Genomic DNA, 144,179 nt, shown 5'->3' on the forward strand with positions numbered 1-144,179 from the left:
CCACCCCACTGGCCCAGCTCTTTGAACCTCCTTCCTTGATGTCCCTCACTGGTCTTCTCTGAGTCAGCTGCACTGCCCCTTTTATCCCCCTCCAGGTGACCCAAGGGGCCAATCAGGGGACATGGAGGGTGAGTCTCATGGGCCTGATTGGTGAGAAAATGGAATCCCAAGCCCTCCAATCACCTTTTGCCCTTTCAAAACCCCTGGGCTAAATCACTACCAGCTAGCCCATCACATCAGCATCCCAGGGAAGTCCTTTCTTCTCTCTAAAATATTATATTACCAGTGGATATTACTTAAGCATAGCTAGGTAATAACGTTGGGCATACCAGTACCCTCCTGGATGGAAAGACGTTTAGTAAGTTATTTTGTAATGCAGAATCAAAGTATTCAACTGTGGTTAAACAAAACAGTTTGAAACATCAGTAACAAGACATTCTTTTGAAACTGAAAAATATAAAAAGAACTGGATAATAGAACATGAATTTACCTTTTTGCTCATTTCTTAGGAGGCTTTTGCCACACAGGACAGACATGCAACAGGTTTCAAAATTAATAAGTACTTAGAATTGTTGAGAAAGTTTAGGATGTCCATGATATTCCAAAGTTTAAAGCTTCAATACTGATAATACTTCTTTTTATTTTGTAATATGGTATTACTGTACACTAAAATTTAACTCACAATGGGTGCCTCTACACATGCAATTAATATGACTGAATTAACTCTGTCACAATTTGAGCTAGAGTAAACTAATCTGGATGTCACTGTCTTCATGTGCATGTAATAATTTCATAATTTAATCCACTGTCAGATAGCACTTGTGTCTGACAGGCCTAACTAATAGACCTGAAGCAGCAATCCAATCTGGCTTTGGACACAGCCACTTTAGAGCTCCAGATCAGTTTGCTGCTTCAATCCAGCCAGAGAAGCTTCAGAGCCACTTCAGAGATCCGGCTATATGTTATAATGGGGGATGAATGAAATACTTATAACTTCGTTATTTTATCTCTGATTTGGGTTCCACTTGCAGGGGTGGTAGCCTCTGCTGAGAGCATAAAGTCTGCCAAGTTCCAAGAAGATTGGTATAGGGGTTTGGGGGGAACTGTACCCCAAATTCTTGAAAGCCAAACTCCTGTCATGTCTATGTGTTACACAGGGGGCTGAAAGCTGTAGGGATGGTAGCCCCTGGTGAGGCCACAAAGGCTTCTAAGTTTTAAGAACATCAGTGCAGGGGTTTTGGGGGGAAATGCACCCCAAGCTGCCAACAGGCAAAACTCATCATGTGGGTGGGTGCTTGGGCAAATGCATCTGTCTTGGGGCACAGGGGGGTTAAATCTAGTGCAGGCCTGAGTTCTGGGCCCTGCCAGGCCATGAAGCCTGCCAGTTGGTTGTGTCTCACTGGGGAAGTCTGTCATCTGGGGCCCTGCACCCCAAACTGCTGACAGGCAAAGCTCGTGAGGTGGGTGGGTGACATTATGTGTGTGTTAAGGTGCCCCCTTCCTGGCGCTGGGGCCTCTGCACAACATGGCAGTGTGCCCCAGTGAGGCCTCCTCCTCCCCTACAGCCTCATACCTGGTCCTCTGCTTTATGTGACAACAGGTAAAATAACTTATCTGGCTCAACACCAGTAGCAGCAGCACCAGAGGTACCCAAACAGAACTGTCACACGGCCTTTGTTTTTATAAAGGAGTTGACAGCAAGAAGTACAGATGTGTTGTGTTGTGTTGTGTTGGACATATGATATTATTCATGGTGTGTGATGGCTTATCTTGTGTTTTTATGTCTATATGTGTATTATGAAAAAAAAGGAGTACTTAAAAAAATGTATCTTTGGAAGCTTTAGGGTTGAAAACCCCTTTGTCAGGCTGAGAAAGCACCTGCTGTTGGCCCTGGATGGAAGGAATACTTAAGAAGTCATCAGAGGCTGGCCTGGCCCTCAATGCTGGCAAGAAAGCCAGTCAGTGAAAATGGAACTGGAGGCATTGGGCGGTGGGGGGGAACGACAGACTGGGGTAGGGCTAGCGGGGAAAGGAGGATGTAGCAGTGCAGGTAAAAGTGCAGAGGTGCCTGGGGTGTCAGATGTCCAGTCAGTCGCAGTGTGCCAGAATTCCATTGTGTATATTGAGTCCGTGAGTTTCTGTACCTACTACCTAGGGGGCTGATGAAGTGCAGTTCATAGGCCCAGCTCTGAAAAGTAACAAGAAAAAGGACCAGGCAAGTTCAACTAGTACTGAGCTAGCAAGCCACAATGTCTCAGTCTGAGTGTTTCTCTCTCACAAAGGTCATGATGGGCAGCTGTAGAAGGGTACAGAACACCTCAAACCAGAGGCTTTTATGCTGTTTCTAGTCCCACCCCACAGACACTGGGGGGTGGTAGCTAGTGAAAAGGATTTCAAGTGTCAGTCTTCCCCTCTCTCCCTCCCCCCCCAGTCCCACTCTCCATCCCTCCCCCACTCTCCCTCCCTCTTCTAATTGTCAATCAAGCAGTCCAAAGTGAGTCCAAAGCACTTTGGACTCTCCGACCCACTTCAGATAACTTTGCTGAGGCCCCACTTCGATCAGGCATGCCGCTTTGGATGCCGAAGCATCTGAAGTGGCACTGGATCTGATGCAGGATCTGAAGACTCAAACAGCCCTACTATCTAATTAATCTACACCAGCCTAATTGCCGCATGTAGATGGTAACACTTGCTGCACAGCAACTAAATCTACTGCCCAGTAAAGTACACTTGTAGACGTGCCTAGTTTGAGCTTACATAAATTCAGATTTTTAAGCAAATGACTGCTTTATATAATCAATAATTAAAAGTAGCACAACCATCAGCCCAAGGATAAGTAATTCATATGAAAAAGTTGTTTAAGTACATGAAAAAGTAATTTAAGCCAAAAAATTCCAATCTCACCTCTTCTTACATCAGATGGCATAAAATAATATCCCTGGTTTTACCAGAGCAACTGCAAGCACTATAGAATTAGTTTTCACAGGAAAGGTTTGCTGGATTACGTCTATGTTTAAAGCTCATATTTTTTGAGAGTGTATTTATCACAATAAAAATGGCAATAGAATCCTACAATGCCATTTACATTTACAAGGGGTGCACCTATACAAGATACTGACTGTGTAGTAGCCCAGTACTACTGTGCAGTAGTGCCATGTGGCAGAAACTGTGAAATGACACTACTACACAGTAGTATTAGGCTACTATGCAGTAGCAACACTTAAAAGTTGTTAGCTGGTGCTACTGCACAATAACTCCAGTAACTGCACATATATTTAATACTTGCTTATACAAGTACTAAATAAGTGCACAGTAACAACTGCACAGTTGCATCTCATGTAGACATGCCCAAACTCTGGGTAAAAACCTTGCTCAAAAAATATACAATGAGAAAGACAGCTAGATTGCCAAAAATCTTTTCCTTCAGTATCTGGAGCTTATAAGCCAGTTTAGTTATTTAAAATCAATACCAGAGGAGATTCTGAAAGTTGTAAATTGCTTTTACCTACTACTTTTATATGCAATTATGAAGAAATTTTTGACTACTTACCAATCCCTTAGGACAGTGGTCACCATCCAATGGATCTCGATCAACTGGAAGATCTCAGACCCTCTTGGAGTTGATCCCAGACTGGGGTGGTGGGATGAGCGCACATGCATGCACGCACATGCCCCACCTCCAGCCTAACAGGCCAGTCTGTGGAGGAGGGAAGCAGCAGGGGCCAGATGGAGGCTCCTGTGGTCAGGAACAGTGCTGCAGAGCAGGAGCATGGGCAAGTTGAGTGGGTCCTGGCTGTCTGGGCAGGTAGTGGGAGGATCCAGCCCAGGTGGCTCATCCAGGGGCATGGGGGAGGGGGGATCCTGCCACTGTGCACACCCCAGCAGAGGCCCCAGGGGGCATATGCCCCACCCTGCATCTGTGCCATTGCGAGCTGGGCTTTGCACCCTGAGCCCAGCTGCAGCCCACCCAGCAGTGGCCCAACTCCACATGATTCCTGCTGCTGGATGGGCAAGGGATGAGGCTCAGCCCAGCAGCTGAACACACATGGCATTGGGCCATTCTCAGGCTAGCTGAAGCTTTGTTCAGGGCACAAAGCAGCTGCCTCTGCTGTACACAGATTGGGGGGTACATGCCCCCACCAAATGCCAGGTAGCACAGGTGGCTGCAGCAGCAGTGAGAGGAGGGAAGGAAGCTAAAGCAGGGACAGGCCCCGCATTGCTGGGAAGGGAGATGAAGCTATGAGTGGCTCATCCAGGGGCTGCAGGGAAAGGGGGCCATGCAGCCTGGCAGGGCATGTGCCCCTAGATCTGCACCAAGGCCAAGCCAGCTGCCAGTGCGGGCTGGGGCTGTGCCAGGTGGCATTGGGAGAGGGCACAGGGGGCTGCAGGCCCCTGAAAATTCACCATAGCCCCTGTTCCTGGCACTGCTGCCCAGCTCAACCACAGCTCAGAGCAGAGCAGAGCAGAGTGCCACTGTGATCAGTGAGGTGCTGCCTTCCCCCCAGGATCTGCAAGGGATGGGGAGAGGACAGGGGGACTGGGGCTTTTCACAGTGGCAGTCTGCTCTGTGCTCTTCTCTGCTGATAGCCTGATGAATACAGGCTATCAGTCAGTAAAGATCAGGACAAACTATTTTCAGTACTTAGCAGCTGTGATGAAGTCCTAAAAAACATATATGTACTCAGGCATGTTAATATTGTATTGCACAGGCTACAGCTCAGGCTTTATCTACTCTACAGCTGGGACATATAATTCCAACACAGAATAACACATACATTGACCACCCAAGCATGGACATAACTAATTTAGCTCATGAAACAAATCACTGGCAACCCCTTGATTTGAGAATGATTTTTGCCATGGCTTATTGATGGATCTTAAGATGATTCATAGATTCATAGATTCATAGATGCTAGGGTCGGAAGGGACCTCAATAGATCATCGAGTCCGACCCCCTGCATAAGCAGGAAAGAGTGCTGGGCCTACATTACCCCAGCTAGATACACATCTAGCCTTCGCTTGAAGACCCCCAGGGTAGGGGAGAGCACCACCTCCCTTGGGAGCCCGTTCCAGACCTTGGCCACTCGAACTGTGAAGAAGTTCCTCCTAATATCCAATCTAAATCTGCTCTCTTCTAGCTTGTGGCCATTATTTCTTGTAACCCCCGGGGGGGCCTTGGTGAATAAATACTCACCAATTCCCTTCTGTGCCCCCCTGATGAACTTATAGGCAGCCACCAGGTCGCCTCTCAACCTTCTCTTGCGGAGGCTGAAAAGGTCCAGTTTCTCTAGTCTCTCCTCGTAGGGCTTGGCCTGCAGGCCCTTAACCATACGAGTGGCCCTTCTCTGGACCCTCTCCAGATTATCCTTTGTGAAGTGCGGCACCCAGAATTGCACGCAGTACTCCAGCTGCGGTCTGACCAGTGCCCGATAGAGGGGAAGTATCACCTCCTTGGACCTATTTGTCATGCATCTGCTGATGCACGATAAAGTGCCATTGGCTTTTCTGATGGTTTCGTCACACTGCCGACTCATGTTCATCTTGGAGTCCACTAGGACTCCAAAATCCCTTTCCACTTCCGTGCCACCCAGCAGGTCATTTCCTAGGCTGTAGGTGTGCTGGACATTTTTCCTCCCTAGATGCAGCACTTTGCATTTCTCCTTGTTGAACTGCATTCTGTTGTTTTCTGCCCACTTGTCTAACCTGTCCAGGTCTGCTTGCAGCCGCTCCCTGCCCTCCGGCGTGTCCACTTCACCCCATAGCTTAGTGTCATCTGCAAACTTGGACAGAGTACATTTCACTCCCTCATCCAAGTCGCTGATGAAGACATTAAAGAGTATCAGTCCAAGGACCGAGCCCTGCGGGACCCCACTGCCCACACCCCTCCAGGTCGAAACCGACCCATCCACCACAACTCTCTGGGTGCGACCCTCCAGCCAATTCTCCACCCACCGGACTGTGCAGTCATCCAAGTCACAGCCCCTTAACTTGTTCACCAGTATGGGGTGGGATACCGTATCAAAGGCCTTCCTGAAGTCCAAGTATACGACATCCACCCCTCCTCCTGCGTCGAGGCGTTTTGTAACCTGGTCATAAAAAGAGACTAGATTGGTCAGGCACGATCTGCCTGCCACGAACCCATGCTGGTTTCCCCTCAGCATAACTTGCTCTGCCGGGCTCTCACAAATGTGAGCCTTGATAATTTTTTCAAAGACTTTGCCAAGGATGGAGGTGAGACTAACTGGCCTATAGTTGCCCAGGTCCTCCTTCCTCCCTTTCTTGAAAATGGGAACGACATTGGCCCTTTTCCAGGCCAATGATGTAAGAGTCCAAACTTGAAACAATAGTTCCTTCTGCAGAAGTTGCAAATCTTTTCACAGAGAAGAATAGGCCATAGATCAGGATTTCTCTCCTATTTTTTTCCTTCATTCTATCTTCTCTTCTTCAAGGACAAGACGCTTTACCTCAACCCTTGGCTAAGGTTGTGGTGCCATAGTAGTCCAACTCTTGATGTCAGGGTCTGTTTTGTTGATGTATGCTTTCAATGCATCCTTGTGGAATTTCCTTTGGATACCACAAGATCTTGGGCCACAACTAAGCTGGGAGTAGAGCACTTGTTTTGGGACCTGAGAGTTGGGCATTCACACAATGTCTAAACAAGCAGTATTGGTATTTGCAGATCACTTACTCAATTCTGCTAATGTTGGTTCAGCTTCCCAATTTGATGCAGAAGATTTTCAAAAGTGATCATAGGTGAAACTTCTCCAGGCTCTTGAGATGACAGTGTAGGTTATCCACTGTTCTCATCTATATAGGATAGTGGAGATGACAGCTACACTGTAGACCTGGATCTTGGTATCTTTCCAGAGATTACAATCAATAAAAACACACTAAAGCAATTTCCTAAAGGAGCTGTTTGCATAGTGGATCCTGTGCTGGATCTGTTCATCAGTGCACTCTCTAAGAAAGGTGCCTCCAAAAGTAAGGTAAGTGCTCACCTACCTCCAGATTCTTTGCCTCATTGCTAATATAAGAAGGAGGTCACATTCCTAGACTGGAGCAGGCTGATAGAGCACTTTCATCTCTTCAGTGTTGAAACAGAGGGCCAAAGTTTGGTAGACTTCTACAAAGAGATCCAGTGAAACCTAGAAGTGTTCATCAGTGTCTACGAGGATGGTTCAGTAAGTAAATAAGTAAAGATGACAGCACTGGCTTTAGTTGCCTAAACACACAGGGTCCCTGGCAGCCCTTACAGCCAAAGTTGAAGTCCATGCTGTCTTGGTTTTACTGTAGTCTTATAAGAGCTAGCAAGACAAAAGCTAGCTCTAAAATGCCTAACCATGCTACAATGACATTTTCAATTGTAATACAGGAGCAGTCCAAGATTAGCACTACCACTATAGGTGTAGCCAACAAAGATGCAAAGAGAATAGAGTTTTTTTCCCACCATTTTGCAGTTATCTAAAATGGCTGACATTTTAATAGTAAATTTCTTAATCCCTTAAAGGGGAAAACAAGAAAACAGGTACAATAAAATGAGGACTTGTGTCGCAGAGCACTTAGGTGCCCTGTGCCTGAACACAGACGGCTCAAGAGAGACCCCCAGCAGTGAGAAGGGGGAGGCGCAGCTGCCAGTCACCAGGGATGCACAGGTGCTGGTTGCTGGGGCAACCAGCGAAACCTGTTGACAGGAAGGGGCAGGGCTTAACCCTTCTTAAGCCCAGGCAGGAGGCCAGGGTGGCAGTTCCCCTCTGGCAGCCAAGGAGGGGGAGTTCCACCAGAGCAGAGAGTGGGACAAGGATTGACTGCAGGAGCATCCACTGGTTTGCTGCCATGGGCTGGAGCATTTTTCCCGGTAGGGATCAAATGTTGTTTGACCGAACAATTTAGTTTTACGTTATAGCCCAGGGGCTTTGTGCTTTCTGTTTACTGTTTTACTAGAGGATGGGGTGAGGCTATTAGGGGTTGGAGGAGGCCTCATAAGGGCCCCACAGTAGCGTGGGGGTCCTGGCACCAGAGAGGGCACAGCATCTTGGGGGCGCATTGGCCCCAGCCCCAGAGTGAAGTGGGGGCAGTGAAGAGCCCCAAACAAAGAAGGGGGTGCAGTGAGGAGCCCCAATGAGGTAAAGGAGAGGACTGAATTACAGCAAGGCCCAGGTCAAGATCCTGGCAGTACCATCTGCGAGGCTTGAGCTGTGGTGTAGGGGAGGAAAGGAGCTGCAGATAGCGCCCCCTGTCACCGGGGCGCATAAAATGGGCAGCCTCCTGCAGATTACAATTCATTAATCAAATAAGATCAAGGTGTGGCAGGTGAGTAAGCAGGCGGTTGGCCCATTACAGGAGGGCGGAGCCACTCCCAGAAAGGCTCTGATAGTGATACTCCTGTCACAACTTGTAAGCTACGTTGACCCAAGTAGGTTGAGTTTCTCTCTTCTGCAAATAAGAGGCCATGTAATTGTGTGCCTGGGAACACTTTAATTTGTAGAAAATTCAGGCACATTAACTACATGTGTAGATACACCCATTGGCCATGTCTATATAAAACACTGACTGCATATAAACAAGCACTAAATGACTGCACAGTGACCAGAGTTACTGTACAGTACTGTCGCTGAATGCCTTTTTTGTGATACTGACTGTGCAATAGCCCAAGACTACTGAACAGTAGCATTGTATCATGCTTTCTGCTATGCAATGCTATTGCACAGTAGTCATGAGCTACTATGAAGTCAGCATCTCATGTAGATGTGGCCATTGTTAACAAAATCAGTGCTGACTAGCAGCAAATGGTGAAATAAAATGGTGCTCAAGAGAGAATGATAATCAGTACGATGTGCAGTACAGACACTGAAACACAAAAGTTGTAAAGGGAGGTGTTGTACTTGTTAGGTTTTTTCTCAGTACTCAGATTAGTGCTTAATGTTGAAGACAAGCTGTTCCGGTTTTCACTTTTTTTTTAGACTCTGAGGGTACGTCTATTTCAGTTACTAGGTAGACGCAGGTAACAGGAGCTGTGCAAAGTATAGAAAAAATTGCACTTTACTGTAGAGCATGCCTACACTACAGTCAGAGCTGTGACTGTAACTTGTGCAGATTGGTACACAAACTACCTACTTTGATTACGTCTCAGGAGCTGTAGTCACAGCATAGATGAATGGCTTTAACCTTCTTTGACTCAAGGCACACCTTGGAAAATGCCAGCTCATAGTTTTCACTCATTTTTGGACTACAGAAAAATAACAGAGCATTTTTTCTGTTGCAAAGGACTCAAAAGAGACCATAGCAGCTCAGAATGGTTTTAATACTAAAAATTTCTTTTTGATATCTCCAGGTTTATCTTGTGAATTGTATTTGAACACCTAACATGCTAACTCTGTGCGTCACCCTGTGACACCCTGGAAACCATCTCAAGGCACCTTGGGGAGCCATGGCTAAGAATCACTGTATAGACATAGCCTCTGATAAGTGTAAATTGTAAATGCAGAGCTGTTCTCCCAGAACATGGCTTGATTGTTGGATCAAGATTTCTGAAAGAAAGGATTGACCTCCACCTCTATTTGATGATTGTTGTATATCTGTAAATAAAACAAATTACACTTAGAGTATATACACAGAGAAATGCCAAGACGTACATGTCAGCAATATCTCAGTGAACTGGTGTCAAAAGGGTGTCAAAAAGGTCAGTGTGCATAGAAGGAGCAGCGGGATTTTTAGAATCTGCACATTTAATCTAAAATTTGATCAAAATAATATTTTAGTTGATAACTCTGCAAGGAAATGTTAATTTGTATAAATAAATGTTCTCTAGTAAGTATGTCTGTGGTACTTCCAACCTGATTTGCATAAATCATACAACTGAAAAAACCATATGGGATCAAACCCCACAACACCAGGAACTGGCACAGAAAGTCAAAAAGGGAAATTCCCACTTCGATGTGGAAAATATTAGGGTTAGGGTCACAAGCCAATGGACTAAGTAGAAAGGAACAGGTACAGGTAAATAAGCATTATCATTAAGGTACATACACTAGGAACTAGGGAACAGGTAATAAGCAGTAGTGCTGTGGTAAATTCATTAAAAAACAGGTAACAGGTAGTAAGCACTATCACTATGATAAATAGACTCCAGGAACCTTAAGCTCTCCCACACCTCCAGAGGTGCTCCAAATCAAACTCTAGTCCCAAGTGCTCAATTGCCATCCATATGTGCTTTCACATCTGAGTCCCACTGCTAGTCTGCAGGCAGTCCCAGCTCCGCCAGTTCTCCAGGATCTCCAGCCATGCGTTTCCCTCTGCCACTGCATCTTGGGCTCTGCCCCTGCTTCCTGCTACCTCACCCTTTGTCTCATCACCCCCAGTGTCTCTGGGGGTTGTAGTCTACATAGAGTCAACACAGTTCTGCAAGACAGATCCCCCCAGGGACTTCTGGGAGCTGTCTGCTGTTGCACATTCATGTTACAGTGAATTACATTCAGTTCACACAGTATATTGCAGTATGATTATACACATACTGCAGTAGTTGGTCTTCCTTTCTCCATGAGACTCAGATTCCTTCTCACTTCAATAAAATCAAATATTCTACTATTTCCTCAGTAAGAAATATCCCTAAGGAATCAAAGAAAAAACAACAACACCCCAGTGCAATTGCTGTGCAATCTCCACCTTAGATTCATAGATTTCTAGAGTCAGAAGGAACCTGGTAGATTACCAGGTCCGACTCCCTCCTCTAGGCAGGAAAGAGCGCTGGGGTTAAGTAACCCCAGCCAGGTGCCTATCTAATCGCCCCTTGAACACCTCCAAGGTAGGGGAAAGCACCACCTCCCTTGGAAGCCCATTCAATATTTAGGCAACCCTTACCATAAAGAATTTCTTCCTTATGTCCAGTCTAAATCTATTCTCCTTCCAGTTTGTGGCCATTATTTCTGGTAACCCTGAGGGGTGCCCTGGTAAACAGAGTGTCCCCTATTCCCTGCTGACCCCCATGATGAGTTTGTAGGCAACCACAATATCACCTCTCAGCCTTCTCTTGCAGAGACTGAAGAGATTCAGGTTCCTCAATCTCTTCCTTCTTCTCTTCCTAGGCCTTCTCTCAAGAACCTGCATACTTTCACCCTGTGGTAGAAGTGGTGAGTCACTTTAGCATAAAGGAATATGTGCATATAGCAAGGGTGGGGTAGATGGAATCACAGTTTCTCATAGTAGGAGCTTGAAACCATCTCTGCAAAATCCAGTTCAAAGGCCCTACCCTAGATATTGAAGAACCAAAGGATCTCCACATTCCCCTCATATAGATGAAGTCCACGATGCATACTCTACCATTAGAGGTAGAGCTAAGGAGAACTTGAAAAAATGACCAAACTATAAATTAAGAGTACTAGAAATAGTCCCATGATTCTGAAGCCAATTTCATGACTTTTTTTACTACGTGATTTGTGATTTTGAAGTGACTGTGGTTGGCTATGATGCCTAGATTTCTTTACTTGGGGTCACTACTTTCCACTCATTCTCCTAGAGTCTATACCACAGACTTTTATTTTTCCCAGACCTCATCAGCTACAAGATTGCTCCTGGCTTTTTTCCATCTTACCTTCTCTTACACTGTGAAAAAGGACTTGTCTTTTACCTTGGTATCAGCCCTCCAGCTTCTAACTATATCACAGATATCTATTTTCCAGGTTGAAATAAGTAACAGGACAGTGATGTGCCTTAAATCATCATTTCTAGTCTCATATTTACTTATAAGAAAAAGTAATATAGAATTTAACATACATATATTTTTCTATAGATTTTGGCCCCATACAATGTAAATAAAACTATATCCCCGTTGTAGAACACTACAAGATGTTTTTTAAAAATAGTAAAAATATAATTCTCTATTAAAGTCTACAGTTTTACAATCTTTTCTTCACATACCTATTAAATCTGTACTGGCTTTACAGGCTAACTCCTTATTACAAAATCCCATGGTGGTCTCCGGATTTAAGGTAATAAAGCATCGTGTATTGCATGTGTAAACCTTGTATTTTTTGGCTCAGAAAGAAACAGAACTTCTAGTGGTGGCCTTTGCCTAACTCTAAGTCTTTCTTCCTAGCTATCACATGGACCTGCTACTTCTACTGCACTGAGTCCTATCCATTACAACCTACATATTATTTCCAGATAGCCACTGTACCCTTTTTTTCTCTTTACTGTCTCCTTTCTACTGTTTTCCTTTCCGCTTGATAATGCTGCTATTTCATTCTGGAGCATGGAAATCTCTATCAAAAGCTCCTCCCTGTAGTTGCTGTGCTATTTTGGCATCCTTGCCAATTGTGGCATGCTATATATCACTGCTTACAGTAATTATTTACCATTACTTCCTCCACACACATGGGGACAATCAAGCCTGAAACTTTGTGAATGTATTTCTATGGGAATACTGTATACTTCACCCATTTAGAAAAACAGTGTTTATGATGTCATAAGGTGTAAAAAATGTTTTTATTTCACCTTTCAAACAAATTAGAGAGACAGGACAAAGTATCTTGCTTTGGCTATGTAAGAATCTGACAAAGGTCAAGGGTGGACATGCCAAAATGGAGGTACAAGAAAACTTGTCTTTTACTAGCTATTCTGCATAGTTGGTATAGAAGGAAGGAAGGACTTTTGACTTCTTAATTACTTTATTCAGGGGTTCAGGTATACAACAATGGTGGCCGCTTACAAAGTGAAAACACAAACAACTTACTACCAAACCAAACCAAACCAACCAGCACATCACACCATGACAGATACCTTCGCTGCATTTCAGGTCGTGTCTTACATGCTAATTATGCAATCGGCGTGCCGGCCACACGGTCATAACTATATACATAAACAATTCAGACCCTGCTCCATCCATCGTACATGTAACAAAACCTTCAACTTCCACACAAAAAGAAAGCAAAAAGGCAGCCTGGTGAGGGCCCAGGACGCGGCACGAGCTGGAAGTCGCAGTTCGACACTGAGCCAGCCCAGTCGCCCAGACCAGTCATGACATCAGAGCGCATATTTGTTGAGACGGCCATCCTCCACCTGGCACAGCGCTCCCTCAAGGGCCCAGCACGTCTCAAAGGCGGGCACCGCCCACTGGAGCACAGCATGCTCAAACTCCAGCGAGAGGTGCGCCTGCACCAGGAGGCAGAAAGGCCGCAGGGCATCATCTGAGCCGGTCCTGGCAAGCCGGTTTTGGCGGCTCTTGAGGATGGCCAACTTGGCCTGACCCAGTCCGAAGTTGGCCAGGCAGATGGGGCCCTTCTCAGCTGCCCGGTATGGGTAGGAGCACACATAGGTGGTCTCCGAAAAGCTCCTGCCCAGAGCCTGCAGCAGAGGCCCGAGGGTGACAAAGAGCGCCTACAGGTAGGGGCAGTCCAGGAAAGCATGAAAGAGGGTCTCCTCAACACCACCCGGGCAGAAGGGACAGGCTGTCGCGGCGGCTGGGTCCAAGTGGGACGCAAACGTGCCAGTGGCTAGGATGCCATGCAGCAACCGCCACTGCAGGTCGCCAGTCTTCTTGGCGATTGTCAGCTTATACAATGTGTGCCACGCCGGGTGGGCCGGTGGGGAACCTGGCGGCCCCAGGCACCATCGCCACGGTGTATCGGGGCAGCCCGCCAGCACTTGGGCGTGGCGGACGTGAACTACCCAGGCGTATAAACCTCTACACAACAGAGAAGCAAAAGGACAACCCGTGTCACTGTCAGGAGGCACAGGGAGCATCAGCAGGGTGCCAGGACCGCCGGCCAGATCGTCGGCCACGGCTGGGGTGACTGGTAACGCAGGGAAAGCCTTGTTCAGGGCATCCTCAGTGCAGGGGACCTGGCCCGCCTGGAGATGGTCCTCCAGGGCGGCTGCCACTTCCAATGGGAGGGCAGTCCAGATGTCACACAGGAGACGGCCCACGCTGTGAACAGAGCGCATGCCCAGCCGGCTGCTCAAGGCCTCGGGCAAGAGCCAGGCTGACTGAGCGGGGTCAAGGAGATGACTCAGGTGGAGAACACGCACCTGAATGAGAGCGGCTGTGAGACTGGCAGAGGCCAGGCTCGGCACAGCGTGCCTCAGTGCTGGGTTGTGCACCAGGGGTTCCCCCAGCAACTGCAGGAACTGGAGGTGACGGGCCTGGGACTGGAGGTGGAAGGTGGCTTGCCAGGCTTGTACCACGCTAAGGTAAAAGGCTGGAAATACCGCCCAGTTCAAAAGCATAAGGTCCAACAGGAAGAGCTCCCGGTCAAAGCCGAGGGCCCCCACCCCCTGCAGAAACCGGCATGCCAGGTGTTGCCAAGGTGTGCGCTCCTCACTGTACAGGAGTCGCTGGAGGGCCTGGAGGCAGAAGGAGACCACCTTGCTCGCCAGGTCAACCAAACTCTGGCCCCCCTCAGTCACAGGTAGGTAAAGGACAGGTCATGGCAGCCAGTGGTGTCCATCCCAGAAGAAGTCAACCAGGAGGCGCTGGAGTCTCTCGAGCAGGTCCTCCAGTGGATTGAGTATGGTGCACCGATGCCACAGGGTTGCCGCCACTAGGTTGTTCACGATGAGGATGCATCCACAGTAGGAGAGGCTGGGTAGGCGCCAGTGCCACCTTTGTAAGCGGGCCTTCACTCCTTCCTCGAGGCCGTCCCAGTTGCAGGCCATGAAGATCAGTGGCCCCAGGAACATGCCCAGGATCTTAAGTCCCTCGCAGCGCCAGGTGAGGCCCCCGGGCAAGGCTGGGGGGGTCGTGGCGATCCACTCTCCAAGCCGCAGGGTATCGCTCTTGGCCCAGTTGATACGGGCTGAAGAGGTGCGTTCATAGGCTCACTGACAGGCTGTCAGGGCCTCCACGTCTTCCTGGGTGTTAAGGAAGATGGTCATGTCATCTGCGTATACTGAGAGCCACAGCGGAGGGGCAACGGATGGGCCCACGGCTGGTGGCAAGGCCACACCGCTCAGGTGGTGCCACAGTGCATGCAGCAGTGGCTCAATGGCCAGGGCATAGAGCAGACCTGAAAGGGGGCAGCCTTCACGGATGCCTCTGCGTGTGGGGAACGGGGCACAGAGCACGCCGTTCACCTTGAGAAGGCTGGAAGTGTCTCGATACAAGACCTGGAGGGCGCCGGTGAAAAGGACCCCAAAGCCAAAGGCCTTCAGGGTCCGAAAGAGGTAGGCGTAGTCCACCCGGTCAAAGGTGTGGTCCAGAGAGATAAGGCCAACGTCCAGGCCAAAGAGTTTGCTGGCTGTAAGTAGGTCGCGCAGCAGAAACAGGTTGTCTTGGATGGTTCTGCTCAGCACGCAGTAGCTCTGCTCAGGCCCAGTGACGGAGGCCATGACAGTGTGGAGGCGGGTGGCCAGCGCTTTGGCCAGGATCTTGTAATCCGCACACAGCAGGGAGACTGGCCGCCAGTTCTTAATGCAGCCAAGGTCTCCTTTCTTGGGCAGCAGCATGAGCACTGCACGGCAGCAACTGATCGGCAAGACCTTGTCGGCAAGACTCTCCTGGAAAACGCGCAGGAGTCAGGGGCCGAGAAGAGGCCAAAAAGCCTTGTAGAACTCCGCAGGCAGCCCGTCTAGGCCTGGGGCTTTGCTGGAGGCGAGGCCAGCTGCGGCTGCTGCCAGCTCCACCAGAGACAACTCCTGCTCAAGCTCGCCGGCCTCCAGGGCACCAAGGTGCGGCAGGCCCTCATGGAGTTCCCGCACGGCATCAAGGCAGGATGGCTCAGCCACAAACAGGTCATGATAGAAAGCAACAGCATGCTCATGTACTTCACATGGGTCAGTGATGACCTGGCCTTCAGAGGTCTTGAGGTGATCTAAGACTTTGCTCGCTGTCCGCTGTCGCTCCAGGTTGAAAAAGAAGCAGGTCGGGGCATCCGTTTTGGCCAGCTCTTGGCAGCGGGCGCGGATCCTCCTCCATTGGCCGCACTCTCCACCAAGTCACGCAGGCACTATTTCCGGAACCGAAGGCTCTCGCACAGCACCGCATCACTGCCGGCTGCCAGCAGGGCAGCCTCGAGCTTTACCACATCCTCCTCCAGCTCTCTGATACGGCAGTGCAGTTCATTTGTGGCCAGCTGAGTGTACTGCTGGCAAAAGGCCCGGATCTGTACCTTGCCCACATCCCACCATAGCTTCCAGGAGGAGTAGCTCAGTCTTACAGCCTCATAGCCCCTCCAAAAGTGGTTGAAGCAGTTCCAGAAGTAGGAGTCTTGAATCAGTCTGACATGGAAGAACCTGTGTGCAGGATCTCTCCGGCAGGCTCAGTTCACAGCAGGCCAGGCCATGATCTGACAGGCCCGAGGGAACAATGTGGCCACTGTGCAGGAATGGTATATGATGCCTGGTGACATAAAGGTGATCAAGGCTGGCCATGGTGAGACCACTGGCACTCATCATGGCCCAAGTGTATTGGTACGCATCAGGATGCAGGGTATGCCAGACGTCAACAAGGCTGCAGTCTCCAGGGCAGAGTGCAGCTTGTGGGCTCAAGGCAGATGAGGCTCAGGCCCCATGCGGTTGAGCAAGGCATCAACAATGTAGTTAAAGTCCCTGCCTATGAGGAGCAGGCCATTATCCTCACTAGTGTCTTGGAGGAGGGTGGCCAAGATCTCAAAGAAAGCAACCCTCTCCTGGTCATCAGTGGATGCATAGATAGCAGGTGGTGTTGTGCTAGGGTGACACAGACAGTCAGCAGGCAGTAGGGATGACCTCTCACGCCACTGCCATATCATGCTGTAGTTGTGGCAATAGGGAGAGTTGGGACCCCGGCGCTAAGGTTGGTGCCATGGCTCAAAAATAAGTGGCCTTGCCAAGCAGTGTGCCAAGCCACTTGGTTGACCCCGTCGGACTGTGTCTCCTGGAGGAAGGTGATGGCCAGCCACTTCTGGCATAGGAGCTCCAGGACAGGCTCCTGTTTAACTGGATCTTGACAGCCATTGATGTTAAAAGTGCCAAAGGTCATGGCTGCCATGGATGTGGATATGGGAGAGGAAGATCAAGGTAAGGTGCAAGTGGAAGACCAAGCACCCAAGAGCAGAGCAAAGAACCAGAGACAGGTTGGGGATGGTCTATCATGCCCTATCCTTCTCCAGGGACCCCCACAGCCCCACTCATCCCTCATCCACTGGGTAAATGTCCCCAGACAGTAAGCCATCTGCTGAGTGCCTAGACCCTGTTGCATAAGTTTGGCCGTGGCTCTGGCAGCCTTGACAAAGAATTTAGGATGTGTGCAACACTAGGCAATGCACCCTGCTACATTCTTCTGTCCTTTGGTGTGTTTCAAAGAGGTCAGGAGATGCCCATAGTTGGAGCCAACCCAGGGGGTGTCTGCCCACATGGGCTGGACATTTCCAACAGAAGCACATCAAAGCTACACCCCAAGTGGGACCTCACCCACAAACGCAGTGTCTACACCATCAATGTCTAGACACATCAGCCTCCTCTCATCGTCCAGGTCGAAGACGGGCTCCAGAAGAGCAATCCCTGCCTTCTTGGAGGAAGAGAGGTCATCCTGCTCTTGAGGTCACCTGTAACACTCAAAAAGCTGGATGTCCATCTCATTAGCTTCCTCATCCAATTCAGTAGGGTGAGATGTGACCAAGAGGCCAGCAGACTCCTCTGCTGCCCCCTGGGTTGGGCCTCCAGAAGAAAGGCATTGTGTATTGCTTTTACTGCCACCTGACTCAGGAAGCTGGGAGACAGGTAAGGGGTTGTTGATCCCTGCCTTCACCTCCCCCACCTCCAAGCCATTCCTATCTGCGGTCAGCAGGGTCTCTGGCATGACAGCTGGAGCGGGGTCAGGCTCTCCAGCAGCACCCCCCCCCCCCCCCCCCGGCACCAGCCAAGGAGTGTTCCAGCAGAGTGGGGTGACCTGAGAGGCCCCCTTTCAACTTCCTCTGTTTTTTCTTCTTCTTCATAGTGATAGGTGGCCTACCCTTTATAGGGGATGGGCTGGACTGCTCCTGGCCTGCCTCCCCAGGGCCAGCCACCTCAGACAAGGCTTTGGTGGAGGGTGGCAGGAGGAGGCCTGAGCCCCATTGTCTGACAGAGCTTTGGTGCAACAGGCACCAGCCACCCCAGCCGAGGCAGTCAGGAGGCATGTGGAGACATCAGCCCCTCCACCTGGTGGGGCCTCTGCACCAGGAGGGTGGGCACCATAGATGGAATGGGTAGGGGAGAGGGCTGGGGAATAGTTCCAGCCCCTCCACTGGATGGTGCTCTCATGTCAGAGACCCCTCAGATGGAATAGGGGTGAAAGGAGGTTGGGAAGAGCTCACAGCCTCACTGGGCAGGCCTGTGTCCCAGAAGTGGATGCGCCATCCATCAGTGCCACTGTAGTTGCTGTTGTTCTGGCCACTTTCCCCCATGGACACTGGGCTGCTAGGTGGGAAGAGCTACCACACTGAAACACGTGGTCTCTTCCAAGGAAAAATAAATCACAAACCTCCGCCTGTCAAACATGAGGCTCAAGGAGTGAGGCAGAGACCATGGGCCCTCCCTGAGGAGCATAAAAATCTGCCTTCAAAAAGACAGGACATGCTTCAGCTTCTGGTCCTTGCTTACAATTGTCAGTCAGAGAAGGGGACTCATAGGAACTCCATAGGGCTTGGGTTCCTTGGCCAGTTCCCGATTGGTCACATGTGGGTGCATGTTGGAAATCACCACCCTGACTGCCTGGGTGTCTAGGGGCATTACAAGATAGTGTATGGCTGCAATGTCCAGGCCCTCTGCACACACCCTGTTGACCAGGATGGAAGCCCTCAGGTAAATCACTGTGACCATGTTAACGTGACCTGTGTAACGTATGTTATGCTGTCTCAGAAGACTAGTTAGGGCACCTACTCAGACCTCGACCCCAACATAGGGAGGGGTGTGAACCCTCAAGCCATGGGTAAGGGGAAGGTCTTGAGAGGCATCCTCAAGCCAGCTGCTGGGTGTAGGAGCAGCCATTCCTGCTAGGACAGGGTTAGTTTCAAAAGCTAAAAGCTAAGAAAACAAAAAAAAGATGTGCATATTAACTACAGAGACAAGTGTCTGGGAATGTGGCCATAAAAAACTGAATGGGAGGGAGAAAGGGGTGGAGTGAAAAGAGTCATGGGGAGCGGTTATGAGGGTTAGGAAAAAACCAGAAACAGAAAAAAAATAAAAAAAATTAAGAGCACCTCTCAAAAGGCAAGATATTGAAAAAGATAACTCCCTGCAACAAACAAGAAAAAAAGAGAAAAAGCAAGAAAAATAAAAAAGGGGAGTCTTACGCTGAGGATTGCCCCTCACAGCTCCAAGCGAGCTTGGTCCAGTGTGTCCAAAGTGGAAGGAAGGAAGGAAGAGATTTTCTGTCAAAAGCATAAATGATCGTTCATATTTCCAAAAAGCACTATGCGGTGGAGCTAACCATATAAATTTTGTCCATTTTTCTCCCCCTCTTCCCACTCCATGTATGCTAGCAACAACAGAAAGAAGCCTTTTGTTTTTTCTGTAGCAATCCAAGTGAAACAAGATTGTTTTAAAAAAGAAATCACTCTGTATGTTTTAGGTCATGTGCTTGATAAAGCTGTTTTCTTAGACAGACAAAGTGTGAAATTCTTTTCATGGTTCTTAGTCTAAGTAATTTCAGTAGGTCACCATTCAGCATGTAGCCTGAAGCAAAGCGCTTACTGTAGTGCTACATAGGAAATGTTTCCTCTTGTCCAACATTTGTTTCCCCCGATGAAGCAAGATTAATAGGATTAGGTGTCTCTCCATCAGAACAGTTAGTCTGACTGCATTTTTCCGCAGCTTTACAGCTTGTGAAAACATTATAGGTTTTAAACATTTCTGTTCTTATTATTCTACCTTTGATCAACCTTCAACTACCTCTGTCCCATTGTCCCTTCCATTCTCCCACCTGTGTGTGAAGCATGACCCTGTTTTGAAGGCATGCTGAAAATGTTTTCAAATTCAGATTAGCTTCTGCCTTTGGGCAAAGAATTAAATACATTCCAATCGCTAACTCAGTCCCCATAACCCTCCATCATTCCAATACTGTTTCTTAACAATTGTTTTTCACAAAGGCATCATTTTGCTATAATCTATATTTATTTCCTGCTAATATATGTTTATTTGTAAACATTATTATTATTGCTGTTATTATTATGGGGTTAAAACAAATGAAAAAATGTGAGCAGGCAAAAGAGAAAAAGCGATAATTTTAGAGAATGCAGAAGAGATTCTCCATTAAGCCTCCTGAACATTGACAAGCCCTGTATTTTTAACTGGCTCTCTGATTTTCATGATCAACAACCACCTACAATGTCTGCTGCTAGCCCAGGGAAGCCATGTCTGTAGTGCCCTTGAATAAGCTGCACTTCTACCCATAGGCTGTCTCCTAAAATTAGGTGACCGTATGGGACAATGGGACATTTTTCTGTGATTAAAATGAAATGCCATTTATGAGTGTGTGTGTGTGTGTGTGTGTGTGTGTGTGTGTTTCATTTTAATCACAGAAAAATGTGGATTTGGGGTTACTTTTTAAATCTGAAAATTGGGCGCATTTTTTTTGATCAGAGAAAACCACTATTGCTGGTGATATTACATGAGAGCAGGTATAGATTTTTGAGCTTTTCAAGTGATGAATGCCATTCAGCCTTCACAACTTGAGGGTGGTCTCCAAATAACATGAACAAAAATATGAGTTATTGTATGGAACATAGGACAGTAGGATTGGAGAGGGGTCCACTCCCCTGCATTCAGAGACAAATCATTTTTACAGAAGTGTTGACAAGAACATCTCTGTCAAAAATCAGCTCCAACATTCTCACCATTTTCCAGCTGCTTATCCCAAGGAACAGATCAAGTTTTGCTCTGGGATAACTCCTTATCATCCCTCAAAGCCTCTACTCCACTACCCTGACAATGGATCTCACAGCTACAGCAAGACAATCTCTACAAGCTCCAGGTGGCTTCCCTTTGGGTTGTGAAAGAAACCTTAGAAACCTTCCCATTTTTTATAGAATGGGAAGCCTGAAATATCACTCACCCAGAGACCATTTTTTACTACAGACAAACAACAAAATAATCTATTACATAGCAGAAAAGAATTATACAAGCAAAACTGACCATAAGTTTGAAAACAGAACAAAAAGACAAGTGAATTTTTTTACCCTCACATCTGACTACCACCCAGTCCTTGAGAGAGTACTGCCAGTATTCCCAGAAATCAGGCTTCCTGCTAGTCCTGTCAGCTGTGACTGTTGGGAACCTGGACTTGCCAAAACCTGGGATCCAAAGACCTCTTGTCTTTAAAATACCTTCAAGCCAGCATGCCCCCCCGCCCAACCATCAGCATTGTTGCAATTCCTCATGAGTTTCAGAATTCTTCAGAAATTTATCTCCCCTGGAGATGACTGATGAGCCATTTTTTTCTCATATGCCTTCACTACTCTGCAGTTGTGGTTTCTGTTATAAGCATACACTAACTTGGGTGCCCATCCCAATAACGGCACCTTCAATCTGTGACTGAGAGTGGGAATTGTCCTTGGGCTAATAACACAATGGTCAGAGATATTTAAGAGTTATGCCTACTCTCTTTTTCTTAAGTATGTAACAGTTCCTTCGATTCAATCAGGGGTGCTCACACCCTGACCTGTGGACCAGATCAGGCTCACAACACAGTGTCATCTGGTGTGTAAGGCACTCCAAGAATCCAGAAATTTGGCTGCAGAGGAAAGGTAGCACCACTCCCCTACTGCCAGATTTCAGACCTATGCAAAGTTCTGAGCTCTCTGTGCTGGACCAAGACCACACATACCATGTCAGTCCAACAAACACAAGAAAATCTGCACACCACAAGCCTCCCAAGATTTTGTGAGGCTGATGATAATCTACTCCAACCTATTATACATACTACAGCTACAATGGACCTTATAAAACAACATACAATGTATCACAAGTCATACTTAGATGTAACCCTTCTGCCAGGCACTGGATGGCAGGAACAAGGTCTGGGTTCAAATGTAGGAGTTTAATAGCGGATTTCTAAATCTGTCTTGATCCTCCATCCAGAAACCTGGGAAAATAAAAATTTAACTTGGTGTCCTGATGTGAACACACTTCCCCACTCATAAGCAGGCCTAACTGGGTTTATTACAGGGGGAAAAGAAAACTTACCAAACATGAACTGAAACTCTAAAATGTTCCTAGTATCAATCACTGTCAAGCCAATGTAAGGGAGCTATCACTTGGCTCATTCAGTTGGAAAGAGAGATGCACCCAGCACTAGTGTCTAGGGGCTCTACCAGCTATGCTAGCTGAAGTAGCAAGTGCCAAGTTGGGAGGCCTATCCCAGAGGCCCTATTGCTCTCACTGCATCTGGTGGCCAATCTATTCCAGGGGCTCTACCACCTATGCTAGCCAAACTAGCAAGTGCTGGGTAGGAAGGCCTACATCAGAGTTGCTGCCACTCTAATGCTGGGGGGGTGTTACTAGGTGCAACATTGTAGGGTGCTGTTCTGGGCACTAGGCAGTGGTGGAAGATAGAACTGGTGGAAAATGCTGCTTTAACCACCACCTCCAGCAGCTTCTGCTGCTGGTCTGCACCACCACTAGGGGTCACCACCACCATTCAGTCAATTGTCTTCAGGTCACTATGCAGCCCCAACACTTTCAGATCTTGACCTACTTGTACGTTCAGGGATTTTCAGCCCCTTTAGCTGTATAGAGCATCAGGCTTCTACCTAGACCCCCTATAGGGTCTTGTGCTCAGAAGCACTTTACTTTTGAGGAGTTGGTGATGCATAAGGCCATAACTCTTGTCTAGAGTCTCTTCTGCTTCTCACACACACCAATTTTGCACTAAAACTGAGGGCCATCCCACTGCAGTCTCTGGAAAGCTCTGGGAACAATGAGGACAGAAGTTGCAGGGTCCGGGCCCATGTTGTGACGGGTCAGGAATGGTGCAGGGTCTGAAATGATGGGACACAACCTGCAGAGTCCAGGTCCCTGGAAGTGGGGGCATCAGGGGGCTCTGTGAATGGCAGGGTCAGGCTGATCCAGATCTAGGGCCGTGCTGGTGGATTGAGGTCTGGCGCTGGCAGATCAGTTTTTTCCCCAGGGCTATAGAGAAGGACTAGACTTTCCTGGTGTGAATCTGGCAGGGAGAAGGGTTTGGTCTTTCTGGAGGGGAGAGGTGAGGCATGGAGCAATGTATGCTTGGATGCCAGAGGGCAACGTGGTGGCTTCTATCAAAGACATAAATGTACGAGTGTTACAAGTGATAGATTTTTCTACCTGATCTACCATTTTTGGTCCAGGAGAAGCAGTGTGAATTGTTATATACTTAGGGTTTCTACCAGTAGGAAATACATTGTCACCAGTCAAAATGTAACACAAAATGTAACACTTATGCAACTCCTTAGCTGTTCAGCTGATGGTACCAAATGGACTGTTTCTACTATGTGGATACTCAGAAATGGCTAGTCCTCTGCTTAGTTCCTTTATCTTCATTTTCACAAATAGGAGGTACTCATGCAATCATCTTGTCTCCAATGGGATATAAAGCTGAAACCACCTGCTAGTTCTTAAAAGCAATGAGGCAAATTTTATTAGTCTGATATGGTAACTGTTGTCCTTGTTTCAGCTTGTAGACTGAGGTGTTTCCCTTCTAAAGAATCTCAGTTGAGGTCCTGGCTAAGATTTTAAATGAGACTGGCGGGATTCTCCTATTCCTTATTTGTTAACATCAGGAAAAAATGAGGCGCTTTTGCAGGCCAAAATTAAAGTATACAGGTAAAGCTGCACAGGAGAGCTTGTGTTGCACCTGCTTTTTTTAGTTTTGCCTCAAGCTTATAATACTATCCTTCTATTTTTATGAACTGGCAAAAAAAGTGTTTTAAAAAAATAAAATGTGAACTTAAACAGTGTGGGCAGGTACAGACATTACACTTTTACTGGTCTAAGTGGTCATCAGGGACCCTGGTTTTCTCTGATTAAAATCCAAGTATTGGGGATTTTTTTAAAAGTAACCCAAAATCCACATTTTCCCATTATTAAAAGGAAACACCACTAATATATAGATATATACAGATATAGTGGTGTTTCACTTTAATCACAGAAAAAATGTAGATTTTGCATTACTTTTTTAAATCTGGAAATTGGTGATTTTTTTTTAAATCAGAGAAAACCAGGATTCCTGGTGATCAGAAACCATTCTATACCCATAACAAAACAGAAGTTCAGCACACAAAACCAATCTGTACCCATAACAGGACAGAACTTCAGCACAAAGACTGTTTAAAAATGGCAGAATTTCAGCTGAAATTCTACTCCCGTGCCCCCACCCTTGGCCACACACAGAGTGACTATGTGCTCTGTTTGCTACTGATCTAAACAGTGACACTTACAGAAAATCGACTAACTTAAATCAGCTCTGTCTCTGGCTTTCTGAATGTCTGTGGTTCCATCTACATGAGATGCTGAATGCAGTTGTTACTGCACAGTTATTAAGTACTTGCATACACAAGTTGCCGAATAGCTTTTAGGTGATGCTGACTGTGCAATAGCTTGTTACTACTGTGCAGTAGCATCGCATCACACTTCATGCCATGCGACACTACTGTGCAGCAGTAGCAAAATACTGCGCAGTCAGCATCTCATGTGGACGCAGCTTGTACCTAGCTTGTATGTTATCCTGAGAAGGATGTTTAGCCAATGCCTGGCTACAAAATGGGTGAGTCTAATTATAAAATAGTGTCTAACATATGCCATACATGCTCAGAAATTGGTGTTGCATCAACATGAACATCCTTATCAACTCTATGTTGTGAAATAGTGCATAACACAGAGCAACATAGTTCTTTGATTTCAACCACACGCTAACCATATATACAGTTAATGTTATCTACCTTCCTGGACTCACCTTAAACTATAATTTTTCTTTCCCTCAAGGGTACACTGTTTAACTTCTTGGTATATCAGTGAAGAGAGAACTAACAAGAGACACAACCCTTTTTAAATCAGCACTAAGAGCTGGGGATTAGACAGAGTTAAGTCAGAACTGCAAATAAAAAGTTATAGCAAGAATGTATGATACTGAGATAACAGGATGTAGAGAGCAGGATTGAGAGGATGGGGGGAGCAGTGTCTGGAGGTCTGTGAAGGTGTTTCTTTATTAAGCAGAAATGTGTTAATTATGTTGATGAAACATTCTTCTCCACTTATCACCCATACCTACAAGTTTTTTGGTTGTTTACATGCAACTCCTTATAACATTCTGAAGGTTTTTGGAAACACAGATTACATAGATGGGCAATAGGTGTTTGGTGTGTAAACTCCCTAGCACTGTGAAAAACATTTGAGAGATTAGAAGTCTGGAAGTACTCTGAGGAACTAAAAGCTAATCTTGAGCTGCTGATACATTCTGAAACCAACTGGAGAAAGCAAAGTGTTGGTGCAGTGCTATTCAGGTCTAAGATCAAGCATTTGTTTCATCAGCTTTCTCCTTTCTGTCAAACACACATCATAAACAGCAAACAAAGAAGTGGAAGATATAAAATATAGTTGTAATAAACTCGCTGAAGAGAAACTCCGTTTGTTCTGTTTATGAATGATATAATTGTGTGATGATGTGATTACTTTAGATTCTTCTTAGAAACACAATAGTAGTGAAAAGCATTCCTAACTGGCTAAATCCTAACAACGTATATCAAGACAGACATGCAAAACGCATGGCTCCCACTCCTACTTTAATGTTATGACATCCTTTAATATTCAGATTTATTGGAACTGTCTGAACTTCCATAATAGTAATTAGGAAAAAGTCTTAGAGGGTCTCCCTCTGCTTACTCTTTACTACATGTAGGATTTAAGTAATTACCATGCTGGGTCAGCTCCCCTATGAGACCAGATTTCTTAGACTGCTTTTCATTTACATTTTGCACAATACAAATTTCTTTTTCCCCCTAGCTTCACTGGTTCAAAAGTTAAAAAATTAACAGAAGGCTATTGAAAAGATAATGTTAACTTAAGCAGCTTAATATTATAAAAGTTATTTGATAGTAATGGAATATTTCCATTATATTTTCCAAATGAGGGGGGAAAAAGGCAAATTCAACTGAGATTACTAGAATGAGTCAATTCTTGCTGGGACTGTATATATATATTAAAAAGACTCAAAAAATGGGGAAAAAACCCATTTTGCAATTTTATTTATGAGAAGGGAATCTCTTGAGAAAAGATTAACTAGTAAAGACACTATTTGTGGGGAGGGTGAGAGAGGGAAGAAAAACTGACTGGGTCCAAAATAATCATCCCCTGTAATAAAATATCCTTTTATAAATGAAAATACAAATCTGATACACTGTTGGCAAAATACTATACATCCATAAAATATGGGAGGCAGTGCACATTTGTGGTTTAAGTACCTCCAAATGTAGTATTTTTATAGTGCAATTTGATATTTCACCTAATCAAAGCAGATTGCTTACAGTAGCCTCAATCTAGGAAAAAGTTTCCTATTTTATATACAGAAAGAGAAGGGGTGATTTTTTTTCTATTACTTATCAAGAAGGATAGGAAAAATAAAACATCACACTGAAAAGCTCATACTGCACAAATCATGTACTGGTGGGAGAAAAAGCAGCAAAAGTTTTAAAAACACTCATAAATAAAATCAGAACAATGTAAGTTATGTGGGTCAGGAACCCAACACAAGTGGCCACCAAGAATGCATATAAGAGGCTAATGTATATTTTAAGATTCCAGGTTCGCAACATTTTTGAAGGCTAATTAATCACTCTGCCTCAGAGGATGAATTAGGTGTTTAATAATCTCAGCAATCTCCAGCTATAGAGTACATGTAGGGCACAAAGATACTGATAACGTCTATGGAGCCACAACCCTCTCCATGTTTCAAGTTTAAATAAACTATTCTAGTCAGTCATATGTAGCAAAAAAGGCCTGAGTTATTACAGAGAATTACATTAGTGTAGCTGGTCAATTTTGTAGCAATATAAAATATCTCTCAAAAATACTTGTCTGAAATGGCTTTTACTTTCTAATTAAGGAGAAATTTTTTTAAAAATTATCACAGAGCCTGTCTACACATACATTTACACTAACTTCAGTTTACTGCACAGTAAGTTACTGCACAGTAAGTGGGAATAGGCCACAGTAATTTTGGTTACTGTGCAGTAAATGCACATGTGTAGATGTACCCACCATGGAGCAAAAATGCTTCTCTGATGACTCAATAGGTTTTTTTTAACCTTTCATTTCCACTGATAAATATTTGTCATGTTATATGCAGTTGCACAATAAATGTAGTGGATCACCTGTGAAGATGGAGAATAGTAAGGAATATGTATCTCCCTTTCTATGGCATAAGTCCCAGCTGGCAAAAAGTGATTCATTCAGATCCTCTCTCCTCTTAGTACCATGCTAGCAATAAAGTAAGCTCCTAGCATATGTGAATGTTTGTAGACATTATTAAGAGTCAGTTTCCATTTCTATTACAAATATTCTTTTAGAAGGAGTTTTATGAGACTTCAGATGGGGAGGCAATACTTCCAACAAAAATTGCATTAAGGAAACCCTCTCCTCCCTCACCCCCAGTATTATGTACTTAGCTTTGCCATTTTAACAAAAGAAACATGCTCACATTTTTCTTTTCTCAGGTTTAATATTTACCATGACATTGGATACAATATTTTTTCCATTATGTTCTTAGGACCTACAATCTTGAGCTCTGTTAAATAGACTTGTAAGTTATAGTCATCATTCTACCCAATTCCATTGTCACTGGTGCTTTAATTTTATGGTCTTACCAGGCATAGCTAATTAGGAATATGAGTTTAAAATGTGGTTCACTTGGCATCTACCTGTAGACCACACATAGAACTTCTACTGTAATGGGGCTTTACCTGTCAAAGATACCATGACTGGTGGGGTTACCACCAAAACTAGTTTTACCATATGCTACTAGAGTAGCCAGCTTTTTAAACTTTATTATCCTACACTTAAGGTTTCTGGAGTCATATGTAATAAATAATCAAGCAATTTTAAACATCTTCAGGAGACTTGACTATTATGACAATTTTGAGTTTTGAGTCATTTTAACATTACATGAAAAATTAGGTTAATTGAAACTGAGTTGTTCCAACAACATTTAACCGTATTGGGGTGGTTGTGGGGGCGGGAATCACCAAAGCAGATTTTTTAAATGGAAAGAGAATAGATTTCAAGACGGGGTGATAAAACTCTATCCTGGCTGGCACTTCTAAACCTTCTGCCCAACATAAAGCTGAGTGACGTGACATGAGGTTATTGGCACTGGCTTCCAACACAGCAGACTGACCCCCTCTGCCAGCAGGCAGTTTAGCTCTTTCAACAAGCCTGACTGTTCCCTCTTAAAGAGCTAGTTATCTTTCCCTTTGTATCATGGAGCACCTGCAAAGTCCCTTTTCAGAAGTTGCCCAAATGTGATGATATAGGCCATGGAACTTTACTCATCTATACATAAATATTGGGGGGGGGAGGGGTGACCAGAACGACTTGAAAGAGGAAGCTGCATCCCTGCTAGTACTATTGACCACTCATGTCCTAATGCCTTCCAGGGCTAGCTTGTCATGCACAGCTATAAGGGAGGGAACTAGGTTTCCTCATTCATGAGTCACTGCTTTCAGATGGAAGTTATAATACAGTGGTTCTCAACCTTTTAGAATCAAGGCACCCCTCATTAGATTCAGGGGCCTGCTTGCCAGCTTTTGGCTTTCACTCATTTTTGAGCAAATAATAGAGCAATTATTCTCTTCTAAAGAACTCAGAAGGCCATGCAGATCAAAATGTTTTTGATGCTATGGATTCCTTTTCAAAATCTCTAGGTTTATCTTATGAATCATGTATAGGTGTTTGGACACCTAACAGTGATCATTTTGTGTGGTGCCCTTAAAAAGATCACATGACTTCCAAAGACAACACAGCACTGTTGAGAATCACCATTGTAACAAGACAATAACTGAGAGACACAATATGATCACACTGAAACTACTATTTCTTATTAGAACTGGGTGAGTAATGGCGAAAAAAACGTTTCCCAAAAATTACTTGTTTCAATGTTGAAACAAATTCAGCTAAACAGAGCCTGCCTTTTTTCACATTTACTTTCCCAGCATTAGGCTGTGGCTCACTCTAAGTATAACTTACCCTCAACGTTTGGAACAGAAATCTTCCAATCAATGTATCCAGATGTCCTGAGATTGTATAGGTGATCTCACCATCCACAGGGAAGTTATTCCTAGTGTTCAAAGTCATAGCTTATTACTTTTGGAAGGACACCTTTTAAATCAAAACTAGAAGCTTTTGAATCAATTTAGCATCATTATTCATCAGTTTAGATTTATTATCACACTTTGGTGTTTGTAATCAGGGATGAGAGTTAATGCAAAGCTGACATACTCACATTAACTTCAAGATCTGGAAATTTTACTCAGCAAAACAGGAAGGCAGTTTTCTAAATCATTTCAATCTCCATACCTTCATTATAACATACTTCTTTTTCAGAATACCGCAAACATATTGTATACATGTACAATTATTTTTGCTCTTGAGCCAGGCTACAGATCTCTTTCCAAGCCATTGTTACACAGCAAGGGCCAAAATTATAAAATTAATATAAAGCCAGTTACGGATAAAAATATGGGCAACATTATGTATTTTTGGTATTCCAAAATAGCATTAAAATAGGTGCTTAATTTTAAACGTGAGATTAAGTTGCACAAAAATAAAATCCTTTTCTTGAACGTTGATGGATTTAAACATGTACTGAAGTGATTTCCTTAACTGGGACCATACTTTGTATAATCAAGTACTGCAAATTGTTGTCCACTCTGTGAGTGCAATGTGTACAAGTGACCATTATATTTTTTATTTGTCAGTTGGATGCAACATTTTCAAGTACCGCCAACTCACATATTCATATGTCATTATTCAGTCCTCAAAACCTGGAAAAATAATAAATAGCTATTTTTAAAAATAAATAAATAAATGTGGGGTGTTTCTAGTTACCTTCTTATTTTGGAACCGTTAGAAATCACATTTGCAAGCTTTCTTCCAAACCCTGAGAGCTAGAAACTTTAATTTGAAAGAAAATCCATGATTACCTAAGTAATCACTGGACTCCATGAGTTATAGCTTTAAGGAAATCACTTTATGCATCACAAATCTCACAATACAAGTAGCAAAGCCAACAAAACTGAGCTTCTGTTTAAACATCTCTAAGTCAAATCCCATGTTCCTTATTCAAACTAATACCTCAGTCCTTATTCAAGAAAAAATTGTATTTACTACCACTGGTAGCTTTACCTGAGTGGAAATTGCTCAGATTCATCCTATCTGAAATGATAATATACTGTCACACTTGTACCAGAATTAAAATCCAATGGAACTGCTCCTGGCACAGTCAGAGGTTCAACATTTGTGTGCTGAATGGCCTGTTGCATTTTAACTGTAATTAAAGTTCCTCCCTGCTGAAAGCCAGACATTTTTATCTCAAGACAGCATGTGCAATGTAATAGGAAAGGGCTAAATTTGCTCGGTATCAAACAGAAACTCAGTTGGCCCTCGACAAGCTAAATATTAGAAAAGCCACCAATCCCATTATGTTTCAGGAAATTCACTACTCAGAATATTTTAATATGAAAACAAAATTGAAACTGACAGTAACATCAGCATAAAGGCAATTTCCAGTTTGTCTAACCTCTCAGTTATTAGAAAAGAAATCATAATTGGTTTTGCATTATTCCTAAAAAAATTTCATTTATGAGAATCCATGTCTAAATATCTCCTACCCAAAGGTTTAAGAGTAAGTGATAAAGGAAAACACAAATGAATTTGCAGACAGCAAAAGAATGTTCCTATTTTAGTCATTTTTTCAGTTAGTAGAACAAAGAACCATAGAACAAAGTTACAATGATTCAGGGTTCATATCACAATTTCAGAAAACATAGCATGAAAGAGGAATAATGTAATTCAAGGTGCCTACCAATGTATTTCCATTAATAGTATCTGGTCAGGTCTGTAGAAGACAGGCATACACTTGGCAATTATTTAACATTTCTTTTCTTTTGTATTATTCTAATTTAGTGCCTAGAGGCCCTGACCAGCGAACACTTAACTACAGGCAATTTCTTCCCATGATCAAGGTCTTACAAGTCACTGGGAATATAAAATCCATAGTAAAATCCATCCCCTTTAAACTAAGTTCAGCATGTGCATATTTAAAGGACTGGGGACCTAGAGATAATGGAAATCAATCATGCCTGAAATGTTATAATTTTAAAAAAGGGTTATTCCTGGTTTTATAGTTCTTTTATCCAAGACAACTAAGGGGGGTGGGGGCACACACACCGCCTTTGGGGGTTACAGAAATAGCCACTGCCACAGTGGCAGTTCATTGCACTACTACCATTGGCACAACAGCATCCAGCACTGTCCCATGAATTGCAGCTGCCCTGGGCACGGAACTGCTTTAAAAATGCCTCAGATTGAATCAAGATTTTTCATCTATGTGTTGCTGGACTTTTGAGAAGATACAGGTTACAAAACTCTTGAATAAAATGCTACAAAAATGTCAGACCTCAGGGCTAGACATCATTCCTCTAAGTGGCTCAACCCCCCAAAAGCCTAAGTATCTACGAAATAATCTTTCCTCTCCCCAAACACCATCAGCAAAATTAAACAATTCTCACAACAGAAACAATGCCATCACAGGTATCTTACTAGTTTTTGTTTAGGCTCAGTGAGTCTTTTCAAGTGTGCAATGAACAGATGGAGAATGTTACAGGCTTTTCAAATCAGTGTTTAATGCAAACTTTCAGACAATCTGTCATGGATTTCATATTCCCAGTGACTAAGTCCCTGAAAAGGGACAAAGTATCATAAATGGTGCTTACTAACTAATATATAACTAATTCACAAACTTTCATTTTCATTATCATATAGATATTTTAAAGGTGAATATAAAATATGATCCTCTTAAATGCATTAAATCCCCTTTAAAAATGGTATTGTATGCATTGTTCAGTTCTGAAAAGGCAATCATTGAAATAAAAAACGGTTCTCCTCCTACAGATCAAGCCATACTTCTCTTCCAATTAATGATAAGACCTGTTGAATTCAGCTATAGAATAATATGCAACCCTACAGGCTCAGTTCCCTGCTGTTTAGTCAATGAGAATGTTCTCTGAACCAGCTGAGACCTGCATTAGTTTCCAATTGTCCAAGCCAGGGAGCAAAAATTGCTGTGACCTTATTACCAATATACACATTTTGCTGTTTCTAAGCCTGCATATAAGTTTTGATTGTAACACCTCATCTACATTTCAATATAATTTTGTCTTGCTTTTTTCATAGCAACAAACAAGCAAGGAATTTAATATTTTCCTCCCAGGCATTCACACTGGCATATCTTGTGACATTCTTTTATAAATAATGTCTGCTATTTTTTTTTAATAGAAGGTTGGATAAAGACTCTCCGCAGAAATTACATTTTTGTAGGTCTTCTTATTATAGGGCATACCCTGCTTGCCTGTCTCCTATGAGTGAAAAAAAGGACTTTTTCTGATAAGTAAAATAAGTAGGATACAGACAATATCAAGTTTATATTCAGAATTTCAGATACTGGGAAAAAAATCCATCTAAATGCTTTGGAATACTTATCGAAAAAGTTTTCATTAAATCACTATTTTACCTGCATCCTTTGCCATACTTGTGCACAGCTGAAAGGAAACAAAAAATAAGTAGCTTTCTGGCTTCATATTCCAAGTTCTAACATTATTCACAAGTAAGTTAGATATTTGACTGGTCAAATGAATTTCTGTCTATTGACTGATCAAATATCAATCAAAAATTGTCAAAAATTGCCAGGAGATCCAAATACACATTTCCATTCTCAAATGTGTTAAAAACCAATAAAGAATCTTCTGTCAAGAAAACTACAAAAAAAGTAGTGGTTTTTTAAATTGCTATAATCTTTTACTGGTCAAAAATATGCAGTCATTTGACCAGTCAATTTACAGTATTTGACCGGCTTGTTAACCCAGTTTACAAGTTTGTCTTTCTTCTGTATAAAGTAGAATAGTCAGAGGATGAAAATCTTTTGTTTATACAACAACTTTAAAAAATACCTACCCAATGGCTTCACATATCCTGGAAAATCATTACATTCAAAATCAATAAATCATAATCCACAAAAAGATCAGAAACAGCAATAACATATCAAAGAGCAACCCCATCACAAAAAAAAGAGCTTCCTATGAATGGAAACAAAGCATTTTCATCTCAAATCCCACAAAAGTACAACCTGGCCTATGTATCATAAATAAATGTTATGGAGTTCAAAGTATAGGTTTATAGAAACTTTTGCTATGAGATGTGTTGCACCATAAAATGTTATTTTCCATTTCATTCATTACAGTGCATAATCAAACAGTGACATGCAAAATGATTTTCTCCTTTGCTTTATCTTCAAACTTGTACTGAAAGAGAATTCAGTTAAAATGAAGAACATATAATGAGGAATCCAAAAACAAAGGTAGATCCCGGTGACAGTCTGAACAGGTGATGAAAGTCAAACTTCCTCATCAATTATTCTAATGCCCAAGGGACTGAGTGGTCTTTGTTGCCAGTGACAGAATATCATCTGGGCAAATCTTTCCCTTTGGCCCCAGGGTGCATTCCCAAGCAACTAAAAACATAAGGAAGCAGCATGTGTAGTCTCAACAGTCTTAATTTACCAGTCCTAAAAGACTAAGTGATTGACTACCTAAAGTCTTTGAAATTTTCCAGGTAGTTCAATCTAAATGATGCAGCACAGCCTTAGAAGCTTCATGGATTCATTCTGGGAAGTAACTAATAGATATTCAAAGTGCTATTACACTGAGACAGTGCAATGCTGGTTGAGCAGCAATGAAAACTGCTCAGTAAAGCCTGCAGACAGAATTTGCTTATCCACGTGATCTTTGAAATCACTAATAAAGCAAGTTGATAGCATTCATATTTTAAAGGCACAGGCTGTATAGATATTGGAGCAATATCCATCAAGCATGTAAAGGACTGGTGAAACCTTGGCGATCTCTTAGTATCCTAGGTAGCATTGCACCGTCAAGGATTTTTAAACTTCAGTGCACCTATGCTGTTACAAGAAGTACATGGCCCTTTTCAGAAATCATATCAAAAGTCAACCATCTGTAGATTTTTAAGGTTTGAGAACACCACAGGCAGTTAAGGATTCCTATTGCTTTATAATGTGTAGGATGATAAATTTAAAGCTGCCACTTGTTTTTGAATGGTAAACATATATTTAAGACTATCTGGGGACAAACAACCACTGGGGTATTATGAAATCTCAGTTACCTGAGACTTTCTCCTGGAAAAGACAAGACCACAATTATTAAGATAAAACTGAATAAAATTTCATTTTCATGGTTTCCAGTTGCCTCAGGCTAAGTAGAGGCATTCAAAAAGCCCAAGGCTGAACTGCTCAAACCTATGTGGGTTTTTGTAAGCACCCTATTTTAGGTCAGGAATGAACAGCAGTTCACCTTTTGGGGTGGGGGAGGGGGGGCCAAGGTATGAGACTGCCTGAACTGGCTGAGCCCAGCAGGTTGTGGGTAATCAAGCTCACTCCCAGCAAGACCTATAGTCTCCCTGGGCTGCCAGGCATTGCCAAGCACTACCAAGTCAATAACAGGTATCTCTGGCCAAATTTACTCCCTGTCGCTGCACCCACTCACAGTGCAGGAGACATGGAGGTCTCTCAGGTATGTAGAAGCCCATCAAGAGATGCCCCCCACCCCATGGCTCCCACAAGCAGGCACACTGCCAGGGAGCCAGACATGGGCAATCTTCCCCTCCCCCCTGTTCCCCCATCAGTAGCAGCATCAGTAACAAGCATTTCCAGCCTGCACAGCTCCCTGAGAGAGGGGCTAATGGGGACCCACAAATGCACCTGGGATGCCAGCAGACAACGACCTTGATTTGCAAGTGGACCTGGTATTGAAGTTCAATTCATCGGTCTAACCTAGATCGATTAAGTTTGATACCACATCAATCCAAGTCCATCATAGACCAAGATCTGCCATTTTTAAGGAGTATATAAGCTCTGAATCTCTGTCCTGTTATGGGTATAGACCAGTTTCCAATCACCTAAACCAGAAAAAATGTAAAGCCTGTACCTGGCTTGAGTGTGTCATTTTTCTTATAGAAAGTTCTGTGATGGTACAATAAATAATATAACTTAATCAATGCCAGTGTACTACTAAAACTGAAAAGATGTGCCTGCCTGCAAAGGCAGAAGAGGAACATCATGCTGTGTATGTCTTGGTATTATTCAAGTATTGAGAAAAGGCAGTATTTTGGTTATCTAGAACAATACATGTACACATTTATCACTGATACATGCCATGCAATGGGAGATAGCTCTACTTTTGCTTGTTTGATGTATTTTAGAATACACTTTTTCAGTTATATATATATTATCATGACATGAAAAGCAGCTTTGAATTAGTTAAATTGGTAGATAGTTAGTCTGATTATTACACTAAAACAATTTTGAACGTTCCATTATCCATGCATATATACATATTGGTCCCTCTTGGACACCAAACTAAACAAACTACATTCAGAAAAGTTCTGGAGGAGCAAGGGTTCATCCATAAAGTTCAGGGAGCAGCCCACAAAGAAATACTCTAAGCCTGAAATCTAATTACAAATGATTCTTAAGAAAGTTATGTGCTTCTGGAACTGACCCAATTAACTACCTTGTCAAGAAAGGGACACTGTATAATATATTGTTTAATGTAGGATGTTAATGGACTGTATCATTACTATTAGGTTATGAGAGTCTCTGAGTAGGAGGATATCTTATTCTTACTCCTGGTTATGATATAGATCTATACTGGATCTCCTTATACTAGGGTTATTAACATAAAATAGGAAAGGTCATTATGGGGGCTTCTATCCCATCACTGAAGGAGTGAAGGAGCCAGGAAGCAGCTGGCTGGCTCCAGCTCTCTGAAAGAATTGATAGTGGCAGAGGGACCTTTAATAAAGTGGCTGACCACTCCAGGTGTGGCCAACATAGTGTGGCCAGTGATTGGAGCAGGAGTAGTGTGTCAGATGACACAAAGAGGGGATTAGAGGCCTTATAAAACCAGGACTGTGGCTGATGCCAGGGAAGAGAGGGGGCTGACTAGCCAAGGAGCAAGGAGTCCAGACTGTGGGGGCTACTAGGAAACCCATGCACCACGGGGCAGCAGAAATAAATATTTTGGCTTTGTGTTGTAGCTCGCTGCCACACTGGGATGTTGACCCAAGGTTGAGGGAACATTTTGTCTGGGAGCAGACATATTTTTCATTGTGTTGTAGACCAGATGACCAGTTTGTGGCTGTAGGGGAGGAAGAGGCCACCGAGAAGGGTGCCAGGAACACCCCAGATCCTAAATCCCTTCAAAGGAGGACTATAGCATGATACAGAAAAGACTGAGGGCACAGACCAGAGGCCATGAGGGTCAAGACTGGGGGCGTGGGACCCATGAGGATGTAGACCAGGGCCAGGGTGCCGTGAGCCAATGTGGGGTAAGACCAGGGCCAGGGGTCGCCATAAAAAGTGAGACTGGGATCAGGGGGCCCAAAGCCTGCTAGGGGTAAGACTAGACATGGGGTGCTCGGGGCCCAGAAACATACTGGAATAGGAAGAACAACTCTCATTTACTCAGTTGGGTTTGAGTTTTCATTTTTACTATGGAAACAGAAAAACAGAAGTTTGAAAAAAGAAAAAGGAGCAAGATGGAGAATGAAAAACAAACCCATAAAACTGGGAAAGGCAAGAAACTGTTTTTGTTGTTTATTTACTCTGGTATGAGGATTCTACTCTTGTTAAAGCTGCATTTTCCTCAGGCGGCAAGACGAGGGGCATTCTGGAGCATAACACAATCTAGTTCAGGTGGTCACAAATTAATTAAAGTGGTTCCCTTGGTGCACAATGAGCAATGCCCCCAAGTTTAGACTAGGCTTCCAAATTTGGAAGCAAATAGTATGGTTGCTTGAAAATGCATTAATCTATGTTATAAAGATTATAGGTTCGTCTTATGTGTCTGTTTGCTGTACGGTGAAAGAATGAATCAGACTTCCGTTCCCACTACAGAAGAATTAACATAGGCAGATGAATATTGTTTAGCAAGGTCAACACATAAACATGATGATATTTTGGAATGGACTGATTCCTACATATATGAGAAGCCACTAAAAGAAGGGGCCCTGAACTAGTGACATCTACTCCTAAATCTACCCTTTCATCTACTAATGAATTTTAAGCACAATTTTTTCTACAGCTAATTCCACTCAAGAGATTATTTGCAAGAAACTAAATAGCTAAAAACAGGCAGACCAAGGGGATATGGAAACAGCTGATTGATGTTTACTTGCTAATACAAATAAAGTTTATGGCAAGTTGATGCAAAAGTTATGAAAATAAATCATGCATTTTAATTGCATTCCTCTCCCACACCTATCTTTTTTTTCAGATTTTTAAGATAAGAGGCATGATCCTGCTTCACTTTATGTGCCTGCATGTGTAGCTGCAGAACTTCCATTTGTCACTGGAACACAGTTTGGGATTCAGCATTGCCCATGCTAGCTACTGAATATGCTCAGTAAAGGTGTATTCCAGTTGGGAAGCCAGCCAGGGAAACAATCACCTAGTTATGTAGGTCTGGCTGGTCAAAACCCAAAATTTTGGTTGGGTACATACCATGACTAGTGGCAGTGGAAGGAAGAGGGGGAGAGGCCTCCCACCTTTTAGCCCAATATACTAGGCCTACATGAGGCTATCTCCTTGGTGAGCTAAGAAAAGGAGATACATGGGACCAGAAAGAAAAATGAGCTAGAGGATGTGTGGCTCAGTGAGACTGAGGCTTCCTTAGAAAGAACAGGACCCTAGGTGTAGTCTAAGTCCCTGTTCCCAACAGGGTAAAAACTTTCTTGACACTGTTTATCTGCTGATTATTAAATGTCAGTGAGTCAGCTTTAAGAAGGTTGGTGAGGGCGATGACCTGTGGTCAGATAATGACTGACCTGTAGCCTGGTAGTTGAAGCACTTTACTGGAAATCATGTGAAGTATGTTGAGACCACTCCCTGGGCAAGACAATCACTCACCGTCCTATCTCTCAGTTCTAATCCTCAAAGGGAACTTATAAAACACCTTTCTTAGACAAACCTACAAACTTCACTTCATTAATCTACTGAATACTAAAAATCATGGACTCAATATGGACATTGGATTTATGACATACTACATCCTGCGTGACACCTGATTCACAAGGTACCTGCCAGATGTGACCTTTTACATTTTTCTTTCCCCTCTACCCCTTCCTCTCCTCCCCCCCATCACTTTTCTGCTTATTGTGTTCCTTATTTCCAGCTATTTCCTTTTTTTGACAAACAGCCTTTTCTCCACATTGAATTACTACCTCCATAGAGTCTACCTTACTTACCTTTGGCTTTCTTTACCCCTGCTTTTTCCACTCCTCCCTTCCCTGCTTTACCTTTTGTTTTCTAATTTCTATTTACGTTCTCCCTGACATCCTGTCACACTCTTAATTTCTATCATTCCTTGGAGTCTCAGAACAGCAGAGACTTCCTATCCCTGAAGAAAGGGGATTGCACCAGAAAGCTTACTAAGAACTCTTTTCCAACCACTCTGTTGGTCTTATAGAAGATATTACATCTACTCAAAGAACCTTGCCTGTCTTGTATTCAAGAACAGTTGTAACTAGAAAAGCATCTAAACAATTCCACCTCTCTGTCCTCCACCTTCTTAAAATGAATATTTGCATACATGTCTACAGCATTTTGTGTCTTTCTGCAGCTGATGGCAGATTGGCATTCATTCATTCTTGCATGTAGAGATCTCCTTGTCTGTCCAATCTGGACACCAGAAGCATATTATAAGCAGGTGATGGTGCATGTGACACTGGCAGAGTTACAAGTGAATGAACCTTGAATGTTGTACTCTGTACTGATGTGGAGACACAGCAGGCACTTGAATTAAGTCAACAGACATGCAAAGGGATAACGGTTTTAGGCATACAAACAATGAAAGCCTTATGTCTTTTATCAGTATACTACCTACCCAGGAGCAGATCTGGGATGAGGAAGGGTTGGAGGTGCACACTCTTTTCTTCAACCAGCAGCTGAAGCAAGTCCTCCCTCAGCCCCAAATATTTGTTTCTATTTAAGGTGGAGGGCAGTAGAGGCCAGCTATGGGCATGCTGTAGCAGCAGTATGAGCCCTGACCTCAATTGCACCATTCTTGGTAGCTGTGGGAGGGGGGAGGGGGTGGAAATTGGGTAGGGGTTGGGAAGGGCCTCTTGGAGGTCATAAGGTGGGGTCATAAGGAAGGGTCACAGGTACCAAGTGGCTTTTGGGAAGAGAGGGGCCTATGGAGTGGGCTGAGGAGTGGCTGAGAGGTGATGAGTCCATGAGTCTGAAATGGACTGTGAGGGGGGATGGGAGCAAGAAAGGTTGTGGGTAAGGGGAGGGGGTGAGAGGCTGCAGAGAGGTTTTATACTCAGAGGGAGAGGAGAGGGCTTGGATGTCACGGGGGAGATCAGAGGGACTGGGCCATGATGCACATGAGTCTACACACAGTGCAGGGGATTCATAAGATCAGTGAAGAGAATAACGTAGGACTCAGCGGGGTGTGAAGGGAACGGTGGGGTCTGATGGGTTTAGGACAAAATGGAGTGGGGCTCAATGTCAGAATATGTGGGATACTGGGGAACAGAGTGGAGTCAGGGTACATTTGAAGTAGCAGAGACAATGCAAAAAGGACATATGGGGGCATGGTGGAGTGTCTGGGGGACTCATGTAGGGGTGGTGAAGGAAGCACTTCTGTCTGACCAGGATGGAAGAGAAAAACAGCTGTACCCTCTGGCACCAGATGCCTGTCCCACCCTGACTATGGCAGTTGCCTGCTTCCTCCTCCCTTTCCCCCCCTCCCCTCCCCGCCCCCTCCCTCCTCCCCACTACAGATTTAGTTATTTTTGCTGGGTTTGAAAAAAAACTAAATTGTATAGCCATAGGCCCCTAGCATATTAGTAAAGTTTCTAGTTTCTTTTTAATTAGAGAAAGTGTACATTTTGTTATTGGGTAAGCCCCCCCCCCACACCTCTTTACAAGATCATAGATCAACCTGCATACCTACAAGAAATCTGTAGGCTAGGCAACAGTTTCCTCTCAAAGGGGGAAGGGAAGAAAAAAATGTAAATTTTGTTATGTACCTCCAACTCAAAAATACTTACTGCTTAATCCTGTGAGAGAAGTGAAGTCAGCCAGGGAGGGGTAATACACAGTACACAACTAAATATATACTATTACCCTAAAACAGGGATGATTAACCCCAAGCCCACAGGCCAAATCCAGTCCATAGAGTCAAGTCATCCCACCCCCTGGATTTCCTACAGGTCTGAAAATTTGGTGGTGGGTGAGTGGGTAGCAGCATTATTTGCTGCTCCAAATCTAGGTGCACAGGGCTGAGCCTAAGCAACATAGCGCTCCAACAGGGGATGTAGGGGCCAAGCCAAGGCAGCACGGAGCCCGATCTGGGAGCACAGGACCCACAAGTGATCTGGCCCTTGGACCAATCCTGCATCATTCCTCTGGCCCTTGGTGCCAAAAGTTTAGGCACCACTTCCTTAAGAAAAAAAGATTTTAAAAAGTTTGGCTTGTTTTTTTCCATTTTATTTAAAGGCCAGATCAGTCATGCTTTATTTAGCTACATATGATTTTATTTATCAAAAGCTACAGCAGCATGAGTGAAAATGACTGAGATAAATGAAGGTACCAGGAGGAGATTCTCAGAGAGCAATGTCACATTAGTGGCCCTTAACAAAGAGCTATCACCATTTTTAATTAAAAAGAAAGCACCATGCAAAATAAAAATACAAAGGTTCAAACCTGCATGTTTCCATCCAGAACAGGAACAGCAGTGCTTCAGTTACTAGCATGGCTTGGGGCAGTCAAGTGCTACACTGTTTCTACAAAAAGCTGGGCTTTTTGGTGGGCTAAGGTAGACATGGTGTTTTTGATCGAGCAGAAGATATGTGATGGAGTAGTAAAAAGCCATGTTATTTTCTATTACAAATTATGGAAATTGTGTTTGTTTCATTCCCAATCTTTGCATTAGGAAACTTATTTCTTGTTTGTGCATGTTCTATACAGACAAGTGTAGTGAAACTTTGAGGATATCAATAAGGGTTTCCATTGAACTCCACATATAGTAAAAATTGTCTGATACATTGTAATGTTGCTCTGTAGGGTCAGGCCAACTCTCAGGATCTCAATATTGTGCTGTTATACAGGAGGGCATGGTGTAAAATCACATATGTACACACTCAAAAAGCAATTAGGTGCATACACACACACTAGGGGTATACACACACTCTAGGTGCATGTGATGGCCAGAACCAAAGGGATTAATGAACAATTTATAACAAAAAAAATTTACTTCTTGAGAGCATCTAGCAATGGCATATAGTTAATATTACCTAAGGGAAAGCTTGCAAGATTGTTTCCTGCAGATGTATCCTGTCTGTCATAAGTACAACCGTAATGCTAAAACTAACTGTCTGTACCAATCATAAGACTAACATGGGCCCTAAGAAGCGGAAGTAGAAAACAAAACTACAAACTTTAGCTGACCTAAAAGTTTTTGCTTAAAGGTCAGTAAAAATGACAAACTTAACCACAAGGTATTATTAACACATTTCAAAAAAATGCCAAAAGGAAGTAACCAAGTGAGTTAAACTTAGGCGGAGAAAATGCTAATCTCAGACCCCAAAGTGATGTGATGTGATTTGCTGATTGGGTAAACCCAAGTTTAGGCAGTAACCTTTTATGATGATTTCTAACACCTTTTAACCCCATAGGGTAACAGCTGTAACGTAAGATTGTGAGTGGCTTTAAAGCCAACAGATTAACATAGGACAAGATATAAAGGAACACGCACATCAGGTGACCAACAGGAAGAACAAAACAGAATGGTCAGTGCTGTTCCAAGCCCGGACTCCAGACTCCCAGTGTGAACAAGGACCAGATCCTGACTCAGGGACCTTCCCCGGTCCTCCTTCCTACAGCATCAACTGGGGACACCTGACTTCGCTGGATCAACTTGGTGTGTAGCACTGACGGACTATCAGTATGTTGCCAACCAAGTGGAAACTCTTTGTCAATTTGTCTTTTGTTCTTATTATCACTGCCAATTTTTCACTTTTACTGCTATATTGTCTGTTTATTAGCTTAACCTTTTTATTAACTGTTATATGTGTAAACCTCTTTTGCTGCTTAAACATATTTTTGTTGCTATTTTGCTGCTATAAGTAAAATTTATCTTCACTGTTATAAGTGAAACTTGTATTTGCTTCACTCCCAACTCCACCTCCTTGATCCCAAACCAAGCAGCCCAGTGGCTGATACATTTGCAGTGCCCAGTTGGCCTGCAAGCAAAGTGATACACTCACAGTGCCCAGTTGGCCTGTGGCATGCATGCACCCCCACTAGGCGTGCACACACACACAACCAATTCAGGCACATACACATCCAGAATTACCAGCCTAGGCAAATGCACACCAATCACCAATTCAAGCACCTACACACACTATACAGACCAAAAGAAATTAGACCAGAATCAGTTACCAATACCTGCACATCCAATACACATACATGGATCACTAATGGATAATACACATACATGGATCATATATCATGCACACAGTGACATGCATGTATATCAGTTCACATACATACCACTTACCTACACATGTGTATGTATGTGCTTGGTGTACTTGGAATACCTGGAGGAAGGTTAAGGTAAGAGAGAGAGAATGAAAGTGTAGGAGGTAAAAGTTGCCAGGACTAAGACTAGAAAGAGAGCTGGGCTGAGGTGCTGACACTTGGGGGTTACTTCAGGTTACTACTGGTGGAGACTGAGCTGAAAGTTGCCAGTCCTGGGATAAGAACCAGAAGACTGGAGGGAAGTTGGGGTAACTTAAGGTTAATTGGTGTTATTCGAAAGCAGAAAGCAACAGGGCTGAGAGCCTGCAGAAGGGGAACAAAGAGGGGGCAAAAAGTGAGAGCCTGCAAAAAGCATCAGAGCTGAAAGCCTAAAAAAAGGGACAGAGAGGAGCTGAGAGGTGGCAGGAAAGGGGAGACAGAATTGAGAGATCAGGAAAATGAGGCTGAAGCTGAGAGAGAGAGACAGAGGCTGGAATTTAAGATAGGGAAGGGACCGGGGCTCAGTAAAACACAACCCAGCTTGGGGTTCCAAATGACAGTAATTTTATTGAAAAGGGGAGATGGTGACAGAATATCTTATTGGTTCCTTCAGTAAATACTCACCTATCCTCTTTTGTCCTTTTCCCTATGCTCTTATGTCACTGCTGAGTGACAATACCCCTCTGCTGATGCCATCACTTTTTGCTAGAAGTAATAAAATAGTGGTCAGCATGCAGGGACCAAGGGGTAAGCGAATAACTTTTCCCTGTTTATATGACTTGACAAGGGCCACTCATGATACATATCCCTGTGCTCCAGGTACTCTACTCATTACTACTCCCTTCACTCTCTTCCTCCTCTGGGTACTTGATGGTATAAATAAAAAAAAATGTGGTATGTTCTCTCAGACGCAACAGAACTCGACCTATATGCAGTGAGAAAGCTGGAGAAAATGTATTTCAAGGCACAAATTTGACAATGCTCCTTTTGACTCTGACTGTCTATTACTTAAGACACTGGCTCAAAGCCACAATTTAGTCCTCTAATTAAAATCATGAAATAATGGATTTATTAGTTACAAGCAGTTCCTGGTGTTCAAATAACAGCTTTATCAAATAACAGTACATGAATTTATATATTTGAAGTTTTTCCTGTGACAACAGGTCATCCCCTTTTTACTGCAGGTAAAATTTTTAAAAGCATAAACATGACTCTCAGAACCCAAGTGTACTGACTTCTGACAGATTTTAGGCTCTTAAATGCAAAACTATGCAATGTTTTAGATTTTACCCTGTAATCCTATTAGAGCCTACAAAAAAGGCAGGTGGTTGGGGAGTTGGAGGGCTGAACAGGTTAGTTTTAGGATGGGAGAGATCGAAGTAAAACAGGAGTGATTCAGTAAGTGGCACTCTGAGTTAGTAATGAACAAATGCCAAAGGCAAGCAAACATAAAAAGGAAGCGAGTCGCTAATGGGGCTATTCTCTTAGATCAGGGATATCAAAAAATGTGGCTGCAGAGCCTATCATCCAGCCTGCCAGGTGCCAAGATGAGCCAGAAATTTGAGGTTGGATCCTGGCATACGGAGCCCCACTAGGGATGTGTGTCGAGGGCAGAAGGGTGAGTAGTGTATAGGTGCATCTACAAATGTGTTTTACTGAGGAGCAGACTAATTAGCTCCACAATAAAGCATCACTATCTACATGTGTGCCCATATTAGGGTACAGTACATTAATTACTGTATTGTCCAGCACAAGTACTAACCTACAAAGGAGCAGTTACATGCACCAAAATGGACATGTAGATGATGGGTGGGGCTGGCTGGGACACAAGACTACTACAATGCAAGGGCTGCCTGCCAGCTAGCCCCACACTGGAGAACCCTTGTGCCCCAGCCAGCCTGCTAGGGCATTGAGCTGGATCAGAGAAGCCCCAGGCTGGCAGGCTGACTGCCACGGCCCCCTGCCAACCCAGGGATACTATGCCCCAGCTCAATGTGCTGTAGTCCTAGGCATGCCTCGGTAAATGCTGTGGTCCAAGTACACATGTAAATGCTGCACCTGGGAGAAATAAATTCAGGTGTGAACTGCACCAGAGTTTATTGCTCTGTGCTAATTGCATGTGTAGATACATCCTGTGTGTTATCTCCTGTAGCACAAGAACCTGAAGTGGTTAGTGCCCTTGCTGCTCACTGTGCCACCAGAGGTATGTCTGGATCTGGTCCATGAAGGGTCATGTGGTTGGATCCAGGCCATGAGGAGCTCCATAGCCTGGATCTGGCATGGGGAGGTCAAGGAAATTCAATACCACTCTCTTAGATAAGTAAAATTAAAGTTCTAACTGCCAGTGGAAAATAGAGACCTCATACAGACATTTAGTTTCTCCTGAGTGAGTTAATAGAATCCTAGAAAATTAGGGTTGGAAGGGACCTCAGGAGGTCATCTAGTTTAACCCCTGCTCAAAGCCAAGCCGTCCCCAACTAGATCATCACAGCCAAAGCTTTGTGTAGCCAGGTCTTAATAAACTTCAAGGATAGAGACTCCACAACCTACCTGGGTAACTTGTTCCAGTGATTTACTACCCTCCTAGTAAGAAAATTCTTCCTAATATCTAACCTAAACTTCCCTTGCTGCAACTTGTGACTATTGCTCCTTGTTCTGTCATTTGGCACCAGTGAGAACAGTTTAGCTCCATCCTCTTTCGAACCTCCCTTCAGATAGTTGAAGGCTGCTATTAAATGCCCCCTCAGTCTTCTCCTCTCTAGACTAAGTAAGCTAAGTTCCCTCAGCCTATCCTCAGAAGTCATGTGGCCCAACCCCAGAACCATTTTCATTGCCCTCCCCTGGACTGTCTCCAATTTGTGTACATCCTTCCTGTAGTGGGGGGCCCAACACTGAACATAGTACTCCATATGTGGCCTCAACAAAACTGAATTCCTGCTGGAATTCACCATCCAGTGCAAGGTGGCAAAGGCCTGCAGCAAGGCAGAAGCCCTAGATTTCAGGAGGGCAGATTTAAGGAGAATAGTCAGGGAGGCACTGAGGTCCCGGAGGGGAGGGGAGTCAGGTGTCCAAGAAGAGTGGTCGCTTCTTAAGCAGACAATCCTCCAAGCCCAAAGGGAGGTAATCCCAACATGGATCAAAGGGGGCAGGAGGGCGCAAAAGCCCCCATGGTTCACCAAAAGCATCTGGGAACGCCAGCTAAAAGGGAGGCGTACACCCAATTGAAGGGAAGGGCCATCACCAGGGAGGACTATACTGCAGTTGCTCAGGGCTGCAAGGGGGCAGTCAGGAAGGCCAAAGCAGAGATGGAACTCAGACTAGCTACTCGGATCAAGAACAACAAGAAGTCCTTTTTTAAATACGTAGGAGTCAAAAAGAAGGTACCGGGTAACGTGGGGTCTCTGCAAGACACACTAGGAAATCTGGTTGTCACACCAGATGACAAAGCTAACCTATTTAACAACTTCTTTGCCTCCATTTTCCTAAACAGGAACCTAATCAGCCCCCCCACTGGGACCCCCACAGGCCCCAGGAGAGGTACACCTAGGCCAAGGGTCAGTGAGGATCTAGTCAGGGAACTTCTGGAGGGAGTGGACATATTTAAATCAGCTGGTTTGGATGATCTCAACCCCAGAGTGCCAAGGGAATTAGCTGAGGTCATGGTGGGACCCTGGCATGGCTTTATGAGCACTGGTGGTGCTCTGGTGTGGTGCCAGAGGACTGGAAGAGGGCCAACGTGGTTCCCATCTTCAGAAAAGGGAGGAAGAAGGACCCAGGAAACTATAGGCTAGTTAGTCCTACCTCGATCCTGGGTAAGCTTTTTGAGAGAATTATCCTGGTGCATGTCCATGAAGGGCCAGCGGGGGAGGTTATGCTTAGGGGCAGCCAACACGGGTTCATTAGAGGTAGGTCCTGTCAGACTAACCTGGTGGCCTTCTATGACCAGGTCACAAAATCCTTAGATGCAGGGGTAGCAGTGGACGTAGTCTTTCTGGACTTTAGGAAGGCCTTCAACACTGTCTCTCACCCCATTTTCATTAAAAAACTAGGGGACTATGGTGTCAACACCTACACAGTCAGATGGGTTGCTAATTGGCTGGAGGGCCACACCCAGAGAGTGGTGGTGGATGGGTCATTTTCGACTTGGAGGGATGTGGGCAGTGGGGTTCCGCAGGGCTCGGTCCTCGGGCCTGCACTGTTCAACATCTTCATCAGTGACTTGGACAAGGGGGTAAAAAGCATCCTGTTCAAATTTGCTGATGACACTAAGATATGGGGGGATGCAGGCACACTAGAAGGAAGAATAGGCTAAAGTCAGACCTAGACAGGTTACAGGGGTGGGCGGATGAGAACAGGATGGGATTCAACACTGACAAGTGCAAGGTGATGCACCTGGGGAGGAAGAACCATCACCATACCTACAGGCTGAGTAACTCCCTTCTCGTCAGTGCAGAGGCAGAAAAGGATCTTGGTGTCATCACTGACGCCAAGATGAACATGGTCTGGCAGTGTGGGGATGCAGTCAAGAAGGCCAACCATACCTTGTCATGCATCCACAGAAGCATCTCAAGCAGGTCCAAGGAGGTGATCCTCCCCCTCTATGCAGCACTGGTCAGGCTGCAGCTGGAGTACTGCATCCAGTTCCTGGTGCCGCACTTCAAGAGGGATATGGACATGGAGAGGGTCCAGAAGAGGGCTACTCACATGATCAGGAGGCAGCCGGGCAGGCCCTACGAGGATAGGCTAAGGGACCTGAACCTGTTCAGCCTCCACAAGAGAAGGCTGAGGGGTATCTAGTGGCCTGTTCCAAACTAGTCAGAGGGGACCAGCAGGCATTGGGGGAGTCCCTGCTCCCCTGAGCACTACCAGGAGTGACTAGAAATAATGGTCACAGGCTGACAGAGGGTAGATTCAGACTAGACATCAGGAGGCGCTACTTTACTGTCAAGGTGGCTAGGATCTGGAACCAACTTCCAAGCGAAGTGGTGCTGGCTCCTACCCTGGGGGTGTTTAAGAGGAGCCTGGACAAACACCTTGCTGGGGTCATTTGACCCCAGTACTCCTTCCTGCCATGGCAGGGGGTTGGACTTGATGATCTGCTCGGGTCCCTTCCAACCCTACAAACTATGAAACTATGAATAGAGGGAAATAATCACTTCCTTTCACCTGCTGGCAACACTCCTACCAATGCAGCCCAGTACGCCATCAGCCTTTTCTGATAGGACATACCGTTTGCTCATATTCAGCTTAGTGTCTGCTATAACCCTCAGATCCTTTTCTGCAGAGATGCTGGCCAGCCAGTCAGCCCCCAGCCTGTACCGATGCATGGAATTGTTCTGTCTTAAGTTGAACTACATGAGACTTTGCACTTGACCTTGTTGAACCGCATGAAATTTCTTTTGGCCCAATCCACTAATTTGTCTAGGTAACTCTGAGTCCTAGCCCTATCCTTCAATATATCTATTCCTACCCCAGCTTGGTGCATTCTGCAAACTTGCTGAGGGTGCACTCTATGTTATCTTCCAGGTCATTGATGAAGACATTGAACAAAATGGGCTGCAGGACCGACACATGGGGCCCTCCACTTGATACTGGCTGCCAAGCCATTGATTGACATCAAGCCATTGATTACTACTTTCTAAGACCAATGCTCCAGTCAGTTTTCTATCCACGTTACAGTCCATTCACCCAGCCTGTACTTCCTAAGCTTGCCTGCAAGAATGTTGTGAGAGACTATAAAAAGCCTTGCTAAAATCAAGGTACATCACATCCACCAGTCTCCCCACATCCACAGAGCCAAGTCATCTTATCATAGAAAGCAATCAGATTGGTCAGGCATGACTTGTCCCTGGTGAATCCATGCTGAATGTTCCTAATCACCTTTTTCTCCCCCCAAGTGCTTAGAAATGGATTTCTTGAGAATCTGCTACATGATTTTTCAGGGACTGAGGTGAAGCTGACTGAACTGTAGTTCCCTGGATCTTCCTTTCCCTCCTCTTTCTTAAATATGGGTATTCTATTTGCCCTTGCCAAATCATCTGGGACCTCTCCTGATTGCCATGAGCTGTCAAAGATGGTGGCCAGCAGCTCTGCAATCACATGAGCCAACTCTCTCACCACCCTCAGGTGTATCCCATCCAGCCCCATGGACTTGTATATGTCCAGCTTTTCTAAAGAGTCCCTAACCTGTTCTTTTGCCACTGTTGGCTGATCACCTCTTCCCCAAACTGTGCTGCCCAGTGCAGTAGTTTGGGAGCTGACCTTGCCTGTGAAGGCCAAGGTAAAAATGGCATTCAGTACTTCAGCCTTTTCATCCACTGTCACTAGGTTGCCTCCCCCATTTAGTAAGGGACCCACACTCTCTCTGATCTTCTTGCTACTGACATACTTGTAGAAACTCTTCTTGTTACCCTTCACACCTCTTGCTAGCTTCAACTGAAAATGCCTTTTAGCCTTCCTGACTTCATCCCTGCATGGCTGAGCAATACTCTTATACTCCTCCCCAGTTGTCTGTCCAAGTTTCTACTTCTTATAAGCTCTCCCAGGAGAAACCACGAGTGTACAGATTTGCAGGCTTTTTCTCCCAGAGTAAAAATAGTCCCTCCAGGGGGAAAATAACCTGGGAACAACCAAGTTAAATGTCTGTACATTCAGAAGAGAACACATGGCACTCCAGCCCCAGGAAGACTGTGTTGTTCACTGGACTCTGCTGCTGTAAAATGAGGCAGAACATACCCCTTCACCATCCTCATGTCGTGCTGCTGGGAAATGCAGGCTGTCCAAAGACAATCTGGGTCAGCCAATCAGGGCTGCCTTGTAGTGCATGGCAACTAATATGGCAGCAGTACATAAGAGAGCCTGGAGAGATGCTGAAATGTGTGCACAGCCTCCTCAACTTCCTAGTTGCATAATATCAGCACAACAAGCTTTCTACTCTTCAGGGCTTCAGCATTTCAACATCTGTGCACACAGTTGTGAATAAGTGAATGTGCGTATGCAGCCAGAGATCCCATTGTCTGTTTTTCCAAGTAAAGGGATTGTCCCCAATGTACTCACCAAGATCCAGTTTGGGTAGTTACTTGTCACATATGCTGACTACTAAAATCATCTTATGATTCTTTATTTGGATAAGTTATTCTTCATTTCCTGTCCAACAGCTTTGCCCATGGTAGTTAAAATACCTACTCCATACCACCTCAGAGGGGACTTCATTTCAGTGAAAAAAAATGTATGGGCACTATGTTTGCAAAATATATGAGTGTTCAGTGTAATTATTAGCTTATTTGTTAAGCTTGTAAAACACTTCAGAAGGACTAAGCATGAAAGATGCAAAACAAATGTTTGATGCAGTAGTTACCACATAAAATATGGCATGAATTAAACAGGAAAGGAAGTAGTTTTCCCATTTTATGAAAATGTTGGATATAAAGCAATATTCATCCTGATCTAAGGTAAGAAAAGTCAAAAAAATCCTTAATTTCACTAACAGAAAAATCAAAACATGTGGTTAAAATAAAATTATTTTTAAAATATAACTTAAGAAGATTTTGTTTTGATTTGAACCAGTACCTATCTTCTAAATGATTTTTTTTACTATAATTAAGTTAGATTTCAAAACAGGTCATTTTGGACCAGAAAACTGGATTTTCTTTATAAGAAAAAGTTGAAATGAAAAATTGATTTCACATTTTTTCCAATGTTTTGATTTTCAAAAATTACCCTAATCAAACTGCTCTTGTGGATGGCTTTGATCTCAAAGATTTATTGTTTTCCCAACAGAAATTATTTTTAATAAAATTTCTGAACCACTCTCTCCATAACCTATTGTCATTATATAATCTCTAGGTAACCCATTTCTGTTTTTGTTGTTCCTGGTTGTGAGCTCAAGAAAACCTTGTCAGCACCTCTATGCCTTCTGTGTTACTTGGTAAACTAAAAATAGCTATTTTATAGTGCTGCTAAGGGACTAACACTTAAGTACCATCTTTTGTAAAAAAAAGATTTAAAATCATACAGTATACAGAAATGCACAGAAACTCATATGTCAACCTGATGGTTCTTTATAAAATCCCTGATACTTAAAGCCCCAAAGCTTTGAAATCAATAGCAGCAATTATATGTATGTCAAAAAGAGCCTCTCTTCTCTGGTAACCGATACTCTCTTTACCACAAGTGGATATTTCACTCTTGCAGCAAACCAAATACATGCCTTCCTTACTAACAATAGTTAGTTTCATTCTGTGAACACATAACTCAATGTTGCATCATTAAGACCACTGCATTTTGGGAGGACTTTATTTTTATGTGCACACAACTTTCTTTGAGCTGGCTAAATTACATCTACATGTTCCAGATGGAAACGTTTAATCTAATCTTGTCCCATTTTCTGCTTCTGCTCATGACAAGACTTTCATATAGCTCATTGGGGATTGGGGAGCCAGACTGACAGGGAGGAGAGGAAAAGAGGTTGATTGTGTTTTGAGAGGATTTGAATAAGAATATACACCTGTGACTCCAAAACAGGAGTAAACTATTTTGAGTCCATTTTAGCCTTGTGGCAAAATAAATAGTGCAAATAGTCATAGGTCATAGAGAAGTAGGGCTGGAAGAGACTTTCAGAGGTCATCTAGTGCAACCCCCTGCCTGAGGCAGGCTCATTCCTATCCAAACCATCCTATACAATCCATAATCTAAACTCTGCATACAATTGCTGTCAACCCTCACAAAACACAGACCTAACACCCTCACCTTCCACAGGTAAAGCAGGAGAACAATGGCAGCCAATTCCCTGCTTCTATAACATGTTGCCAGTGTGCTCAAGAGGTCCCAGGTTCCTTCCTGACCCCAAATGTAGTGATTGGTCTGATCCTGAGTAGAGAGGCAAGACTCTTTAGCCAGGAATCTCTGGCTTTAGTCCTAGCACGAACATTAGCATACCCCATCCAAAGTCTCAAGCCTTGTCTATAGCCATTACTCAATGTCTCTGGGAAGGTTTAAAAACACCCTGACTCATATAGCAGAAAGCAGGGTGGGGAACAACCAGCAAAGCCCAGAAACAAGGGAAATAGCCATGGTGGAACAATGGCATACTTATGCCTAGATTACCCCCCAACCAATGGGTGTTCAAACTCTTCTTAAACACCTCTAGTGATGGAGAGTCCACAGCTTCCCTATGCAATCTATGCCACTACCTCACAGTTCTAACAGTGAATAAGGTTTTCTGGATATCCCATCTAAATTTACTTTAATGCAACTTCCAGTCATTGGTCCACACCCTCCTCACTGCACCCTCCTCACTGCAGCGTTCTTTCTTCTTTATGGTACCCCTTCAAGTATTTGGAGATTGCTATTGTGTCCCATCATAAGGGCCTTTTCCACAAGCTGAACATGCCTAGCTCCTTCAGCACATCCTCATCTGACTTGCTTTCCAAGCCCTATGTCATCTTTGATGCCTGCCTCTGGACCCTCCCCAACTTTTCCATGTCCTTTTTAAAGTGTAAAGCCAAGAATTGCATATATTACTCCAGCTGCATCACACTGCAGACTCATACTGAGTTTGTTGTCTACCAAGACTCCCAAGTCCTTTTCCACAGTGCTGCCATCCAGCACTATGGAAAAGGATATTTGAGTTTTTGATTATTCCTCCCGAGGTGCAGCATCTTGCATTTGCCCATACCGAACTTCATCCAGTTAGCTCTAGTCCAGCTTTCTAATCTGTTGAGATCTTTGTGGTCATTAATATGGACACAGTTCCCTCTGTCAAATTTCCAAACCCCAAACCTGCTGCAATCCATTCCACTGCAAGACCAATCCACCTTCTGGATTGGGGTTGGGCCATGCTCCCTTCCCTCCTCATGTGGCTAGGTTAGGGCCTGGCCATTCCCCCATCTCCCCCAAGCAGGGCTGGACCAGGCCCCCTTCTCCCCCTAGGGCTGTGTTATGTCTCCTTCCCTCTCCATGGGGCCAGGTCAAGTTCCTTTCTGCTGTGGGGCTACAATTGAGCTGGACTGCCCCACCTCGCCCTCCACATAGTCAAATGATGCCTGTTGTGCCCATCTGGGCACTGGATCTGAAACACCAGCTGGATCCAGCCCAGGGACAGGATGGGCACTGCCAATCTGGCCCACCAGGCAGTAAGTTTGAGCACCACTGGTATAAGGCATTTGTAGAGAATACTACATAAAATTCTAGTCTTCCATGTTCAAGAAAGAAAAACCCATACTGGGACAGGTGCAGAGAAGTGCTACCTCGACTGATTAGGGGAACGGAGATCCTATCATTGTGGATGTTAAGGGAGATAGGCTTCTTTAAACTAGAAAAAATAAGCTAAGAAGGATGTGATTGCTGTAAAAATACAATCAGGAATAAGTACAAGGAAGAACAGTTACTGAAGATAAGGAATGATGTAGACATAAGAATGCATAAGAGCAAACTGGCCATGAATAAATTCAGGCTGAACTTTAAAAGGTGTTTTGTAATCATAAGGAAAGTGAGGCTCTGGCACAGACTTCCAATCCTGATTCCAATGGAAACAAAAAAACTAACTTGTTTTAAGATCAATCTTGATAAACTTATGGAAGGGATTTCTGTTATCACAGGAACTAGATTCAGTGAACCAGGGAGCACATCTGTATGTGCAATTAATGTGCCTGCATTTTTTCCACAGAACATTCTGACTCATTAAAGTCCTTCTGAATGCACATCGACACATGAGCCTGCATCAGGAGCAAATTGCACCTGGCAGGGGGAGTTCCTGGCTCACCTGGGTGCCAGCCTCTAAGGAAAGCCCTGATCTGCATGGGTTGGGGGAAAGGAAGCTGTCTCAGCTTGGCAGGCAGCTTTCTGCCAGCTGCAGGAAGATCAGTGCTGGTCCCAAGCTCCAGGGGGCATGAAAGCAGCATACCGTTCTGCTGGGAGCAATTTACTCCCAGTCAGGATCTACATATGCTCTTGGGCGCATTAGTTTGATGCACCAATTTCTAGTACCTCTACCTACAGGTAGACTAATCTATTACACAGTAATTGCTGTGCATGTGTAGACAGTGATGCTTTACTGCACATTAGATTAGTCCAATACACAGTAAAATATCTCATTTAGACATACCCAGGAGGTCTCTTCTAGTTTTATGTTCCTATATGCAGTTATACCCGGATGACTGTTACGTGGGTATAAGTATTTGCAGGTTCAGGGTTTCATACTTACACTGACAGGCAAAAATATACTAAGTCACTATATCTTAACTTCCCTCTAACAGAAGAAAAATTATAATTTGAAAATTACTATATTTACTAATAGTAATTTTTTTAAAAAAAGGCAAAATAGCACATGCCAAACATTGAAAGTGAATGAATCAGCTCTTGGGCTTTTTTTCCCCCAACTGTGTACAGATATATATTCCTGTTTAAAAGTACAGTACAGTAAGTAGCCAACATTACCACCCTGCGGACTGAAAGCAAGCTGGAGTTTTATTAGGCTAGTCCCAGTGTGTGAAATATAATACAAAGCTTAACTTTGTACCAGATGGAAGAAAAAAAATCACTTGAAGCTAACCTGAAGTTCTTAGAACTCCTTGTTAGCTACAAAAGAACCAAAAATATTAATGACAAAAGGAGAATAGCCCTCCTAATTATTAATGGTTGCTCCTTTTAAATGGTCAGTCAAACCCTTTTTCTTTTTTCATCTTCCAACTGCTTTCGCTTTGATCTCAGGAAACATAACAATCAGTATCATAGCCAGTAAGCAATGTGCTAAGCTCTGTGTTTAGTTTTTCTTCCTCCTCTTAGCTAAAACCCTACGGAGGCCAATTACTGCTGCTTGTACCAGCATCGAACACGATATACGCTATCTTTTGGCAGTTAGGTAATTATAAACACCCAACAACATTTTAGAGTAAGGACTGTGCTCTGCATTTGTCTTTTCATTTTACATTAACTGTTTGGTTTTTTTTTTTAGTAGAAACACATTGAAACTTGCAATGCATTAAAGTTCTCAGGAGTATTATTGTTAACTGCAGGAACACACCTGTGTTGTGCTTCCTCTTTATAATTAGAGGGGTCAAATAATTCACCAAGAGTTCAGTTCTTGCCATTTCTGAGGTAATGATTAAATATGATCTATGACTCATTCATTAAAGTCATTATATACACAATAAATTGTCAATGTGTGATAATGCAGCTAAAAAAACCCTACTGGGAAAAAATTAAAAACAGAACATATACCTCCATGAAAACATACTGACTTTGCATCCATCAACAAATGAAAGCTTTATAATGAGCTATTTTACAACTGAACTTCATACAAAAGTGTAAGTTTCAAGTGTTAAAGCAGCAGAGTTTGATATAAATGGTAGAAGTAGTCAAAACATAAAAAAACCCTGAATGTTTTGAAAAATTGAATGTTTGTTGAAGAGCAATTACAGTTAAGGAAACACCCCCAATAATATGTTAGTTATGGAGCTTTTAGGAAGTGTTTTCTACATACTTCATTCCTTTTCATAAGATAAGTTTAAAAATTAAAGCAATAAGTTTTAATGTATCCAAACATTTCCTGGCTTTTATAGTACTGGTAACTGCTTATTTTTTTAACTTAGTGTAAGTATTTTTTTAATGGAAGGGGGGAATAAGTTATTTTAATAATGATCCAGGGAGTACATTTGTAAGAACATTTGAAATGCCAGCTGTAGAAAATTGTACTTGGGTCTCCATTGCCTCAGTCCCAAAAACGAATGCACCCAAGTAAATTTATGCAAACGTTAGTATTTACAGGCAACTGTTGGCAGGGTCAATACAGACACATCCTCAGGAAAGCCATGAGGGTAACCTGAGAAGCTGGGTCTCCACACAAAGACCCATAACTATTCAGTATCCAAAGCTCCCTAGAGACTTCAGGAGGCTAAACCTGCCCCACAGAAGGATTTGAAGAAAAGTCCATGAACTGTCACAGAATTTCCTAAGCTCTTTATCACATGGAAATGAGAATGGGATGGAGTATTATGTTCCTGAGCCTGTCATAGTTTCATAGTTTCAATCTAGCTCATGATAAGGAAAGCAAAAGCAGCTCCTTTAAATGATAATAGGATCAGAAAAGGTCAGTTACAGAGGGTGCATCTACATGTGCCATTAGAATGCATAAATAAACTCTGGAGCTTATCACACCAGAATTTATTGTTCCCAGGTGCATGTCTGCACGTGCTCCTGGGAGCACAGCACATTGAGCCCAGTTGGAGAAGCCTAGGCTGGCAGAGAACCTGGAGGGTCAGCCTGCCAGCCTGCTAGCCTGGGGCTCTTCCAAAGTAGCTCAGCATGTTGTGGAGGGGCAGGCTACAGCATAACAGTGCTTCAGTGCTGAGCTAGCCAGCAGACAGGTCCCGCACTGAAACACACTCATGGTGAAGCAGTATGTACACATGCACTGCTGCAGTGGTTTTTTTACTCTGCAGTAGGACAGGAGTTGTATTTATAAGCCATTTATAGATGAAACTTCTTAGTGAGTTTAAAGTAGGTTAAACGCCTTTTGCACCACTTTAATGGCATTGCTGTTTGCACATTCAGCAGAGTGTTGTGCATTAATTCCAGCCACTGTAGCACATTTGGTGGCGTAATGCACCTTAAATGACTTTTGGATACAGCAAATGACTTTAGGGCACTGCAAAGTAAAACATCTCTAAGGAGTTTTAGTTTCCTAACGTACAGCCACAGAGGGAAGCACTAGGCTCCATCATGCAGCTCAGGGGCTGGGCAGGCAGACCATGCAAGGCAGCCCAGCAGCAGCCCAGGAAGGCAGGCTCCACAGAAAAAAATTTTTAAAAGCCTGATCTTTTTTTTTTTTTCCCCCAGAGCCTGCCTGCCTGAGCCACGTGGAGGCCTGGTACTTCCTTCCACAGTTGAGGTGCCCCCCTGGACTGCCCGAGCCGGGTCCCTGTGGGTGGGTGCCATCTGTGGAGGGTGGGGTGCCTCTGCCACAGAGGGAAGCAGCAGTTCCACCAAACTCAAGAACCGCTCTGTCTGCCAAGAGCTCACTCTCCTCTCCCCTTCCCACCATTGGAGAGGCAGGTAAAGATTGGGCTCCAACACAGGTGTACATGACATGGGGGTTTACTTAGCCCTAAACTGAAGTGAGAATAACCACCACCTCAGGTTAGGGAGAATTAACCCCCCATGTCATCCAGAAATGCCCATAAGGACTATTCTGCTGTGGAGTAAATTAATTTTACTCCCAGAGCTCTCACTCCCCAAGGTTATCTTTTCTTTTAGCTCAGGGTACTAGCCAAGATTCCCCCACTTGGGCCCAGGTTAAAAGTCCTGCACCTAGCTCTGAGATGCTGGCCCTATACAGCTGAACACACTAGTGCACTAGGCCCCTTGGCCTTTTATGACTGTGCCCAAGGCACTAATGTGGCCTCCTCCTCCCCTACAGCCTCATCCACAAACCACTGGTTATCCAGCACACACACACACAAAAAATAAACATATAAAAAATATAAAAAATATCAAAAATGTGGACTGTAACCACAAAAAAAAAAAAAAATTAAAGAAGGCCACATGCCAGCTTATGTTTTGTCATGGCTCTGTGTTTCTGTTTCCCACAGTCTGTTACGCTCTTCCTTGTGGGGATACCCTTGCTTCTCTGAGAGTCCTCAGAAGTTCCCCTCTCGCACCAGCTGGACAGGCAGCCAAACCTCCCTGTGGAGCTCTTAAGCCCAACCTCCTCCCCCTTTGCCTGCTGCCTCTCACTGCTGCCAAACCCAGGGTTTTTATAGTTCTGGCCTGCCCCCTTCCAGTCACCTAACTAGCTGGCCAAGCTCAGCTTTTAACCCCTACCCTGCCAGCATGCTGTGCCCAGAAAGTTCTAGTCTTAAAGGGACTAACCTGTTTTCTGGCAATAAGGTTAGGGTTCCCTGTTACAGTACCCAATGAATTTTTAGTGTGACTCAACCCACTGCCCAGAAATCTGGAATCACTGAGTTTGGCTGAGGTGAACTGCAGAAACAAACCCCCCTCCTTGCAAGCAGTGTAAAACACAAAAAGACAAATTTATTATGGAAAACAAAGGCAAGAAAAATACTAAATGCAATTTAAAACACTACCAACTACAAGGCATAGGTTTATAGGTTCACCCATGGCCCGGCAATCTGGGACTTTGGAGCTCCCCAAAGTGTAGTTTCAGGGGCCTGCACTCCTATACCTGGCCTTTAGCAATAACCACACCTGAGAATCTTATGAGTTGTTCCTCTTGGTTCGCTACATCTCTGGGAGCTGCTAGTGAGTGATGATCCTTCTGCGATGCAATGGGGCTCTCTCTGCTCCCTGGGAAGCTGCAGGGCCTTGAGGAGTTGATTTGCAGCTTTAGTCCGCATACTTTACCCCCCAAATTCCTAGTCTCAATCCCAGCTCTTCTGGGGCAGAAAATTGCAAAAAAACTCAAAGGAAGGGAGCCAAGCCCATCCTGGCCCAGGCCTGAACATACGTTAGGGCTCAGCTACACAGCTAAGCTGAGACACAAAAGCTGCAAAACAATAAAAGGGAGGCCCGGGCTTATTTGCACTGAGCCTGAACTAAGCAACAACAAAAAAAGGAAGCCAAACCATTTTGCACTGGGCCTGAACTAACTAGGCAACAAAATGTGCCAGGCTCCTCACCCTGGCCCAAACCATGCCAGGTCTTACCCTGGCCCAAATCTGCCAGACTCCAACCCTGGTCAGTATGTTCCAGGGATTAATACCTCCATAGTATTATCCCACTCAAGGCCTTAAGCCTATCCTAAGTTTTGCAGACCTTTCATCCTAGCAAAACTTCCAGTAAAACATAGAGCTGGGGTTCAGCCACACAGCTAAGCTGACACAAAAAGAAGTGGCAACACCAGCAAATGTGCCAGGCCCTCAGCTGTGGCCCAAAGTGTGCTAGACTTTTAATCCTAGCCCAAATCTTCCAGCAAAACTACAAGGCTACAACCTGGTCAGTGTACTCCCCATGGTATTATCCCACTCAAAATCCAAGAAAACAAAAGGTGAAATTAAAGGGAGGAAATAGGGGACTCAAATCCTGAAACCAACTTTATCTCCCTGTACTTGAGGCTTTCCCTTCACCTTACTTTTTCAGGGAAGGGTAAGCAGTTTCACCAGCTCCTAATGTTTCTCCAGTTCCCAATTCAGCTTTTCACCTCAGCAGCTCCAGGACAAAAAAAATAGAGGCTCATTTGAGAAGTTTCAATATACCTGGTGTGGCATCAACAGAACCTGCAAGACTTGATTTTGGAAATTTTGTCATTGTTAGTTTCTGCTTGTAACAGGGATTACAAGACCCTGTTACTGAAGAAACAACCCACCCTGAGAGGGGTCATCAACAGGTCAGAGCCAAGACTGAAACTAAGCACAGCTGCAGCCACCCACAGCTGTCCAAGATAATAGAATTCATAGATTTCATAGACATTAGGGCTGGAAGGGACCTTGCAGATCATCAAGTCCAGTCTCCTGCCCTAGGGGCAGGAAGTCAGTTAGTTTCAAAGGATCCCAGCAAGATAAGCATCCAAATGTCTCTTGAATGAGTCCAGAGTAGGTGCCTGCACCACTTCTGAAGGGAGTCTATTCCAGGCCTTGAGGGCTCAGACAGTAAAGAAGTTTTTCCTTATGTCCAGCCTAAAACGGTCTTGGAGGAACTTATTACCATTGGTCCTTGTTATCCCTAGGGGTGCCCTGGTGAATAGACGTTCCCCCAGATCCTGATGCACACCCCTGGTATACTTATAGGCAGCCATCAGGTCCCCCCTGAGTCTGTCCAGGATGAAGAGTCCCATGACTCCAGCCTGTCTTCATAAGGCCTATTCTCTTGCCCTCTGATCATGCACGTGACTCTCCTCTGGACTCTCTCAAGCTTCTTGACATCCTTCTTGAATTGTGGAGCCTAGAAATGGATGTAGTACTTCAGCTGTGGCCTCATCAAGTACAACAGGAGGATGACATCCTGAGATTTACTTGAGAAGCATCATAGAATCATAGAATCAATGAGTCGGAAGGGACCTAGACAGATCATCTAGTCCGACCCCCTGCCATGGGCAGAAAGGAGCACTGGAGGTGGCAGGGGTCATAAGACAGGTGCCTATCCAGTCTACTCTTGAAGATCTCCAGGGAAGGTGGGAGCACCACCTCTCTGGGAAGCCTATTCCAGGTTCTGGCCACCCTTACAGTGAATTAGTTCTTCCTAATATCTAACCTAAACCTATCCTCCCTCAGCTTGTGGCCATTGTTCCTGGTGACTCCAAGGGGGGCCCTGGTGAACAGACTTTCCCTGAGTCCCTGCTGGTGGTCTCTGATAAAGTTGTAGGCAGCCACAATATCCCCCCTCAGTCTCCTCTTGCGGAGACTGAAGAGCTTCAGGTCCCTCAGCCTCTCCTCATAGGGCTGGCCACAGAGGCCCTCAACCATACAAGTGGCCCTCCTCTGGACCTTCTCCGGGTTCTCCACATCCCTCTTGAAGTGCAGGGCCCAGAACTGGACACAGTACTCCAGCCATCTATGGATACAAGCCAGAGTTTTGCTTGCTTTACCAGCTGCGACATCACATTGGTGGCTCGTATTCATCTTGTAGTCAATCATGACCCCCAGGTCTCTTTCAGCTGTGGTGCTAGTGAGCATAACACTGCCCAGCCTCTAAGTGTGCTGTGGGGTTTTTTTTTCCCTGAGATGAAGTATCTTGCATTTTTCGGTATTGAACATCATCAGGTTTATATCTGCCCACTTTCTAAGCTTATCCAAGTCAGCCTGGATCATTAGCCAATCCTCAGGCGTGGACGCTATGCCCCAAACTTTAGTGTCATCTGCAAACTTGGCCAGTGCGCTTCTGACACCAATGTCCACATTGTTGATAAAGATATTAAAGAGAACTGATCCAAGGACAGAGCCTTGGGGAACACCACTAGTCACAAAGTGCTATAATGATTCACTTCCATTGACTACTACTCTCTGGGTCTGACCTCAGAGCCAATTTCCCAGCCATCAGACTGTGGTGTATCCAAGGCCACAGTTGGCCAATTTTTCCATGAGAAGATCGTGGGACACCAGAGCAAAGGCTTTTTTAAAGTCCAGATATATGATATCAATCTCTTCTCCCTTGTCCAGGTGATATGTCACCTGGTCATAGAAGGATACAAAATTGGTCAGGCAAGACCTATGTGTGACAGATCTGTGCTGGCTGTCCCTCAGGATGTTGCCATCAACCAGCTTTTCAAGAGGGTCTCTTTGATAATTTTCTCCAGAATCTTACTGGGGATTGAAGTCAAGCTGGTTGGCCTGTAATTCCCGGGATCTACTTTCCGCCCTTTCTGGAAGATGGGTACCACACTGGCCTTCTTCCAGTCTTCAGGTACTTCACCTGAGTGCCACGAGTTTTCAAATATTTTTGCCAATTTTTAGGTATGACACCTGCCAGCTCCTTGAGTACTCTAGGGTGTAATCTGTCAGGACCAGCTGACTTGAAAGTGTCCAGCCTCTCAAGGTGTTCCTTTACAAGGTCTACACTGATGCCGGGTATAAATATGCCCTCACCCTGACCATCCCACGTCATGCAGGTACAGACCAGTGCTGAGTACTCCAGAGATCATGCCAGAGATCATGGAGGCTGTGAGAGAAAGGGTCTGAAGAACCCCAAAGTGAAGGCCAATAATAGAAGAGAGCTATTGGATAAAAGCCAGAGACAGGAGATAGAAGGCCCCGGCTGAGGGACCAGGAATGATGAAGCTTGCTGGATGCATAGAATCATAGAATCATAGAAGTAGGGTCAGAAGGGACCTTGTAGATCTTCAAGTCCAAGCCCCTGCCTGGGCAGGAGAAAAAACTGGGTTCAAGTGATCCCAGCTAGGTAGGCATCAAGCCTCCTCTTAAAGACCCCCAGGGTAGGAGCCAGCACCACTTCCCTTGGAAGTTGGTTCCAGATCCTAGCCACCCTAACTGTGAAGTAGTTCTTATGGATGTCTAAACTAAACCTACTCTCCAACAACTTATGGCTGTTATTCCTTGTTATTCCAGGAGGCACTACAGGAAACAAGGTCTCTCCCAAACCCTTCTGGTTCCCTCTAGTGAGTTTATAGACTGTCATCAGTTCCCCCCTCAACCTTCTCTTGTGAAGGCTGAACAGGTTCAGGTCCCGCAGTCTCTCATTGTCGGGTCTGCCCTGCTTTCCCCGGATCATTTGGGTGGCCCTCCTCTGGACCCTCTTAATGTTGCCCACATCCCTCCTGAAGTGGGGTGCACAGAACTGGACACAGTACTCCAGCTGTGGCCTGACCAGTGTTGCATAGAGGAGGAGAATCACATCCTTGGCCCTGCTAGAGATGCATCTGTGGATGCATGACAAGGTGCGGTTTGCCCTGCCAACCATGACCTTGCATTGTCGGCCCATGTTCATCTTGGAGTCAATAATGACTCCAAGACCCCTTTCTGCCTCTGTACTCTCAAGAAGGGAGTTTCCCATCTTATAAGTGTGCTGCTGGTTACTACTGCCCAAGTGCAGCACCCTGCACTTATCAGTATTGAAGCCCATCCTGTTTTTGCTAGCCCAACCCTGTAACCTATCTAGGTCTTGCTGCAGTCTTTCCCTCCCTACTAGCGTGCTCACCTCACCCCAAATTTTGATATCATCAGTGAATTTAAACAGAGTGCTTTTCACCCCATTGTCCAAGTCACTGATAAAGAGATTGAACAGCCTGGGCCCAAGGACCGAGCCCTGGGGGATTCCGCTGCCCACTTCTCCCCAGGTCGAATATGACCCATCCACCACCACCCTCTGAATGCAACCCTTCAGCCAATCTGCAATCCATCTGACTGTGTAGGCATCAATGCCACAGTCACCCAATTTCTTAATGAGGAGGAGGTGGGAGACGGTGTCAAAGGCCTTGATGAAGTCCAGAAAGACTATCCACGGCAACACCTGCATCCAAGGCTTTTGTGACCTGATCATAAAAGGCAATCAGGTTGGTCTGACATGACCTGCCCCTAATGAAACCGTGCTGGTTGCCCTTAAGCATCATCCCTGAAGCCGGCCCATCACAGATGTGCTCCATTATGATCTTCTCAAAGAGTTTCCCTAGGATTGAGGTAAGACTGACGGGCCTGGGTCCTCCCTCCTCCCTTTTTTAAAGATGGGGACCACGTTGGCTATCTTCCAATCATCTGGCACCTGGCCCAAGCACCACGAACACTCATAAAACCTTGCCAAGGGCCATGAAATAACCCCTGCTAGCTCCCTCAACACCCTGGGGTGGAGAGCATCTGGACCCACTGATTTGAACACATCCAGCCCCTCCAGAAGCTCTCTAACCCGGTCCTCCCCAATCTGAGGTCTGGAGGCATTCCCCTTGAGTCCGTCTTGCATCACAGTGGGGAAGTCCTGGTCCCTGGACAAGAAAATGGAGGTGAAGAATTGGTTAAAGAGGCCTGCTTTCTCTTCTGGCACAACCACCAGATTGCCCAGAGGATCTCGCAGGGGCCCCACATTTCCTGGTGCTTTCTTCATCCTCCCTATATATTTGAAAAAGGACTTTTTGTTACCTTTGATTTTGGACACTAGTCCTAACTCTATGTCCACCTTAACTTTCCTTACAGCCCCCCTACAGGCCTGAGCAGAAGAGGTATACTCTTCTTTGGAGATAGCACCCCCCTTCCACCAGCTGTACGCTGCCTTTTTGGCAATCAGACATTCCTGTACACCCTTGGTGAGCCAGGGGGGCTTTCAGGCACTCTTGCCCCCCTTGATTTGTGTTGGGATGGTCACCCCTTGGGCCCTGAGTATCATCTCCTTAAGGAACAACCACTCATCTTAGGCACTGAGTTCCCCTGCCCTTGAGAACCCCAGCGCCTCTCCCACTAATCTCAACTCATTTCCTTGTGCCAGAGTTCATGGAGCTCACAAGAGAAAGAGTCCAAAGAACCCCAAAGCAAAGGCCAATGATGGAAAGATAAAAGAAGAAAAGAGGGAATACTTACTGGAGTGGGGATTGGTCATGGATTGGCCAAGGGTGAAGCCACGATGGGTTCAGATGAGGCAGTGCAGCCAGCGTGGGGAGTGGAGACCACTTTCCAGCAGAGATGGAGAACACAGTGGCAGCAGCAGTGAGGTCATGGGGGCCAGACCTGTAAGAAAGGGACAAGAAGTCCCTTTAAATGAGAGGGAGAATTCATCCCTATAGAGGTACTTAAGGAACCTATGAAAGAAGAGAGGGAGCAAGCAGCAAGACATGGTGGCAGTTACTCTCTGTTACTTTATTTCTTAGCAGCCAGCAAGACTATATCTTTTCCTGTAGCACCTAGTAAACAGCTTTCATGTTCTGTAAAAAGCAACTCACCTGAGTCTTCTTTTTTTCAAATTCTACCATCAAAGGCATGGCAGGAGAGTCAGACCAGGAGAGCCCTAGAATAGACACAGAACCTGGTAACACTGCTGAACTAGGCCTTGGTCTTCTGCATTTGCTTGAAATAGTCAAACAAAATACTTGAAGGAGAAAATAGTTCTGAATTTTAACAGCTTCATCAGACAATGCTACCTTGGAAAATGGAAAATGCTTCTTGAAAAAAAGTATGAACAATATAATTTTTTGAGACCTTTGGTATTCTAAATCAATAAGTTTATTGTATGCATAATATATTCTTATTAATGGTTATTATTTGTATTACAATAGTGCCTCAGAGGTTTAGGCTTAAATCAGGACATTGTATAAGAACAATCCCTGCCTCAGAGATTATAATCTACACACTGGACAAGAGGACAAAGACAGAAAGGAAGCATAGTTCAACAATGAGACAATACAGTACTGGTCATCAAGACAGGAAATGAGAGCAGTACACCAGCAACCTAACTGCTATCAGTTTTTTTTATAGACAGCTCATAAAGAAGAGTTTAAAGGCAAGATTTGAAGTAGAATAACATAAATAAAGAATAGTCTTGGAGCAGCTCTCAGGCATGGGGAAGAGCATGAGCAAAGGCTCTGATTTGGAAATAGTCAATGGTAATTCGCATAATGAAACAGTTGGAGGCAGAATTCACATTTCAGAAGTGAATGAGTTTCACCACCTTCCTGTCTTTGGACCCTTCTAGATGTTCTGGCATTACCTATCATAACATAATTGTGCCTCCACATATGTATGGCAGGAGGTGTGATTGTGGTTTCTAACATAACATCCTCTCATGCCTTATTGTCAGTGCAGGGGTGGGGGGGGGTTGCAGGATTTCCATCCTGGGCTCCCCCTGCACCAGCAAGTAGCAAGCTTCTGCAGCTGCGAGTCCCACAGCTCACAGAACTCAGCCATGGTGGCACTCCATGGCTGTCAGAGCAGACAGTCTCATCACCTGTGGAACTCTCTGCTACAGCAGCCATGGGGCACTCACAGGGCTCCCAGCCATTGAGATATAGACCTTGCTACATATGCAAATTAAATCTGGATAGAAACCAGCTATAAAGTTAACATATTTTCCAGCTCTAATTTTATAGCTGGGTGTACCTTTTTATGGCACATACAGCTGTTCTAAATTAATTGCACAATTCACTAATTAATTACATAGTATATGCAACATGAGGAGGAAACCTTTCAGGCCAGACTTACCTGATCATCACTAGAAGGCAGATGGAGGGAGAATGCCAGAATGATAAGCATACCATCATTTATTTCATCAGGATCCTTCTACATCTTTTCCATTGAGACGTTGCCACTCTTTCCACTCACTTCTCTTAAGCCATTTTCAGCTTGACACTCCACACTCTGTTCTTGTTCAGTTTTGCTTCCTTTCTTGCCCATTTGAATGAACTGGGGCAGCCATAAAGACTTTCACTCCCACCAGGCTCTGAAAAGACAGATGATTAAAGCTGGCTAAGAAGAGGTGATATGGTAAGCATGATGGGCTAAGAGAACAACTTTTGCAGTAATAGTCCAAATGGATATATGAGCTGGGCAAGACCACATAAAAGGATATAGTAGCAGATGAGATACAGGATGAGAAAAAGCTGGGTGAGAGTTTCAGCTGCTTAAACAGATAGGAAAGACTGAATACTAGAAATGTGCAGAAAAAGTCTGCAAGATTTAGACATAGACTGGATGTGAAAACTTAAGAGGACTGAGTTAACTGTCTCCTTGCCGAATCTGATTAAGAAACCTGTCAGTGATAATATGCTCATCACCTTGGCAAACCCACAGATTGGCAGAATTGTAAACTCAGAAGCATATTCTCCTCCTGCTTTTCCCCCACTGATGCATTTCTTCCCCACCCCCCATCCCACTGCCCCATCTTTTTTTCCCCATAGCCTCTGCTTCTACCTTATGAAAAGCTCACTGACAAATGAGGACATTGAAATAAAAATTCCTTCTTACCCCATTGATTTCAGTGGCCTTACTCTGGATGTTCACTAGCAGGAATGAGATCAAGATCTGAGTCAGCCTATATCTTTTCCATGTAATAATTGTTTATTATTCAGTTTAATCTAAATGGAAGGTAATTATAAAGCCTATCAAGACCAAGACATGGTATTACAGTGCAGAGTCAAAATATTCTCATGTCAGTGATTTACTATAAGTAGTAAAATTACTGTTGCTTTATGTAGACCTGGGATTATGTTAATTGCTGTATAAAATGGAAAAAGAAAAACTCAGTCAGCTACAGTTCATAAGGATTATGTATTCATACACACTATTTCGTCTTGCAGAAGATATCAAGTGCAGCCCACATATAAATGCCAGGAAAACTACAGAATTGCTGCATAATTAATTCCTTTCAAACTAGAATGCAGTTTAATCTAATTACAGAAAGTTTCACTTAAGATTCAGCTGTATTTTATCCTATTTATTGCACACTTGCCAATTACACATAATATAGGTAGACAGGTGACACTCAAAGGAATAACCCAGTAAAGTAAAACATGAATTAAGTTAACAAACATAGGGCCAAATCAGGAATCCAGAGAAGTCAACCTGAGCCTTTTTAGAAATGTCAAATGCAGGGATTCAGGGATCAAGAACATAGACGGTTTCAAATGAACAACATAGAATAGAAATTAGAGGTGCACCAATACATCAGTCCCATGTTGGATCGGCAAGGAAAATTGACAGTGTCAGGAATCGACTTTTTTTGGCTGATATCACCAATAAATGCCCCGTGCATGCATGCAGCAGTAGCACAGCACACAGGAGGCCAAGAGTGCAGTCCAGCAGCGTGGGGTGCAGCTGGAGCTGGCTGGTAAGTCTGTTGCAGAGGAAGTGGGGTGCAGATCAAGGCCCAAGCAGGGAGGGAGGGAGTGGGGCTGGTGCTGGGGCTGAATACTTGGGGCTGCACACCTGGGGCAGGAAGCAAGATGGAGCTATGAGCGGCTCATTTGGGGGATGCAGGGTGGCAGCTCCCACCACTGCATGCACCCCAGGAGAGCATGGGGTTGTACCCCAGATTTGTGTGCAAAGCAAAGGCAGGCTGACACTGCAGGCTGGGGGTTCGGCAGTACCCAGCTCTTCCCAGAGGGGGAGCTGGGCTGAAGCTGTGTTTGGGGGAGGCAGTGGTGGCACTGGAAGGGGGGATATGGCAAATTTTGGGGTGGCTGCAGCCCTCCTCCATAGCCCTCCTCCCAGTACCATCACTGCCCACACTGAGCACAGCCTGACCCAGCCCCCCCACTCTGAAAAGCATGGTGCTTCAAGATCGCAGCCCTCAACAGCACCCCACCTTCTTCTGCATGCAGATCCAGGAACATACACCCCCCATGCCCTCTTGGGCATGCAGCAGTGGGAGCTACCTCCCCTGCACCCCCAGATGAGCCATTTGTGGCTCCACTGTGCACCCCACCCCAGCTGTGCAGCACCTGCCCCAGCCCCACTCCCTCCCTCACCTCTGGAGCCTCAATCTTCTCCCCCATCCCCTCCCCCTCTCCCTTTCCCCCACAGCAGACTTACCAACCAGATGCTTCGCTCCAAGCTGCCTGGCTGCATATCAGCAATCAGTTCGGTATCGGCTGATATGGCTTGTTAAAAATTCATCATCAGTATCGGCCCAAAAGATCTCCATCACTGCACCCCTAGTAGAAATCATTAATATAATTGGCTGAAATCCTGGATTTATGGAAGTCAATTGTAATTTATTATATACTTCAGGAGATTAGAATTTCATTCACTGATTTCAGCACATCTCTAAATAATTTTGAAGTATATTCTGACATGTAACATGGACTGATATCAGATAAGTTAGAGAAATTGTTTATTGCATACCTGTACAAATGCACTATATCAGGGGTCAGCAACAAGTGCGTCAGATTCAGCCCACAAAATCCTAAATCTGGCCCACCTAAACAAAGCTTTGCCTATGCCATCACCTGTGCCAGGCAGAAAGGATTTGTGCTGGGGCCAGGCAACTTTCAGTTGTGCCTTTATGACCACTGCTTCTCTCCTGCCAACCCTCAAGCCTCCCTCCAAACATGGCATGGGCACAGCTTCCAGCTGCTAGGAAGCTACACCTGCATCCCAGCTGAGGAGCAGGAAGCTTGGGAGAAGTGGCAGAAGTGTGGGTGCAGCTTCCAACTACCTGGCCCTGATGCAGGCCCAGGGAAAGCTCCCCACTACTGATGTACCATGGAGGCCTGTGGTGGACCAGAGCTGTGCTGTTGCAGCCTGTGGCTTGACGAGGTTGCTGGTCACTGCTCTAGATACCTTCCCACAGCTATGCTACCTTTAATATGATTCTCCCAGATGTCATCAGCTGGGTCAATACTTGAACAAAAGCAATCTAAGAACTACCTTTTTTTTTCAGCTGCAGCAATTATGATAGTGATACAACACCCTACTTTTCCCTTTAAGTCAGTCCTGAAAATGTTCTTCATCATGGAATTATTGTATTACCATTGCTATCTTCCACTTGAAGTATGCATCCAAGCTGTTCTAAACACTTAATATTCCTATGTCACCTGTCATAAAATTAGGAGTAATTAGAATTAATTAGGATTCAAGGGTTAGTTCTTATGTCTTGGCTAAACCCCTACTTAAGTAAAAATGGTTATCTAAAAATGCTTATCTAAAATGCTCCTTCACTTCTGTTGTAAATCGTTGAGTGTTTTTGTTTTGAACCATTAAGTGACTGCTGAGCTCTGACTCAAAGATGGCTGTATATCAAAGCTGATAAACTTGTCCTTAGTTAATGCTTACCTATAAGGCAACCTATTGTAGAGGCTTAATTAATATTTGTAAGGGATATGAGAGCTAAGAAAAGAAGATACAGAAATACAGGGGGAAATATTCAAAATTATGTGAGTCCCATCAAAAATTAACTACTGAGACACTTAATTCATTTACCATATTTACTGGATAAGAAGATGAGCTTGATTATAAGACAACCCCCCAATAATTAGATTCTTTATATGGAAAATGTATACATTCGTTATAATTTTCCAAGTATAGAATCTAATTATTGGAGGTCTGCCTTGAATTTGTCCCCTTTCCTCTTTGCTCTCTGCTTCCCCGTGACTTTTTTCCCCTGGCAGCCTTTGCCCCCCTCTCCTTACTATCAGTACATGGAAGTGAGGAACAAATATGAAAACAATAACCTTGAAATTAAATATGGATGTAGCAATTTGCATATGGTACCCATACATTTAGTTTATCCAGAATTGATGCATGTAACTTTTGAAACTGCTCCAAGATTTAACACAAGTACAGATTTCAGACAGTACGGCTGGAAGGGACCTCAGAAGATCATCGAGTCCAGCCCTCTGCCCCAGGGGCAGGAAGTCAGCTGGGGTCATAGGATCCCAGCAAGATAAGCATCCAAATTTCTCTTGAAGGCATTCAATGTAGGTGCTTGAACCACCTCTGATGGCAGGCTATTCCAGACCTTGGGGGCTCAGACAGTAAAGAAATTCTTCATGTCCAGCCTGAAACAGTTTTGTAGTAGTTTATGACCATTCAAACTTGTCATCCCCTGGGGCACGCTGGTGAACAAATTGTTCCCCCAGATCCTGATGAACACCCCTAATAAACTTACGGGTGGCCATCAGATCACCCTGAGCCTGAGCTTTTCCAGGCTAAAAAGCCCCATGGCTCTCAGCCTATCGTCGTAAAGTCTGTTTTCCTGACCTCTGATCATGTGCATAGCTCTTCTATGGACTCTCTCAAGCTTCTTCATATCCTTTTTTAATTGAATTACCCCAGAGTTTGGTATCATTGGTGAACTTGACCAGTCCACTTCTGACTCCAATGTCCACATCATTAATGAAGATGTTGAACAATACAGGCCCAAGGATAGAGCCTTGGGGGACCCCACTGGTCACAGGGTACCATGATGATTGACTGCCATCAACTACCAACCTCTGGGTCTGACCATGCAGCATACACCATGCTGACGAGCCAGCAGATCATGGTGGTCCCAGTTGGCCAGTTTTGCCAAGAGGTGATCATGGGATACCAGATCAAAGGCTTTTTTGAAGTCAAGATATATGGCATCAATCTCCTCTTCCTTGTCCAGGCAATAGATCACCTGGTCATAAAAGGAAATGAGATTGGTCAAGACAGACCTACCCACAACAAACCCATGCTGGCTATCCTTCAGGATGTTGCCATTAGCCAGTACTCCATAGTTTGGCACTTATATATAATACAAGCTTTCTTTTTTGCAAAATTATACACACACACACACACACACACACACACACACACACAGGTAATTTATATTGTTAAAGGTAAAGTTTTATATATATATATATATATTAACTTTATCCCTAACAACCTGTGTTGTGACCATTTTAGCTCACTCGACAGTCCAAAAATACACTTCTACAATTATATCTTTCTAAGTCCCATTACAAAGACTGCACCACATGTCCACCTGCCCACATACCCATCACCATCCCCTTGAAAGCACCACAAATATGCAAAGAACTACCTCATTCTCACTCCCTATCCCCTTCCCCCTCCCAAATCTCCCTCTTCCTTTCATTCATCATCATATTCTTCTTCATTGTTGTCATCATCCTCATCGTCCATATTGCTCACTTCAGAGGGCTTGCTTCTGAAAAGTGTATACCAGTCCCCTCTCTTCCATATGATGTCTGCCATCTCTTTCTCATCTTCTTCTACCATCTTCCTTTAGTATGAGTACATCTCACTTGGGCCCACTCTAATAAAGTTCTCCACTGGGAGGTTTGTGTGCCTGTTTGTGTGCAAGTTCCTGGTCTTCCACAGGGTGTTTCTGAAGCAGGAGATGAACTGGTTGAAGCAAGCTGTCAGGGCCCCTTGCTGCTTAGTCAAGTACCCATACAAAACTGCCTCTCTGGTCAGGGTTATGAAACCTGATGCCACCAGGAGGAGTATAAAAACTCTCTTGTTAGTATATGGGCAGTCCCAGAAGAGGTGGTTGATTGTATCTGCTTCCCATCAGCAAGATTGCCTGGGGGAGTTGGACAGGACTTTCTGACCCATACTCTTTTTCCAGGCCAACACAAGGAGTGCCCAGTGGGTTACCTGCCAGTTCAAGTCTCTGTGCTCCTTCTGCAGGTCTTTGTGAAAGATTCACTCCTGCATGGCCTAGCAGCTGTCTCCAATGTAGGTAGTAGTAGGTCCAAGGACAATATAATATCTATCTATCTCCCTTTTTTTTAAGACTTTTTGTTTTCCAAGCCAAATCAGCCAAATCAAGTCCAAATCTATGAGTAAGTCAAGAACCATAAGTGGTCCTACAACTGACAAACATCCTTCACCCCCACCAGTGGCTTCAGATATTTCCAACATCTTTTGGCAGGCATCCTACATGCAGGCCTAAGCTGGGAGACTTGGGGTTCAGATGCTCCCATGTTTTGCCTGCCCTCAGCCATATGGCCACAGGAGCAAACTAGGAAGGAGCCTCCCATTTCCATAAAGTGGGCTTTAAGCCCCAACACCTCAGTAGATACTAAACCACACCAGAAGAACAGTTATCCCCTGGGCACTTAAGGAAAACTGCCTTCTTGGACCCAGACACATGGTGGTTCCCCTGCCTTGCCCCAAACTATGCATCAGAGTTCAAAGCCAAAGTCTCATGATTTACCATATAGTTCACTGGATTGGGACCCAACAGAGTCAACAGCATTTCAAGCTATGGTAACCCCACAGCTTAGCACTGCTCAGTAAATGTATTAACTCCAGATACCCGCCAGAAAGGATCCATGTGCTAATTAGCCCTGACTCATGACAACTGCAACTGGGTATTCTTATCACAAGTCCTGAGATTCTCCAGATATTTATATGCAGATGAGACATAGGGCAACCTAGTCTGGATTTACCTCATGGAAGTCAGAATCTCACTAAACATATGCACCAAGTTAATATGTTTACTAGGCACTAGTATATGTCTTATTCAGATGCGCGATACTAATCTATTTTCATGGTAGTTTTCCATCAGCATGTGTGACCAATATAAACCAAGTGTGTAACATGGAAGATATCGAATTCAGCCGTTTGAAATGGAAACAGCTGAATTCAGGCGTCAGTGTGGAGATGCAGTCAGGATGGCCAGCCGCACATTGTCATGCATCCACAGATGCATCTCAAGCAGGTCCAAGGAGGTGATACTCTCCTTCTATGTAACACTGGTCAGGCCACAGTGGGAGTACTGCATCCAGTTCTGGGCGCCACACTTCAAGAGGGATGGGGACAACATAGAGAGGGTCCAGAGGAGGGCCACTCGCATGATCAGGGGGCAGCAGGGCAGGCCCTATGAGGAGAGGCTACAGGACCTGAACCTGTTCAGCCTCCACAAGAGAAGGCTGAGGAGGGATCTCTTGGCCTGTTATAAACCAGTCAGGGGGAATCAGCAGGCACTGGGGGAGTCCTTGTTCCCCCGAGCACCGCCAGGAGTGACCAGGAATAACGGTCACAAGCTGGCAGAGGGTAGGTTTAGGGTAGATATCAGGAGGTGCTACTTCACAGTCAGGGCAGCTAGGGTCTGGAACCAACTTCCAAGAGAAGTGGTGCTGGCTCCTACCCTGGGGGTCTTTAAGAGGAGGTTAGATGAACACCTTGCTGGGGTTGTTTGACCCCAGTACTCTTTCCTGCCATGGCAGGGGGTCAGACTAGATGATTTGCTCAGGTCCCTTCTGACCCTAGAAACTATGAAACTATATCAGATTCACACAAAGAACCTTGTCTGCCAATATAAAACATGTATTTTATAGTCATGCTCAATGTTGGTTACGTTTAATAAATTTCATACTTGATTTCCATTACTGAGCACATTCTGCTTTTGGCAGCAGTTTAATGATAGACAATGTATTTTGTGAGATTTCTTTGTATGTGAGTATAAGATGAGGGGCTTTTTCCCCTGTGTTAATTATGGGAAAAAACCTCATCTTGTATTTAAGTAAATATATTAGGTGCTTTTGAAATTTTACCTGCAATCTATTACGATGACAATAAGGCTATCTCCCTCTGAATGCTCTGTGTTGAAAGACTGAATGAAGTTGATTTTCTTCTTTATATTAAACTATCACTATACTTTTTATTTTTTCCTTTAGTCTTTCTGGGGTGGTACCTTGGCAAACTACTGTGTAAACATCTTAATCTTACCTTTAATTATTTTTGTCCATTGACCCTTAATAAAGTTGTTTCACATCTACTCTGGTTTAAGCGAGATAAGAATCAGGGTCAGATAGTTTATGCCATGTTATTTTCTATAATACTACACAGTTTAATTAACAGTATACTAAAATGACTAAAAATAATTATGGAGACTATTTGATCTCATCACACTACAGACACATCAGAGGATGACAGCTCAGTCTGAAAAGCATAATGATTTCTGACAACAATTATATTACTTAAAGAAAATAAACATTAAAATGCAACTATTTTTCATGGTCTTTCAATTATTTCTGTCTTAGCACACTGTCCAAGGAAAATTGAATTAAAAATAGTAGTTATAGTGTTTCTGATTTAAAGAAAAGCTTCTCCATTAAAGAATCATATTGATTACATTTTCATGTTTCAACTTAATGAGCCAGATTCTGATCTCTATCACATTCTTGTAAACCCAGAATAATACTATTAAAAGCAAACTCCATTACAATACCTCTGGATTGGCACTGCTGTAACTCAGACTGGCATCTGGCCTAGTACCTCCTGGTGGTGGTAACTGTAAATGTAGAAGCATCAGGAATATCATATTCCTAATGCCAGTGGACATGTCTACACATGTGATTAATGCACACAAATAAACTCCAGAGCTTATTGCCATTTGAATGTGCAACAGGGAGCAAAAAACTCTGGAGCATATTGCTCCAGATTTTATTTGTGCACTTCATGTAGAGCCCAGTTAGAGCAACCTGGACAGCCAGGGGACCCAGGGGGCCAGCTTGCCAGCCCCGAGCTGCTCTGACCAGGCTGCATATGCTGCAGAAGAGCTGGCTGAGGCACGAGAGTGCTTTAGCATGGGACAAACTGGCAGGGTGATTCAGTGTGGGGCTAGGTGGTTCCCCCGACTGGGTCCCTTGTGCTGCAGAGTACCTGGCTGGGGTACAAGGGTGCTTCATGTGAGGGCTGCCTGATGGCTAGGCCTGCACTGAAGCACCTTGTGCCCCAGACAACCTGGGCAGTGTCTACACATGTACCGCTGCGCATGAAAAATCTCCACAGCAGTCCTAACCTACTGCAAAGTTTATTAGTTTTGTGAGTCTTAATAGGGATGCATCCATAGACACTGAGGTGACCTAATCAGTGACCTAGTGATTGATGGAAAGCTGGGTGACAGTGACCACAAGCTGATCACCTTCACCATCTGCCATAAACCTGGCAAGTCAGTAAGCAACACTGAAGTCCTTGACTTCAGGAAAGCTGACTTTGACAAGCTCAGGAGGCTTGTCAGTTAGGCCCTAAGGGACCACAACCCCAGAGGGAGGGGAGGCCAGGAAGATTGTTTGCTTCTCAAGGGTGTGATCCTCAGTGCACATGCCAATTCTATTCCCTCTTGGAGGAAAGGCAGCAAGAGTGCACAGCAGCCCCCCGGCTCTCCAGGGATCTAGCAGTCCTCCTGAGGCTAAAAAGAAGGGCCTTTAAAGGATGGAGGATAGGATTCACCTCCAAGGAGGATTATTCTACAGTGGTCTGGTCCTGCAGGGAGCAAACCAGGAAAGCCAAGGCTGCAACTGAACTCCAAATAGCTTCAAGAATCAAGGACAATAAAAAGTCCTTTTCCAAATATGTGGGGAGCCGGAGGAAAAGCAAGGGCAACATTGGACCCCTGGTGAACCAGATGGGGCAACTGACAACTGATGCCCAGGAAAAAGCCGACCTAGTAAATGGGTACTTTGCGTCACTCTTTCATCAGTCCCATGTGACACCCATGCCCACCATGGGATAGGGCAATCCGGGTGACAGAGATCTCCTGCCCTCCATTAGTGCTGACCTCATGAAGGAACACCTTGAGAGGCTGGATACCTTCAAGTCAGCCGGCCCTGACTATCTACACCCCAGGGTACTCAAGGAGCTGGCGAGCATCATAGCCCAGCCCCTGGCATGGATCTTTGAAAACTCCTGGTGCTCCGGTGTAGTCCCCGAAGACTGGAAGAAGGCCAATGTGATGCCTGTCTTCAAGAAAGGGAGGAAAGTGGATCCGGCTAATTATAGGCCCATTAGCCTGACTTCTATCCTGGGGAAGATCTTCGAAAAGTTTATTAAAGAGGCCATCCTTAATGGACTGGCTGACACCAACATCCTAAGGGATAGCCAGCACGGGTTTGTTGTGGGTAGGTCTTGCTTGACCAATATCATTTCCTTCTACGACCAGGTGGCCTATCACCTGGACAAGGGAAAAGAGATTGATATCATATATTTTGACTTCAAAAAAGCCTTTGATCTGGTATCCCATGATCACCTCTTGGAAAAATTGGCCAATTGTGGCCTTGGGTCCACCACAATCCACTGGCTGGGAAACTGGCTCCGTGGTCAGACCCAGAGGGTAGTAATAGATGGAAGTCAATCATCATGGTGTCCTGTGACCAGTGGGGTCCCTCAAGGCTCTGTCCTTGGACCCATATTGTTTAACATCTTCATTAATGATGTGGACATTGGAGTCAGAAGTAGACTGGCCAAGTTCGCTGATGACACCAAATTTTGTGGCAAAGCATCCACACCAGAAGACAGGTGGGTGATCCAAGCTGACCTGGACAGGCTCAACAAATGGGCAGATGAGAACCTGCTGGTATTTAACACCGAAAAATGAAGGTTCTCCACCTTGGAAAGAAAAATCTGCAGCATCCTTACAGGCTTGGCAGTTCTACGCTGGCTAGCACTACAGAAGAAGGAGACTTGGGGGTCATCATTGACCGCAAGATGAACTTCAGCCTGCAATGCAATGCTGCAGCTAGTAAAGTGACCGAAACACTGGCTTGCATCCATAGATGCTTCTCAAGCAAGTCCCGGAATGTCACTCTCTCCTTGTACTCAGCCTTGGTGAGACCACAGCTGGAGTAGTGCATCCAGTTTTGGGCTCCACAATTCAAAAAGGATGTGGAGAAGCTTGAGAGAGTCCAGAGAAAAGCCACATGCATTAGAGGTCAGGAAAACAGACCTTACGACGATAGGCTGAGAGCCATGGGGCTCTTTAGCCTGGAAAAGTGCAGGCTCAGGGGTGATCTGATGGCCACCTATACATTTATCAGGGGTGACCACCAGTATCTGGGGGAGCATTTGTTCACCAGAGCGCCCCAAGGGGCTGACGAGGTTGAACGGTCATAAACTACTACAAGACCATTTCAGGCTGGACATAAGGAAGAATTTCTTTACTGTCCGAGGCCCCAAGGTCTGGAACAGCCTGCCATCGGAAGTGGTTCAAGCACCTACATGGAACACCTTCAAGAGTAAATTGGATGCTTATCTTGCTTCGATCCTATGACCCCAGCTGACTTCCTGCCCTTCGGGCGGAGGGCTGAACTTGATGATCTTCTAAGGTCCCTTCCAGCCCTATGAAATCTATGAAATAATCAAAGGTCCTGAATAAAAATGGCAAATAAGGGGGGCAAGAGAGCCAGACAGTTAGGAAGAAATAAAATACCTGACTAAACTGCCTTACATGGAGGGAAGGACTGAACAGAACAACAGAACTTATCTCTCAATCAAAAGGAAGGGTTCATAATGAGAATAAAATAGATCTATGTTGCTGAGAAGCCAGTGACAGTAAGGCCCCCTCTGCACATTACATCTTACTAGGCAATTACCTGATTAATTGTGCAACTAATTTAGACTGGCTACCTGTGCAAAGTAACTATGGTGCCATAAAAAGATCTGATGAGCTATAAAGTTATTGCTGGAAAACGTATAAGAACATTATAGCTGGTTACTATGCAGCTTTAATTTGCATTTGTAGCCTGTGTCCCCAAAATCTCCCAGCCACAGGGGCACCCTATGGCTGCTGAGGTTAAGAGTCCCGCAGCTGATGGGCCTTTCAATCCCTTCAGCTATGGAGTGCTGCTTGGACCATGTCCCACCAGCTATGGTACTTTCAGCTGTGGGAGCTTGCTATTTGCCTGTGCATGGCTCCCCCTGTACTGGCAATGGTGATCCCAGGCTTCCCCTGTACTGGCACTAAGGCATGATTGGATCTGATGCTGGATCCCACAATCACACTTTCTCCCATGCATGTGTGGATCATGCATCCTATTCTTTTTACCTGCATGTGTAGAGGGGCCCTAAAAGATCCAGGTCCTAGCTCTTTCATCATAATAACTTGTGGGAAGCATGCTGCTAAATGTCTTTGAGGCTGAAACTCAGCCTGAAGTTGTAAACCCTGGTAGGATCAGGAGTCTTTTGAAATTGGCTATTTGCATCTCGTCTATTCAGCTATTGTCAGACAGTTCAAAAGCAAATGATTGCATTTTCCAGCTAAGCCAGAAGAGGGTATGTGACAACTGTTTTTTGGTAATTGTTATGTGTATACTTATCAGTGCCTAAACGGCTTCCATGAGGCAAAGTTCCATTTAAGATATGGAATAATTAAGAGATGGTCATACTTAAGTAGGCAGAAAGTTATACCACAGAATTCTGTACAGGAATAATACTGGCTGGCTGGTAAAGACTACAGTAGTAGCTAAATAAGTGCAAATTAATTTGGCAGTGAGTGTATCTACATGAGATGCTAAACGCGCAGTAGACTAATTCTACTGTACATTAGTGTGTCATGGCAAAAGCTGTGCTAATTTGCTAATGCACAGTATAATTAGTCTACTGTGCATTAGCGTCAGAAAAAAACCATGTGCCGGAGCTACAGATCAGTAATGATAAGAGGTACTAACTTAATGCACCATAATTACACCATGTTAATGAATGTGTAGATGTGCCTAATTCACGGAAGTGGATTAGCAAGACTGAACAGTTGTTATTAGTACAGTATTTAGTTCTAATTTCAAATCATATAAGGCTGCATGAGCTGTCATTAGCTTCTTTTAAATCAAGTGCCCATGTTGTTCAAAGATGCCACCGTAGCTCAATAAAAGATAGCTAGCTAGCAAAAACAAAAAGATAGTTAAGTACACATGGACTAGGATACTGCTGAGAGCAAATATTTTTTAATTTTTATTTATTTTATTGTTTTTAAACTGTTTCTTTTAAAACGGCCAGTTAGGAAAATGGCTGCTTCCATTTTACCATTAACAACCCTTTGTAATGATGGGGAGGGAACGGAAGATTTATTGTGACAGTGATTTAGAACATTATTATATTATATTTAGAATATACTATACTATACTATTAGTTCTCCTCAAAGGGAAGAATGCCTACACTGAAGAAAACACAAAGACAACTACCTGGTACACAAGTGAAGTGATAACCTTCAGCCACTCCTCCCTTGCTGACCTATAGAATAACTGCTGACAGGATAGTCCAGTTCCTTTGTAATATACTCCTCTCAATGTTAATATCATGTCAGTGACTAAACGTACTTTTCTACTTTTCAAAACCACTTGAAAGATAAGGTGGTGTATTCTAGAACACAATCCACATAGGAATACAGAAAACAAAGGGAAACAGAGCAAAAAACCTTCATGCAAAATCACTGTGATGTCTGAAAATCTTTCTGACCCAACTCTGAATGCAAGACAATTTGAGAGAAAACACAGTGTGGTATCTGCATGAATGATAAGGAAGAGAATGGAAAAGGGGCCAAGTGCATATAATCTGCCAGAAAGAATAAATACATATTTTCTGTTCACCAAATTTTGTATTATTGTGAATATAATATCCATTCAGCCTATCAGAACTCAAACCAAGGACCATATGTGCACAGAGTGACATACACTCTGAAAACTCATTGACTCATAATCAGGGAACCCAGTTTCTCTGATTTCAAAAAATCCCTAAATTTTCGGTTAGAAAAAAGTAACCCCAAATTCACATTTTTCCATTATTAAAATGACACACCACCAGATAGATAGATAGATAGATAGATTTAAATCATGGGAAAATGTGGATTTGGGGATCCTTTTTTAACTAAAAATTGGAGATATTTTAAATCAGAGAAAATCAGGATCCCTTCTCATAATGCATGGTATTAGGTTTCTAACAGCTCTTCAGGATTGGAACTGAAGTTAGGGAAATGAGTTCTTAAACATGTAGCAGCCTTAATATGGAGGTAAGAATCTGCAAATATTAACTCTACTTGGTACATGTGTGTGTCTAATTTGAAGGATACGTGGTCTCCCTCCCACTTTATGGTTGAATTAGAGTTTTACCTATAGCTCTTGAGTAATTTTTGCCATTGGCATTATTTTGAGGTAGTTAGGAGAAGACCGTATCCTATTTAAGGTATATAGTCATACAATGCAAGGTCTGAAGTATGTATTTGGTACATGTCACATATTTTACCTCTTTCATACAACTGGAAATATCTGAGCTATTTCACATGATTTTGTTATTGAAACAGCACAGTATAGCGTGTGGCTTGAAACGACTTTCCTATTTACACATACAAAGAAGATTTTATATTTCTAAAACTATTTCTGAAAAGAACTATGAAAATGATAAAATGAAGAAAACATCACACGAACTGACAAATTCTGAAACAGCCAAGATAGCAAATCCTAAGTATAGTGCCATTTATAATGGAAACACCCAATCAACAGGTCTGCCCTGCAGGTAGTGTGCACCTTTTTTGACAGTGTTGATGCATGTTATCTCTGATACTGCTGTGAAATAATAATGCAGCCAAGCTTTAAAAGAAATGTGGAGGAGGGTGGGAGGGGAGAAATGTGTAATAACAGTATTTTGCTTTTATTGCCTACCCGTAAAAATAATCACCTGCTCTGCTTGGGATCCCGCTACTGACAGAGCAGTAAAGCGTCTGTGCAGCTTTGCTCTGTAAAGTCTAATTGACTGCTGTCCAAACTGGGGATGTAAAGTGACATCCCACAAGCTTGTCTCTTGTCTGTTCGCTACAGTTTTCAAGAATGGCTGTAGTGATTTATTGAGCAAGGTGATCCTGCTTATTGTCTGTGATTTACTCAGAAGCCACTCAGAAAATGGCAGAACTGACAGTGCTTGAGAAGAATTTGTCAGCCTTTACCCCCATGGGCTACTCTGCCAAATATTCTGGTTGGTTATAAGCCATCCTCAATGGAGCAATATTTTGTTTTTACTTCGGTTTTTATTGTTTTATCATCCCTATGCTTCAACAAGCAGGCACGTTTAAGGGGTCTGAATGAAGTCTTTGTGGGTTTGCATCATCTGTAATTCACACAAGGCATAAAGGTGCCAAATGCTGGCTATAAACTGTTAGTAAAGAATTAAACAAAAAAAGAAACTATTTTTAAATAATCAACTGAATCTTTCAGGAGCTGAAAAACAACATAAATGCTGAAAACAGGAACACTGGAAAATACAGGACTGTGTAAAAGTGTCATTTTTTAATACTGCTTCTCACAAACTTGATTGGCTTTTGCATGGAATTACTAAATTAGCTGCTGAAGGGAACATAGTAAAATATGACTCTCTAGATAGTAGAAAAGATTCTTTGCCAGAATGTAGCAAGTCTTGACTGGATGTCCCAGAAGCTTTATACCTTGCCACACATAAGGAGTAAAGGGACAGACACAAACATAATCTTTGCTCTCCCTGAATATGACAACTGCTCAGGAATTAGCACAGCCTGTACACAAGTGTGCTTGAAAAGGACAAAAGTAGCAGGATAACTTCCAGAAATTAGAACTGTCCCCAGTTCTTTCTGAGGCTCATAGCAACATGCCTTCTATTCACCCATCATACAGGCAGTGTCTTAATGCCACATCCTGTCCCTGTGCTTTGTTAGCAGAAGTAATTATTTATATTCCAATAGTGTACAACCACTATCAGGGCCCTGTTGTACTGAAACTTCTCTGAAGGAGGCAGTCCTTGCCCCATAAAGCTTAAAATCTATGTAGACAAGCCAGAAATTTTATGAGGGAAAGGATTATATCACACAGAGTCAATGCAATGCAGGTTTTCAGATGGCATTGTAGCACCACAAGGGATTTTTTTTTCTTAATTTCTGGAATTTTTCATGCCTCTGGATATTGCCGCTTCTTTGCAGCTTGGAGGGCAGCTCCAAGGGGGAAATGGACGGGAGGAAACTCATCCAAAAAGCAAAATTGTACCCAAAAAAAAATCACCCTACACCTGCACTGCGTAAAAGGCACTGCCAACACAGGACACTTCAGGGTATGGGCACATGAACATTTGGAACACTTTTAACAATGAAACGTTTCAAAAAGGCAGCAGCCGGTACATTTTAACTGGTGTGTGTTTGAATGAGCAGAAAATTATTCCAACATAGCAAAATGTCTCTGGGTTTAAGCCCGGGTGAAAGTATGTTCATGTTTTGAAGGGGCTCCAAACATTTCTATGATCACACCATCAACCTGCCACACTCAGTATGGGCACACTTGCTCACATAGGCTTGAAAGTAAACAGATCTACACCACAGACACTGAAAGCTGAAGTGGAAGGTGGGGAGAACCACTGCAGGTCAGCCAGCTGCATGCTTACTTGCAGCCACCGCACATTCTCCAAGGAGTCCAGTCTAGGAACACAGCCATACACCAGTCGCCAAGCAAAAGGGAGGGATATGAGAGCTCATAAGGCCACCCACGCATTACAACCTACACACCCTCAAGACTGGGCCCTAGTGGGAGCATACGGGTGCCCACCTAACCATGGGAAATATTTAAGTGGAGTTGCCCAGTGAATACCATCAAAGTTCTTTTGATGGTGCACCACTGTCAGTGCCCATGTGCCTTGTACACAAAGGGAACAGCTGCAGCCAAATGCCATAATAACATCTCTGTAGAGAGAAATGTGGAGGAAAATGCCTTCACACATGAGCATGTAGACATCTGAGAGCATCAGAGGGAACCCTGGAGGGGCTGGTGATGCTGTTCCTTCTACATATCCAGGAGCAGTGGTTCCTGCATCTATATATGGGTGACCTCGGCATACTGCACATGCAGCAACTGGCATTACATATATAAAATTCAGCCCCATTGGGTTCCAAGGAAGGTTCACAAAGAGAGAGAGGAATTAGTTGGTGTGCTAATATTGTTTATCTATCAAAAGACTGTGATCCTTACTGAGCAACCAACTTTCAAGAAGCAAAGTCCTACTCCAGAATGAAACCGTCCTCCTTTGGTTCTGTATCATCCACCACAAGATTTCTACCCTACTCATTCCTATGGCTGTCTGCCCCCTCAGGCAAAAGTTGCACAAGATGCAGCATGCAAGGCTGACCTAGCTGACCTCAGACTTATTTGTGGGATACACTACTGGGGTAAGGAACAAGAGGTAAAAGGAGTTAAGCAGAGTTACCTATTACTGAAATGGGAAGTGATGGCATCCATTCATCAGCAAGTGATGCTGGATATTGCATCTATTCTACTGACTGGTGGTACATTTTCTCTTGTGGCTGTAGACAGTGATGTTAGATCACAGGTACTGCCACAGAGGTCACAGGTGTATATAGCATTAGGGGTTACTGTACTGCCATGCTGTTTCCTTCAGTCACATTTTTATTGTAATACGAGTAACTGTTTTTTGTCATGATGTTGGACTCCATGACTGAGAAGGGAGCGCCACTTTGTTTTCTGTTCCTGTCTCCTGCTAAGGCCTCCCAAAGGTTTGGGTCAGTTCCTAAAGCCTTCATGTCCTGCTTGCAGACATCTTTGAAGTGCAATTTCAGGCACCTTATTTTTCTCTCCCCACCTGAAGTTTGCCCGTACAGGAAGTCCTTCAGGCTGTGCCCATCTTCCATCCTGCAGAGATGGCCAAGCTACCATAGGCACTGCTGTTTGAGTAGTGCAGTGATGGTTGGCAGGTTGGCTTAACAATGACCTCTAGGTTGGTAATTCTGTCTTGCAACTTGATGTCAAGAATATGTGGTAAGCAGTGTGGATCGAAGCTGTTCAGCTTCTTTTCTTGATATGCATATGTTGACCATTAGGCCTGTGAGAAGGGGCCAAATTCACTTCGGATTTGGATTCAGCTGATTCAAGGGACACTGATTTGATTCAGTCATTCGAATCACTGTCCCGAATCAATTTGACTGAATCTGATTTGGAGACTTGGCCGTGCTGAAGTGGCCAAATCTCCAAATCAAACAGGCCCGATCCACTGCCCACTCTCCCAGACCTGTCAATGGCTGCCCCCCCCAACTCCAGCATCCTGGCTTTTTTTTAAAAAAAAAAGCCCCACATTCACCAGCAACTGCCAGGCAAGAGGGACAATCCCCACTGCCCCACACTGGATGGGGAGCTCTGCCATGAGCCCTCAGAAGCCTCGATGGCTGCTGCAGCAGCCAGTGAGCATGGGGCTTTTTTTTTTTCATAGTATCATAGTACTTAGGGTCGAAAGGGACCTAAACAGACCATCAAGTCTGACCCCCTCCCCCAAGCAGGAACAGGTGTCATGGTCATATCACCCCAGCCAAATATCTGTCCAACCTCCTCTTGAAGACCCCCAAGGTAGGAGAAAGTACCACCTCACTTGGAAGCCCATTCCAGAGTCTGGCAGCCCTGACTGTAAGGTAATGTCTCCTGATGTCCAGCCTGAACCTTCTCTCTAACAATTTGTGGCCGTTGTTCCTAGTAACCCCAGGTGGTGCTTGGGGGAACAGAGCCTCCCCAATTCCTGCTAGTCCTCCCTGGTGAGTATGTAAATGGCCACCAGATCCCCTCTCAGCCTTCTCTTGTGGAAGTTCAGGCCCTTTAGCCTCTCCTCGTAGGGCCTGCCCTGCTGCCTCTTGATCATGCGAGTGGCCCTCCTCTGGACCCTCTCAATGCTAGCCACATCTCTCAAGAATGCAATGCCCAGAACTGGACACATTACTCCAACTGCATCCTGACCAATGCTGCATAGAGGGGAAAGATCACCTCCCTAGACCTGCTTGTGATGCATCTGTAGATGCACAAAAAGGTGCAGTTAGCCTTACTAGCCGCTTCCTTGCATTGGTGCCTCACGTTCATCCTGGAGTCAACAATGACTCCAAGATCCCTTTTTGCCACCATGTTGACAAGAAGGGTGTTCCCCAGCTTATCGGTGTGTTGTTGGTTCCTTCTCCCTAGATGCAGCACCTTGCACTTGTCTGCACTGAACTCAATCCTATTCTCATCTGCCCACCTCTGTAATTTGTCTAGATCTAGCTGGATTCTGTCCCTCCCCTCCATTGTGCCCACCTTGGTGTCATCAGCGAATTTGAACAGCATGCTTTCCACATCCACATCCATATCACTGATAAAGATGTTGAACGGTACAGGCCCCAGGACCGAGCCCTGGGGGACTCCGCTGCCTATATCCCTCCAGGTCAAAAATGACCCATCCACCACCACTTTCTAGGTGTGACCACTGAGGCAATTTGCCACACATCTGACTGTGTAGGCATCAATGCTGCAGTCACCAAGTTTTTTTTAAGAGAATGTGGTGGGAAACCTTGTCAAAAGCCTTCTTAAAGTCCAGGAAGACAACATCCATCTTGACACCCTCATCCAGGGACTTTGTGACCTAATCACATAAAAAGAAACCAGGTTAGTCAGGCAGGACCTGACCTCAATGAACCCATGTTGGTTGCGCCTGAGCATTACCTCCCCTGCTGGGCTCTTGCAGATGTGCTCTTTGATAATTTTGTCAAAGGTCTTCCCAAGGACTGAGGTAAGACTGACTAGCCTATAATTTCCTGGGTCTTCTTTCCTCCCCTTTTTTTAAATGGGGACCACATTGGCCCTTTTTCAATCCTCTGGTACCTGATCAGTGCCCCACAATTGCCCATAGATTAGTGCCAGGGGTCCCGCTATGACCCCTGGCAATTCCTTCAGCACCCTCAGGTGAAGAGTTTCTGGACCTACTGATTTAAATATGTCCAACCCCCCCAAAAGTTCACTAAATAGGTCGTCCCTGACTCTAGGTATGGCGGTGCTGCCCCTAGGTCCGTCCACAATTCTAGTGAGGGAAATATATTTCTCTCTTTTCAGGAATATGGAGGCAAAGAATTCATTAAAGAGGTCAGCTTTTTCATTTGCCACAGTCACCAGATTGCCAAGCCTATCCTGTAGGGGACCCGCATTACCTGGTGCCTTCTTCTTACTCCCTATGTATTTGAAAAAGGACTTTTTATTATCCTTAATTCTGGTTGCTATCCCTAGCTCCATTTCTGCCTTGGCCTTCCTAATCACCCCCCTGTAGACCCAAGCAACAGAGGTGTAATCCTCCTTGGTGATAGCCCCTTGCTGTTTGTACATCGCCTTTTTTGCCCTCAGGCATCCCTGCATGTCTTTGCTGAGCACTCCTGCCCCCATTGGTGCACATTGGTACTGACTCCCTTTGGACTTGGAGGATCATCTCCTTAAGGAACAGCCATCTATCTTGGACCCCCATCTCATTGAGGCTCTGAGATCCCAATGCCTCTCCTACCATCCTTCTTAGCTTACAGGGGTCGGCCCTCCTGAAGTCAAAGATCTCTGCCTTGCTGCTTGCTTTCAACACCCTGCACTGGATAGTAAATTCCAGCAGACAATGATCACTGTCATCCAGGTGACCGAGTACCCGCAGATCCCTCACCAGGTCATTGCCTGTGGCACGGACCAGGTCCAGAAAGGCATTTCCCATGGTGGGACTATGCACCTCCTGGGTTATTTAGAGGTCCTGTACCCTGGCTAGCAACCTACATGACTGATCGGAGCTGGCTTACTGCTCCTACCAGCAGATATCTGGGTAGTTTAGGTCACCCATGACAACCACATCCCTTGACTTTACAGCCTCCATGAGCTGACCTGAGATAGAGCTGCGATTCCAGGTCTATCTCATCCCCCTGGTGAGGCATTCTGTAGTAGGCACCCAGTATCAAGTCCCTTTCCCCACGCTCCCTTACATTCTTACCCAGAGTGCCTCATTTTGCCCCTCCTCTGACCCCATCCTGATCATTGAGGATATGTATTGCTCTTTTACATATAGCGCTTCACCTCCCCACACCTTTTCCCTGCTCTGTCTCACCTGTACAGCCTGTATCCCTCAATGTCCACTGCCTAGTCATGGGTAGAATCTTACCAGGTTTCTGTGAGCCCCACTAGGTCTTGGTTTTTGCTAGCTAGTAGGATGGTGAGTCCCTCCCACTTATTCCCCATGCTTCAAGCATTTGTGTAGAGGCATTTGAGGCCTCCTGTAGGTGCCAGTGCCGCCTCCTTGGTCCTAAGTCTGGCCTGGCCCCTGTCACTTACCTGGGTACTACCTGTGTGTGTCACCTAGCTTGATGGCAAAGTGTCCTCATGTTCCTCTGCATCCCCATCCCCTGGCAAACCTAGTTTAAAGCTCACTGTACAAGATCAGCCAGCTTGGAAGAAAAAACATGCTTACCTTTTGGGGAGCGATGAAGCCTGTCCTGCCCAAGCATGTCCTCTGTGCAGAAATGGGAGTCATGGTCCAGGAACCCAAGGCCCACCTGGTAACACCAGCTCTGAAGCCACCAGTTGACCTCACTGGTGTATCTCTCATGGTGCCATCTGTGTCTGCTCACTAGAAGGATAAAAGAAAAAATCACCTGTGCCCCTGTCTCCTTGAGCTTTGCCCCTAGAGCCCTGTAGTTTCTCAGGATGTGGTCCAGGTTGCCCCTGGCTGCGTCATGCTTTCCCATATGGATGAGGACCATAGGGTAATGATCAAAGGGTCGGATGAGGTCCGGGATCATCTCCATGATGTCCTGAATCTGAGCTCCAGGCAGGCAACAAACCTCACATGTCGTAGGATCAGAGAAACAGATGGGCTCCTCAGTTCCTTTCAGGATGGAATCACCGATGACAAGGACCTCTTAGTGTTCCAGTAGCTCTTGGCCTGTGCCATGTTTGGAGTGGCATCAGTTCCTTTGGAGGCATCCTCCTCTACTTCCTTCTCCACAGCTGCCAGGGCCTCGTACCTGTTCCCCAGCTATACCTGGGGAGCTGAGACTGAGGTAGCACAAGTAGCCCTGGCTCTGGAAGTGACCGTCTGCCTCCAGAACCAGGGCTACTCATGCTACCTCGGTGTCAGTTCTTCAGGTACCGCTGGGGAACAGGTGCAGGTTTTTTAACAACTGGGAGCTGGGGCCAGGTGGGGCAGCTATTGATGGGGCTGGGAGAGTAGGTGGGGGATGGGGATCATGGCAGAGCCCCCCCATGAAGCGCGGGGCAGTGGGGATCACCCCCCTTCCCTTCCACCTGGTAGAAGCCAGTGAGTGCAGGGCTGTGTTGTCAAGGCTGATACATGGTGACTGGCAAAAACCCTGTCCTAGGACTATAGTCTCCTTAATGTTGATGGTTAGAGAAAATGTCCTGCAAGTGTAAGAGAAGCAAAGTACTCTTCTTGCTGGGAAGTACAGGTTTGAATTGTTCAAGACTTGGACTTAGAAAGAATAAGATATCTAAGCCACACATGAGCATCTAAGACTATGTAAGGTACCTTTATTACCAGAGAGATAGTGAAAAAGTAGACAAGTTTAAAAAAGAACAGAAAAGATCAGGTCCCTAACTAGAATAAGTTATGAGAAAAGATGAAAAACCTAGATACAGATACAAAAGCTAGAGATATAGATAATGTAATGGGACCCCGTCTCGGAAGAAGGACATAACACCCTCTAGCAGCACCACTAATCCCATTTCGGGGTACCATCCTTTCTTTGCCTATCATCATTTGGTGAAAATCAAATATAAACACGGGAGGCTTCCTTCAGAATACCAGGTGTCTCAGTCCACTCTGTTCATCATAGGGCCTCCTCACTCTAGCCCATTCTGTTACCTCTAATTCTAAATAGGGCACCTCCCCCCTTCCTAATGGGGAACAAGTGTTCCTCCTTACTAATTAGCAAGATTACCACTCTGTAGCATGCCTCGCTATGGCTTACACCTGATTCTGCCTCCCTGAAAACAGGCTTACAGATCTGCAGTCCACTACACTGTAGCCTTCACCTTGCACTCAGAAAAAGAGGTTAGGGGACCCTGTTACAAGACTCAACAAAAGAAGAAAATGAAACAAAAACAGTTTTCAGAAGCTGGAAAGGTATAAATACCAAGGAACAAAGAGTGTAAGTAACAGAACGATCAACTCATTGTGACTACATATGGAATCAGTTTCACTGGGATTAAAAAAAATACGAGTTTGCATCTGTAACAATAACAACAAGCAAAGAAAGTTAAAGTTAAAAAAAAATAAAAACATTTTGAACCACAACTAAATCTGAAGTAATAATTGACAGATGAGATTGACAGATGTTAAACACAAGGAACTTAGCCTTTCCAGGTAATCATTCATTGCAAATTATTCTCTCCATTCTAGCTAGGTACAGACATTCAAGAAGCCTGAGGCAGAATTGATCTAAGTTATGTGGTTTTCTATAAGTGGCATAGTTTAAACAAACACAACACACATTCACCCTTGCAACAGGAAGAATCTTAGACTGGGTTCTGTCATTTTTTAAATAGTTCGTGTGCATCAAACGTATGTTCTGTTATAGGTACAGACTGGTAAAAGTGCAATATTTGTACATGGCCTCCTATTGTAGACTACTTCCAGTAGGCTGTAGCAACAAACTGCTACTCTGTTTGGTTCATTGCTAGCTATTAGGGAATGAAAAAAATGAAATGTGTTATGTGTCTGCTGAAATTAGGTCATGTCCCCTCACATCACGTTATGTGATGAGTAAAGATGAGCAGAATGGACTCCCAGTGCCAACAAGTTTAGATACCTGCAAACCTCCTTCCTGTGGGTATTTTACTGCTTCCTACTAATGGGTCAGGTAGTTTAAACTACTTTCCATTTATATACCTCTTACAGTGCTTTTATCCCAGGTGAACATACCTCATTACCCTTTATCATTCCATTTAATGGTCGCTTGTTAACTTTTCCTTTTTTATGCTCTTTTAAGTATAGCTGCTCACTTACTGAAAGCTAATAGTCCCAAATGAACAGAGATTCACGAATAAAATACAGTACAGTATACGGATAACTTTTGGAAAGTCAAGTGCCAAGTTACTAATCTTTAGCTTCAGTAAGCAGCCCTCTTCTGATAGGAACCATGAAATTTTGCTCTCAGAATTGCCTATCTACATTTGCACCTATTTTGTGTTCAAGAAACTGATTTGCACACAAAAAAATAGTAGCTAGATATTCAAAATCGGGTTAAGGGATGCAATTTTTCTATGCCAAAAGAAGTTAAGGGATAGGCAATTGTTTTAGTCCTTCTTGTATAAGGCTGCTGGCAGACATTCATTTAATTGCACAGCTGGGATGTGACTGTAGGAAAAACTTCTTCACAGTCAGGGTTTCCAGATTGTGGCATAAACTCTTTCCAGAGAAGGTACAATCGCTCACCCTAGAAATCTTCAAGAGGAGACTGGATAGTCATTCTTGCTGGGGTCACCTGACCCCATTTGTCTTTCCTGCCTAGTGTGGGGTATTGGACCAGATGACCATGCAATGTCCGTTCCAGCCCTTTACAATCTATGAATCTATGAATTTCATCCTGGATCATCAAAAACATGGATCCTACCATGGTAGACATACATGGCAAAATGTGATTTTGGGCATCTAGGAAAAAATTCCTCAGGTCCTAACACACAAATGAGGACCATTAAAACCGTGCCCTGAAGAACACCATTTCAGTTGTGTGGGGAGCCTGGGATCATGATTCTGGGCTCTACACATGCAGCCTGACATCAGGCTGCACAGAGTGGCTTTAAAGGTGCTGAGATACAAGGAGCCAATGGGCTCCTTCTATGCTGGCACTTTGAAACCCCTGCCATGTAACACCTCATGGGCTGCAGTGCAAGGATTTTAAGGTGTTGGGGTACAGGGAGCTAATAGGGCTGCATGGCAAGGCCTAACATTCCAGATGTTCAAATCAGAATCCAAGGCAAACCAGCCATATTCAACATGGAACATCTTTGTGGCTGGTTTGTCACTTTATCATGGAATAAATTGGTTAAACATGTGGCATGTTACAATTTACTGTGCAGTTAACAGTATATAGCTAAGAGATAGCATACTGTTCCCTAGGAGAGGTGCAGGGAAAAGAAATTGATGCTGAAGTGCATGATTCTTTCCCTGCTCCTTGGGAACTCTAATCTGCTTTTGGCCCCTACCTTGCCAGTTGGAGGAAGGGAAAACAGAAAGTAGCAACAAGTTTCCTATCCTTGCCCACACAGCAAGGGCAAGGTAGTTTCACACAGATCCATGGAACAACCATTTACACACCGGGTCCCAAGATGATTTTAGTCTTCTTTACTATTCTTCAAGCCACAGTTTGGCCTTCAGTGTTCCAAGTGTTAGCTGAAACCTTCAAAAAGTATACACAGTTATTTTACTAGCAGTCTCTTTATCATTATTAGCTAGATACTCATTAATTTTAAGTGAAAGAAAAAGATTAATAAGGAACCCGTCCACAATCCTGTCCAACTGCCTATATGCAGAAAATGGCTCTGCAAAGTTGCTGCCTCTTCACCCTCTGCCAGTGAAACTATGATAGGAACTGGGCACACTTTTTGTTTAGCCCCCAGTACATCAGATACATGGCCAGATCTGTTCAAACTTCTCCCCAGCAGCAGGGAAACAGGAAGTTAAGATTACTCTCAATCACAATCTGTTGGGCTGCTTCCTAGAGTAGCCCAAAAAAGCATTGTCACTTACCAGGGCAGATTGTAAAATGGCAATACTGCTCTACATTTTTTAATACTCTGTGTAGAAATTAAATAAAATATAGGATAATAATAATTTTAAAATCCCTGGTTGGATGTACCCATTTATATGTATTTCTATTCTTCAGTTTAAAATTTTAATTGGCTTTTTAATGTTCCTAAAATTAAATGTGCATTGCTAAAATGGTTTCAGATACAAGTGTAATTATATTTTCACAATCACTTTTACTAATGATTAGCAAAAAAGTATATATTACAGAGTGTCATATAGACAGGGCCTTAATTGAGGGTCTCCCTACATGAGAAACCTCTAAGACTTAAAGCTCTGTAATTCATAAGCAGGAACTTCCTTTGGACGGGATTTTGCACTGTATTCATGAAGAGATAGATTCTCCCACCCTTACACACAGTGAATAACTACAATGGTCTGTTAAAAAATTAGTGGGACTGCTTATACATAAGATACCATGTAGCATGAGTAAGATTCTGATAACCTGACCTGAAAGAACACTAACTTTGGGCAAGAAAAAAAACCCAATAATTCTTTTGCAATACCTTTTATGAAAGAAGTTGGAGTGGTATTTTTTTCAGCTTTCTTTCTTATTTGAGAAATCTTTCTTTGTTGAATCTTTCAAAGAGTGACTTAAGCAATAGATTGACCTTCGCCTAATCAAATTAGATTCCAAATGAAAGGTTTCTTGTATCATATTTGATTTCTCTTTACTTAAATAAAATATGGTTTACCTTTAATAATGCAACTACCACAAAGCTATTGTGCTGTATAACAAAGGATATATCAATGTCTGTAGAATATGGATTTTCTATAACAGCTAAAGTCACTGTGATCCATGCTCTTTCACACAAGTTAGTTATCTTCCATTTTAGAAGAATAGAAAGAATCGTTTAAGCTTAATTATCCTTTTAAACTGTCATAAGAGGAGGATTTAGACTTCCAAGAAATCATCTTCCTTAAACTCATCATCTCAGTACAGAATGATAATGCTGCTGCTACCAGGCAAATTATTTTTAAGTAGGCTATCTTTTATTGGGTGCTATGTTCAACAGCCAGTCTAACAGGATGGAAAACATTAACATATCAGACTTTCACTATTGTAAGTACACACAAAAAAGGATTGAATTTTGCACTCAGATCCTATCATTTACATAGGTGAAGACTCTTTTGAGTTTCAGAATTCAAAATTCCTAGATACTCAACTCTGAACCATCATCAAAGTGAGCAACTAGGGATAGGTAAAGATGTCTGAGTCAAAAAGATCCACATACAGGATTTGCTCAAAATTCAAATTAAACTCATGCTATATTGTTAAGGCTCCACAATTTTGGATGACTTGTTGGTTTTTTGCGGGGGTTGTCTTAAATTAATTTTACAGGTAGTATAAGTAGTTCGGTGAGAGTTTCCTCTCAGTTCTACAGGCATGTAAAAAAGGTTTAGAAAAATTAGATAAGCTTTAATCAAGTACTCAAGTTCTTGGTTGTCGGTCTACACTGACCCTCCAAAATTTTTGAGGTTTGCCCACTACTTCTAATAATCCCTTCACATTCAATGGTATCAAAAGCATTTGATTGTTTTGATTACATGAAAAAGAGCTTTATGCTATACCAAAAAGGAAAGAAGGTTTACACTGGAAACAGCCACTGGCTAAAGCACAACCTTGAATAATAACTGGGATCAAATCCAATTGACACACTTCTAAGTTTCTTAAGACTTGGATTTAGAAATGTAAACATTAACATTCTTCATGGCAAAGCTTTGGTCTAAATGGAATGAACAGACAAATATTAAAAGGAATTAAGAAGGTTTCCTTTATACATTTAACACTAAATATATACAAAAAAATTAAGGAAATTTTAAAAGTGTGATACCATTCATAGTGTAGTCCCACAGTGAAGACACATGCTGCAGCATGTATATGTGTAACCTACTTTAAAATAGCCAAGTATTTTGGGATCCCTTGAGGAAGCATGTGTCAAAACCTGATTACTTGGGTGCCCAGATATAGGCATTATGGGTGTCTGTACACATGCTGGGAGGCTGCTCCTATTCCCTGTAATTACAGCACGTCAGACCAGACCCAGTTAATAAAGTCTGCTGGAGCATGGTAATTACCATGTTCCAGCCAGCCTCTTTATCTTTTGTATCAGTATCCACGGGCTTTAAAATGGTGGCATGGCACTTTAACTAAAACTCATTTGCTGAGCTTGAGATAAAGCACCCCCACTGCCATTCTGAAGCTCAAGGACACTGATACACAAGACAATGCAGGTACTTTAATTAAAGTGCTCTCTCTCCCACACCCCCGGAGCACATGTAAAAATGCCCTATGAGCTGGTATAAAACTGCCCTCCACTCTCATCAGTGTACCTACTCTGGCCTACTCCCAATGAGGATTAAACCTGTCACACCTCTGAGGGTTAATCTTCTTGTTGAACAGTTCTGTTCTTGTAAGACAGGGGAAAACTAACAATACAATGTGAATCATCTTTTGTATTTAATATACGTGGGCCTAATTCAAAACATTGTACAAGGTGATGTCTCATGCAAGCAGAACATCTCACAATGAATATTTCCCTTGCAAATACTATCCTGTAGCAGAATTCTTTACTGCCCAGCAGCAACGCATGTATAGACACTGACGGACCTGGCTGGGGCACAAGGGTGCTTCAGTGCAGGGCTGCCTTCTGGCTAGCCCTAAATTGGAGCACTCTTGTACCCCAGCCAGCCCCTTTGCTCACAATGAGCTGGGTCAGAGCAACCACTGGCTGGCAGACTGATACCCTAGACCCCCTGCCAGCTGGGACTGTTCTGCCCTGGCTCAACATGTCGCAGCCCTCAGTACACGTGAAGATGCAGCACCCAGGATCTGGTGTGATATGCATCGGAGTTCATTCATTTGCCTTAATTTCATGTGTAGATGTGCCCCCTGTATCTATACCGAATACTCCTGAAGAAGCAGCCCAAAATTGTGTTTGCCTTTCTTAGACCTATTATCATGTTGCATCGAATCTGTGATCTACCAAAATCCTGAGATCCTTCTCAATAATGCTGCCAGTTACCTCCCATTTTATATTTGGACTTTTCCCATGTGTTGCTCTTTACTTTTCTCTGTGCTAAACTTCAGTGCATTATGTGTTGCCTGGCTTTTCAGTTTATTGAGATCTTTCTGAATTCCTACCCTCCAAAGTGTTTGTAACCCATCTAGTAGCACTTAAACAGCAACAATGTTGCATTCTCCGGAAACAACCATCAATCTTTCCTTTGAGTTTGCCCACTTTTCCATGCTTTCAGCTACTATAAAAAGACAGTTCATAAAAACCTAAATATCACTGCTTGCTAGTACATGGCTTTCCCATGCTTTTGAATAAGAATGCAGGTTTTTAAGACAAATGTGACATGGTTACAAGTTTTCTAGAGAAGAAAGGATGACTTGTAACTAAGTTATTAGACTATGACTCAAGAGATCTGGCTTGAATTCCAAACTTGACCACAAACTTCCTATTTAACATTGAGCAAATCATTAAACCTTTAAATCTTTAAGTCATTCCCTAAGTAAAAACAGAGGAAACACTTCCTTACCTCAAAGGGGTAAATTAATTAATGTTTATGAAGTGCTCAATACTAAGGGTTCTCTAAGAACCTAAATAGATAAATACTGTCTCTCACTGAATTTATTCCACATCAAATTGCAGGCAAAAATAAAATATAGAGCAAGGATACTAAAACTCAAGGCAAGTCCTGTGAGTTTCTCTATGCTCTGGGTAAAACATTTTGGACCTACACACTTTAGGAAAGTCCAAGAAATGGTGCCCATTGTTTTGTACAATAAAATCCATAGTTTGACTATCACCAAGCCAAAACATTTTTCATATTCCTCACACCCTGTTTAAGGTGCTGTCTTGTGAAAATAATAAATGAAATTGAGAGATTGCATCCTTTTCTTTAAAGTGTACTTTGTCCTCTAGGACTTTTAAATTCAGTGTCATGCAAGACAGTTTCCTCTATATTAGTTTACTAATGCACTCCTAAGTACTTTAAAGTCTTGGGGGACTAAGCAAAAGGAAATGAGAAAAACAGGGTTTTAAAAGAGATCTAGTTGAGTAGCTTTGCTTCAGAGATATTTCAAATCTTTATACAACCTGGGATTTTTAAGCAACTGAACACTAAAGCACAGTTTGTGTGTGAATTTCTTATGTTCCATCAAATATAAAAAATAAAATTTTAAATGATGCTCTCACAAAATAACTTTGGTTTAGATTTCTTCCAACTTACAGGGGCCACTAAATATTCACAAATTCATAGTATCTTTGAAAGTACAGCTGGAAGGGACCTCAAGGGGTCATCTAGTCTGAACTCCAGCTCAAGGCAGGGTCATCCCTGACTAACCTATGCCAGTCAAGTATTAATCTAAAGGATCAGTTATGTATGGAAGTTATGTTTTGAGACAAATGTTGAAAAATTACTTAAAATAATAGCAATAGGAAATAAATATTCTAATATAATAAAAGATTTAGTCTGTCTGTCCATAATGCTTTATTCACACTCTGACTGGTTGTCTTGACAGCCAATCACAATCCTGACTGAAACAACCAATCAGAGTGCTCTGCACAGACAGACACACAAAGCAGAGTGCCACCATGACAGGGGGACTGAGTGGCCAGAGTTGTGGTGGAGGTGCCACCTTGGAGGTGATGGCAGTGCAGGGTGCTGGCAATGCAGTGCTGGCCTTGCCCCCCAGCTCTGGCACATGGGGCCAGATGCAGGAGATGGAGGGGGGGCACATGAAGCCAGAGGTGGAGCAGTGGCACTGCAGGGCGCTGGGTGGCAGCTCTCCATCCCCTCCTGCCTCCCCCATCAATCATGACAGGAACAGCAGGGACAGACTGGGAGGGCAGAGTGCCGCCATGTTAGCAGAGATGGAGGGACAGAGTGGTGCAGCACTGGCCTCACCCCCTCCCTCAACTTTGGCCTTGCCACCACCAGGTCCCCAAAAAATCCAGCAGGGAGGGGGATGCAGAGGGGAAGGGAAGCAGAAAGGGGGGACACAGTGGTGACGCCCCACCTCCAGGCCCTGGGAACAGCTGGGAGGGAGGGAGAGAGCAGAGCCGGGGAGAGGTGGAAATGTGTGGCCAGACATACTAGTGTGGGGTACTGGGTGGTGGCTGCAGCTGCCATGTGTAAGCTTCCCCTCACCCCCCATGCCTGGGAGGCAACATCACCGTGGGGTGGAGTAGCAGGGGGGTGGGAGGTGCATGGGGCCAGAACCAGTGCAGTGGCAGCACAGGATGGGTGCTCCATCCCTGCCTGCCCCCTTCATTCTTGACAGGCAATTGGCTAGTGTTCGTATAAAAACTGGACTAGTGTTTAACACCCATTTACAATTCAATTTGCACTTCCATTGTTCCTGAAATGTAAATTTCATGTCCAATTTTGTTTAGGTGAATTTTCCATTAACCAGTTTGTACCTGCAGGGTGCTACTCACTGGCTCAGAATATGTCCAGGTTCAACTACTTGCAGTGGAATAGCAGTTGCACTCTATGGCTATGAAATGCACCCACAAAGAAGCTTTCCTTCTGAAAATATACCACCAAATGTCAGACTGAGGATAATTTCAATTTGGCTAATTTGATTATAATGTCATTTTACATGCATTCATAATGAGAAACCAATGCTAGAAAATCTGAGACATATTTGGAGATAATACTATGTCAACCTACTTGACTGTGGTGTCAGACTATAACTATTAATCTATTACAAGAATGTACTGGCAGTGGTAAAATGATCTATTTCTGGTATCTTAAACATAGTTCCAAACAAAAATAAAATAAAAATGAATTTTACATTATACCTCTGAGTCACAGATTTTAACAACAGAAGAAAGAATTATAATAAGTTCTTGATTTTTTTTATAACAAGTCATAAAGTCTCATACAGCCATTCCTTACATACAAAACATCTTGTTTTGTACCAGGTAATGTAAAAATCTTAATTTTCATCTTCTTCAGCAATGCCCCAAAACCGGTAAGGATGATTGTCTTCCATGATTGTCTTATCTGTGTGTCCAAAGGGCAAAGGCCTATCTGGTGTTGACAAAATCTACTGAAGCTCAGACATGTGTTTCCATGAGGAGGGGGTTGGGCACTGAATTCTTGATTTGATCCACAACATGCTGTTTCTGCTGCTCCCACTTTTCTATCTCCTCTTGTTGTCATGAGGGTTCAAAGTACTGAGTTCCCTGCAGCAGACTCTTCCTCCATTTGGGTAAAATCTTAGTAACATGTCGTTAAACTCCAACATCTCCTTTACAACATTATCAACTTTACAGATTTTTTTTATTTGCTTTTTGGCTTTCAAGCCTTCACTTTGATTACATTGTCAGGCTTCTTTCCACAACCAGCAGGTGGACAGAAATGAAACCTGAAAGCACAGATAAAAGTGACAATTTTTGCCTGATCTGGCCCCTGAAAGCACTGTAGAGCCATGACCAAACAAAAGTGCACGGCTGCACTGCCACTACAATCTAAACCCTCATTGCATGAGAGTTCAAATGAAGATGCTCCAAAATGGAGCACCTTCAGTAACTTGTTTCTGCACATGCTGGGAGAAGCATTGAGCTCATACACCTCAGCCCTTCTCCCAGCGCTGTCTTCAGAATGGGAGGGGGGGAAGGGAGCAGAGGCAGTTCAGTCTGGGGCAGGGTTTGTTGGCACTTGAGGATGGGGCAGGTGGATTGGAGCCCCCTGAGGTGGGGAGGGCTGCAATCCACTCACTCCACCCAACAGCACCAGCTGGGCAACCCCCAGAATGAGTTTTTCCCTTTTCCTATTCCCATTGTGAAAACAGTGCCAGGATTGGAAGCAGGGAGGAGCGTTACTATGAGAAAGCAGCTGCAGGCCAACAGCTGCTCTAAACAGCAACTTCATTCCCCAATCCCAAAGTCCCCCGGGACCCAATAGTGAACATTTGTTGGGTGCAAAGGAACACTGTAACTCATGGCACTTCCTGCAAAGCTCTATGGGGTACAACAGGGAGCTACTCTTCTGTTTGTGCCCTGAGTTTCACATGATCACAGGATTCTAGGAGAGTTCATACACTGTAAAATAACCACCACATATTACAAGGCACATGATAAAATTATGAGCACTGATAATACTGTTCTTAAAACAAGGGTTTTTTCCCCTCAAAGATTCCAAGTGAGGATGAATATTGTCTTCTCTTTGGTAATCTATTCCAAAGATTAATGTACCCTCAGCTCAAAAGGCTTGTCGGTCAGGCCCTTAGGGACCATGACCCCAGGGAGATGGGAGTTCAAGAAGAGTGGTTGCTTCTCAAGGAAGTGATCCTCAATGCACAAGCTAAATCTATTCCAACATGGAGGAAAGGCAGCAAGAAGGCACAGCAGCCTTCCTGGCTCTCTAGGGACCTAGCGGACCTCCTGTGGCTAAAAAAGAAAGCCTACAAAGGATGGAGGATGGGATTCACCTCCAAGGACGATTATTCTGCACTGGTCCGGTCCTGCAGGGAGCAAACCAGGAAAGCCAAGGCTGCAACTGAACTCCAACTAGCTTCAAGCATCAAGGACAACAAAAAGTCTTTTTTCAGATATGTGGGGAGCCAGAGGAAAAGCAAGAGCAACGTTGGACCCCTGCTAAACCAGATGGGGCAACTGACAACTGACGCCCAGGAAAAAGCCACCCTATTAAATAGGTACTTTGCGTCAGTCTTTCATCAGTCCCATGGGACACCCATGCCTGCAATGGGACAGGGAGATCTGGGTGAGGGGGATCCCCTACCCTCCATAAATGCTGACCTCGTGAAGGAACACCCTGAGAAGCTGGATACCTTCAAGTCAGCCGGCCCTGACAACCTGCACCCCAGGGTACTCAAGGAGCTGGCGAGCATCTTAGCCCAGCCCCTGACACAGATCTTTGAAAACTCCTGGTGCTCTGGTGTAGTGCCCGAAGACTGGAAAAAGGCCAATGTGGTGCCGATCTTCAAGAAAGGGAGGAAAGTGGATCCGGCTAACTACAGGCCCATTAGCCTGACTTCTATCCTGGGGAAGATCTTAGAAAAGTTTATTAAGGAGGCCATCCTTGAGGGACTGGCCCAGGCTAACATTCTAAGGGATAGCCAGCACTGGTTTGTTGTGGGTAGGTCTTGTTTGACCAATCTCATTTCCTTCTATGACCAGGTGACCTATCACCTGGACAAGGGAGAAGAGATTGATATCATATATCTTGACTTCAAAAAAGCCTTTGATCTGGTATCCCACAATCACCTCTTGGCCATACTGGCCAGTTGTGGCCTTGGCTCCACCACGATCCACTGGCTGGGAAACTGGCTCCGTGGTCGGACCCAGAGGGTTGTGATTGATGGCAGTCAGTCATCGTGGTGCCCTGTGACCAGTGGGGTCCCTCAAGGCTCTGTCCTGGGACCCATCCTGTTCAGCATCTTCATTAATGATGTGGACATTGGAGTCAGGAGTGGACTGGCCAAGTTCGCCGATGACACCAAACTTTGGGGCAAAGTATCCACGCCAGAAGATAGGCGGGTGATCCAGGCTGACCTGGACAGGCTCAGCAAATGGGCAGAGGAGAATCTCATGGTGTTTAACACTGAAAAATGCAAGGTTCTCCACCTTGGGAGGAAAAACCCGCAGCATCCTTGTAGGCTCGGCAGTGCTACATTGGATAGCACTACAAAAGAAAAAGACTTGGGGGTCATCATTGACCACAAGATGAACATGAGCCTGCAATGTGATGTTGCAGCTAGTAAAGTGACCAAAACGCCGGCTTGCATCCACAGATGCTTCTCGAGCAAATCCCGGACGTCATTCTCCCCTTGTACTCGGCCTTGCTGAGGCCGCAGCTGGAGTACTGCGTCCAGTTTTGGGCTCCACAATTCAAAAAGGATGTGGAGAAGCTTGAGAGAGTCCAGAGGAGAGCCACGCGCATGATCAGAGGTCAGGAAAACAGATCTTACGATGACAGGCTGAGAGCCACGGGACTCTTTAGCCTGGAAAAGCGTAGGCTCAGGGGTGATCTGATGGCCACCTATAAGTTTATCAGGGGTGACCACCAGGATCTGGGGGAACGTTTGTTCACCAGAGCGCCCCAAGGGATGACGAGGTCAAACGCTCACAAACTCCTGCAAGACCGTTTCAGGCTGGACATAAGGAAGAATTTCTTTACTGTCCGAGCCCCCAAGGTCTGGAACAGTCTGCCACCGGAGGTGGTTCAAGCACCTACATTGAACACCTTCAAGAGTAAACTGGATGCTTATCTTGCTGGGATCCTATGACCCCAGCTGACTTCCTGCCCTTTGGGCAGGGGGCTGGACTCGATGATCTCCCGAGGTCCCTTCCAGCCCTAATGTCTATGAAATCTATGAAATCTCAGCATTATAAAGGTTCATCTTACCTCCCATTTGATTTTTCTATCTTAAGTAGCCAGCTAAAGGGGATCTAATGCCATTGTATGCCATATTGAAGAGCCAAGAGATAATGAGGATACATACAGTTACTTTATACACTGAAAAAAAACATTTTTGGGGGGCAAACTCTGTCTCTCCCCCTCCCGTTTCTCCGGTTTGACAACAAAATGAGGTGCAGAAAGGGTCTGTGCAAAGGAGGAACCTTGGCCATTTTCTTTCTTTCTTTTTTTATTAAAAAGCAGTGCTTTCTTATTTAGTATGCCCAACCAGATAAGTGTAGTCAACCATGTTTTCATCCTTACTCAAGTGCAGTTTCCAGTGTTTTCAAAGAAATAATGCCTCTGCCATGAGACAATCTAGAACAGAAGTTAGCCGTCCTGTTAAGTCAATGAAAAATGCATGTTATATGTAGATAATATCCTTTGCTGCCCAAATTGAATATACTTTTCATATATTTTCAAAGGTTTCCCTCCTTAACATTGTTGCTTCTAATATTTATGTTGCCCTCAAAACCTGGCAGGCTTCAACCCTTGTCCTCTACACTGGAACCACTCTGCAATATGGATTTCAAACTTACTCATACCTAAAGTTGGCATTCTTCTCTGATCTGCCAATAATTCACATTCTTTTAGGGCAAAGAGACTAGGTCAGGCCCAAAATGAGTGTCATATAAACATGGATGAAATATACTGAGAGCATCATGAGAGAAATTTCTACAATACCTCAGCAGCACTATTCTGTTCCCTAATAAGTCCTATAAATATATAGAAATCCCCACTTTCATGTCAATTTAATTCACTGTTTGCAAGAACAAAAAACATATTCCATCCATTTTAACAGAAATATATTCTTTTATTGTTCAGCAGTCACAACTACTTGTAGTCAAAAGTGTGCAATGGATTACATCTGAGCCATGTAGTTTGTCTGGCAGGCTTCCCCATCGAGATCTTCTGGGGGATATAGCCTCATAAAGTCAGCTTCTTTTTCCAGCTTGGTTCAAAATATTACTTGGGATTTACTCAAACTATACTCCTTTTATAAGACCAAGGTAACTGCAGTGTGCTCAATCTGATTAAAAAAGGAGTAAGCCAAAGCCTTCTGTAAAGCTACCAGTACATTCACTGGTTGGCAATGCTTCTAGTGGGTAGTTTCAGAATTTTTTTAAATTAAAGTTGTCTAATCACATTCCAAGCCTTAATCAAGCTCATGGGCTTTTGTAGGAAGAATGTAAGTGCAACTTCTTCCATGTTTTCAGGCTGGGGGAGGGAAAACCACTATGCGCACAGCCAAAAAACCCTCCATCCCAATAAAATAATTTGTGATTATATTTTAAGTTGTCCCCAAGACTATGTATAAAATAAAGCCTTCCATTTTTAGTTTGTCTCAGCATATAGTAAGAGGGTTAGAAGACTGTTTGCCATTAACAGTGCTTTGTTACTCCAGACACCTGCTTCAAGATTCAGAAGATATGCTGGGGTATTGTATGCAACTTTTGTTCCATGATAACGCCTTTCTCAGGACTTCAAAACATGTCAATGGTTCAATCAGAGTTATGCATATTGTGAGTTGTCAAGATGGCTAAAGGAACAGCATCAAACGGCACCCAACAAAAGTTTCTTATGAAGGCATGTTGCTTCACCTGTGAATGAAGGCTGAATACCACCAAAGATAAATGCTCAGTTTATGTATTTCAACTATTCTGTAGCTAAGGAACCTGAAAGGCTTATGTTATAGTGTCTAAAATGTTCACAGCATGCAAACTAAAAAGTCTGATCTAATGCAGACCGTAGCATACATTTGAAAACACTTTTTGCTAATGAACTCTTTACATAATGAGATCTTAAAAGTTCAAAGAATGTGTGTTGCTTTCATGTGAGAAATATAATGTATCACCTACTAGAGCAAAACAAGTCTTTCAATGTCTATGATCCAATTTAGGAGGAGGGGGAGCCCATAAAACATGTCACATAATGTATTTCTTTTTATTTTGTTTTCAGAGATAGAGAAATATAGTGTACTTTGGAAACAAACAAAGGTTCAGCATAAACAGAAAAGAAGTATACTACTTTGTTCTGCAGTTATACTAAGTCATATTTAGCAAATACTTTTGGGTAGGTACTAATATTTTTTAAGACATATAAATGCAACAAGTACCTCAGTAGCTTTCATCTTGCACATTTGTTATCTGGAACATTAAAGAACATAGCTTCCTGTTCAATTTGCCAGGGATAAGCTCATTGTGTATGGTTTTATTTTAATTAAGAGAGGTACCAGAGTTATAACTGCATTAGATTTTTTTTTCCTGCAATTTAAAAAACAAGGAGCTAAATAAAGCCTTAAAAGACAATCCTTTGTCCATTAAAATCCATCAAGCTGATATTTGTCCTCTTGGTTACTTATGTATAACAAATGCTTATGTCTCATGAAGCAGACTAATCTTTATCTTTGCTTCTATATCCAGCATTGGCAGGTTCATCTGTCTATGCATCTGCCTGTTTGTCATGTATTAAGCTATCTGATATGTATACTTCAGCTTCTGGAGCCAAAGATGTATGCTTAAGAGTGGGCCTCAATGGCGCCAGCTCTAAGTACAGCTAAATGAATAAACCAGAAAATACTAGATACAAGTGCTGCAAGTTTCAGTTCTCTTTACCACATGCTACTACACATGCCTCTGTAATCAGAAAAACATTATTATGGCAAGTCTAAATCCCATCTGATTTGGCACTGATACTGTGTATTTACAATGACAGTTCAGAACACTGTCATTAAATGTACAAAGAGCTGACAATACAAGAAGGAAATCCAAACTGTTTTTCCTTTATTATGGTGACCCTTTCTAGCCTTTCAAAAAATTAATGTTGACTGAGTTTTAAGCGAAAATATACAACGGTGACCTCCAAGAGAAAATATACTCTACATATTTATCTCATATTTTATTTCTATACTAATCCTTCCTCCCAAAAGTACTTGCTAAAAAAATGCATATATTAAGAGTGAAATTCATATTGAAAGCTCATCATTTTTAGATTTCAATAGATTTCATATGTTAATGAGTCCTGCACTTTGTGCATTTTAACCTTTTACATGACTTAAGAAATTCTTTTTAAAAATCAAACGCTTATTGAACTATTATTTCATATTTTTCTCTTGCAAAATATAACTGCTGAAATAAAGTGTGGTTTACCTAATGCAGCATGAGTATCTGTCTTTCTTGTCTTCATCTCTTTTGACTGTGATCAAACATTCTATCATACTTGCTCTTGTGAGATTTATATTAGCTGCTTGAAATCTTAATAGCTGTCAAATGACACAACGGTGAGATATTTTTCTTCCTTCTATTCTTGTAGATTTTTAGAAGTTCAATTAATGCAATTTTAAAGGGTTGGGGGGGTTTTCAATATCTGATATTTCCAAAAGGGACATGTCTATACAATAATGTAGTCTTTCAAATGGACTCAATATTTCACAAAATTCTATTTTAAAAGATCACAAATTGTTTAAAACTTATAGCCTGGTTTTCAAAGATGAGTACCCACAGCTGTAACTTCAAAGAGCTTGTATGAAACAAAGTAAAATGTGGTAATTCATATATGTCCATGTATTCTGATCTCACAAAGAACTTATTTTCACACACGGTTTAGGTATGTCATCAGTTTTCTCTGATAAAAAAACCCCCAATTGTCTGATGAAAAAAGTAACCTAACAGCCATGCTTTTGCATGATTAAAATGAAACACCACTAATACATAGAGTATTATAGCTAATTATAGATAATAGATATTTATATTATATATAATAGCTAATTATAGATAATCTATATAAATAGCTCTCTCTCTATATATATATATATAGAGAGAGAGAGAGAGAGAGACATATCTATCTAGCTATATAGCAGTGTTTCATTTTAATCATGGAAAAATGTGGCTTTGGGGTTACTTTTTTCATCAGAAAATTGAAGGTTTGATTTTTTTTAAACACAGAAAACCAGGATCCCTGGTCATCAGGGAACATTGACCTTTATGCTTAAAATTAAGCATGTGCTTAGATGTTTTTCTATACTAATAATGTGACCATCTACGTACCTATACGGCCCTATACATGGAAAAATATCCAGGTGTATTCAGGCAAACAACTAATTTTGAGCTGCCATCATGGCAGTTGTATACAGAGACTGGACCCTAAGTTGTGAACACATAACCCAGCCTAGAATGAATATGGAAATGAATGTCCTACATTTCTAGAAACCTTTAATTAAAACCGGGTTGGAGTGTTGTTGTAGTTATGATGGTCCAGGAAGTGTACAAGAAGCTAGGATTTTTTGTGATACCTTTTATTGGACCAACTGTATAGTTGGTGTAAGGACCAGGTCATAGGCAGGCCCTAGTAGGTAGACCACCAGGGGAGGCCGCAGACAGAACATGGTCTGGAGTGAAGAGGGGAGTGCTTTAATTAAAGCAGCTCTCTCAGAGCTACTCTATTTATAAGGCCTGCAGCATCATGTGTATTCAGCATCCCGCACTTCAAAATGGCAGCAGGGAGTGCTTTAACACAGTCAACAAGCTTCAGGTAAAGCACCCCCGTTGCTATTTTGAAACACAGAGGATGCTGAATACACATGACACACAGGCTGCTGAATCATGCTATTTAGCACTCTCCAGCAGACTCACAGCAGACTTAACTGAGTCTGCTCCGACACATACTAATTAGCACACGCAGGAGCAGAGGTCCATCACATGTATAGGTGTTCCTAGGTACTAAACTGAGGAGGAAATTCAGGACTGAAGTCCAAGTTACAGGCCAAGTCAGGGTTCTAGAGTCAGAAACCAAATTCCCAAATATAAGGGAGAAATCCAGGGGTGGAGTCCAAGTCACAAGTTAAATCAGGATTCTGGAGTCAGAGACTGAGTTAACAAGGCCAAGGGAAATCTCCAAAAGTCACAGTCCAGAAGCAGAGCAGGGTGAGAAATCAGAAAAGCAGGAGCACAGAATCCAAGGAGGCTTACCACAGCAAACCTACAGACACAACTGCTGCCTGGCCTCTAGTCTGTGCCATGGGTAGACTTAAACAGGGGGACTGCTATCCCAAGCAGCCAGTTAGGCGGCCCTAATACTGGCCATCTGGTTTATAAGATGTGATGTGGCTGCCAGTTAGATCCTGAGGACAATTAGTCACCTAGACAATTGGTCCTGGCTAGTTAAGGCCTCTGACAGTTAGCAAAGCTCTTATGGAAAGCTTTTGTGCATCACATGTCCTTCCACAGGTCACCAAAGTCTTGTCCTAACACCTCTTCCAAAGATATAGTTGGGAAAATAAAAACACACCACAAAGAAGTCCTTGCATCTTAATTGAAACAATAAGATTAAGGCTAAGATATGCTGATATATAAATGACAATGAACTCTTTTTAATGTCTCTAGCATAGCTCACACTATAAAGTATTAACACTCTCAGTGTCCTGTCCTTATATGGCTTCCTTGCTTCCAAGTGTCCGGCCCCTACATCAGCCTCTTAGGGTAGGGGCAGACATTACACATAAACTGGTTTAAGTGATCAGAAACTGGTTTAAACCTGTAACAGAACAGACATTCAGGGCACATAAACCAGTTTGAAAATGGCTGAAACCAGTTTGAGATAAACTTGGTAGAATATAGTATCAGACTTAACTGATTTAGGTCAAACCAGTTTATGCAAAGTCTGTACTAGACCTCTTTCTGGTTTAACTTAAACCAGAGTCCCTCAGCACCCCAGGTGCTTTGTAGCCCTGGGCAGGGCTCTCTGCTCAAGAGCAGGGCTGGTCCTGCCCCTCTGCTCCCTAGCTAGAGCTCCAGCAGAAACTAGAGACACAATAGGGTCTGCCTGGCTTCCCCTTGCCCCCTCTTCCAATCCCTGCTCAAGCAAGGATTCCCCCCCTCCCCTTTCCCACAGCATGGACCACAGCCAGCACGTGGTATGCTAGCTAATTCTGAGAGGTGTCTGTGTAAGGCAGACAGGACAAAGGCAGACAGGACAGTGTCCTATTAGGGCTTTTTGGAGCTAATCAACAGGTCAGCTGGTAATGTCTCTCCATGCCTTCCTTTGAAAAAGTTGTTTAAGAAGAGCTTGAACTAATGAGAGAGGCTTTTTTGTTGATTGGGTGCTAAACCATGTGTTATCAACTCCCTGCCTGCTCCCTCACTGGTCAGGAGCAGTGAGGGGAGGTGGGGGAGCTCCTCCCTAATCAGCGGGATCCGGGTTTCCTGATTCCCGTGGAAAAACAGAGTAAACCATGGATTTTACCTTTTACCAGAGGCAAACACAGATTTATTGTTTTACCCATGGATTTTGACATTTTGCACAGAGCTCCCTGCAGGCTGAGTTCCAGCCTGCTGGGAGCTGGGAGGGAGTGGGAGGAAGGCAGAGAGACAGAGGGCACCACATGCATGGACATGCACATGGCTCCAGGCAGCCTGGAGAGCAGCTCCAGCAGGTAAGGGAAGGGGAGAGGCAGCTGGGCAGGGCTGAGGCTGCTGCCCAGTGGAGTGGGACTTGGGGCTTGTGCCTGCATTGTCTCAGTCCAGAGGGAGTATCTGTACAGTTGTAAACCAGTTCAGCCTAGCCAGGTTACACTAACCTGCAAAGATTGAATCAATTCAGGCTCAGGATTTTTGAATTCCTGTCCCTAGCCTTAGTTAAAATCTGGGATAGGCTCTTTAAGAAATATTGCTGCTGAAGCCATTTCAGAGTCTTAGATCCTTCCCTAAATTTGACAGAAGAATATTCCCCCTGACTCTCTGACATTTTTGTTTGCTTGTTTGTTTTTTGGAAGTTAGATTGTTAATAGGACATGTAGACTTAAAGACTCATTCTCACTTGACTAAAAATGAAGGGAAAGAAAAAGCATGAAAAGATGCCTGTTGTTTTTGTGGGGAAAAACAATTAACCCAGTTTTTCAGTTTCTTGTACCATTTAAAATCTAGTAATCCAAACTGTGAAAAGGATGGGCCATGACTTCTGTAGATTTCACAAACTTTTTCTAGTTTGGCTCCTGAACAAACACTAGCATAAGACTTCCCTGCTTCAAGTAGAATACCTGTGCTTGATTTGAATCCTTCTGCAACAGAGAATCTGCCAGAATCCTCAGTAATTAATTAATCCAAAGATTAATTATCCCACAGTGAAGGAAAATCCCATGCTAGTATTTATGCAGCAGGATCATAAAGACTCTTTCTGGCATAAAAATCTGCACCTTATCGCTGGTCTGTATTTTTCTAGCTTCAACTACTATCCTAGATGATGAAGAGGCCCCATCATCAAATTTCCATGCCTTTTGTCATCAGCCTACTTGCTTGAGAGCCTAATTTACCTTACAGTCTGTTTGAGTGTCCACTTTGAGCTACTCCCTGGCATAGCTTCCAGGTAAAGATAAACCCCATAGCTTCCTCAACTCCATAACTAAACCTCCGAGTTACAGCAACTCTCTGGCTGCAATTAATTCTAAAGCAGCTCAAACTCCTGTTATAGACATAATCTTAAAGAAAGTCATTGCAGCGAAGTAAAAAGCCTTTCCAATACATGTCAGCTTGTTTTGTTAGCTGGAATGTATGTTATTGGGCTTGCTAATATTTGTGTCCACTTCATGAGACTTCCTGTGTATATCTTGTCCTCTCTGATGCTCTGCAGTTTTATGACATCTTCCAAACCACTGATATTTTCTGTTACCACAGCCACCAACTTACACTTTATAGGGAAAACTTCCCTTGTGACTTTAGGCAGAAAAGAAAACATGGCATTTCTTCTGCAGAACATAAGCAAATTTTCACTTCTATGATGGTAACAAATATATAACCTTAGGGAAGTCTTACATTTGTTCTAACCAAATACCCCCTGAGGATCCCCTGGTAATCATTCTGTTGGCCTGGTTTCAGCGTTCACCTCACTTAGGCATAGACTTCCACCATTTTATATATATAAACAGTTATGTATCCATATGTGCATATGTAGGCACACATGAGCGTGTGCATGCACATACATACACCCTAAATCTCACTGTTCACCTACCCCTCATTAACTAGGGAAAGGGTGGGGAAAATCAACTATTCACACACGGTCTTACCAAAGCCCCAAAGGCCTTTTTTAGTCTTGATAGGAGGCCTGTCTTAATGAAAGTGTCCTTCCTCCTCATCCAAGGGTCAGAAACAAAGAGGGTAGAGAGGCCTTGCTGTTCTTCAGAGCCAAGCAAACCTGCCTAACTTGTACTGGATCATCTTTACTAGACCAGCCTCACCTTCAGGGGACATTCAATGTCCACAAGAGAAGGCAAGAATCTTATTTGCATGACTGTATGATACTGAGTAAATCCTGACGTTCTCTAAATCTCAAAAAAGTATGCAGTGAAATTACATCTCCTGCCATACCAGGAGAGACTGAAAAGGCTGGGACTCTCCAGTTTAGAAAGAAGATGAAGGGGAATATGAAGGAGGCCTCTAAAATCATGAATGGTATGGGTAAAGTGAATAGGCTATTTACTAAGTCTCAGAATACAAAAAGTAAGGGGCACTCACTGAAATTAACAGGAAGCAAGATTAAAACAAACAAAGAGGAAGTACTTTTTTACTCATTGGGCATGTCTACATGTGCTTTTAATGTGATTGAATAAACTCTGGCACAGTTCATACCAGTGTTTATTCCTCCCAAGCATTGTATTTACATGTGCACAGCATGTTCACCCAGGTTGGAACAGCCCTAGCTGCCAAGAAGTCCGAGGGGTCAGACTACCAACCAGGGGCTGCTCCAACCTGGTTCAATGTGCTGCAAAGGGACTGGCTGGAGCACACAAGTGCTCCAGCATGGGGCTAGCTGGCAGGCAGCTTCTGCACTGAAGCACTCTTGTGCCCCAGCCAGTCCCATCAGTGTCTACATGTACACTGTGGTTCACAAAATAATGCAGCTGCAGGATAGTACTTGTGTTTACAAGTACTAACCTACAATGGCATTTATTTATCTACTTCAGCCTTATAGGGCCTCATGTGTAGATGCTGAGACTTTACTGCAGAGCTAATTAGTCATCAGCACAGTAAATGTCTCATGAAGACAAGCCCAGTGAATAGTTAACTCATGGAACTCATTGCCACAGGATATTGTAGAGGCAGATAATATAGCCAACTTCAAAAAGAGATTAAACAATTGCACAAAGAAATTGTCCATCAATACTTATTATACAGAACAGCCAGGGATGTGCCCTCTGACATACCAGACCAACAACATTGGATGCTAGAAAGGGTATGATGGGGGAGTCAGTCAATCTAGGTATGCCCTGTTCATACTGTCTGCCTCTAAAGCAGGGGTGGTGAACCTGCAGCATGCCTGTCATAAGTGGTACCAGCAGCCTCTAAATATAGCACACAACAGATCAGTGAGGGGACAGGAAGCCTGGTGACAGATAAGGCAGAGAGCTAAAAGCAGAATATCAGACTGGGTAGAGAGCACAAGGCAGGGAGAAGAAAACAGAGCAGCAAATTGGGTAGGGTGAAGGGATTAGAGTGGCACTCAAGGAGGATCCAAGACCTAATTTGTGGCATGCCTGTCAAAAAGTTTGGTCCCCACTGCTCTAACACATCTATTACTACCACTGTCAGCAGTGCATACTAGATTAGATAAACCATTGGTCTGACCCAGTATGGTTCTGTTTATGTTCTGACCATGAAGTTGACTAATGAGTGAGTTCATGCTCTTTGTAAAGTAGCCTGACTACCATCAGTATTAAGAAATCGTAGATCTCCCGAGCTTTAACATTCATAAACATCTGTAGAAATATTTCAGAAAGACTGTTCCCTGAAATTGTGTCTGTTATTCACTCTCTCTCAATAATCCCTGTAGAGTTCTCTCCTTAATTATTACACATTTTATTTGCATTTAGAGCTTTTGCTGAAAAGCCAGCAAAATGAATATGCTCACAGTTCTCTTTGCATCAATGGAACCTGACCAGAAAGTGTTTTTCAAGCTGGTTAAGAAATCATACTTTGGTTTGCTATACTTCTTTAGCGTAGGCCATATAACTCCTCTTCCTTCAGAGAGGTAATACACAGAGTACACAGATTAAAAAACAAAACAAAAAAAGAATCGGTAGAAAGAATTAAAAATATCAGGTGGAATAAATTACACTGTCTGGCTTGAATGCAAGGATTAATTTAATTTGGCAGATTTATTCATTTATTAAAACTCCAATTAATAAGGAACTCTTATCCAAAGAGCAGAATTAAAGGAAACCTTCACTTTATAAATCAATTCCCCCCTACTCTTACATTTACACTGAGGATCCCTGAAATCAAGCACCACATGCATTTAAGACTATCTTTACATAAGCAACATTGTCCTAAATATTTATATTCTCATTGCAGGGATCTAGTCTTCATGGATGTTTTTACACATGCTCCAGGAGTGGCGGGGGAGGGTTGTTTTAATTGGAACAGCTCTGACAGCTTTAGCTAAAGTGCCCTCACCACCATTTTAAAGCATGAGGTTGCTAAAACACGAGACGTGGAAACTAGCTAGAGTGCAGTAATTACCATGCTCCAGCAGACTTGATTAATCGAGTCTGCTCAGATATGCTGTAATTACAGCGTGTCAGAGCAGCCTCCCAGCTCATGTACAGACACCATATGAGACAGCATGACCACTACAGTATGCTTCAAATAAACATAACATAGTTCTGGCCTGCTAAACTACTTTGCTACCATAGGTGGAGGGAGAAAAAAAATTGGGGGTAGGGGAAGCTGAGTGAGTGTGCACACACATCCCTGCCCCCCATGAGAAACAGGGGAAGGGGTTGGGGGAGAGGAAAGTGGGGTGGGAGTACAGGGAGAAGGAGTGGGGCTGGGGCTGGGGCTGGGACCAGGCAGGGACTGACAGTGAGCAGACCAGATCAGAGCCAGGCCCAGGATCAGGGCCGGGGCCCACTGCACCCATGCACCTGCCCCTGCACCCCCCCCCCATGAATCTGCCACCCCACAGTCCTGCACTGGCACTGGCTGTCTCCCCGCACCAGCTCCAGTCCTGCAGCACCCTGGACAGCCCGGGGCCTGGAGCAGATCCAGCCTCATCTGCACTGCAGGGCCAGAGGGGACGGAGCCCCCGGGACCCCTGCACCCACCCTGCCCCGCCCCACTCCAAGTCATCCCCAGGAAAAGCCTGATGCGGCGCCAGGGAGCCAAGGGTGCAGGTACATGGCCCCCTGATCTTTGCATGGGGCAAAGGTGGGTTGTGACTGTGAGCTGGGTTCTGCCTGCTCCCTGCCTCCGCAGTGCAGCAGGGGGCAGGGCGAGAGGGAATGATTCACCCCTGCTGCTACCCAACTCTTTCCTGTGCTATGGGGGTCTTGATCTGTGCTCCCAACCAAGCCCACACAGTCATAAAAAAAGCAGATAGAAACTTACCTGCCTGCTGGGCCAGCTGTGATCCTGGCTGCACAGGTTATCTGCGTGTATGTGCCATTCCCCACCGCAGCCCACACTGCAGCAGCTTGTGGCTGAGCTGCCCTGTGGCCATAACTGCTGCCCTGTATTTGGGAGGCTGAGTCCCGTTGCCCCCCACCCCACTTCCACCACTTATATTTGCTATACTTTGTTACACAGTTTCTGACCTGCTATAATGAAAAGCTTACTGTTTAACGGTGAAAGGCAATGCTATATAAAGTAGAAGTGGGCAAAATACTGTCCATGGGCCAGATCCAGCCCACAGAGGGGCTTTGTCTCTCCCGCAGCAGGTCCCTCAGTCCTGCCTGACCCAGGCACTATCCAGCCATAGTGCATCCTGTCACCTCTTGGGCAATCAGTGGAACTGGCGTGGCTCCATGGCTGGACTGCCTTTCTACATAGACCTCTTCCATCTGTTGCTGCTGCTGGCCCTAGCCCTACGGTACAGATGGGGACCTGAGCCTCAGCCCTGTGGTACTGGTGAGGACCTGTTGTGCCCCACACCTGCACCAGACTTGCCTGCTCATGCTAAATTGTTCCTTAGGGTAGGGAAAAAGCAATCCCTCTCCCTGACTGCTGCCCAATGCTCCCTGCTACAGCCACACAGAGCCCATGCTGGGCTGCCCCACAGCTGCTCCATGCTGCCACCACTGCCCCGTCTCTCCTTTTCTGTTGCTGAGGAGAAAACATTCATTCTGGCCGTGTGGGCAAGATGGCCCCTGTTGTTCTGGCCATGTACTCTGCACGTTGAAAGCTGGGGCCTTATATTTGAGTAAGATATGTAAAATCCCTGGTCTAATTGGCCAGGGGGAGAAAAGACTGGTTAACAGACAGACTGGAGCGTGGCACTCCCTGACTGTACAAGGCTAAGGTGATGTCATGCTAAGGGATATAAAGTCATCTAGGCTAGTTAGAGGGGGAAGAAGCTGCTGGGGTGCTAAAGGGTGAAGTCCTCTCCAAGGGGAGAAGGAATATCTAGCTAGTGAAAGGAGAAACTCAGGTAGATGAGAGAGAGAGGGAGAATTGTTCCAGTGTCTGGGAACTCCTCTTGCCTCCTTTCCCCGCCCCCTTTTCTGAGGTTTTAAAGGATTAATACTGGGGAAGAGGGTATTGATTCCTTGAGTTGACTGGCCAGGATTTAGGCCTGGCAGTTTTAAACAGGGTTGAAACCTGGGGTTTTCTAATCCTGCCAGCTTTGAGCCAAGGTTAAGGTTTGTAACCTTCTGCTCCCAATAGAGCTGTGAAACACAAACTACTGGCAGCCCAGAGGATAAGCCTGGCTTTCCCCCTTCATTTCTTGTGGTGGTCCTTTGCTCCAGCCAAGCTGGGTGGTTGGGCCAGCTGTAGCCAGTAATCAACCTGGTTCCCTTTTGAGTCTGTCCTGCAGTTTATGTCTCAGCAGGCACGTAATCCAGTCAGAAGTTTTAGTGTGTGTATGCTGTCGAGTCACAGTCATCCCCCGCCCCCACCACACACACACACACACACACAGCCACTGTATGGAAGCAAAGATCAGCAGTCTACCGCTTCTCCAGGAGTAACGAGGGGTCCCTTGCACCATACTCAAGCTGCTGACCACAAGCAGCTTCCTGATGTGAACCCCAATTGTAAGACAACTCTGGTGTGGACCCTGGAACTAACCCTTTGGGGAGCCCCAAGTCCCAGACTGGCCTGGGCTGGGGTGAAATCTCTCTAAAGAGGTTCAACCTATGAACTTTAGTTGTAGAGATAATGCTTATATTGTGTTTAAGGTTTTGAGGGTTTTATTTATTTTATTTGTGTCTTGATAAAAAAAAAATGTATTTGTTGGTTTATACTTATTGCAAGAACAGTGATGTGCCTGTGTGGAGTACCCCAGACAAATTTAGTGTTCCCAGATTTCTGTGTGGGGGCTTCAGCCACTGGTATAGTTCATTGTGTACCTCATAGTGTGCACTGGGCCTTAATTGCTGCCGACTTTTGCCCAGAAGAAGGGTTACACTAGATAACTCTTTAATCTACCAGAAAAAGTATAACATGATCCTATTGTTGGAAGCTAATGCTAGACAAATTTAGATTTGAAACAAGATATACATTTTTAATAGTAAGGAAAGCTAATTAACCAGTTAGCTTACTTAACTATTCTCTATCACTTGAAGTTTTTAAGCACCAACCAAGCTGGGTGGTTGCTCAAGACAGAATGATCTCTGGTCAAGGCAAGACAGTCACTCCTTTTCATGTCTAAAACACTCCAAAGAGAGGTTTTTTCCCCCTAACCTGCTCTTAAAAGCTTCAGAAGATAAAGATTCCACAACTTCTCTTAACTGCCCTCATAATGAAAAAGTTCTTCCTAATATCCAACTGAAGTATCCCTTGCTGCAATTTAAAAGCATTACTTCATATCCTATGCCCTGCAACCAAAGAAAATAGTCTATCACCATCCTCTTTATAAACCATCCTTCATGTAGTTGGTTATCGTCTTCTCTTCCTCAGGCTAATGAACCCCAGTTCTTGCAGCCTATTCACATTGTAGCCTTTTCTCATGTTATGTCTCCTAGACTTTCAATCAGTTCTGTTGCTCTCCACTGGACTCTTTCCAAGTTTTCCACATCTTTTTGAAGTGTGATGCCCAAACCTGGACTCCAGGTAAGGCCTTACAAATGATAAAGAAAAGAATCACTTTTCTTGACTTGGAAGCAACAAATCTATTAATACAATCCAGAGAACCTATTGCATTTTTCTAAAACAAGAGCACACTATTATCTCATATTCAGCGTATGATGCACTGGAAATCCTACGTCTTTTTTTCAGAACTGCAGCCTAGCCAGTTATTTCCTAGTTTGTATTTGTGCATTTCATTGTTTTGTTCTGTGCTAAGTGGAGGACTTTGCATAGTAAACATTACAGAGTTTCAGTCAATTAATTTTGAGCCATTTTTCCAGTTTGTCAAGGTGAATCCTACCCTTTAAAGTGTCTGCAAACCCAGTCAGACCCTCCAAATGATTAATGGAAGTACTGAATAGTACTGGACCCAGGACATACCACAGGGGAATCTAACTCCAGATTTGACATTGAGCCACTGCCAATTACTCTTTGAGTACTATGATCAATTTCATCTGGACTGTGACTCCTTAGCTTACATATGAAAATGTCATAGAAGATACTGTCAGAAGCCTTTCTAAGGTCCAGATAAATTACATCTTCCCCCCATCCATAAAACCCATCACCTTATCATAAAAGGAAATCAGATTAGACAAACCTCACCTTTCCCTGACAAATCCATGTTGGGTGTTCCCCTTGCTGTCTCTAGGTGCTTAGAAATAGGTTCCTTAATGAATTGCTCAATAATCTTTTTTTGGGTATCAATATAAGACTGGCTGGTATGTAACCCTCCAGTTTCTCCTCCTTCCCCTTTTTAAGATGGGCACTGTATTAGCCCTTTTTTCAGTCATCCAGGATCTCATCGAAACACAAGGAGATCTGAAAGATAATGGCCAATGGCTTTGCAATTACTTGAACCAAATCCTTCAATAACCTAGAACAGGGGTTTTCAACCTTTTTAATAAGTGTACCCCTGGCAGCTAGATGCAGGGGGTGGGGGGTGGCATGCAGCTGGACACGGAGTGAGCATGGAGGGGGTTGCTACATGGCCAGATGTGGAGTGGTGACAGAGTGGGGTGGTGTGTGGTAGTGGCAGCTTTCCCCCGCACTCCTATAGGCTGCAGAGGGGCACTGCTGCCCTCTCCCCCCTGCCCCGGCCCTGCTCCTGGGAGGCTTATCCCACCCACCTGCACATACCTAGGCCTTCCCAAGTACCCCCGGGGGTATGCGTACCCCTGGTTGACAGCCCTTGCTCTAGAATGAATCTCAGCTGTCCCGTCAGACTTTAAAAAACATCCAGATTCCCTAACTAATTTCTAAACTGTTCTTTACTCTAGGTTGATTATCTTATTCCTAATCTTTGCTGCCAACCAGGGCCAGACACAGGCATGGGTGAACAGGGCAGCTGCCCAGGGCCCAGGCAGAAAAAGGGCCCAAAAGCAGTGATTTTTTTTCTAATGATAATTATTATTATCATTATCTCTGGTGAAGTGGGGCCCCAATGATAAAAGTTTGCCGAGGGCCACCAGGAGTCTAGGTACACCATGATCATCACAGTTACCAGTGCCATTTCCTGAAACATTTAGATTTTTTTATCAAAATACCAAATTAGGTGCAATGCCTTTTTTCCTAAGCACAGAAACAGATACTAAAGAAACTCTCAGTATACAATGAAAATGAATACCACGTAAATCCAAAAGCTGTCTGACAAAATACAGCCATCGCTACTCAACTTTAAAATGGATTAGCTGTCTGATAGTGATTATGTCACAGTAATTTCAGTATAGTTGGCCAAGGAATATTAATATAGCATCAAAATTTGCAAATATAAGGGAACAGTTGCTATCATATGAGCCACAAAGATAATAGAGATCAAGGGCATTGCCCCATATTTGCACAAAAATGTTTGCATGTGAGGCACTTCTCCTTATTATGGCTATAAGTAGACATTGTCCTTGGAACAGGACACTGACATTAGTCATTGTCTGGGAGGGTCAGGTCAGGCCCCTGCCACTTCCAGGGCTTAGGAAGTCTAATTCTGTGGAGCAACTGCAAATGCAGGAATCCCAGGTTGTTGCATGACTTCTGAAACTGTAGTCCTGAGGTTTCTCCATTTGGAGAGGCACAGCCTGAGTCAGGGCATGACAGCATGATCCACACATCCAAGGAATCTTCTGCCAAGGAATTCCTGGGGTATGTCTCTGCAAATAGGGAACCTGGGCAGGCAGCCCCAGGGCTACAGGGGCCCAGTTGTGCCTCGTCCACCACTGGCACCAGGAGGAACCTACATGCTGCTGTCACTCTCCCTGGCAGAGCTCAACACCCCTGTAAATCCACCCTCCAGCACGTGGAGTGGCTCTGGGGCTCCGCCATGCCTGCATTAGCCAGGGACAGTGGCAGTGGCAGCATGGGGTGGATTCTGCTTTCCAGTGCCTGCTCCCAGCCAGCAGGGGATATGAGTGGAGAAGGGGAGGGAGCAGCAAAGAGAAATGCAGGAAAGAAAACCTGCCTGCTGCTGCCGCTGTCCTCTACACTCATGGCCCATGGATGACATGGGGCAGACACAGCTCTGGTTTCTCTTCTATGCCCATGTCAGCCAGGGACAGTGACAACAACAGTGCTAGAAGGGAGGTGCAATCACACTGCCACATCCTACTGGATCCACTGCTGTGAAACTATATATATTGTAGAAATTGCACATGAAAAAAAATCTGAGTTACAGAGGAAGATATTTTATATTTCCATGCTAACAGTTTAGCTTTATAACAATTCATATGCATTACATTTAAATATTTCTGATTACAATGTTTAGTTTAAGGACAAAGATTCTGCGATGAGCTATGCACATTGGCATATTATCAAGTGGTGCATTAGAAACTCATAACAAAAGAAAAGAAGGCACATAATGTTGCAAAGAGCTCTCACATGTTATTATCTGTCAAATATATGAAAGTTTAGTATTTTTCTTGCAGACACACTAATCTCCTCTCAAGCTGTGATGATGTTCCCGATGCATTCTATCTACACTGGGTTAATGATTTACTGGTAAAATATATTTAGCTTGACTAATTTAAATGCAGGAAGAGCAAATGTGTGAATGTTTGTGGTATCTCTCCAGCAGTTATTTATGGCCATGTCCTGTTCCCCAACCATTTCAACGTATCGCTAGAGCTAAAATATGAGTAAACTTTCAACAGTGCATAATTGACATAGGGTTTTTTTTATTATTATTTGAATGTAATTTATCACCTAGAACCTAAAGGTATGTCAACATAGCACAGCAGAATGCCACATAGAGCTATACACACTTTGCAGAAACAAGCTTGGGACCAGAAGCAGTATAACCATATTAGCATGGTCTGCTCCCCAACAGCTAAAAGAGTTAATCTTTTTTTCATCGGGTACAACTACACATGCACTTTAATGAGGAGCTGACTAATTAGCTTGCAGTAAAGTGTCACCATTTACAGGTGTGTCTCTATTAGGGCACAGTAAATTAACTAACTCCTCTGTAGAACAGTACTGTCCAGGACAAATATTATCTTACAATGGAGTAGTTACATGCACTGAAAGGCATGTGTAGATGGTGACCAGGGCTGGCTGGGGCACAAGGGTACTATAGTGTTAGGGATGCCTGCTGGCTAGCCCTGTACTATAGCATCCTCATGCCCCAGCCAGCCCCTCTGCAGCACACTGAGCTGGGGCAGAGCAGCCCCAGGTTGGCAGGCTGACTCTCTGGGCCTCCTACTGGGCTGCTCCACCCCAACTCAACAAGCAGCGGAAGCATATGTGTAACCACTGTGGGCATATGTGTAACCACTGGGCCTGCAAGCAATAAACTCCAGCGCAAACTGCACCAGAGTTTATTGCTACATTCTAATTGCTCATGTAGATGTACCCATTCAGACCTAGCTCAGGAATTTCTACATGGAACTTCATTGTGTTCTGTAGCTGTACCCTCAGTCCCTCAGGAGGTCAACTGACTAATGTTTTTGAACACTGACCAATACAGGATGCATTCTCAAGCAAATTAAAACATCACTAAAGGTAGATTTAAAAGCTGCCAGGGAAACTCCAAACAATGACTCCTGGGTCCCAAGAAAATAATGAGTTTACTTATATAAAATACCAAAATGCAGACATAGAATTAAACAGCTCCTTTCCTCCAAGTGTTATAGAAAACTATAGCTTATATGAGAAGTCCTACAGCTTTGTACATACATGCTCCTGGATCTCTCTAAGGACCTTTTGCACATTAATTTTAGGCAGTTCCTGAAGCTCTTAACCCCCGGATTGTCCACATATTAACACCTGAAACTAAGTTTTAAGCACATTTTAGGCAGCTTAAAGTTACACCACTTCAGGGCAGATTTATCTCTGATCTGTATTACCAATTAATGTTTTATAATGTGTGGCCACTACCTGCAGATGATCTGCCCAAGTTGCAGTTCTCCAGCTTCCCAAAATGCAGTGTCCCCTCCCTTACCCTCCTGTTCTGTGTGGACAAACTTTCCATCTCCTGAACTTGGTGTGATGCTGGCACCAAGCCAACTCCCCCTCCCAACCCTGGGATGCAACCCTGTGCAACCAGCCAGAAGAGCACATGCCAGCTAGCCAGGTCACAGGGCACCAAAAAGTCCAGGAGTGAAGTCAGAGAGGGGGTGGGGGCTAGATAATTTACAGGGCTGGATGGAGTCCTCATAAGCTGAGGCTTCCTTCCTGGGGCAGGAGATCCCCTCAGAAGTGTTTTCCCTCACCACTGTCACCTCCCAGCCATCTCGGGAAGCATGACCAGCACCTGCCACATCCCAAACCCAAATTCCAATTTATTAAAACATAAGACCTTCTTTAATTTAGTTCCTCTTAATTTCTTTTTTTTTTTAATCCTTCTTTATCTACACATGCAATTAATGTGGAGCTTATTGCTTTGCATTGACTAATGCAGTTAAGTAGACCTTATTGCTCTGGAGTTCATTGTTCCTGGGTGTGCTGTTTGCACATGTGTCCAGGACCACAGCACATTGAGCTGAGTCAGAGCAGCCCTGTCTGGCAAGGGGTTCAGCTCCCCTCAGCTTGACATGCTACAGAGGAACTGACTGGGGCGTGATGGTGCTTCACCATGGGCTAGCCAACAGGCAGCCCCTGCCTTGTGCCCCCACCAGCTAGGGCAGTGTCTACACATGCACTGCTGTGGAGTAAAAAACTCTGCAGCAGGGTAGTACTTGTATTTACAAGAAGTACCCTCCTATGGCGTTAATTTAATAGTTAATCCAATAGGGGTGCACATAAAGACATGCAACATTTACTACGCAGATAATTAGTTTACTTGACTGTAGACATGCCCAGTGGCTGACTTCCTTCATTTTACCACCCTCCCCCCAACCCCTATTTCCTTTCCACCCTCCAATTCATTATCTACCCCCATCCATTAACTCTCCACCTCCCAACTTCATGTTTCCACCTCACTCCCTGCAACCCCATCCCACATACCCGCACCTAAAGCAAAAATAGAAGCCTGTCCTGGCTCACCAGCCCTGTAATGGCAACTCACACCTGTAGCTCCTTGTCAGGCCCCTGTATGTGAGCCCACTAGTGGCAAGTCACAGTTGTGCAGGTGAGGGGCAATCAAACAAGGTTTTTAGCCTTGAAGTGTAACTGCCCCAAACTCAACCTAGCACTAACACCAAACAATATTTGAGCAACTCACAGCACAACATGTAAAAAAGCACTAAGGTTCTCCTTCAATAGGGCACTAATTCCTTCCTATAACTGCACTAAGAATTTATGAATGATCACCTCACTCATCTCTGCTTCCCCTCTAACACTGACAGAGTCCCTGTTTGAAGCAATGAGGTAATTGCTGCCTGTAAGTTCCACCAACTGAGACGTTTAGAGGACAGTTGCCTCTCTATAGTCTCCATCTCCCTGAGACACTGTCAGGTGCTCTCTTAGTTCTCTGTTTCCATGGCACTTACCCTCCAGGATTTCCCCTGCCCTGGACATTACCCTGGCCAAGTGCCTTAACCACCAGTCTACTTGGCAAAAGGCTACTACATGTTGGTCTTAATTCAATGTCAAATAGTTGGAAGCCTACAATTTTAGGGAGTTGTGCAGCACTTCTGTTCATCTATGGTGAAGTAGGAGAAAAAAACAAGACCTGAGAGAAAGTTTGAAATTGTAATCAGTAAATAAACCATACTAATACAAGAGAAAATTTGCCAAAAAGAGCATTAGGACTTCATCCACTAATAAAAAATGCATTCCTCCACACAGCAACAGAATCAAAAAAAACTAAAAATAAATATATAGTCACCTTTCAATGGATCTTTTTTGCAATATTTGTTGTACAGTCAGACCACTAAATGGTGCCACTGAGTTTTATCATCTTTATATTGTAACAAATGCAACCATTTCATTGAAACAGCCATTTCAAATGCCTATGAAGCCTCATGTTTCTATAATTAAAAAAATGAAACTGTACTTTTAAAGTAATCTTTTACTTTTTTCAAAAAGTTGTAGTTCATAAAAAGAGATATCTTTCTACTTTTAGCACTTCATTTTCATTTCCTTCCAGCTAGTGCCAGCAATAACTGGTGCTTCAGTGACTTATTGCTCATTAAATACTCATTTAAAACACCTTTTTTACTGTATATTTTGGACTATGGAAAGTGTTTTTGATAGTTTGTGTTACAGAACTTACATTTTTTCAGATACAATCTAGCTTAGCTTCTTTCATTTGAAACCAATTTTTTAGTATGTTTTATTCTGTCAATTATCCAAACATAGTTTTATGTTAAAAAGTCGCATGGAAAATATAAAAGTATTGCTCTCAAATCCAACAAAAGAAGGAAAAATTGTATTCCAATTAAACAAGACTAATAAAGGTACTTTTCTGATTCACTTTTTATTAGATGTGCTGTGCCTGCCAGAAAAAAATGCTGATTTAACATTGTAATCTACATTCTTGTTAAAAGTCCTATATATGTATTTGGTGTAAGATCAAACTGTATGTTTTTATGAAATATTAATATTTTCCATATTGCTAATATGTTTTGTTTTTAAAAGGCCAAGTATGTTTAACTAAATAGCATTACCAAACAGACAGATTATTTAAAGCATTGGTTTGGGTTTGGTCCTTTACATTTTGATGGAAGTTTATTTTATTTGTTAGTTTTCCTTCAGTGTTATAAACCCTGGAGATGGACAAGAAATATCTAATATGCAAAGAGCAGATGAAGAAGGAGCTTCAGAAGTGCAAGTTTCTTTTTCCTTGTCACCATGTGATAATGCCAAGCTCCTTCCTTGCAAGGAGAGAACAGCTGGTTCTGGTTCAGTGCTTGGTCTGTCTGCTTAGACTATCAGAAAGAACATGTAGCCAGATGTGTATTATTATTTTATATTGAACTACCAATCAAGAGCTACAAATACGGATGGAAGTAAATAACTCTGAATAAATTCCTCCTTTCCTCATACTCTGAGAAAATTCTTCTGTTCTCCATATTAATTTAGGGTACCATAAAGTTATAAGAAATGTATTGGCACATAACCATTGCTTCTAAGCTTTAAATAGGTAAGATCATCTAGAAATTATCTCCTATATTGCTAGATTTTATTCCAAATATATTGCTAAACCAAAATAAGGACATAAGTATTAGCTAAATGTGATACATACTGAAAATGTCTGAAATGACAGTCACTGGATTTACATTTGCCTAGAGGAATAGCTCTAAAGGTAAGGTACGTAATCAATTAAAAATCAGATTTCCTCATTTCTAAGCCGGTGTCATTTTAACTCATTAGAAAAGTGCCTTAGTCACTAAACCCCAGCAAAATGATTAGTATGATAGATGCAAATTTGTACCCAGGAACACATGTTGCTGGTGATTAAAAAACACAGTACAGTGACTAATGTTAATGAATTCTGCATACCATAAATAGTGAATTACCCTTGCCAGTACAAACATCCACAAAGGCAAATCTTGATAGAAAAGAGCATCAAACACCAACAATTCTTGTACAATTGGAATTCTTGTACAACGAAAGCCTTTATCAAAGGCTATTCTTGCAGTTCTATTAGTCACTTTTTCTTATTTTTAACTATGCTTGGTGATAAATTCCTGTATTTCAAATGCACAAGTTTTCTCTACTCTGTAATTCATTGTACTCACTAAAGTATCTTCAGCATTAAATGACTCATTCCTGCAGAATGCCTGTTTACTTGTACGTGTTCTTAAGATGATGGAATTCAGTCACACACAAGATAACCTGAGATGAGAATCTATCATTCAAGTTTTCTAAACAGCATACAACTTCTTGTCAATGTAAACCCCTCTAATGTATGGAACAGATCAACCTTCAAGCATTCAAGACTTAACAAATATTCTTAGACCTTTGCCAGTTCACACACACTATGTAAGAAAACTACTGAACCAAATATAATCTCTATTCAGTGGATATTGTTACATATCAAGTAATTTGAAAACATAATGTTACTGACTTCACCATCATAGGACTGAGGAGGATCTTGTTGACTTACAGGAAAGGATTTAGAAATTTTAAAAGAAACAGTTACATTTCCCAAATATGTACAAATTCACATAATTTAAAATAAAATGTGCAATAAAGAGGTTTTTGTAAAGGAACTTAACACTTTAACACACTTAAACACCTGAGCAGAAACTGTATTATTATTCAATTATGCTGCCTTGAAAACCTCAAAAGGTAACAACTTAGATCTTACATTGCACGCTCAGGAAGAATGTAGGAAACACATAGACAAATAATCAAATTAGAGTATATTAAAAAAGAGGAGTAGCAGGGCTGGCCTTCGGGAAAATGGCTCTCTGTGCAAACTTGTATTTTGGCACCCTTTCTTTGAGTTAGATTCCCTTTTGTAGAGCCAGTCGTGGGTGCAGGATGGCGGGCACTGCTCACAGCTTGCCTTCTCCACTAGGTCCAGCAGGTAGCAGTGCTTCCCCATCATCGCTGAGACCTGCAGGCATCCAACTTCCATCACCCTACCCCAAGTCAGCAGTGCTGCTGCAGGAAGAGGCAAAAGCAGAGGCAGGTGAGCAGGGCCATGGGGCACAATCTGGACAGGAAGCAGAGAGGTGTGGGGGGGCACCTCCCTAACCATGGTACCCTGAGCCACATTGCCCACCCGTAAGACTGGATCTCATGAGTGGGAACTTGCCATGTATCAGTTGCATCTTTCCTGTCACCTAGGCATCCTGATTTGGTCATCTACATAGTCATCTAAATGCTAAAAATGCCATTTATATACAGTCTAGACACATAGCCCCGTATGTGTGGATGACTATGTATATACCCAGGCTAGGCATATGCACCAGCAATAAACTGAGAAAGATCATCTTTCCCCAGTTATTCAGACACTTACCTGGACACTTACCTCACATATAGTTTATTTGAAACTAAGTCCCCCTGACTTAGAAGCATAGACTCACAGAAAATTAGGGTTGAAAGGGACCTCAGGGGGTCATCTAGTCCAAACCCCTGCTCAAAGTAGGACCACCCCCAACTACATCATTCCAGCCAGGGCTTTGTCAAGCCGGGCCTTAAAAATCTCCAAGGATGGAGATTCCACCACCTCTCTAGGTAACCCATTCCAGTGCTTCACCAGCCTCCTAGTGAGGAAGTTTTTTTCCCTAATATCTAACTTAAACTTCCCTTGCTGCAACTTGCGACCATTGCTCCTTGTTCTGTCATCTGCCACCACTGAGAACAGTTTAGCTCCATCCTCTTTAGAATCACCCTCCAGGTAGTTAAAGGCTGCTATCAAATCTTCCCCAGTCTTTTCTTCTCTAAACCAAATAAGCCCACTTCCCTCAGCCTATCCTCATAAGTCATGTGCCCTGGCCCCCAAACCAGACTTCCCAGCACATCATTCTAACCACCTTGCCACAGGCCAGTCATCATTGCCTTCTCTGGTGCTCCTTTTGCAGCTGGCCCCTAGACAGCCAGGAGGGGGAGGTGTGTGGGGTCAAGAGAGAAAGAACAAGTCAGAGAGTGTGCAGCTCAGCGAGGTAGCTGCTGGCCTAAAAGGAAATGGCTCTCGGTTTTGGCTAGGACCCTTGCTCCCAATGAGGAAGAAGCTTCCCATGCAATGTCCTGCGCCCATTTTTTCAAATGACCGTTATGTGGTAGCTCAGCTTAAAGTAGACCCCAGGAGAAGGGATAGCTTAATGGCTGATTTAGGGCATGATGCCTAGAGTACTGTGCTTGGAAGTCTGAAACATCCAAGTCCAAAACCCCTCTGGACTAGAGGCAAAAGAGCAACCTCTTACACCGCTTTCCTGTTCCTGAGGCTATATCTGGTAATTATGGGTTTTATCCAGTTCCATTTTCATACATCTATGGCTCCCATGCATGCACAAAGGGTGTACATAGCAACTCAGCTACTACTGTGCATGCTCAGGCTGTGTCACTAGAAAGTTGAGCCTAGCTGCCTACATGTGCTTTGCCATGTGCCCAGGAAAAGAACCTGTCCATTAGTGGCAATATGGGCACTTAGATGACCAAAAATCCCATGGAGTAAACCACGTTTGGATACTTATACAAAGAAGAAGGAAACAGAAAGAAACCTTCTTTACCTATGCACTCTTAAACACAGGAAGTTTAAGAGTGCTAACATGAATGCTAAACCATAGCCATTTTTCCCTCAACAAAAGAGGGCTATGCTACCATAGTTTTGCTTTCACTTATTGTGTGGGGCATCGATTCACCAGCTCAGCTGGCATGCAGTAAGTCTCCACCTCTCTTTTTACTTTACTGCAACTTCCTTGATGTCTCTGGGTTTTCAGTTCAACCCATCACACAATAGGCTACAATCAAAAGACTGGAGAGCCAATATCACATTTGCTGGAAAACACTTGGGTACTTCAAAGCTCCTGCATCTTCAAATCACAGGGGGTGGCTCTTGATCTTTAAGCAGCCATGCTAGACACAGATAGAACTATATGGGTGCATCTGCATGTGAAATTAAAGTCAAGCAATAAATCCCAGAGTAAACTGCTCCTGGGTGCAGCATCTACACATGTGCCCAGGACAGCAGCAATTTGAGCTAGGGTAGAGCAGGCCTGGGCTGACAGAGGACATGGGGTGTCATCCCCAGGCTCTGCCTTGTGGCATTGGGAGGCAGAGTGACTGACTAGAGCATGAAGATGCCAACCCCAAGAAGTCATGTGACAGGCAGAAGCCTGGCCCCTGACCAGTCATCAATCGACACATGTATTTCAGCACAGTTAATTACTCCACCATAAGATCGTACTGTCCCCAACAGTACCATCTTACGGCATAGTTAATTAATTTACTGAGCCTAAAACCAGCACACATGTAGACAGTGACACTTTACTGGCCATGTCTACATAACATGCTACTGCGCAGTAGCATCAGAAAAAAACCATGTAGAGACACTACTGTGCAGTAATGCCGATTACTGTACAGTTATTTAGTACTTAGTTATGCAAGTATTAAATGGCTGCACAGTAACAACTGCACGGTCCACCACTCATGTAGATGCAGGCACTGCAGAGCTAATTAGTTTATTCTGCAGTAAAATGCACATGTAGATGCACCCTGTCTAAAGTACAAAGCAAGGGGCCTAGAGATACAGGTAGGAGGTAGGCCTGTGCGAAGCGGCAAGTATTTACTTCCAATTCAGATTCGATTTGGAGGACAGTGATTCAATTCAGAGATTCAAATCACTGTCCCAATTCAATTCAGCCGAATCAGATCTAAAAGACTTGGGGCTGCTTGGGGAATATGGCCATAGCCTAAACAGGCAGCTGACATAGCTGCCTCTAGCTGGTAAGTCTGTTGGGGTTGGGGGAAAGGGGAAGGAAGAGGCGTGGGAGAGGAAGGGATTGGGGCAGGGGCTGAAATAAGCTGACCAGCTGCGAGGGGGTCGTGTTACTCAGGCAGGAGGTAGGGCACAGAATACAGGTGTGGCAGCACTCAGAGCAGGGGGTCTGCTATCTATGGCTCTGTTTGGTCTATGGCTGAATTGCCAAACTGCTGAATCTTTTCTGACTCGATTTGGATGCTTCAAATCAATTTGGAGCTTTAAACTGGTCTCCTGATTCAATCTGGATTCGGAGATTCAGTCCCCGAGTTGAGCCGAATCTCCTCCAAATCAAATCGGCTACTGAACCTTTGCACAGCCCTAGTGGGAGGTTACTGGAGATTATTAGGAAAAGATCTGTTTAAAGCATCCCATGGGGATCATGACTGACCACAAGATGAATATGAGCCACCAATGTGGTGCCACAGCCCGCAAAACAAACAAAACTCTGGCCTGCATCTTCTGATGCAACTGAAACGACACCCGTGAGTCATCCTCCCACTTTACTTGGCCTTGGTGAGACCACAGCTGGAATACTGCATCCAGCTCTGGGCTCCACAATTCAGAAAGAATGTAGAAACAGTTGAGAGAGTACAGAGGAGAGCCATGTGAATGATTAGAGGACAAGAGGGCAGGTCTTATGAGGAGAGGCTGAGAGATATGGCACTCTTCAAACTGGAGAACCGTAGACTAAGGGGTGACTTGGTGGCAACCTGTAGGTATATAAGAGGTGTACATTGGGAACTGGGAGAATGTCTGTTCAACAGAGCACCCCATGGGAGGACTAGGTCCAATGGTCACACAGTCTCAGAAGACCATTTTAGGCTGGACATAAGGAAAAATTTCTTTACTGAGTCCCCAGGGCCTGGAATAAACTCCCCCTGGGGTGGTGCAGGCACCTACTCTGAATTCCTTTAACAAACACTTGGATGCCTATCTTGCTGGGATCATTTGACCCCTGCTGACTCTTTGGGCAGGGGACTGGACCTGATGATCTTGCAAAGTCCTTTCCAGCCCTAATGTCTATGAAATCTATGAAAAACATTTGGATTTGTTTTAATTACAGGACCATTACTCTATCATATTACTCATCATCCTTCAGAGATGTCTCAGATAAGCATTGGCATTGTAACAGAGAGCTAGAGAATCATATGCATATGTTCTTGTTGTGAATTTGGAGAGAACATATGGTAAAAACTATCACAAATACTATAGAAAAACATGCTATGTGGCCTGTTCTGTATATCTGATAGGATTTAAAAAAAAAGAAAAAAGAAAACAACTTGAGTAAAACAGTATCCCAGTTGGTGAACCAAGCATTGTGTTTAGGGAAATGATACCTCATGATAGGCCAAAAAAATGGCAGAACAATATCACTCACCAGATGGCTTTCAGAGGTTTCTTGATGCAGCAGTTATCCACAGAGTGCAGAATATAAAACTGAACTACTGCATGCCCTAGAGAAAACAATAAAAAACAAAACAAGAAAAGAAATGAGAGAAAACAATCTCATCTATTTTTTATTCAAAGATTACAGAGACTTTTAAAAGTTGGTTGAGCAAGGCAAGTATGACTTTCTTTCACTCTTGCACTGTACTGAAGACTTTCATAGACTTCATAGACATTAGGGCTGGAAGGGACCTCAGAAGATCATTGAGTCCAGCCCCCTGCCTGAAGGGCAGGAAGTCAGCTGGGGTCATAGGATCCAAGCAAGATAAGCATCCAATTTACTTTGGATAAGCAGTGTAGGTGCTTGAACCACCTCCGGTGGCAGGCTGTTCCAGACCTTGGGGCTTGAACAGTAAAGAAAGTCTTCCTTATGTCCAGCCTGAAACGGTCTTGCAGGAGTTTATAATCATTCGACCTCGTCATCCCTTGGGGCACTCTGGTGAACAAATGTTCCCCCAGATACTGGTGGTCACCCCTGATAAACTTATAGATGGCCATCAGATCACCGCTGAGCCTGCGCTTTTCCAAGCTAAAGAGCCCCATGGCTCTCAGCCTTTCATTGTAAGGTCTGTTTTCCTGACCTCTGATCATGCGCATGGCTCTTCTCTGGACTCTCTCAAGCTTCTCCACATCCTTTTTGAATTGTGGAGCCCAAAATTGGACACAGAACTCCAGCTGTGGCCTCACCAAGGCTGAGTACAACAGGAGAATGACAGCCCAGGATTTGCTTGAGAAGCATCTATGGATGCAAGCCAGCGTTTTGCTCACTTTACTAGCTGCAGCATCGCATTGCAGGCTCATGTTCATCTTTCTTTAACCATTACTAATCCTTGTATGAACTGAGTTTTGCCTGCTGGGGCAATCAAGAAATTACTGTGCACATCTACACAAGACATTTACTGCACAGTAGACTAATTAGCTGCACAGTAAATGCCATGCATCTAAAAAACTCTGTAACACTGCACATGTAGATACTGCCCCAGCTGGCTGGGACATGAGGTTGCTTCAGTGCAGGGGCTGCCTGCTGGCTAGTCCCACACTGAAACACCCTCATGCCCCAGCCAGCCCCTCTGCAGCATGTTGAGCTGTGGGGAGCAGCCCTTGGCTGGCAGGTTGGACCACTGGGCCCCCTGCCAGTCAGGACTGCTTCAACCCTGCTTGACATGCTGCGTTCCCAAGCACACATGAAGACATGCACCCTGGAGCAATACACTTCAGTGTGATAAGCACCAGAGTTAATTTGTGGGCATTAATATGCCCATGTTGATATGCCCATTGTGAATTTATGCCATGTTCAGTGAAAGCAGAACTTTGTTTTGTTAAACTTCTGCAAAAGTACAGGTATTTTTAAGGTTGTGTAACCAACTCCATTTCAGAGTGTTCCTGAAAGTACTGTTTTATAGTATGCCAAGATGAGTGACAAACTCACAGGTGAGCATAGGTAAGAGAAACATCTATCACAGGAGTGGGCAAAGTCCACTCCATGGGCTGGATCCAGACAGCAGTGCACTCCATTTCCCAGCAGCACCTGCCTGAGTGGCTGCTGTGGTTTCCATGGAGACCCCAGCAGAGGATGCACTGTGATAGCATGTGGCGGGGGTTTCCATGGAGACTGGCCCTAGCAGCACTGGCAGGCAGCAGCAGTGGCAGTCTCTTCCTGGTGGGTGGTTGAGGGATGCACTGTGCTGCAGGCAGAAGAGGGGTGGGCTCAGCTGCCGCTGCCTGAGCAGGACAGGAAGCAGCAGTGGAGGAACCACTGGGAAGGGGGGCTATGGGGTGCAATGGGGAATTCTAGGGTGGCTGTAGGCCTTCCAAGTCCCCCCCCAGCACCAACCCTGCTGGCAGGGCACGTGACAAGGTGGGATGCTGCTCCAGGGCTCATCTGGGATCTTGTGGTGGTGACAGGGGAAAATCACAATCTGCAGCCTGCATGTCCTGGGCAGGGATGTGCAAGCAGTGGATCATGACTCTGCCCTGGCTCCAGACCACACTCACCGCTGCAAGGAGCTGGGGTAAAGCTGTGTTCCACTGCTGCAGATCATGGTTCTGCCCAGCTCTGAACCATGCTGTCACGCTCGCGAGATCCCAACCCAGCTCCAGAGCAGCTCCACACCCTGCCATGCATCCTGCCAGTGTTGCTGGGGAAGGTCTTCATGGAAACCCCAGCTTCATGCTATCACAGAACAGCTGCTATTGGGGTCTCCCAGCAGCCCCAGCCACACAGGCAGGGGCTGCTGAGAAATGGAGTCCAGCCGCTGGCTAGTTCTACCATTTTGCCCACCCCTATCAGCATAGCTGTTTCTAGGCCAGTACCATCCTAACTTTGGTGTAAGAGAAAAGAAAGGTATGCAGAGAGCATGGCAGAGGTGATCTTACCTACATGAGAGCTTCTGCTCTTGTAAACTCTAATAAAGCATGTACCAGTAACAGAAATCATAGTAGTTTTCTCTCCCCCACTTCATTATGCAGGTATGAACAAGTAAGAGCAAGCAAGGCCAAATAACTCCTTACAACCATCATTGTCCAGTATGTCTCAATGAAGTGTGGACATAATGGAGAATGATAGCCCTAATATTAGGCTGTTGTGAATGATCTGATTTATTGCAAGTCAGGGAAATATTTCTGTGGTTTGATGGATTTCTACATGGAAAAGTTTATCTTGGAAGAGAAAATATGAGAGTTAGTTAAAAGTAAGTATATGACATAATACATTGCTTCTTTACAAATATAAAGATGTTAGAAAATATGCAGCAAAGAGAGAAAATAGTGTACGAGCAGTAAAAGGACAGGGTTTTTTTTACTGACCAAAATACTTTAAAAGCACTGAGAAATCTGAGGAGTGCTAAAACCTAAATCTAACAAGTCTTTATCCAGAAATCAATCTATATTTCCACTGTTAACAACCCAAAGGCTTGGGGACAATATATGAAGCAGAAAAATAAACACAGCTTGATCTACAGATAACAAGTTGAGCTTGTAAATGGGGCACATTTGATATGAACATTGCTGAAGGAGAATAAATGTAGTAGTACCATCAAGATGTCAGTATTACACAACCTTTTCTGTTGATCATAGCTACAAAGCTAACTGTATTTTTAATGTCAGCTTTATTTCAAGGGCTCAAAAATACATTTTTCTCTTTATAACCAGCATCTGTTATTAGAGGCTTAAGTCAGAATTAATATGTGCATGTAGAAACTATTGACTTGTGCAGTACAATCATAACTATGAACCTCACTGATGAAGAGTACTAAGTTTATGACAAAAGACACACTGCTTCTTCCTACATCCATACTGTATTACTCCAGTGTGACTGGGAACACTTTAAACAAGAAAATACAGCAAACTATTTTCCAAAAATAGCTTATTCTCTGCTAATATAGTTTTTATTTTCTCTCAGACCAAAGTAAGTATATGAAACATTTGTTTTTTATTAAATATAAAAGCTTTAGCACTTTTAGAATCACTTCTGTTCTATTTAGTTTCTTACTCTGGGAACACAGCGACACAGTACCTGAGCACCGATGCCAAATGTAGTTTTTATTAGTACTCCAGGATTATAATTCCACTGTAGTCCGTAACAAAATTCTCAGCAAACTGAGTGGGCATCAGAACAGGGCCTAAGGTGTCTAATGCAGAAGAAAAGTCATTTCATCTAACCAATTAGGAAGCAATGAGAAAAAAGTTCAAGACGTTTGCTCATCAGCTCAGGTGATTTTTATTTCAAACTTTTAAAAGCAATGAAAGCTACCACAAAGAAACCAACCAGATGTTTAATTTGAATATTGGGTTTATCCATCAGCCTCTTAGACACTCCACCTAGGAGTCACCATCCTGCTAATGACATAGGGATAGTCGTGAAGAAGTGACAACCACTCTCACTTTATGGCTATGGATTAATATTTTTTTCTGTTTGATCATGGCAATGAAGAGTTTGAGAGACATTAATATAAGCCTTAATACTTGTTGCTAAATTACGAAGAAGTTCTAGGATCTAAATCTGATTTCATAGGGGTGTTGCCTCATTAAGAACTGCATTGTTTGAACCTTAATAACTAAGGCTACAGACTATACCTGTGTCAAATGAAGTCAAAACAGTTTTGCCATTTACTTTGAATGGAAGTTTAATCAAGCCTTACATGTTTGAATTCAAAATCTATAGCATGCCCCAGGGATATTAACCTTGTATCGGATATGCAGTGGTGCATAAGCCTATAGTGTAGCCATCTAAACATCTAATGAGCATCTGCATGCTAGCAGGGTAGTTGATTTGAAGAGACACTGTACACAGCTTTCACACTCAGAGCTTCAAAATCAGAACTAAGCTGTAAGAAAATATTTTTCATAGCTCTAACAAGGCACCCGGGGCAGATGGCAGTCCTGGTGGTCTCTCCAGCTCTTTTATTATATTTTGTCTTTCCTATGGAAATCCTTGAAGAATTATAGACCATGTTTAAAACCCATTATGATCTAAAGAAGGGATGGGTTTTAGCTTTCTTGTTCTTTCCTCAAGCTATACAGTTTAACATTTCAGATGCAGCTGCTAGGGATAAAGTAAGAGAGAACAGCATAATTTCTATTAGTTATACATTCTTGCCCTCTGCTGGAAAAAAATATCAACTGTATGCACAGAACTGAACCTTTTAAAACTGATTTTCCAAGCAGACCATGAAAAGAACCTATTTTTCTAAAGAAAAAAGAAAACTGCATAATACAAGCTAATGAATTTCATTTCTTGCCAAGATACAATACTGCATTTAGCAACAGCTAATGAAAACAAAATGGGACTTCAACGACAAGTGCTATATTTTCCCTTGTAGTTTAGTTTTAAAGGACCTAATTCCTGTTCTTATATTAACTTGGAATTACTGCAACTGCACTCAGGTCAATGTGGTTAATACTAATTTACACTGATATAAAAGAATTTAGAATCAGGCCCATCTATGACAAACAACCTCACGACTGCAAAAAAATATTCTAATAAAGCTAAACTATAAAAAAAAAACCATACCTAGGGTAAACTAACAGCAGTAGCATGCAGAATCTTTTTTACAATGCCAATTAAGTGCGAGCGTTGTCTGTAAAGGAGGCACAGGGCTGCACTCTTTTCCTCCTTAATATGTCATGATTCATTTTTATAGTGAAAAAGGTGAGGTGTAAGAACTTCATTATCAGCAAAGAGTATACATGTGTCTTGCTAAAAATAGGCATCTTCATAAAGGAAGCTAAATTAGCCCTTTAGCATATTTTATTATGGGAATGTGTTTTGTAGCTTTTCAAAAAGTTGAAGTATTAGGTCTCTAAATTGTATAGTTTTCAAAAATCCCATCCCTCCAACATTCTTTAAACAGACACTGCTTTCTCTGAATAGTAGTTAAAAAGGCAGTAAGGATCGTTGGCTCTATCATCAGTATTCTCCTTTCCATCAAAGTCCAGTTATGGTGGATTAAATAAGTATGACACAAAGAAAGGAGGGCAGTTCTTTGTTAAGTAGTCTGCTGGGAAGGACCTCTCTGACTTTGTATGCCTCTTTAGGCCTTTCAAGCAAGCAGCAGTTCCCTCCTGTGAGTCGTGAACCTTTGCAGAAAGCCTTTCTGTCATAAGTAACCTTCTGCTTTCTGTTTAGTGACCTTAAACTTCAAAATGACAGGATACTTCCATGGTGTGGAGAATTTTCCTTTTACACCCCTCCCCAATAGAGAATGACTCACATGAATAAGCGTATCATATTTAGGAAAATGGAAATTTTTATTCAGGCATTCTTCTTGCAATGAATACTTTCAAAGATCAGCTCTTGGCTTGATCCTGAGACAAGTGGCCATCTCCAATGTGATAAAGCAGATGGAAAATAGATGTGACCAGACCCGAATCATGCTTCCTTTCGCCTTTTTTGGTTACAGTTGGTTTCATCTCCAGACAGTTTTACAGTGATTCTTCCCATGCATCATACTATGTTCAACCTTCTAAATCAGGGATTTTCAGATTTTTCTTCATAATATGAACCAGCTTGTAGAGAGCTTCTAAGGGGGATTACCTCCCTTCCATTCATATTATTCAGAGTACCTGTACTCCTACAAGTGACTGCATAATGCCCTTCTGGCAACCTCAACAATTGCTTACATACAGTAAAGTCAAATACTTTTTGGCTCTTTAATGCAAAGTTACAGATGGAAATGCACACAAACAAGAGAGACAGAACCCATGTAATCCCCAGCACAAGTCAGCCAGTAACCCACCAGTGGTCTGTGGATCTGACTGATGACAACTGATTTAAATTTAATTTCCATATTTGTATATATGTGCGTATGTGTTTGTGTTTGTGTGCGTGTAATATTCATGATATTATTTGCAACTGTCAGCTTCTGAAACACAATTATAAATGCCTGAGCAAACATTTCTCTCTAAACAATTCTTTTCCAATTGAAACAAAAACAATATGTTAACAGCACTGTATTGTCAGAGATTTGGCAATAATAAAACAGAAGCTTTCACCTCTCAGACACAAGTTAAAATACAGTAAAATCAATAATGACCCCAGTCTTTGCACAGGTCTTCAAGCAAATTACTGGAAATTCATTTATGTTTCTAATCCTTACGGTAGAATGTGTTTACATCACAAAAACTACCAGCACAGCTAGGAACCTTGTTAGGAAATTAAAAGGAGTAAAACAGGAATAAGACCAATTGCTGAAACAAAACCAATAAGACCATCATTCATTGATGGAGATGAGGGTTGCCAACTCTGACTGAAGCTGTTCAGGGAGATTTTTTTTTTCTTAAAATATCCTCTTAAAATCTCCCGGCTTGGTTTCAATAGTCACCGGGAGAGCGATGCTGATTCCGGTAGATGCCCAGCCAATCCGGGGGGGTTGGCAACCCTATTGGAGATGTTCTTGTCCTTCATCAGCAGAAAGGCTAAACAAGCTGTATCATCTCACAGGCTCTTCTAAAATCAATGTTCTGCCATAGATACCATCATTAATGATGAAAGACTTAGCACATCAAGATCTCTGTTTAGGAATGGGGATTCAAGATGCAAATCTAGCCCACAAGGAAAACATAAGTGAAAAGAGATCCATTTTTATCTTAATTTTTGGTATCATAGCAAGTTTTCTAGTTCTTATAAAAGCAGCATAACAATACAAAGTTTGGCTTCCAGTGTCCTCTTATAGGTGATAACATTACTTATGGGGACAGGATGATGTATTTGCATTTGAGATGTATTAAGTAATGTTTGCATTAAGACTAGTATCTTGCTTGAAAACAAGACCAAGCAGCTAACTTCAGTACTGCAGCACCTTGTTTGCATGAATAATTATGCCACTGCTTATTGTGTAAAGCTTTTCAACCCTGCTGTTGCTAGTTGCCCTCAATGCAGCTTACAACCAAGAAAAAATGCAAACTGTCATAAGGCAGCAAAATGACTATACCCAAAACATCTACATAGCAGCCCCCTTGTTTTAACAGACAAGAGCAACACAAGCCTTTAAAGTTGAACTGTACTCTAAAGCTCCTCTCTAAAACTGTTGACGTGGTTTCCACGTTTGCTGCTTCTCAGTGATCCTTTATGAAATATGCCCAGTTCTGGGTATATTCTGGATGCTGGTTCTTTTCATATTGGATGGGCTAGTTCTTTTCATATTCTCAGTTATTCTGAGTCAAACTGGGATCCAAGAGTCCAGATAGCCTTTTGTTCTGGCCCTGGCATCATCACCAGTAACAATAATAATGGCTCTGTAGCTAGACCTTTTAAACCAGAAAATATGATCCTTTACTAAAAATATTAACATTTATGTACACCAATCATTTACACCAGTGAAAAATGGGTGGAGTATAATGCCACAGATTGAGATGGGTAAGCATTTTTATCCCTATTTTGTATAAGGATACATGATGCAAGGAAGTGGAGGTTTGTACTTCTCAACATAGACAGGATCATCCTTTTTCATTGCATTTCCAACAACATAGGTAAAAATGATTCATAATGCAGGTAGGTCTAGAACTGCTTTACTCTTTGACTTCTAAATAAAAGTTTAATTTGCACCTCCCAATCACATTACATCTTGGCATTTCTGGTTATCTTCCTAAGTTATGATTACTATATAAAGCTGGTGAGGAAGGCTTCCTATCCTCTTCTGTATTACATTTCCACCCATGCACCATGGTCTAGTCCTACAAATAAATGTATGCATTCGGTTTTTACTCTCTTTTACTCCTTTAACAAAAAGCTTTTCATGTCCTTGCTGCTCAGTTTCCTTTTTGGGGTAGATACATGTGGACACATCTACACATTTATTAATGTGCCATAATTACGGAGCATTGTTTAGTACCCGTAAGTTTAGTATTACTGAGTGATAGCACCAGTACATGCTTTTTTGTGATGCTAATGCACAGTAAACATATTCTACTTTGCATTAGGGCTGGGGTTGTCAACCCTGGTGCCTTCCCATACTTTTCTTCTTACCTGGTGGATGGGGAGGGGCGCACTGGGTGCCACCAGCCCCACACAGCACACTGCAGTGCCTCCCCACTCCCCCATCTCAGCTTGCTCTCTGTGCTCACTCCCAGGAGTAGTGTCCCAGGAGTAGTGTTGGGGGGGCAATGGCAGCAGTGCCTCTCTCCTGGCCACACACACATCACCCAGCTAGCCAGGAGCAGGGCAGGGCTCACACGTGGCAGCCACTGCTGCCACCGCCACACCCCATGCTGCTTTCCTGAGGCCAGTTGCATGTGCAGCTCCATGGGCTGCTGATGCACCTCGCATCTTGTGTGCCACCTATCAGCAGCCTGTGGAGCTGCATGTGCAATCAGCCACAGAAAAGCAGTGCGGGGACAGTGGCGGCCACGACGTATGAGCTCTGCCGCCCCAGGTAGGCCATCTGGGCAGCACATGCACGGCCTGCAGAGGGGCACCAGTACCCTCACCCCTGCTCCTGGGAGTGGGCACACAGACAGACTCCCCTCTGCTGCCATTCTTGACCTGCCCCCACCCACCCCCTTTCCTCGCCTCCGCCCCTTCCCCTTACCTGCTGGGGTGTGTGTGTGTGTGTCTGTCTGTCTGTGTCTGCAGCTGTGTGTCTGTATCTGTCTGCGCCTGCATCTCTGTTTCTGTGTCTGTTCCCTGCCTGCCCAGGCACAGCAGACACATGGCATTGCACAGGTCTTGGGGCAGTGGAAGCAGGGTGCACAGTCCAGTATACAGCAGCAGCTGCCTCTGCCACACCATAGATCTGGGGGGCACATGCCCCCTGGACCTCCACCAGGGTGCGCGCAGCAGCAGAAACTTCCCCCTCTCTCCCTGTGCTCCCAGACAAACCACTGTTGTGGCTCTGTCCCACACCCTGCCCAGCTGTGTACCACCTGCTCCTCCCCTGCCCCAGCCCCACTCCCTTCCTCACCACGGAGGCCTTGACCTGCCTCCCCCCCCCCCGCTTAAAACCAATGAAAAATATAAAGGGGTGCATGAGCTGAAAGTCTAAGGCAGAAGGGGTACACTTGTTAAAAAAAAGGTTGAAAACCCCTGCATTAATGCATTAGCATGGTTTTTGCCTGATGTGTTAACATGCAGTAAAATTAGTCCACTGAGTATTTAACATCTAGTATAAACGCACCCACAGAATCAAAAATCCAGAGTCGGTGATACAGAATCTATCTGTAGTTAAAACATGGTTGTTTACAAAATGTACACAACTCAAACAGCTCTCTAGCACCTTTGGCTCCATGATACAGAGTTTTTGGCGCTGGATGTGTCTCAAGTGCACCTACAAAAAATGTTCTTAACCTTGGTTAGATAACTGAGGTTAGTGTCACAGAGAAGACAAGAACTTGGGCTTTATTGTGGGTTATCAGCTCAAATTCAGCCCCATACTCCCTTAAGATCATTAATTTAAGGTTAAAATACATAATAATACCTTATATGCCTTCATTATGATTTTAACCTGTTACATTGTCCAGGTTTAAAAAGCACATTTTTACAGTGCTTTACCCTCACTCTCATTTTGCTCTCTCTTTGGAGCGTCAACTATTTGTTTAATACATATTTTTCCTCAAGGTTGGGATAGGAGAAGAAGGACAGATTTTTTTTCAAACTCACGTAGCCTGGAAATGTCACCTCCCCCCTTTTATGCAGCTGCTCTGCAAAACAGTAGAATACCTTCACCTACACCATACATTTAGCAACTCTCAGGGTAAGGTTACTACATGGCATTTTTATCTCTTTCCATGGGGAGTTTCATCCTGAGTATTTATACATCAATTACTCTAATGGGCAAGCCATTAAGCTTGTCATAACAGCCCCTAAGCTAAGGCCTGGTCTACATAAAAAAAAAAAACTTTACTAGCAAAACTTCCCTTTTTTGTCATGAGCCTGCAATAAATTTTGACTCCAGGAAAAAAAAAAAACAAAAAAACCCTGATTTTTTTCCAGCAAAATTATTCCATCCCCAAGCTACATAAACCCTGTATGAATATAGTTTTCCTGGCACAATGAACATACAGTTGCTAGATTCATACTGCTATAAACAGCCCTTCAACAATAAGCCCACAATGCAACTGTTTCCACATCAGGGAACTTTTAAAAAAAACAAAATAAAAAACTCTGCTGCCTAGAAGACCCAGGGAAGTAAAACACATGCCCCACTGCAAGTCTCTAGTTTGGTGTATAAATGTCTTTGTCTTTGCCACTCTACAAGTACACACTTACCCCTACAATAGTAACATGCATCAGGAGAGATGTCCTATATGTTCTCAGCCTGTGGAGAGAAGAACCCATGCAAAACACAGCTGTTTTAATCTTAAAGAAATGACAGATATGTACACTGACTTTGGAAAGGCCTTGAAGAACCAGAGGTATAGCTGAAGTGAGGGCCCATGGAAATCATAGAAAAGTAGGGCTGGAAGGGACCTCAGGAGTTCATCTAGTCCAACCCTCTCTCTGCTCAAGGCATGATTATCCCTATCTAAACCATCCTAGGCACATTTGTCTAACCTGGTTTTAAAAACTTATAGAAAAACTCCTGCATAGAATTGCCAGTCATAATGCTTGAAACATGAGAAATGCCTTTTAACTTGTCACAGGTAAAGCATGAGGATGAGGCCAGTGTCAATGCAAGGACAGGAGTACTTAAATTTACTCAAGAGATCCAAGGAAGAGGACCATGACTCCCTCCCCTCCCACTACAGAAAAGGTGAAACCCCCAAAGTCCATACCCATGTGACCATGGAGCAAAATGTCTTCCTGATCTGAAATGTGGCAATTTCTCTGACACTGAGCAAAAAAGCAAGACCCTGTAGCCAGGAATCTATAGTTTTCTAAGTCCCAGGCTTACAAGTGGACAAAGACTAGAACCTCAACTTTCATGTTCTTTCCACCCCTGCTAGTTATGACCAGTTCAGCATAACACCAGCCATGATCCCTCTGTTTCCAAAAGTAATAGCAGATGGTTCTCAAACTGCAATATAAAGTGAGCTAGAAGTGAACAACAGCTCACTGAGGATGAGGATGCAGACTGTCCCTAGGCTAACCAACAGTAAAGTATATTCTATCATGGCAGCTCAGAGACTAGTTTAGTACCTATTTTACTTACATTTCATTGTCCACTCAATAGTATTTTATTTCTATTACTCAACTATTATAGTTTATTTATTTATTTATTTGTATTATTATTTAATTTTGAATTTGGTCATTTACTGTGCCAGAGTCACATCCAAAACTATCTGTGTCCTTTATGTGTATGGAATAGATGCAGTGTGAACAGTACCCACAGCAAATATCCTCAGTCTCTCTGGAACCTGGAAGAGAGTCTTGTTACCTGAAGAGATAAACCAGCTTCTGTTATTATCAGGGATCCTGTTTTCTCTGATTCAAGAAAAAACAATTTTCGGATTTAAAAAAAGTAACCCCAGATCCATATTTTCCCATGATTAAAATGAAACACCGCTAATACATAGATCAGCAGACAGACAGTGGTATTTCATTTTAATCATGGAAAATGTGAGTTTGGGGTTACTTTTTTTTTTAATCTGAAAATTGGGATTTTTTTAATCAGACAAAACCAGGATCCCTGCTGATCACTGACACTAGATTAATATAGCAGCATTGCCACTGACACAGTGCTGTGTTAATCAGGTAGCAAAATCTGTCCCATGGTCTAAAATGAGTCTCCAAACCTATTCAGAGTTTGGTGGTTCTGCCAAGCCTGCTACCAGGAGAAATAACTACTGCCATTTGTGACGGTTACTCATGGTGGAGATTCTCTTTCACAGGAAACTGTGGACACCTAATTTAACACATGAAATAACCATCCACTAGAAATAACTTTTACTAATGGCTAATAAGGCAGATACAAAATGGTGATTTCCTGGTGAACAGCTCTGTTCCATTACCAATCCCGCAACATAGTATCATTTCAATGTATACGAGTCTCCTAGGATTGCTGGGCAAATTTCATTTTATTTAGAAGCAAAAAATTAACAAAGGTCATTATGAGCTATATGTTGAAAATAAAGTGAATGTTGCATGAGTCATTTCTAAATTAAAATGATTGTTTAAAAATATATGAAGCACCCAAGTGAATGTTAATTTCTCTCCACTGCAAAAACAATTTTAAAAGATTACAGCCTGGCACATTTTTAGGAGAGATCTAATCACGCTTGCTAAAACACAAATTTCATACACCACAATAATTTTTAATCATTCAACACTCACATACCCAGCATTCAAATGTCATCTTTTAAATGTCAAATTAAAATTAATATTTATTACCATAACTCTGAACTAGCATACTTACAAAACTGAAGCTCAGGAAATTTTCCAGTAAGCCCTTTTTGTACATTGTCAGTTAAAGGTATTTTCTAGAGCTACTGCTATGCCTCAGGGACTCCCAGAATTTCTGAAGTACTCTGTGGCTCATTTCACTAATTTCTGTGGCAAAAAAAAATTGACCAGGGCAGGTTAAGAATGAGAATCTAAATTCTAGTGGTAGCTTTTCTCCATTGTTACATTGCTGTAAATAAAGCCATCACAATCATTGACAAAATATCCCCCCAACTAACAAAGGACGTTGTATGCTACCAAAGGCTTAAAAATAGCCACAGACTGTTCTCAATCAAATGAAACACTGGGGAAGTTCAGAGGAAATAGAACTAGATCTCAACTTACATGTAACAACTCTGCTACAGGTCAAATTAAAAGACCAGGTTGTGAACACTCACTCTGAGAAGAGTTCAGCTCTAGGTCTGAACTTCAGGGGCTTAGACTTCTCTAGAAAAGTAATATTTTAAATTAGTGGGTAATTTAAATGGAGATAATTGAGAAACCTCAACCCCTTCCAGTATGCTATGTAGAGTAATGATGGCTATTCCCTGTGTTCATTAGTACCATAAAGGAGGCAGATAAAGTAGAATCTCAGCCCACAGGAGAGTTCATAAGGATGAATTAAATATAGCAGTCCGTGGGGCCCTGGGGATCCGCAGTCTATGTCTAAGGGGTCTGCAAAAGATAACTATGAAGAACCAAAAGTGTGCGAGTACTCACACTCGCAATTCAAAAGTGTCTACACTTCCATTCAAAATTTCCAAAGGGGTCCACACCTCCATTTGACATTTTTTATGGATCTGCAAATGAAAAAAAGGTTGAAAACTACTGAATTAGAGAACTAATGTCTCACTACATTCTTCTTTACATCATCTGTGGCTATTGCACAGAGAACTCCATGAGTAACATTTTAATGAAGGCATCTCCAGTGGTGGATCCAGGATGAGTGCACCAGTACACTTGCACTATCCTCTGATTCCTGCTCCACCCAAAATTAAAACCCAACTGCCTGGCAGTGGCAGGAGCATTTCTAGTCAGCTAGCAGTAAGGGAGTCAATTGACTTCAAGGCTCTTTATAATTTACCTGATCCCTTCTAAACTCTTTATTTCCCAGGTGATAATGACCCTCTCTCCTTTTTAATGGCCTCAACATTCCACCAATAAAGTTATCCTTTGTTCTGCAATTCTGCTGTCTGATAGCTGTTCCCAGTAATAAAACTCCTATTTCACAGCCCTGCACAGTGTTTTTAACTTATTCCAGTGAAGTTGTGGCTTTGCTTCACTCTTAAACTAAGTAACACAGCCTTAGTAAAACATGTTGGTAAAGCTTCTAATTTACTTTTAACTGGATAAAAATGTGTGTTGTTTTATATGTGATGATGCACCTCACCATCTGCACTCCCCTTTTCAAAATTCTAGATCCACCCATTAGCTTCTCTAGGTTTTGAGTCAACTAAGAGACAAACCATGTAGAACCCTAATCATAAATGTGTCCTTGACTAAGGTAAAAAGGCACCACTGAATTCTCATATATTGTGTTGCTTTTAGGGCACACATGGTTTTTGCTTCCATTATATTGCTAGAACACCTATATGGGAAGGAGGGGAGGTCTGTTGTAGGCTGCAACTAGATACCTGATGTAAAAAAATTATTTGTGGCCCCTGTCTTGTTCATGCTTCCTTTGTCTCCTTCCTGTTCTGGCCTTCTTCTAAGTATGTCTCTGCTTGCTGTGTAGATCAAGCTACAAGGAAAATGTTTCCAAATTGAGAGGATATCAGGACTAGGTTTCATATCATAAGCCATACCATACTAACAGTACCTAACAGAGACTGTAAACAGTTAACACTACTGATACTAGCCCAGAACTGTTCACAAAAACATAGATGCACATTGTAGAAGTTCCAATTCACAAGGCTATAAGTTATAAATGATTGATGGTTGGAACTGCTTCATCTTTTTATGCAGCAAGGGCTAGAAAAGGGACATCCAAGGCACAAGAATAATCACGGTGGAAAATGCTGGCCAAGAGAATCTAAAACTGTATATCAAGAATGTGGGATCTATGTGGACATTTGGTATAAGTATATTTTTTGCTGAACAGCCAAAAATGGGAGGGGAGGTGTAGAGAGGAGGGTTTATGTTATTCGTAGTCTATGTTATTCTTACTTACTCACCTTAATTATTTTTCCTGGCCTGAACTACAAATCTCAAAAGAAGCTTTCATGCAACGTAACTGATGTAGACAATACTTCAATTTGTTTTATGCTGACCAAAGACAATTTAAGAACTGTACAACATATGTTATTATGAAAATGTCCCATTTATTAACATTAGCAAACCAGTAGTTTCATAAGCCAGGATATTATCTAAGAGGCAAAAACCTATGTGCCATTCACACCTTCAGACATTTCCCCATTAAAGTCATAGAATCATAGAAAAGTAGGGCTCAAAGGGACTTCCACAGGACCTAGTCTAACCCCCCGTCTGAGGCAGAATCATCCCTATCCAAACCATCCTATACAAATCCATTGTCCAACCTGTTACCAAAATTATACAGTCAACCCTGACACAACCACAAGGCAGAACACACAAAGGTAAAGCCAGGGGACCATGTAGGCCAAAGTACTGCTGCTTTTAATGTTAAAATACACTTGAGAGATCCAAAGAAGAAGGCCATGCTTCTGCTATGAAGGAAGAGAGAACCTCCCACAGTTTGTACCAATATAAACATGCAGTAAACTTCTTTCCTGATGCCAAAACTGTGATGATCAGTCTGAGCCTGGCAAGATGTTCTAGTCAGGAAACTCCAGGTTTAAGTCCCAGCAGGAGCACTGGCACACCTCAGTCAAAATCCCCAGCCTTACCTACAGCTAATGTCCAACCTTTATGAGGAAGGTGAGAAAAAACAAAAAACAAAACTTACATGTGAACACTGATGTGTAGCAGCAGGAGTGGGGTGGGGGGAAACTGCTTCCTGGTCCCCTGTGGCAAACACTAAAGCCCAGAAGAAGGGAAAAAACCCATAGTACATCATACGCATAGCTACTCCTATATCAGTCATGCTCAGTCTTTTGACCCCATGGGCTAGATAAGTTGTTTGGGGCCAGTCCACAGGCAAGATCAGGCCCCATATGCCAGGATCAGGCCCCATATCACATCACTCTACCCCATTCAACTTTGCAGTGCCCCATCTTGTACACAAAGCACACCCCCCATCCAGATATTTGACAGCAGAGGAGTGGCCATTAGCTACCACTGTTCTACCACCACCACATTTTCAGACCTGTGGGGAGCCACGAGGGCTGGATGATATGACTCCATGAGCTAAGAGTTTAGAACCCCATTTGAGATTATCCCTGGCCAGAGATCATCCCTGAGTCCAAGATTTTTTTCGTAGCAATGGGCGCTAAAATGAATTTTTCAGAATAACATTTTATCTATAAATAACTGAACATGTGTAAACACTCTAGCATTGTCCATGACCCTTTGTGCCCACTCTCTGCCTAACACTATTTTTTGATGAATGAGCTCAATGGTAGACACATCCACAAAATATAATCTTCAGGATTGACCATAGAATATTTGTAGACTAAAACTTTTGTATTAAGAGTGAATATTCTTGCAGTGTTATTTATTCTAAATA

Source organism: Crocodylus siamensis, chromosome 1 (genome assembly GCF_052110815.1).
Source record: "Crocodylus siamensis isolate JL-2025a chromosome 1, ASM5211081v1, whole genome shotgun sequence".
Taxonomy (NCBI): Eukaryota; Metazoa; Chordata; order Crocodylia; family Crocodylidae; genus Crocodylus; species Crocodylus siamensis.